The 142,967-nt window shown below is 40.2% G+C and overlaps 11 protein-coding genes across 15 annotated transcripts; 5 read left to right on the top strand and 6 right to left on the bottom strand.

Moving 5' to 3' along the window:
* Positions 1-4,062: 4,062 nt before the first annotated feature.
* tut4 (terminal uridylyl transferase 4) lies at positions 4,063-18,717 on the bottom strand. 4 transcript variants are annotated; one of them, XM_071904191.2, is made up of 30 exons: positions 18,609-18,717; positions 17,420-17,979; positions 17,111-17,262; positions 16,801-16,917; positions 16,494-16,671; positions 16,129-16,217; positions 15,537-15,588; positions 15,091-15,160; positions 14,356-14,482; positions 13,579-13,698; positions 12,191-12,385; positions 11,790-11,964; positions 11,138-11,694; positions 10,729-10,879; positions 10,116-10,202; positions 9,909-10,012; positions 9,742-9,799; positions 9,531-9,634; positions 9,318-9,407; positions 9,097-9,210; positions 8,890-8,967; positions 8,495-8,672; positions 8,326-8,373; positions 6,918-7,000; positions 6,667-6,782; positions 6,366-6,520; positions 5,984-6,081; positions 5,254-5,821; positions 4,714-4,908; positions 4,063-4,589 (listed from the first exon to the last, which is right to left on the bottom strand). In XM_071904191.2, the coding sequence occupies exons 2-30, from the start codon at positions 17,895-17,897 to the stop codon at positions 4,501-4,503; spliced, it is 4,626 nt and encodes a 1,541-aa protein (XP_071760292.2). In that variant the 5' UTR covers positions 17,898-17,979; positions 18,609-18,717; the 3' UTR covers positions 4,063-4,500. The 4 variants fall into 4 exon arrangements, with proteins under 4 accessions (XP_071760292.2, XP_071760293.2, XP_078141702.1 ...); XM_071904192.2 differs by having other exon boundaries at positions 4,738-4,908; XM_078285576.1 differs by having other exon boundaries at positions 5,263-5,821.
* Positions 18,718-21,771: 3,054 nt separating this feature from the next.
* On the top strand, positions 21,772-25,850 carry gpx7 (glutathione peroxidase 7). The gene is made up of 3 exons (XM_071904193.2): positions 21,772-21,974; positions 24,687-24,948; positions 25,411-25,850. The coding sequence occupies exons 1-3, from the start codon at positions 21,843-21,845 to the stop codon at positions 25,572-25,574; spliced, it is 558 nt and encodes a 185-aa protein (XP_071760294.1). The 5' UTR covers positions 21,772-21,842; the 3' UTR covers positions 25,575-25,850.
* Positions 25,851-32,039: 6,189 nt separating this feature from the next.
* Positions 32,040-38,586, bottom strand: LOC139915552 (protein shisa-like-2A). Its single transcript, XM_071904209.1, has 3 exons — positions 38,405-38,586; positions 35,780-35,916; positions 32,040-32,224 (listed from the first exon to the last, which is right to left on the bottom strand). The coding sequence occupies exons 1-3, from the start codon at positions 38,584-38,586 to the stop codon at positions 32,040-32,042; spliced, it is 504 nt and encodes a 167-aa protein (XP_071760310.1).
* An 11,270-nt stretch (positions 38,587-49,856) lies between these two features.
* slc1a7b (solute carrier family 1 member 7b) lies at positions 49,857-86,900 on the top strand. 2 transcript variants are annotated; one of them, XM_071904206.2, is made up of 11 exons: positions 49,857-49,997; positions 66,882-66,961; positions 74,793-75,008; positions 80,967-81,009; positions 81,129-81,360; positions 81,510-81,609; positions 81,770-82,003; positions 83,018-83,212; positions 85,526-85,660; positions 85,898-85,997; positions 86,634-86,900. In XM_071904206.2, the coding sequence occupies exons 1-11, from the start codon at positions 49,857-49,859 to the stop codon at positions 86,898-86,900; spliced, it is 1,743 nt and encodes a 580-aa protein (XP_071760307.1). The 2 variants fall into 2 exon arrangements, with proteins under 2 accessions (XP_071760307.1, XP_071760306.1); XM_071904205.2 differs by having other exon boundaries at positions 85,898-86,012.
* Positions 86,901-89,008: 2,108 nt separating this feature from the next.
* On the bottom strand, positions 89,009-98,407 carry podn (podocan). Its single transcript, XM_071904203.2, has 12 exons — positions 98,386-98,407; positions 97,303-97,385; positions 96,142-96,438; positions 95,526-95,619; positions 95,118-95,182; positions 94,046-94,155; positions 93,763-93,919; positions 93,223-93,338; positions 92,741-92,954; positions 92,023-92,466; positions 91,764-91,912; positions 89,009-90,167 (listed from the first exon to the last, which is right to left on the bottom strand). Exons 3-12 carry the CDS (start codon positions 96,418-96,420, stop codon positions 90,035-90,037), a joined length of 1,761 nt encoding a protein of 586 aa, XP_071760304.2. The 5' UTR covers positions 96,421-96,438; positions 97,303-97,385; positions 98,386-98,407; the 3' UTR covers positions 89,009-90,034.
* A 4,502-nt stretch (positions 98,408-102,909) lies between these two features.
* Positions 102,910-111,313, bottom strand: scp2b (sterol carrier protein 2b). Its single transcript, XM_071904207.2, has 5 exons — positions 111,158-111,313; positions 109,870-109,966; positions 108,433-108,562; positions 107,916-107,995; positions 102,910-103,727 (listed from the first exon to the last, which is right to left on the bottom strand). The coding sequence occupies exons 1-5, from the start codon at positions 111,178-111,180 to the stop codon at positions 103,632-103,634; spliced, it is 426 nt and encodes a 141-aa protein (XP_071760308.1). The 5' UTR covers positions 111,181-111,313; the 3' UTR covers positions 102,910-103,631.
* A 5,911-nt stretch (positions 111,314-117,224) lies between these two features.
* Positions 117,225-122,356, top strand: LOC139915541 (carnitine O-palmitoyltransferase 2, mitochondrial-like). Its single transcript, XM_071904190.2, has 5 exons — positions 117,225-117,406; positions 119,746-119,826; positions 119,933-120,039; positions 120,137-121,441; positions 122,028-122,356. Exons 1-5 carry the CDS (start codon positions 117,225-117,227, stop codon positions 122,354-122,356), a joined length of 2,004 nt encoding a protein of 667 aa, XP_071760291.2.
* Positions 122,357-127,793: 5,437 nt separating this feature from the next.
* On the top strand, positions 127,794-131,770 carry cpt2 (carnitine palmitoyltransferase 2). The gene is made up of 5 exons (XM_071904188.2): positions 127,794-128,319; positions 128,618-128,698; positions 128,805-128,911; positions 129,001-130,305; positions 130,595-131,770. The coding sequence occupies exons 1-5, from the start codon at positions 128,150-128,152 to the stop codon at positions 130,921-130,923; spliced, it is 1,992 nt and encodes a 663-aa protein (XP_071760289.1). The 5' UTR covers positions 127,794-128,149; the 3' UTR covers positions 130,924-131,770.
* A 168-nt stretch (positions 131,771-131,938) lies between these two features.
* Positions 131,939-133,587, bottom strand: magoh (mago homolog, exon junction complex subunit). The gene is made up of 5 exons (XM_071904199.2): positions 133,399-133,587; positions 132,955-133,013; positions 132,605-132,715; positions 132,247-132,329; positions 131,939-132,160 (listed from the first exon to the last, which is right to left on the bottom strand). Exons 1-5 carry the CDS (start codon positions 133,487-133,489, stop codon positions 132,061-132,063), a joined length of 444 nt encoding a protein of 147 aa, XP_071760300.1. The 5' UTR covers positions 133,490-133,587; the 3' UTR covers positions 131,939-132,060.
* A 79-nt stretch (positions 133,588-133,666) lies between these two features.
* Positions 133,667-137,377, top strand: aatf (apoptosis antagonizing transcription factor). Its single transcript, XM_071904187.2, has one exon. The coding sequence runs from the start codon at positions 133,697-133,699 to the stop codon at positions 135,392-135,394; it is 1,698 nt and encodes a 565-aa protein (XP_071760288.2). The 5' UTR covers positions 133,667-133,696; the 3' UTR covers positions 135,395-137,377.
* Positions 137,378-137,388: 11 nt separating this feature from the next.
* uck2a (uridine-cytidine kinase 2a) lies at positions 137,389-141,806 on the bottom strand. The gene is made up of 7 exons (XM_071904185.2): positions 141,702-141,806; positions 139,070-139,229; positions 138,558-138,654; positions 138,256-138,398; positions 138,029-138,126; positions 137,881-137,929; positions 137,389-137,525 (listed from the first exon to the last, which is right to left on the bottom strand). The coding sequence occupies exons 1-7, from the start codon at positions 141,804-141,806 to the stop codon at positions 137,389-137,391; spliced, it is 789 nt and encodes a 262-aa protein (XP_071760286.1).
* Positions 141,807-142,967: the final 1,161 nt, after the last annotated feature.

Below are 142,967 nucleotides of genomic sequence, written 5' to 3'. Positions count from 1 at the left end.
CTTTCACCTTTCTGCAATTCCAGGATACATGGATAAGGACAAAGCCAAACGGCTGATTCAAAACTATAACCAGATCTTGGATCTCAATTTGAGCACACTGAAAATTGGCGAGGCAACACATGCAGCGAGAAACCAGAGCCAGATTCACCTGGCCACCGCTCTGCAACACCTCAAAGAACTATGAATTACTGTTAGTGTTGGAGTGACAGAAACTGTTGTGTATGCATGAGCGGATTTGAGTCTCTATATCATGAAGGTTTGTGAATATCAGAAAGGGAATGACAGGAACAGGTCTTGTCATCCATTATTATTTAGAGGTCAAAGTTGGCATACGGTATATGTGATTTATCAGACATTCATTGAACTATTAAATAAATCATCAACAATGTAAGAAGTCAATAAACCCTTTAATTCACATTGTTGCTTGGAGAGAGAGAGAGAGAGAGAGAGAGAGAGCGAGAGAGAGAGAGAGAGAGAGAGAAAGAACATTGCTATTGGCTGGTAAGTTTCAGATCCCAGATCCCATACAATGAATTGATATTTTCACTGACTTGACTCAAGAAAGATTATTCTTGACAGGTTGAGAAATTTTGTCAGCAATCCAGTTTACATCTCAGTGGGCAAACTAGATTTAAGGAGACAGCCTTTCAGAGTACAGAGCAGTATTTCTCCGCCCGTATTTCACCTCGGTTGATTTAATACTTCCTCACACCTCTTTCTGAACAATAAAATCTCCTATTATCTACTAGGAAATCGGCACCTACACTGGCATCTCCAGGCGGTCCACCTTGCATCTGCGCTATGAGACTCATCATGTTCATGGGTGTAGATAGTTCTACTCAACTATGGTCCTTATACAGTGAGTGTTTTATATTAGGGAACTTAATACTTTGACTTTTCCACATTTCAAAGCAATTACCCTGCTTTTTAATCTTTTTAACATCAGCAGTTCCTAGTTCCCTACTTAAGTAAAAAGTTTTGCATACAAAACATGTCATCAGTTCTTGGAAAAGATTTTTCTAGAGGGAGCAACCTGAGCAAGCGCACTGTAAATGGACCGCTGACAACTTTAATCCACAGAGGTAAAAGCATTGAAGAGGGAATTCTTCCTGGCAGTGAAATATGAGGACATTATATTGAATATGCTTCACCTTTGAAACTGACTTAATATCAAATTTTACTCAAGTAGAATTTGGAATTACCAGAGAACTATTCCATCATAATAGTATGCCCCAAACATCATGGTTAAGGGTTTAATTCCCCCAAAAAAGTATTCACTGTATATGTTCGTCCACCAGTACGTGTTCAAGACAACAATATGCACACAAGCTTTTGGGAAGTTAACTTGGTCTTGCTGTTGCAATACATGGTAACAGGCTTGCACTGCTCCTGCCCCAAAGCATCTTCACTCTCCCACAAGAATGAATAGAGCATCCATCTCAAAGACGCTCATCCTTTTCTGATGCAACAACCTGTATTTGGCCGTACCCAACTGTAACGAAAACATAGCCAGGAGGGTTTTTTACAAGCACAGTGGCTCTAATCTGGGAGGCGACCAAATACAGAACATCCTGCCATATACCTGCAGGTCTCACCTCTCCTGCCTCTTCCTGCATCAAGCCCCTGAAATGAAATAATTCTGCTCCAGCTACAGCTACTCTGCCCCCTGCTTGTCCATCATGAGGTCCCAGATGTTTTATCCCTCTGCTAGGTAGCTGCTCACCTCTCTCACTGATGTGTGACTCGACCAGCCCCTGGACATAATAAGCCTATAGGCTTACTAATGCAGTGGGTCGGAGAGGTTGCCAGTAGTGTTGCACAGCCATTTCCTTGCTACAATAACTCTGAAACAACCTCTGTGTTTTAAACTAAACATGGCCTTTAGATTATGGGATATGTAAACATCTGCCATCTTAAAATGTGGACTGTATTAAAGTTTGCAATGGCTGGAAGGATGACTGAATGATAAGAATTTTAGGTAAGTTCACACTTTTACAAAATGTGTATAAAGTAATCCCTGGAATAATCAATCTCTCCTAGGGAGTAGTTAGGCTACTGTTATCAAACATACTATAGCATAGGCTACATACATAGAAAGCACTGCTTGTACAACAATGTACTATATTATAAAGTGATGTCTTACAATTGTCTTACAAAGATTTTGCTATATATGACATAATCCAAATTAAATTGTTTTTTATGAGAAATATGGAGTTGTGTAAAAAATTGTAGCTACGGTCTGACAATTAGTTACATTTTCACATTAAAACAATTTCCTTTTATTATTATTATTGTCTGAGGGTTCATCGCCAGGAGAAGTAGAAGTGTGGTAAACAAGACGGAAGATGGAGAGAGGAGGAAGGATATTCAGGATTAACGCTCTGGGAAACCTCCATTTACTGCTTGTTAAGGTTCTTACGAAAACCATAATCATACCAGCTTCCTGAACCATCTGGATGTTGTAACTTCTTTTCCATTCTCAAGATGAAAAGGAATTCCAGGAGATCCAGATGGCTTTCAAGGTTATAAACATACAGCATATATCATAAAGTGCATTGTTAGGACTGAAGAGGGACCACCGACAGAGACAATAAGAAAGAACTCCAGGTGTTCGGATACTTACAACGGTCTTTATCATGGAGCACTGAGGCAAGGCTCACATAAACCTGCATTCCCTAGACTCTAGAGGATCTCAACTAAAAGTAATGCAATTTTTGTACAAGTGAAAAATAGTCCATAGCCTATCATTCAGCCAGGTATGGGCGTTTTTTTTTTGTCCCTCTCAAGTAAGTTTCAGTCCACACTAGTGCAAAGTGTTCTCAAGAACCTTTAGTTCCCAAAATACCTGAGGTAGGTGGAAGCCCATCAATTGTGTGGCATTATAGGTCACCCCCAGTAGAACAATATTCCCTCATCCCTGGATCTCATGGATGGTGGTATAGACACAAAAGTTCTGTCATCCACGGAGGGTGTGTGTTCAGCCGTATGCCTGTTGCTCTTTTCATCAGTGGTGTATAAGAATAAAGTGAAACATCCTACGACTAGGAAAATATGAGCAGGGCTGAGAATGGTCAAGAGTTATGGTAAATACTGCATTTAGACTGTTTCATATCCTAGTTTTAGTTTAAAGAAAGCACTATGCTGCTAATGAAACTGTTTCTCATAAAGATGCATATCCTGAGAACGTTTTAATCAAGTAAGATGACTCCAGGTTTGTGCCAGTGGTACATGGGTGCATTACTAACACAAAAAGGGTGTGGTGAGTTGAAGAGCAGTATGTAGGACAGTCTGCCTGAGCAAATTAAGAACACCTCACTCAGTTGACTGTAACATGGCGTTTTACATGTCAACACAGGTACGAAAACTGCCCCTTTCCAATTCTATGGAGTAGCTACTTTGATTTGACTTGACATGGGAGATTGTCTTGTAGTTGTAGCCTTTCATTGGATATGGAGAATTAAAACATCCATGGTCAGAACCAAGCTCATAGCCATGGCAGTCAAACAGTATTGCACAGACAAAACAAAAACATGGAAGGTGGGTTGTCTGTCAGTCACTTTAAAGAGAGAACACGGGGCATGAGAGGAGAGCCTCTTCAGGGCAAAGCCGAAAGCAATGTGGACATTCTTATAAAGCAGAGTATTAAAACTGTAATTGCGTATATATCAGCAGGTATAAACCGTTCTATACTTCAATGTGAAAGACCATAATCACCTCGTTAATAAACCTGAAGGTCTCCTTCAACATTTTATGAGCAGGTTTCCAACCCGAGGCAAAGGCTCGAGGTCTAAGGGGAAGTTTAGCTTATCGCATATGGAAAGGTAGCTGTAAATCTAATGGGCAACCAAGAAATGCAGATAGAACAGTTGGGAGCTGATGTTGATTTGAGTTCAACTGAGGCCAAGAATGCAGGCTGCCGCCACTACAGGCCATACTATACACATAACCATAAGGGATTATGTTGTGGGGTAATACCTGTTATATTTCAGGGTCATGCAGTGCTGCCCTTAAATGTACACAAGCTGTCAACCAAAACATAGACACACAACAAATTTGTTTGCTTTTTCTTTATTTTTTTTTTTAGGGTTTATGTTTTTTCCCTTTTTTTTTTTTTTTTTTCTTCTTGCTATCCCTGTTTTTGGCACTACATACTTAGGGGTGACATGTTAGGTTGTTTTTAAAACAAATGTCTATTCAAAGCCTTCGTCTTGTGGCAAGCAAAGTATGAATACAGCTAATAAAAATAAAGGTTTACATTTTTCCTCCTTACTTTACACATAAAATAAAAACACTTTTTGGACCCCCTCAAAAATGGGGGTATTAAAATATTTGACATTTGTATCACAAATCAATGTAATGAGACAAAAAAACATAAAAACTGTACAAAAATGATAAAATTCATTTTAAAAATCCTTGTGACCAAATGATGCAAAGTTAAGATTACATTATTTTGCTTTGTCATGGTACTGACCATAAGCCTAATCAAATGGAGATGCAAGTTCACTTCTTCTGCTGGATGAAATTCAGATTTACATGGTGCCGGACATGGGGTACCATTGGGAAATTCTGATTGGGGTGCACCACAGAACCTAATGGAAAAAAAACAAAGAAACAAAAACTCAAAGTCAATAGACATGCAGAGTTTGAGAGATTATTTGGCATCAGATTCAGTTAAAATTATTTAGCACTAGCAATAAGAAAACAAGAGCTTGCCTTGTCTGATCCTGTCTCTCTCACCTTGGGCCATGAAGGGCTTGCCGGGTGGGAAGCCTCCATTGCCCTGCTGGATGAAGTTCTGGGGCATGCGGTAGGGCCAGGATGGCGACAGAGTGTACTGGGGTGTGTTATTATGCTCCCAGGTCCGAGAGCCTTGGGTTACACCCCCAAACTGGGCCGGGTAGCCTGGCTCTGTAGAGACAAAATCAAGAAACATTCAATAACAATCAATCAATAACAATATCATCTAACAATAACACATTATATATGTATTATTCCTTTTTGTGTACACAAAACTAATGCATACCTTCACCAATGTTGTAATGAACCATTACCCATGTCCCAAGCAACTGGTGCATGTTAAATCATTCAACCATAAACTGAGAGACAATCTGCCTAGAATTATCAAGTTTGATCAATTTTGAGAACCAGCCTGCTGAACGTCAGGTGCAGGCTTAGAACAGAAAAGGAAAGACACAAAGTAATAGACAGAATCAAAGACAGAGACAGTGCCATCAAAGTTCACCCCGTGAGTACCTGACTTGCCTACAGTGCCATTGCCCACAAGTGACCCTGGTTGTGCCAGGTGGTTGTGCCAGTGCCCGTCCCGTCCCGGCCCACCCATGCCCATCTGCCTCCCCGCCGGCTGGGCAAAGATTATACTGGGGTCATTGAGATTCATGGGGCTGGGGTTGCCCCCCGAGCCTGCGGGATTCCCATTCCCAGAGGCCGGACGCAGGGGGAATTTTAGACCAGGCGGGGAGGGGGCAGTGGGTGAGGAAGTTGGGAGGACCGGTCCATGGATGGGCCAGGAGGTGGAAGGGAGATGGACTGCGTGATGAGGTTGCCCCTGGGACTGGTGTGACTGGTGCTGGTGGGAGGGAAGAAGCCCCAGTGCAGTGAGCGCCCCCGGGTGGAACTGGCCTGGGTGGGAGGTGGGGAAGCTAAAGAGAGACAAGGGGACCTGGGGATGAGCAGGCTGCTTAGGGGGACCAGCGGAGCTGGTCTTACTCTGGGAAGATTGGGGGGAGCTGGAGGACTGGGAGGAACTCTGAGAGAATGGGGTGGGCTGGGGAGAGTAGGGCGGAGTCTGGCGACTATCCGACTATGAACAGAGAGAGAAAAGAGACACAAATAAAGTATTAGAATCAATAATAGGACAAAGCCACATTTGGAGTAAACATTACTAAATTTTGATTTCAAAATTCTGTTTTGTATATATTTTTGCAGCATCAACAGAGGGTTGATGTCCAGCTGTTCTACTCACACATTCAGAAGGTTGTCTGGTCCTTCCAGGACGGTCTGGAGTTGCCTGGGGAATGGGGATGGACTGGGAGCTCACAATGGTTCGCACCATGTGGGGAGCTAGGGGAAAACAAGCAGCCGCATTCTGGTCAGAACATTAGTTGTGACCTACTTTGTAAGTGTAAAGTAGACCTTGATTTACAGAGCCCCTTTAAATGAATGTTTCTTAAGGTGAACAACAAGGGTTAGGAAGACAACAGAAATACTAGTGGTTTGGATATTTTACAATTAACATTTTGTCTGCTTGAATGCAAAGGCTTCACTCTAGAACTCTAGAAGTCAGTTTCTGTATAACTTAACCTGTGAGAGATGTGGCAGACTAACTGTTTTGTCTTTGAGTATACCTGGAACTCCAGTAGTCCTCTGTCTGAGATGGCGGTACTCGGGGCAGTCCCTCCGTACATGACCCATGTCACCACACTGGAAACAGCGCCTTTCTCTTGGCTCCCGCTCCTCCTCCTTAATGTCCTCCTCTTTGTCATTTTCCTTCTTCTTCATCCTAGCAGGCAAAAAGTACATGACACAAAAAGAAGGGCTAAATAAATCTGACACACGTAAATGTGCGCACACATACATACACATAAACATGAAGCAAATGTACACACTCTCCTAATAATCAAATAGATTCAAGTGTTGCCCATATACCTGCGTCTCTTGGGACAGTCCTTCATGTAATGTCCAATCTTGCCGCAGATCCTGCAGCACCTGTCGTTGGGCGCCAGCTCCCCATCTGTCAGCACCTTGGAGTCAAAAAAGTAATCCTGCCGTAGAAAACAATGAACACAAATTACATTTCAGAAGAAGATAGTTTCCTCAGAACAGAAAGCAGACACCTTTCAAATCTTAACTTTATTCCCATTTGTGTATGCACAGCAGTTAAGCCATGAGTGACGTACCACCTCCGTGCCAGGTTGGGGATAAAATGGAGTACCAAACAACTTTCTCCCGTTTATAAAGGCCTTCATGATGAAGTTTGTCACTAAGGGATGAAAAACAGAGGGTGAGAGAGTGAGGTGTTTTCAGGGATTCAACATTGAGATGGAGAACTTCCTCAAATCATAAAAAGGCTAGCATGAATTTTAAAGTCAGTCAAATAAGCCACAAATAACAGTCAAATAAGTTGGTCCTGGTGTGAATGGCCACGTACACATTTCAGCTTTTGGGTGCGACTACTATATTTAAGAATGAATTAATTCATGTGAATGCCATTGTATGGTACACATTAGAGCAGAGTGATTACTACTGCTGCCAGACCACATCACATTAAAACTTTTCTGTTTGCCAGGGCTTTTTAAAAAATTTAGGGCAATGCTTATCTGCACTGGAATATGTATTGTTTTGTCTTTTTTTTTAATCTTTTTAAATGTCTTTTTTCAACGTGACTTTAATGCACTTTCACTTTTTATATATTTTATTACCTATGTCTTTATTTTTCTCTTACTTATGTAAAGCACTTTGAATTGCCAATGTGTATGAAATGTGCTATATAAATAAACTTGCCTTGCCCTGTGTATATATGTGCAAAGGGAGTCAATCTACGATGGCTGTAAATAACATCTGTAACCATAGTAACGTTTATGGTTCGCACCAATATGGCTACTGCCACTGCCAGTTTAGACAGTACTTTCAATTCACTTGACAACACCGGTAACCCACCCAACACCAACTTGTCAAACAAGCCAAACCCCTTTGTGCGTGGAATGACGACACCTAAATCACAAGATCAACACCCATGCTGGCAAATTTTGATGGCATCACATGCATTTTGTATAATTTTATACCAGAAATCTCTAAATTACGCTCTTGGCGAGTTCAAAGAGCATATATCTGACTGTAATTGAGTACTTTGGTCTAAGGGGACGATCACACCGAGAAGCGTCGCTAGAAACGCGTCGCCACCAAAACCATTGTTTTCCTATGGTACGCTCTTCTCTTGCGACGCGTGTCGCGTTTTTCTGGCAGTTTTTAGGCGCGCATAAAAGTTAAAATATTCTCAACTTTTCAGAGCAAGGCGCGGAGTCACACCGCTCGTCAATGTCACATTTGGGCCAGGCAGCCAATCAAATCAAGCAGAAGGCAGGCTTTCCTTCCTGTTTTGATGCGGTTTGATGTGGTGGGAATGGTGGGACACTGGCAAACACAGATGAAAAGCTGATATTAGCAGTCTTTAACCCGGTCGCACACGCAGCCCTGCTCCACAGGCGCACCAAGCTGTTTTGCCCGACAGCGCTCTGCCTAGGCGTTTTTGACGCGGCTGCGCCTGTAGCGACGCTTCTCGGTGTGATCGCCCCCTAAAGCACTTACTTTTGCGAGAAACTCCAGCACCAAGATTGTGGTTCAAATCAAAGGGATCTGAGGAGGAGAACACAGTGAGTGAATAAGTGAGTGGGTGACAGGAATAGATGACATTGGCCATAACATAACAACAAGCAGTAGGTAAACAGAGAGGGGCCGAGCAATCTTGCATGCACACCTTCAATAGCGATGCATTTGCTGGTCCACTGTTTCTCAAAGGTGGTGAGGCGTTTCCTTTGGCGGATGCTAATGACGTGCTCTTTGAAGTCAAACTCTTCGGTGTAAAAGCGCAGCAGGCCCAGCCATAGCTCTCCTACTGACTCCTTGTTGTGCTGCAGCTCTGGGAGACGTCGACGCTGTGTAGACAGGAGAAACAGAATGAACAAGGGAGACGGTGATTTGGAGCGGAAACATTTGGACCAGATTTAGCCCAAATAATGCAATGCTGTCCCAAAACGGCATCCCAATAGTGAAAACTTGTCTAGCAAAGTAAGTTAGCATTTAAGAAATCTTGACAGCGTGTGTCCACCCATGCTGGATAAATCGTATGCAAAATAATTCCAATAAACTCACCAGGTCCTCAAGATCATCGAAAAAGAACGCATTCCAGCCATCCACCATCCGCTGTGGAACGTTCTTCCCATCAAAGATCTAAGAAGACATCACACAGAGCTGAGTGTTTTCCCTCAGAGAAAAATATCTATTTCTATTTTCATATTTTAGGTATGACGCATTTGTTCTCAGTGTTTAGGGGTACGGTCTTCAACCACTGATAGGTACCTCCTGGAGGACGGGGATGACCGGGGGCTGCCTCTGCTGCAGGAAGTAAAGCACCATCAGAATATAAGCATAGGATGAGAGGCTTCCTCTGGATGCGTCCCCAATGTCGCAGCGCTGTAGGCACATAAGGCAAATTAGTTACACAGCAAGCAGCAACACAGCAACGTGAAGAGAAAAAAGAAATCCATTAAAATTAACAACTGTTTGTAATATTTACACACCTTTGCAAAGACTTTCATCGTGTATCCCAGGTACTGCACACGCGGGTCTATAGCTGCATAAGTAGCCAGCATTCTGGTGTTATGTTGAGCCTACAGGGATGATCCATCAAGATTAATTACTTTTAACAAATTAGTGCACCACTAAGTTGTTTAAAGAGTAAACAAATAAATAAAGAAAATGAAGGCAGGTTCTGGTACAAAAGCCTCCCTCACCAGGGTGTTATAGAGGCTGATGTCTCCTTCCAAGCCACTCTGTCTGTGTTCAAACTTCACAATAGGCACTTTAGCTGTTGTGATAGGCAAGATGTTCTTCAAACCTGTGACAGGGGGAAAACGGGCAATCACAACCAGCCATGAATTCCATGCTTGATACATACAAATATTCTTGACTTATCACGAGATAACGAGTAAAACCTTGAATTACCTGTATGCTTCTTTAGCACTTTGGCAAGGCCTTCAATGATCTCTTTGCAGTTTAGCTTCTGTTTAGACAATTAGAAATGAGAAATTAAAATGAACACTGACAGATCTCTAATCCCACTGAGGAAGTGTCAAAATCACATCAAATGGCAGCGTGCTTAGTCCACCTACCTCTGCAGTCTCGTGACCCTCCAGAGTCATGCAGATGTCCAGGTCGCTGTCACGGAAACCAAAGCCGTTCTTCGAAGAGCCAAACAAGCACAGCTGAGCTTTGTCTGTGGGTCCAGACACACAAACAAGGCGTTACTTTTTATATTCTGTTTTCTATCCAAATGTGGATTGCATGTGCTATATCACTGGCTTAAGCTTCATACACACCATTGTACTCCTTTCGTATGAACCTCTCCAGGCTACCAAGGATCTGCTCTCTCTTCTGCTGCTCAAGCAGAGAAGGGGACAGTTCATCTACAAACACAACAGATATTAGGAACATCTCCAACAGGAATTGATCCGATATTTATCACTAAATTTGGGTGTTATCTTTATAATACTGATTTATTAATATGCAGCATGTTTCTGAGGTTGTTTTTTTTTTTGTCAAAATGCTTCCTTGGATAAACATGATCCTGCAATAATAATAATAAATTGTCATGGATTCAGATTACATGCAACACAAGACACTAATTGCTAGCCAACAGATTATGCCAACAGTTCATTGTTTCTGCTTCACAAAATCAGACTGGACCATTGCATTTGATAATGGCCAATCATCAATCTCGTATTGGTAGGGAATATTATCCAATGCCAATATGTAAGTATTCGATGTGAAGAACAGATATAAAACCATCTGTCCAATAAATTGTTTGAGTGTTTTACACTGAAGTCATAAAATCTCTTACCGAAGAATCTCAAACCAAAAATCTTTGTGCAATTAGCCCCTGGAAAAGACCACAATTAAATAAATATTTGAACTGCACCGATGAATACGTACGATAGCAGAGTCTGCAAAGCCCGTCGAGGATGTCCCGGAAGTGTTCAGTCATAGGGGGCAGAGGCTTGAGCTCTATCTTCTTGAAGTCTTCGGGACACTCATCCTTAAGGTGACCATCTCTTTTGCAGATGCTGCACACAACGGTTGGAGGCTGGAGAGAAGAAATTCAAAGACCAAAGAAATTCAAAGAAGCAATTGCACGATAATCATATAAATAAGAATTAAATATTGTTACAAAAAAAAAAAGAATCTAAAGTAATTTTACCATTGTCGGAGTAAAATCTTTAAGATTTATTTCAGGATTCAATTCAAAAATTGTGAAAATGTCCAGGCTGATATAATTCTTGATCCTATCATGTTATTGATTTTCTGAAATGACAAAAAGGTGAATGTTGTTTATTTGAATTACCTTGCCACCGGTGAAAATCATCCTATCAAATATATAGTGCAGATCCTCTGGTGTAACAAGCCCCTCCGTCTCTGAAACACTGTTTTCCTCTTCCTCCTCCTCCTCCCCCTCTTTGTCACTGTCCAGCAGGCCATTGGGGGAAAAGAGAGCGTTTGTGGGCCTTTCGGTGGGTCTGTTCCCCTCACTGAGAACCATGTCCATGAGGGTGGCATCCAATGTCTTCTCACCCTTCTTTCTGGACGGATCTGAAGTATCCTCTTCGTCACTCTCGTGCTCTTCATCCTCCTTCACCTCCTGGTGCCCTCTTCCAGCGCTCTGACTTTTTCCACCTTTCCCATCATCCTCTTCTGTGTTTACAAATACAGCCTCCTTCTTCTCTACTCCTTCCAACTTCATGTCTTGTTTGCCAGCCTTCTTGCCTCTCTGGCGCCCCCCGGTGCCCCTGCTCTGAGGGCAAGCAAAGTACTTGTATGCCGTACGGAAGCGCTCCTGGATGTACTCGAACACCATTTGGCTGTTCAAGCTTCGTGCAACATTCCTCTTCAGGGCAAAAGGATCTAAAAAAAAAAAAGGGAGAAAAAAACACCCACAGTGACTTTCTGGTATCTATTCAGACCTATAAGACCAGCCGGCTTGTAGAATGGTCTCTTACCCTCAATGGCAAGCCTGCGGCGAGGCCAGTTCTTCACTTCCCTAGAGAGGAGCTCCCTCAGGCGGATGCTGATGATGTATTCTTCCAGGGCAAACTCCAGTGTGTAAAAACGCAACAGCTCCAACCACAACTGGCCCAGGGACACACCTTTACCGAGGTCCAGGGTCAAGCGGGTCTTCAGGGAAAAGCAACAGGAGAATATTAGGTGATACAGGCCTAATTAATTTGTTTAATTGAAAGGCAGGAGACAAAACCAGGCCATCTGCAGTCATGTGATTTGATATAAACTGAAGACTCAAAGATATAACATGTCACATTAACATTTGTGTGAGTATAAATATTTTGTTCCAAGTTGGAGCACCTTAAGTTTCAAAACCTTAAGTTTCATCTGTACTACTCACCAAGCCCTCTCCATACTGACTGTCATCAGGTTTCTTCTGCTCTGGCTTGGGCTTGCCTTCTCCCCTGGCCTCGCCTCTGTTGTCCCCTCGTCCCTCTGTGGAGCTGGGAGGTCTGTGTTCCCATCTGACAAATATGTCCAACTTGATTCCAGTCAAATGATACTCATCCACATGTTTCACATCAAAGCCTTCAATCTGAAAGAAGCAAAAAAAGAAGTCAGATACAACAGAGAGGAAAACTGAGGCTAAGCAAACAAGCTACAATTAGAGTTGGGGATCAATAGATTGAGAACTGGTGCCAATTTCTGATTGGTCAGAACAGAAATGCAGATAAGCTTCTGGGCTGGCCATGCCAGTATCAATAGGTGGCTGTCTAATTTGTGCAAATATATTTGTTTTTTAAAGCCAATTACACTCTGCATCTCAGTCACGGCAGACAGGCTATAACCTGTAGTGTAGGTGCATAGCCATCTATGTACAATAGATGTGTGTAACCTAATGAAACACAACTATGACATAGAATTCATTTGAAACACTGCAGCATATTTGACAGTTTGAGCAGTGCTCTTCCTGCTCAGCAGCAACTGAATCCAATGAGATTCCCCAAAATAATTGTCCTTGTTCAACCAAGGTTACCTGCCGTATCAAAATAACCAAATCTCTTATTTGCTAACTTGTAGACATATTGAAAAGACCTTTTAAAAACATTGTTAAAGTAATTCAGATCTGGAAACTAGCTGAAGTCAGAATTTGGCTAGCATTAACTATAAACAATGTCAGAATAACGTTTAGCTAAGTTGAATACATGGCCAACACTATGACTATGGCAGTGGTAGTCATGAGTGCATGACTACCACGACTACTGGGTGCAGCCTATGTAATGATCAAGTAAACATAAATCTAAATATGTTGCTGTTATATGTGACTGGTTCCATGTTCATACTGGTAAGACCATTTTGAACAAGAGGAGCTGCCTAATGTCTCGCCATAATCACCATGATGCATGAAACAATTAAACATAGCCAGTTATGCTAATGACACCAATGCATTATAAACTATGACATTATATATATTTCTATGTCAACATACTTGTCTTTACATAATACATGGGTGGCATTAATAAGAACTCTTAAAGCATTATGGAGTAGTTTCAAGTTTTTCCTCATTAATATGCAAATGTATGCAGCGAGGTGCTCCAAAATGTAATCAAATCATCTGCTCTATAGGGGGAATCTGTGGTGTAAGTATGAAGTTTCTATCATGTATTGTTCTTGAGTGTTCACAAGAATGTGCCTACACACACAGAAAGACAGACACAGACGCCACCATGACAACACAATGTCCCACATACCACGTATCATGGTGGCGGGACATGAGAATTCACTTACCCAGCGGCCCAGGTAGACTGGGAGGATGGGCTCTTTCCTCTGCTGCAGGAAGAAGATGACCATGAGGGCGAAGGAGTAGGAGGGGATGCCACCCTCTGCCTGGCAGTCGATGTGGCACAACTACAGGGATAAACATGCAAGAAAACATTTGCTGTTTGTTAGTTTGCTTTTTAGTCTTAATCAAAATAAAATAGTATAACTCAAATTAATTAGTTAAATTACCAAATCCTCACACATTATAGTCTATTCATGAACTCTTTATTATGTGGAAATACACATTTATAGCATGATTTTTTTTTTCTATTTGCAGTGTTTTCAATACATATGTCTTTGAAGAAATGTAGATGCTTTATTAAAAAAAAAAAAAAAAGTTCAGGCAACTATTCAGGCAAAATTTTAAAAAGCTTTCATTTCATGGCTAGTTCAAAAGAACATATTAAAAACAACTCTAATGCATGTTGTTGTCCTACATTTGAAATGGACCTACCCGCATCCACCATCTTGTTCTTCATGCAGTGTGGTGTGCTACTCCCTGATGAAGGCCACAACACGGCCAAAACACCATTCGGAGGTGTTTCCAATATGTTCTTTTGAATTAGCCATGAAATTAAGGCTTTTAAAGTTTTTACCTGAAGAGTGCCTTGGAACTTTTTCAATAAGCAACAACCCCAAACCAAAGAGCACCTTCAGCACATTCCTTCACACACCAAACTCAATAGAAGCGCTCTCTATCCTCTCTTCTTTGAGCTAAGGTATCAGTTTCAGCAGCAGTCTTACCCTTGCCCAGTAGCGGAAGGCCAGGACCAGGGGAACCAATCTGGGCTCCAGTTTAGCCAGGGCAGCCAGGTGATTGGTGGTGAGACAGGCAACATCATTGCCTGCACTAACCTTGCACATCAGCCCACTGCACAGAAACAGAAGCGTTGGGCACATGAACACGACACTGAATCACTTGAAAAAAAAAAACGTAATCATGCTAGCTGCTGTCTTGCATTAATGCCACTGTGTAGGGCTGCATATAAACAGTTATCCCTATCTATTCCCAAGAAAATCACCATCATAGGCAAATTTATAATGTTCCACCTATATCTCTACTGTGTACTGTCTTTCTACTTCATTTGAGGCTATTTTGTTGGAGAACCAAAGTTGGTGCATGACTGCAAACTAGTACTGGAACCGATGGGATGAAAAATCAATTAACTAAGAGTTGATATGCACTATAAGAATGTTCAGTCCACATAAGCACACTGTAAAAGGAGATAATCTAACTCAGCTGACTCCATGTTGACTAGGATGGCACAATCCGTTGTAGGATAGCTCTACATCATAAGAATTCCCTCTTCTGATCGGTGATGTAGGCAGGAAAGCAATTATAAAAAAAATTTAAAAAACACACACACACAAAAACATACATTCTAGACATGTATGGCATATAAATGAAACAGCAATGACGATAGACTGTCATAATCATAAAAAAAAACATTGCATTGAGGTGTTCAGGCCGACACTAACCTGCTGATATCCCGACAGAACACAACAGGAACTTTGGCATGAAAGTCTGACTCAACCTCAGAAAATTCAGCTAGGGAAAAAGATTGAAGAATCCAGTAAATGACCTTAAATAAGTTGCACAAACAGAAATTAATTTAATAGGGCAGTTTCACTTAAATACTGGACCTACACAGGGTAACATGTATCCAAACCCCTTGGGTGTAATGTATTTTTGGATAAATGTAATATCTACTGAAATTCCATACCAAAGCATCTAACAAATATGACATTTCTAAGCATTCTGAAAATGTTCTGAAAAGTCTAATTTGCAAATGCTTTCAGACAAATGCATTAACAAGGCAAATACAACAATTACGGACAATCAAGACAAAGGGTTTATACAACTTAAGGCCACTTGAACGTGTCTCAACTCATGGAAAGTTTGAAATGTAATAGGCAAGACTTACGGCTGTTCTTTAGAATTTCCAGCACTTGAATCAACACGTCTGGTTGCGTCATCTGAACAGACAAAAGTAGCAAGAGAAAATGAGAACATCAACACCACCAAACATCACGGCTGATTCCGCCCTTTTCCCCAATGTCCTTTGCATAAAACTATGTTTAACATTTAACATAAATCATCAATCAATAAATAATTACAACATTCAATTTGAGACACTAGTATAATTGAGGAGATTGTTTTACAGCACAAAACAGGAAGAGGGATGCTGCTCTTCCAGTGCAAATGGAGCAAGTGAAAGAAAGCAACAGGGTTTATGGAAAATGTGGTCTTAATTTTGACAAATACTAGCACTAACAATATCACTGGCGTCATATAAAGGCTACCAATTGTCTTCACCATGGTTTATTTGTTCAAGGGAATTATACCAATGTATCACAGTTATTTTGACAATGATATATTGGTGTTTAAAAATGCTACACATAGCACCCTTAAATGATGTTCTGGATATTTACAGTTAGGATGGAGAAAACAATGAATATGAATGCATCAGTCCACATACACCACTATTTTGTGACTGTGTAAACAAGCAGACTTACTGAGGAAGGGTAGGTGACATCAATGTTGATATCACTTGTCTTGAAGGCAAATCGGGTAAGACATGATCCATAAAGACGGAGGGAACAAGCTGGAAAACCAAACAACTGTTATTGGACAAATATACACTATATCTTTCTGTAACTCCCAAAACTATCAGGATTATAGACTTGTGACTAGGTGTCCATTTTAGTTTGTAAAAACCGGTGAAAGCTAGACACTGCAGATCATCGAGGCCTGGGCCCACATAACAATCCAGACTTCCATAGGACTTGAAAAACAAACTGTTCTGAAAGCAACTCTCCTCTTCCACAGTATTTGTTGAATAAAACCATGGACCAGGGTGAGTGGCGTCATGGAGGACTACCTGAGAGGTGCTGCTGGATGGTCTGCTCCATCCTGGTGACCACTGCCTGCCGAACCTGGAAGTCCTCTTCTGAGATCCCTTGTTGCTTGGCTGTGTCCAGGACAGATGCGTCCACTGCCCTCAGCTGGGCAGGGGAGGGGGGCGGCAGGGCACGCAGCTCATTCTCCTCCTGTTTCTCCTGACATAGCAGAACCAGTGTAAAATGCTAAATTCAAAAGCCATTACTTTTGATCTTTCCCTTTTCCTAAAAAAGAAAAAAAGAAAACCACGAGCACAAGTCCTGGGATGAGTGAAAACACAAACTTACCATTATGTTCTTCTTGTGTCTCTTTTCCTTGATGTGTTTGTGTGCTCCCTGGATGTTCTCAATGTGCACGGAACAGAGCTTGCATAAGTACTGAAAGTTTGGGTACTCAGGGGACTGCTGTGAAAACAAAAGAGAGGCAAAAGCAATCAATTCAAATCCTGTACCACTGTCTAATCCTTCACGAGTGGCCACCCTTTACTAAATAGATATGCAAATGACAGTAACCTAAAGACATCAGAGAGAAACTCATTTGAAAAACACCAACTCCTCCCCTCCATTCATGTCTATTCTGAAGGGATTGTCTCCGTACTTTCACCAGTCGGTGGATGTAGTCTCTGTAGAGGCGCTCCTCTGCCTGCCGGAGGCCCAGTTGTTGCTCTGTCAACGTCCCTTCCTCCCGGACGGCCCCCACCTCTGCGCCCTCTTCAACAGACTGACTCATCAATGCCATAGCCTTCGCCCCTGCACACAACAAACCAGACAAATCAATGTTCCAGAGATGTGTTTGGTCATCTAAGGCAATATTTATACACAGACCTATTTGTCATGAAAAGATAAGATATTACAGGCTACAGCCCTAGCTATAGTTAATAAAAATAAATCTTGTAACTAAACCCACCGTGGGACTTGTCCTTCACTAGAGTGGCCTTGGTGGCCTTGGTCTGCTCTGTGCGGCCTTTCTCAGGTGTACTAGGCACTGCAGCAGAACTGGTCTCTCTGCTTCCTGAGGGGCTCCTGCCTGCAGATAGAGAAGCCCTGGAGTCAGGAGCCTGCGCTGCCAACTGCTGCTGTGGGCCTGCCACTTTTCCTTTGCCTCTCTCCCCAGAGCTGGTTCTCCCAGTCAGCCTGCGGGGCTTTCCTCTCCCCTTGTCCTGGGGGCTATCTGTGGAGGTCTTGCCTGGCCCACGACTTCCCTGGCTGCCTATATTATGGTCATCCTTTGTAGTAGTAAGGCTTTCCTTATTGCGGCCGGCAGACTTGATGCCCTCTCTCTGTGCTGGAGCCTCTTTATTTGGCTTGGTGGGCAAAGCTCTGGCTCCTCTTGCCTCGTTGCGAGATGGTTTGACTGTTTTTATTGGGCTTGTGGACTCATCCATGCCTCCCGTCCTCCTGCTCGTGTCCCTGGTGGAGTCAACAACACCACGTTGAGGATGACCAGGGAGACAAGAAAAATGAAATCTAGAAAGACAGACAGACATGTCATTTACATTAACTTAACTGGCCAGATTACAAAATGAAATATTGTGCTGGTCTTTTTCATCTTGTTTTTATCAAATAATGTCAAGCTGAATGACCAAATCCATGCATATGCTTATTGTATCCTGTACTGTAAGTCATTATAAATGTTAACGAGATAGTTAGAGTAACAGAGCCGTTAGCTGAACCCCCAAACTCACAAACACACCACATATAATCAGAGTCCAGCCAGACAGTGATGTACACTGTACAGTGATGCTGCTGGTAGCTAGCTTAACTTCCAAAACAGAAACGAAAAGAGGCGATTACGCACAGTGCCACTCGCAGATAAACATCAGATATTGTCGTCGGTTTATCGACAAAAATCAACAGTATAATGAAAATTAATTTCCTGCGTTCTAGCAAAGTTGCACATTTACTTCCTGGGGTCTGTTTGCTTAGCTTAGTTTGCTATTAGCTGTCTCCATTAGCTAGCTACTGTACCGAGTTATCTAGCTAGCTACCGTGAGATAAATAATACTGGCACAGTTACCACAAAACAGCAAGCTATTAAAGACAGCAAAAAAGCTGATTTCGACAATTACAACAAGGAGGAACACATATTAACTTACTTTTAAAATCAAAATTATATTTCAAATTATTGTTTCGCTATCTCCATATTCCTGTTAGGCATATTGTTTTTCAAATCCCACGGCCCTGGTCAAAACAGCTACCATTGACGCCATGTTAATACATTCCCCCACTGCATTGTGGGAGTGCCAGTGATGATGTAAAGGGGCGTGTCAAATGCTGCCTTCACGTGCTCCTCGTAAACTCCCTAATCAGGTATGTTGTCCTGAGCAGCTGCATCAGGGCTGGGACCATCTTGGAGGTCCATTGTACAATTAATGCATCCTGCTGCTGCTGGCCATTCGTCGATAACGCAATGAAGATACCTGAACCAACATTTTGGCTCAGGCTAGAGTATCTAGCTTTGTTTGTTAGTATTTGTTGGTATTTTGTTTGTGATAATGTAATATGTCCAAGAAATCTCTCTTTTCTGCATTTCTGATTCCATAATTAATGTTAATGATATTTACTATTTTCTGTTTCCATAATAACCATTTACTTTGGAGCAGAATTAGATTAGAATTTAGTCCAACTGGCCAATGAGCAATGAGCCTTTGTCATTACAGACAGAATAAGAATCAGATTTATTTTTGCCAGGTACATTTTCACATACTAGGAATTTCACTTGGTGAGGTTGGTGCAGTATTTTGCAAGAATTTAGACAGACAAACAAGCAGCAATAAAGCTTTACAAATTGAATTTAAATATCAAACGTCAGAGACAAAGTAGAAAGAAAGAAGAGATTCCTGAAAATATATACAGTACTATATACAATAAGTGTGGTGTCTAAGTGGGTTATCGAGGGGCTTTGTACAAGGGCTCAGTAGTAAGTTGCATTTAGTGTCTGACCAAAGTACCAAACATGAATAAATAGTGTCACTATACACAAATACGATAGATACGACTATGTATTTACATATATACAATTTGTATGGAATTGTGCTCAGAGATTCAGTCCAGAGTCAGTGAAAGACGGGGATTGTTTGTAAGCTCCACTGCCATGGGGAAGAAACTGTTGTGGTGTTGTGAGGTTCTGGTCTTGATAGACCGCAGTCTCTTGCCAGAGGGGAGTCTCTCAAAGAAGAGATGACTGGGTGAGAAGGGTGATGGGTTTCTGCTGTGTTGGGAAAGTAAGGTCTTCCTCATCCTTCTGTTCTTGTGCCCTGGACATATTTGAGGTAATGACCGAAGTACAAATAATGTGTCCAAGAACTGTCCAATACACTGGCAGAGGGTGTAGATGTCACCTGAAAGACCTCTATACAACTTCTAATGCCTTTAAGTGACTGTTCAGAAATAAGGAATAGATGCTGTAACAAAAGTAGATTATTGGTGGCATGTAATTGATGTTTTAATTAGGCTAGGTAATTATTTTTTGTTTTTAATAATTCATTTATTAATGTGTGAAAAGTCAAAGTCAAACGAGTGAAAACAAAAACATACAATAATACACATTATTTACATAGAATTAATAACAATAAAACAATGAATCAATACTGAATAATATTAAAATACATAACATTTACTAATAATTTTTGGCACGGCTTCCATCCATCATAGAAAATACCGACTTTCCTAGTTGTTTTTACCATTTTCTTGGGTTGCTCATGTGCTCTCAACTCATAATTTAGGTATTTCCGACAGCACTTGAAGATCTACCACTCAGGAAGAGCACTTTTATTTTTGCCCACTAGATGGTGCATTACATGCAGTGTGATGGTGCAGTACTGGGTTTAGAGGAATTTAGGGCCAAATAAAGTGTAGCAAATGGATTTTTGTTTGTTTGTTGTGTTTTTATGTCCATATGTGACTTTGGGGGCCAGCCGTAACCATAACGTCTTAGATCTATACTAAAAACTTGACTCATCATGTTCCTAAAGTCATAGTTTCACAGTAGGCTATGTATAGCCTAATGGGGTGGAAGCAGGATACTTAAAGAGGGACTTCGAGGCGCTCCAAGGATCAGGATCAGCCGGCCTCTTGCGGAGCTGGAAACGAGCGCAAAGCTCCAGTTCAGTGAGCAAGTTGGCATGGTTGGACTATCAAATGCAACCTAAAATACCACTTTTAATTGGGTGTTTTTGTTAAAGAAATTCGTCATCCGAAATGGGATTCCATCAAAATTGTGAACTCTTGCATGAGATTGATAATTTAAAATAAATTGATCTCGAGCCAAGTCTTTTTGCTCTGTCTCTAGGCTTCATGAAAGCCTTTTTTAAATCTTTTCATTTATCAGATCTGGATCCTTTGCACACATTTACAAACACATTTTCCATATGACCTGGGCTACTGACATTGTTCCTCACAACCTCCCCAGACAAAAGGGCACCTATAGGCTACATCACACTTGAACTAAGCCTTGCAACACTGAAATAATCAAATAGCCTGTGTCCCATCTCATCTGTGAAATTAGGCCTACTCTGTGAATACAATAAATGTGATACCTACACAAGTAAGACGTTTGTGAAAACTGCTCATGTACAAACAAGCCTAAGATAGAATTAAAAATAGCCTAGAAGTTCAGGTTTCATTCTGTATTTTTGGCATCTATTCATCTATTTTCCTCTAGAAAAGTAGGCCATGAATGCCTCAGAAGCCTAATGAGCTGAGTCGGGATGCGCTTGTTCTCCATCTGAAATCATTTTAGTAGGGCAAACAAACTCCACCCACCCAGCGCGCTACACATCAGCTGCGTCAAACCAGCCAGATATAGGCAGAGTAATACCGGGGTTTGGCGATTTTTGCCTTCAAAATAAAAGCGTAAATGTATGATTTTTGCAAATAAAATAAAATATATATAATTGTATTAGGGTGTGCAGAGCAACAAATAGGCTATTGTATGAAAAATACTGAGTGGAATCATTCTTAAATTAAATATGGAGCAAAACGTAGCTTTACTAGGCCTATCTTGCATAGCTGTGAATATATGCTGTGAAAAGGACTTTTTGGGGAAGAAACGATTATATTTTCATTTAAAACATATATATTAATCCTTCAACTTTTTCATTCATTCATCATTCTTCATTTTCATTTTGATACCAATTGCTCGCAAAACGTTGCAACGCCTTTGTTTTATTTCATTTTATTTTGAAAACTATGACCGTCCCGGAAGTCTTATTTTGTTATTCTCGCTAGCTTGACGCATCATACGCAGCCTAGTGACGGACAGCCGGGACGAGGAACCGCTGAAGTTGGAAGAAGTTTGCCCAAGTTGCGTTGGCTGTTTTACTTGAACAATGCTGCTCGGGGCGCTCGCGGTGTTTATCACTCTATTCAGTCTCATCGAGAGCAAACAGAAAGATTTCTATACTTTCAAAGTAGTTAACAGCAGAGGGAGATTAGTGTCCCTGGAGAAATACCGGGGCTCGGTAAGTCTGGAGCAGCCGGTTATAACATATTTACAGTTTACACCAGCGATGGACCGGAGTATTTGCATGCAGCCTCCCTTTGCATGTCAACCCGGTCCATGCATGTCTATTGGATGGGGATATTTGGTTTTTGTTTTTTTCTATGAAATAACACTTTGTTTGTAGAAGTTGATGATGTGGAGCAGTTTGACTGGAGCCTGCTCTAGCTGTCCATCATGTAGCCCATGCTAGCCTACGTGGCAAGAGGCCTATAGCCCCAGGAGCTTCCTAGATTTTCATTCAAACCAAGGTATGGTTTAGTGGACCATTATGTGGGATTTGGCATCATATTTAGTCTTGTTCTGGTAATAGACACATACATAACCTGGAACAGCCAGCCTTCTATCAGCATATCTGTTATTTGATTGGTTTGACCATAAATTATCTTTGTTTGCAGGTAAATTTCTACATAGGCTTGTCAGAGATTAATTTAGACTCACTTTTGTAGGCTTGTATTGTTAAGGCAAGTGTTGTTATGATTATTAGTATTAATACTATTATTGTGATTATTATTATTATCAATATAAGTTTTATTTTTATAAATATTCTTATTGTTGATGTTGTTGTCAATAATGTTAATAATAAGTATTCTAGGTATTTTGTTTCTGTTTGGTCTTTATAATCTATGTGACTTTTCTTTTCTGAGATGCACCACTTGTGATTACTTCATCATGACACTAGATGTCAACACTGGATAATGGGATCACCAAAAGTTTGATTGGGGGGGGGGGAATAAACTCAAACAATGCATGTACTTACTTTTGCAGCCACTCTTTCTTCCTTTGCACACGCATGACTGTTGCTCTCCCTCTTTGTCTGTGAGCTGTAGCAGAAAGCTGGATTAACAAATGTATTAACCCACTCTCCCATATTCAACTATTTCTTTGCCCTTTACCTGAACAGGTCCACCTTTGATCTCTCCACTAACACTTAAGATCAAAAGGTAAACAAAAAAACAAGGGATTGTTTAGATACATACATAATCTCTGTTTCAAAAGAAAGGTATGAGTCAGTATGTTTGAAGTCATTTTTAAAAATCCATTTGTTGTCTATATTTTCACATCAAACACATCTTATTGAATGCTTGTGAAACCAAGACTGTAGTTACTGTGATGTGTCACAGTAACTACAGTCTTGGCTTCACAAGTCTTTCAGTCAGTGTGTAATTAGTGGTTCTGTGAAAGCTCTGGACAGTTGAACTCTACCAGGAACCAACTGAATGCTGTTAATTCCTTGCAGAATTTGGAAGGTTGAAAAAGTTTGGGGTGTGTTTTGCTAGTATTGCATGTGTGCATGTATGGTGCTATTTGTACCTTCAAGATCCCTTTTAATGGCAAATTAATTAGGCCTACATGTTCATGGATGCTCATTAATAAATTAAGTCAAACAACAGTGTAACGGACAGATTGAACCACTTTGGGTTCATTCAGCAGTAGACTATCAGCAGTGTTTTTCAAATGATAACATACAGAATAGTAGAGTAGTGACTGTTGGAAAAGGAATTAACAAATGCCATTCTGTGATTTATATAATTTTTTTCTTTTATTTTTTTCATTTTATTAGCCTCGTCCTAGCATAACAGTTTGTGTTTATTAGGCAAATTGACAAAACAGACAAAACAACAGACACACAAAAGCACATTTAATTCAAAAAAAATGTATGCTCTACATTACAAAAATAGTCATAATACCTTTTAGTACAACCATTAAAACATTATTTTACAGAAAACATGACTGAAGGGGATCATGTACAATAGAAGGATTTTTAAACCTCAGCACATTATTTTTTGGATGGGGTGTGTATTACAAAAGCATTAATGAATTTGTTATGATTTAATGCTAGAATAAAAACAAAATATTTAAAATGCACACAGAATCATTATTACTGGGCTCTTTGGAGCTGCTACAAATACATTCTGTTTGATACACCTTATGATTGAGATTGATCTATTTCATATGAGAGAAAGCTTGAGCAGGTATAATTTGGTATTTTCTTTTCCAGATTTAATTGCTGTGATATTATAGTCAAATTTGCAATTTGACTTCAGCTGTAATTTCTAGCAGCATCAGTAAAAGGAAGAAAACAAACAGCTGCGGACCTTTGTGACCATCACTCCTTTTCATGCTTAAGACTATTAAACAGCACTTTGTAGGATTATTTTTCTGTTTACATTTAACATTTTAGCTACTTTTGCTACTTATAATAATAATTATTATTATTAAAGCATAATGTTTTGGCTTACTATTCAATCAAATCATCATCACAGTGTGGTTTCTTTTTGTCCTCCAGTGTATTGATTGCTTGGTTTGAAGGTTGAATGAATCCTTTGAGTCTAAACAAGGCGACAGATGATCAGTAAGGCACCAGCTCAAGATCCCCCCTACATTGTTCACTGGTTGAATGTTTCCATCAAACCATTCAGTCTTTCATTTCACACATGATCGTCCCTGAAATGCCTGCTACTCACCGCAAATATTATCTTTAACAAAACTAATGAATGGTGTGCACAGAGCATGCCCTCTTCTCTCAAACAGGCTATGTTGAATGTGATGAGCTGTTGCCGGTCTCAGAGTTACTTTTGATTGATTTGTAACAGTGTCAGGACTGCATCATAATTTATGCCCTTTATTTTAGGTTTGCTTTAGTGTTTACAGTGTGTTCCTGTGATTTCAGGTGTCCTTGGTGGTGAATGTGGCCAGTGAGTGTGGCTTCACTGAGGAACACTACACAGACCTGCAGCAGCTCCAGCGGGACTATGGGCCCTACCACTTTAACGTGCTGGCCTTCCCCTGCAACCAGTTCGGCCAGCAAGAGCCTGGCAGCGACAAAGAGATTGACAATTTTGTGCGCAGAGTCTATGGAGTCTCCTTCCCCCTGTTCAGTAAAATCGCCGTGGTCGGCACTGGAGCCAACAATGCCTACAAGTACCTCGCTGGTGAGTTGTGTTGCAGAGCTTTGACCTTTGTGGCCTCATAAATAAATGTATGCCTCCAACCATAAGTGCGTGTGTGTGTGTTTATGCATGCCGATGAGTGTTTCGTTTCTTTTGGGAATGACTTGCAAGGTTTCTCCTTAAGGAAAGAGCTTGACAGGCAACCGGTGAGGTTTCAAACCCTCAGTGGAGAAGACCTTGAGGATTGCATTATTATAAGCAAAATTGTATACGTAAGCTATTCAGGGAATATAGATTATGTGAATAAAATAAAAATGGTAATATTTAGAATGGATGATATATAGGTCACACTGAGTGCATATCTGACTTTGTTGAATGGCTGAAATCAGATTGAGTGATGGTAGTTGTTCGGAAGAATGTTTCAAAACTGCAAGGTTGTTAAGCGTACAGTATACCTCTAGGCATTTGTACTTCATAAGATGTCTTGTTTTTTATTCTTTACAGAGTCATCTGCAAAGGAGCCTGACTGGAATTTCTGGAAGTATCTTATTGATGTAAATGGAAAAGTAGTTGATGCATGGGGACCAAGTGTTTCTGTCAAAGAAATCAAACCCAAAGTAGCTGACATGGTACGGAAAATAATCTTAAAGAAGAAAGAGGAGCTTTAACCTGGACTTCAACATACTAGTACCTGCGCTACACAGTGCTCTATGTGATTGAAATTCATTACCATATGTACCCTATGGATAAATTAGGATTCAGTAACACAACAGATTATGTATTCTTTCTACAGTACAATCTGCTTGTGTAAGAAGAAAACATTAAACTTATGTAAGTCACATGATGAAAGCAAAATCGAACTGCCTTTTGAAAGCACTGATTTAAAAAATCACAAAGCAGAAAACACCACTATGTTGTTAGATGAGATGTCCAGTTTTATCACAGGCACTGTTGTTAGCCACAATGTAAGGTCAAAGGTCTCCTTTCTGCCTGTTTGTTAGTCATGTGGCTTATGTGTGTTTGTTTTTTATTCATTCAGTTTATTTTTGGAATAAACCATAACTGTGATGAGAATGCCTTGCTGTTGAGTTAACCCTTCTGTTATGTTGCAGGTCAAAATGACCCATTTGATATTAAATATATTTCTTTCAGAATGATAACTTTTCTGCTTGCCTCAATTAGTGTAATGAACATGTAAAAATGAAAAAAAAAAAATACGTATATTTGATCAGAGGCGAGTACCCACAGCATGCCTGGATAATGTTTGGGTCAGTATGACCTGGTTGTGGGAGTTAAGGTTAAATAGGTAGCCTGATATTCAGACTGAATGGCCATTTCATTACCAGTCCATCATTCATTATTATCCATTAGTCTCTGAATCGCTCGACAAAATCTGAAAAGTGGGCGGGACGCGCAGGATTAGGCTAAAACATGTTTGGTCTTTGCAAATGCAAGAGAAAAAGTTGATTGCCCTCTCCCTTAATCACACAAACACACACACACACACACACATACAGTTACTCTGGGAACATGGAATCCAAGAACCACCTGTCGGGAGAAGTTTTAGCAAGTGATTTTCCCCAAGTTAAACACTCCTCCAACTGCGTTCTGCTGTTGATTACAGCCAATCTGTATCAAATAGGCTTGTTTTCTTCTATTTCTTCTACGGGGTGAAGCAAACCTACATTATGTGATTGCTATCATCAATGCCAACACCTTTTTTTTTATCATCAGACATGCATTTCCATGACATCTACTCCCAACCAATCATACAATCAGAACAGCTCTTCCATAGGTATCCCGCTCGTTCCACTGTCACACTCTGTTTGACCCTAACGGTAGCAGCTGTGTTGTTGTCTACTCACATTATCAGGACATATTTACATCAGATGTAGCAGACACACACAGATATTTGTCCAGAAATATGTATTATTATTATTACGTACTATTTATTGAAAGTCCATGCTGATGTATAGATTAATCCAAGAACATAGGAGTGACAAAAAGCAGTGCAGTTTGCACAGACAGTGCAGTGCAGCTGCCCTGCTTCAGCACCCTCCTAGTTAGCTGAGGCTGGGGCAAGAAGAATTGTACGGTCTGATGGCTGCTGACACAAATGAGTGCCTAAAGGTTTCTGAGCTGCACCTTGGGGGGATGAGCAGAGGCTGAAGATGCTATCTACAATACCTTCAGAAAGTATTCAACCCCATTGACCTTTTCTGCATGTTTGCATTGATTAAATTAAGAATTTTTGTCACCTCTAATGTCAGAGTGGATTTTTTATTTACATTTTATAGGTGACATGTAAATTTACATGGCAGAGCAGAGACCATCAAGTCCAAGGAATTGTCCATAGAATTCAGAGACAGAATTGTGAGGAGGCGTAGATCTGGGCAAGGGTACAATTTCTGAAGTATTGGGAGTTCACAAGAGCACAGAAGGCTCCATCATTAGGAAAAGCATTTTAGCAACCGGGCAAGAAGGACCTTGGTCAAGGGGGTGAACCCAAGGAGCACTCTGACAGAACTACAGGTCCTTGGCTGCGATGGGAGATGTTGCCAAAAAGACAGTCAGTGCAGCACTTCACAAACTGGGAATGTATGGTAGAGTGGCCAGAAGGAAGCCACTCATGGAAATAGGAGAAAAACCCCAAATCCAGTCACTAACAAACTTCTACAAAATACTGCTTCTACAAAGTATTGACCAGGAGGGTTGGATACTTATTTAAATGATACATTTCTACATTTAATTTCCAATACATTTGCAAAAAAAACTCCTAAAAACATGTTTTCAATTTGTCACTATGATGTATTTTGTATAGATTGTTTTGTATAAATTGACCAAAAAAAAAAAAAACAGTTTAATCAATTTTGTATTCAACCTGCAACACTACAAAATCCAAGAAAAAGTCAAGGGGGTTGAAGAATTTCTGAAGGCATTGTAGCTCCATCAGTTCAACATAGTGGGGCGGGAGGTGTTGTTTAAGATGGGGTTCAGTTAGGTCACCCCACAATCTGCTACTGCCTGCATTTTGTCCAGGCTCAGCCCAAAGCCTGTTGAGCCTGTGATAGAGGCAGAATTCTAACTTTGTATAGTATCATTGTCTAACATAATATACATGTTCTAAATGTAGCACACCTACTGTGACATCACTTCATGGCTGCCAGCAGGTGTATTCAGATTGTGGCATGTTTAAGGAACTCAGTGTTTCACTGTCTTGCTTTGAATTTGCTTCTAGAAACAGGACCAAAATACAGGCTTGTCTGCAACTGCTAGGTCTTCATTATTGCAGTTGTAGATGATGTGTGAGTTGTTTGGTCTTATCTATTCTACAATCTATCTACAAACTATGAAGCGTCATGCATTATGATCACAAAATCGCCATACTAAGCTGATTTAAATAAAGGATTAAATCAAGAATGGTGAATTAATATGGTTAAAATATCCATCTTCTCTAAACAAAATAGCAAAATGTATGTACAATTTCATGATTCAAAATAGATGGTAATAATAATAATCACCTTCGTAACATCGTTACATAAAAGCACATCTGTAGAAATAGGTCTTAAGTGACTTAAAAGAAGACACAGCCCCCTTTAGTCTAAAGTCTAGATTTAGGAATAAGCGGACGGCCCCTGCTTGGGTATCTAAGGTTGTACTCAGGCTCATAAGGGGTTAAAAGAGAGTTGCAGTTGTCAAGAGAGTGAATCAAAGCATAAAAAACTTTCTCCAGATTGCTGAACAATAAAAACGTCTCTTAATTGAATGAAACTGCACAACTCTCTTCACCTGAACATCAAAGGTAAGGGTAGCATCAAAGATGACACAACACACAGGGTTATTAGTTCTAGCTTTCATAACCTAGGAAAATTTGCATTTATCAGATAAACAAGAGGCACTTTAGCTGCCTAATGTCCCGCCATAATTACCATGATATACTAAACATAGTTATGTTAATGAGGCCACTAATTAAGGTAATTAATGCATTCATTAGCAAATATTTCTATGTCAACATACTTGTCTTCGCATAACACATGAGTGGTATTAATATGAACTCTATCTTAAAGCACATCTTAAAGAGTTACAGTAGGTTCCTCAGACAGATAACAGATAGACAGACAGACAAGTCACTCAGTTCATCCTAGAGTTTTTTCTGTTTTTCTAAGTAATCAGTAGTTCCCAGTAATGGTGTAGCTGTTTACTTCTTTTCGAGCCATTTGTGACCCTGTAGAATGAAGCAAGAATTTTCTCTCCTAACTTCTCATTCTATTGTAACCCACTCTCTCTGTTGAAAGTCTCAATAAAGCAAGAACTTGAATCAATTGGCCACGGTCATGTACATTGTTGAGACTTTTGCTCAAAATCATATCCAATACAAATATTACAGTTCAACGATCCAACCCACCTCAACTCTGCTGGTTAATGCAGCATTTTTTCCCCCCGATTTATGTAAATTGGAAACTTATAATGAGATTATGGTAAAAGGTTTCTATCTACATCGCTCTAAGACAATGATAACTGAAAAAGTTCAAGGTGATGTTTTTAAATCTTAACACTGCCCTGTTACCTAAAAGCTGTAAAAAAAAATCTGACACTGAAAATGGATCACATCGACAATACAATCTGGCAAATTTACCTTTCTTTTCAGCTGTCAGAAAGGACAAGAATGGGCTGTCAACCAGTTGTTTCAGGGATACAGATTTTGTTGTGCATAATTAACAGAACCTCTTCAATTCCACCTAACATTTGGCAAAGAATAAGCTGCAACACCCACTGCAATAATAACAGCGAATAAATGCAGCACAGACACATGATGGAATAATTCCTGTCTCACCTTTCAAGTTAATAAGACATTATCACCATCATCATACATGTCATCACCATCTGTTACATCAGCACAAGTTTACAATATTTCTCTAAGATGTGGATGCATTTTTACACCCATGCCACCCTCAACCTATGTATAAAAGATGGAACGGAGAAAAAGAATGTCCTGAACGGCACTCTTTTAATCTGTGATGTCATCCAGAGACAGGTCTGGTTCTGTAGCTGCTCCATTAACAATAAGCTGACTGACGTTTTGGAGATATAAGGCTCTTTCACACAATCCACTCTCTGGATTGGCAGTGGTTTTACACTACCATTAGCCTCATGCATTCTATTAATGTGTAATCTGTGATGTGTTAAATTGAACTGAGAATGCATAGCACCAATATCAGCATTCACTGCTACCACAACAATATGCTAAGCAATTGTTTCTTCTTTATATTGTACTGTCATAGCAGCACACACAAATTGTCCCAAAGCATCAGCATTAGTTTGATAGCTAAGAGGTATGGAATGCATCCAGATTGTATCTCATCCACAACTCTCCACTGGCTTTCACACTTTAAAAAGTGGACAACAGTGAAGGCATGCATATGTGTTTCATCAATAAATTAGAATATAGAATGTTTGTTTGAGCTTTTATCTCTAATGAAGTTTATTTCATAAAAGTGCCAACAAGTTTGAACCAGAAATTCTGCACATAACCTTGGGAAATCTTCCAGGTTACATTCAGTGTCCACAAAGTCAGCTTCTCATTGATTCAAACACATTTAAGCTTTGTCTCTTGGTTAATGCAAAAATTAGAGTCTTGGATCTCTTGTTTTTAGCTTTGGGAAGGATTTATGTCATTGTTCATACTTAATGTGGATATATGAATTATGCTTCAAGAAAGATTAACCTTTTAAGAAATGTTCACACACAAACAGCTATTACTCAGCTCCTCTTGCCATTGTCTCGATCATCTCAACAGCACTGTGACAGCACAATCAATTTGGAAGCTGCGGGTTAAATGAGTACCAACCAGAACAAACACAGGTTGTAAAATCGAATTCTAGAAAGTTGAAAATACAGGTCTGTGTGTGAATAGGGTGAACTCACTGAGCCAAGAGTTTACAGTCTACAGTAGCCAGACAGTCCATTGTGAAATATGTCATTTGTCTGACTCACTCCGTCTCTTAGGTTTAATAATGGAACTTCTGAGTCTTTGCTGTCACCTAATTGGTTACATTCAGTAATAGAGAACATAACACGTTTGCTTCTCAGTGGATAAATTCTGAAAGCAAGGGATGAATTCTACATACTTTATTTGCAGTTTTAGAGCAATCTGTTATAAAAGCATGCATAATAGATGGTAACAACCTTTGGACTGTTTGTTTCTTTGGAAATAATCTGTAATACATTTATTACAACATTTTAGTTAAACCTCTATCTCAAGGCCAACATTCCTCAGAACATAAAAAACAGACATTTTAAATGATCTTGCAATTTTGCAATTATTGTGCTTTTTCGAATCAGTGTCAATTTCCAGAGAATTTCTTGAGTAGATTTACCATCATAAAAATATTTGGTATTCGACACAATCATGGCGTATTTGGTCATACTGTAGTTCAAGCCTTGTTACGTTTTGTTGCCTATTGTTGAAGAAGTTTTGTTCTGAAACAATGGCACTTGATGCGTTTTCTCATTTTGTGACAGACAACACAACAGACTTTATAGACTTTATAAACAGCATTTTCACTGACAAACACAATGTACAAATTGCAGTTAAAGCTGGTTATTTTTCTCATTGCAGTGTGTTGATGTACAGGAGCAAGAGAACTTACATGTTGCTTTGATACTTTGCAACACACACATCATGCAATCACATATTTATATTTATATATCCCCAAAGCCCAGTTGAAAATAAAAAAATTACAAATTTAAAACAACTGTATTGAGGTCACATTCTCCATCACTCATATTCGCCTGCTACAGTTTTTTGATTTTTTTTGATTATTTGGAGATCTTTATTTAACCCAACCTGTATGCTTCCAGTGAGGAATGTTAAAGTATAGTGGTAATAGGTTGGCAGCCACCATATGCCTCTTTGGTTTGTTAAGCAATCAACATGAAGTGGCAGGACAAAAAGGTTGTGTCACCACTTTAAAGTTTAAAGTTCAGATAGCTAGCTGGAGCATCATAATTAATTTCACTTACATAACAACTACATTTTACTTAAGCAATTCTTGGCTTTATGCATTGTATCACAACACAAAGCCCTACAAAGCCCCTGGTAGTCGTGGGGCTTCCAGTATCAGTCTGCCAGTCTATGCAGGGCCTTCTACATTGATGGTTGTGACAGTGGCCATGAAACAACGCTGGAAAAGGCGGTCAGGGTCTGGCGGCTGGTTGTCACAGTCCAGCTTCCCCCTCAAGAAGTGTTTCCTAAACCCTTGAGGACCAGCAGGGGCAGCGGGTTGGCTTGGCCCTTCTTGTGAACTGGATACAGTGCCTGGAATGCAGAAAAGGTGTTTTATATTATGGATATTATATTTGAAAAACAAGGCAGCAGTAAACATGTCAACCTCCACGAATGACGTAGTCCCCCTTTGGGCCAATCAGTGCAATTTAAAAAAAATACCAGAACGGAGTAATGAGACGCATCATTCCCTTCAGTTTCGTGAAAATCCGATCAGTGGCATCAGAGTTGTTGTGTATGACATACAGACAATTAAACAAACATTAAAGCACCCACCTAAGGCCAATCAGTGTAATTTTAAAAATGCCAGCACGGCGCAATGACATGCATCATTCCTCGAAGTTTCATCAAAATCCGATCAGCGGCATCCAAGATATTGTATGTGGCACACAGAAAGTTAAACAAACAACTACGCCACCTGATGGCAAGGTTGAGCACCAGCAGGACTCGGGTCCTGTCTAGACTCTAGAGCAAACATCTGTCAACCTCAGCGACCACTGACACAGAATCAGGGGTTTGTCAAAAACACAGGATTTTATTTATAATAGGGATTTGGGAAGGGGCTTCAAAAAGGATCCATAAAGCCACCTGTCACTAGTTGGGTTGGAGAACTTCCACCGCAAGGCGAGGAGCATCTCAGACAAAGGGTCAGGACACCCTCAATCCTCTGCCCAGGGTGCCAGCTGCTCTGTGTTGTGCTACGATAACAGAGTCTATGGTACACAGACAGCACTTTCAAAAGGATTTCTTAAGGATCAATACAGCTAGAGCAAGCACTAAAATACCTGATACCTGCTAAGTCGATCACGGTCCTGACAGTAGGTCAGCCTTGAAATTAAAGGTACTGGATTTCAGTGCCACAGTACAGTCTATATATAAGAAAAAAAACAAAAAAACGTACATACTCTGGACCCTCCAAATCGCGTGGTTACCAATCCCAGATTTAAAACTTACGGATCATTCATTCTGTTGATATCACAAACAAATTATAGCCACTGTGTTTGTGTGTATATATGTATATATTTATATACAGTACCTGTATATGAACGCCCTTCACATTTCAGCACTACATCGCTAAGACAACTGGGACTCCTAGCCATCCTCTTGCTTCTCTATCTTACTAATGGGTATCTCATATACCATATATGGCAACATTAAATTAAACTTGCCCGGAAACACTGTCTTATCTGTTAGAGCTTTGTTATACTGTCTTCCTAAACATTTGACAGGCTTCTTCACTTTAGTTGGAATTGCCTCTGTATCAATTTCCTCTTGACAATTAAATTCAGCTTATTATCTCTACTGCCACAGCGTATGCCAAAGGGGAGACTGTGCAGTCTGCCATGATATCAATTTCCAGGCACTCCTGGGTTAAATTTCAACATTATGAAGCATATTTGCATGACATGGAAATAGGAAAAAGGCTTTAACCAGTTTTGATGATATTTGATAGTCTAAAGAAATTGAATGCTGCACACCCCGAGAAGTCTGGTACCTCTGCATATTGCACTGATGTATCAAATAACTGGTTCCAGTAGTTTGTCAACCTCTGTACTATCTCACTAAATAAAATATTTGCTAAAAGACAATTCCTGGGGATTATTTGCTCCTGACATGCTCCTTTCATAAGCCTCCATAAAAGTGTGATATGGTGCATTTTTGTGTAACCATTAGGGGACATATGTGACCCAGGGGCTGAAAATGCTCTTGCACATCTTACTGCACTTTGCACCTCTTTCCATTTTGGTGGGCTAACATCCATATTGTGTCCTTTCTCTTTGATTCATTGGATATTTGAAGGAAGTCCCATCTCCCTATGCCATTCCATTGTGTGTGTCTTTCTAGGTGATTTTCTGCCTACTGCTTTGTTGCTTTCAGTTTACCACTCCTCTCGTTGATGGACAGAGACTTGACAAATTAAAAGAGATGCTTGTAAAATGATTTTCTAGCTTGTTTAACCTTTGTTTTACCTTTAATAAGGTTGTCTGCCCTGCTATCAAGCTCAGCAAACTAGCAATATTCTTCAAGTTTACTTGTAATGCATTAATAGCTTCTCATCTTTTGATGCCAAAACATCTAAACGTGTTTATCCCTTGATCCAGTTGGGCATAATTGTGTTGATGGCAAAAATCTGTTCATTGATCAAACATGTCATAATAACTTAACATCTTGAAAATATGTATTTATTTCAAGGACATCTTATATCAGGTCTTTTCAATACATCTAAATGGGATTTTAAGGCAAAGCATTGCATGTCCTCTGCTTCAGAATAGCAGTATACATCCTCTTGAAATAGTATGAATAGTATGAAATAACAGCATCATCTATGGATGGGATTTGATTCCAGTCCTTGTGGTTTCAAAGGAAAAATATATTATCATGTTCCCATTACGACACACAAGTGCACTTTGTCCTGTCCAATTCTACACTGAAGGTCAATGAAGAAACTGGATAGAAAAATAAATACTGAAATGTACATCTTCTGTATTTTTGCCAAGGTATATATTACTTTAAATTAAAGTGATTGTGTCTCTGGATTCATCTTAACAGAACTATCAAGTTACAGATAACACATGGGGATACTAAAAGAAGTTCCCTAAAGTTGGGGAAGTCATGTCAGTATGCCTTGCAGTTGCAAATTGATTTCTGTCAATATTATGCTCTTTTTGTTGTAAAAGGACCTCACAGTAAGGTCTAGCATCCTAAGCTAAGAAATCTCCACAGCCTTTCATCTCATTAACAAAGAGCTGTGGCTTTTATTTGTTGTCCTCATGAAAACAAATGAAGTAGCACCCTGAAAAGTTACTAATTAGTTCTCTTTATATTTCTCTTAGCGTCAGGGTGAAACAATATTGTTTCAGGGAGAAACAATATTTAAATTGCACCAGCAATTTAAAAGTTCTCTTTATATTGCTCTTAGCTTCAGGAAAAAACAATATTGGCAATATTTTTACTTTTTTACTCTCCGCTCTTGCAAACATATTAATTTCAAATCTGAAGTATAGCCTTGTATATGGAAAAAAAACAAGGTTAGCTGAGTGTCTTTCTCCAGTTGATTTTTTCTGATTGAAGTATAATTTTTAGAGAAGATACTCCGTTTTTCAGAAGGGGGAGTGGTGGTGACTGCAGGTCTAGAGGAGTCAATATCAGTGGTTGAAAGTTCATTAAGTCTGATAGAGGTGTGCAGGGTAAAGAGTGAAAAAGTCCTACCAAAACAAAATCTTTCAGTGTGTGAAATGTGCATTTGAGATGTGGTACTTTGAAAGCATTTAGCCTACACTGAATGTACAAAATATTAGGGACACATAGTCTTTTCATGAACTGATGAAGTGAATCCAGGTAAAAGCCATTATCCCTTATTGATTTCTCTTATTAAATCTATACCAATCACAAAGGAGGAGATGTAGATAAAGAGAGGCAGATGAGTTCCAGAAGGATTTTTAAGCTTTGAGACAATTGAGATGTGGATTGTTCAAAATGGGCTGCAACTCAAAATCAGCAAGATGTCCCTAATATTTTGTGTATCCAGTGTATTGTATAGATATGTTGGCAGTATTGTCCCACAACAAAGAGAACCGCTCTCAGTACCTGGTGCTCTAAGTGGCAGCCCGTTGTCCAAGCCTCTGGGTTTAGTGGCGATGAACAAATAGCATAGGACACACAGAGTGATGATGAATGCGAGGAGAACCACAGCTGCTATGGAGAGGCCCACAAGTGCTCCGACACTATAAGACAGAGGGCAGAGAAGAACAGAACAGTAGATGTACCACCTCCCCTATCTTCTCAATATACTGTACAAGGCATGGTGTAGACCGGGGGGTGGTATTCATATGAAGGTTTAAGAGGAAATAAGATTGTTAGAGTTTGCTAAAACTAAAACAGGGAAGAAAAAGTTCTTTCTGCACCTATTGGTTAGAGTGGTGTTAAATAAGCAGCATACTAAAATAAACATCGTTCTGCAACCTTGTCTTACCAAGTAACTACAGAACATCTTGAGATCCCCAGTAAAAGCACTAGTGTGTTTCAGTGGAAGTCTTATGACACATGCAGTAATGACACATAATGATACATAATGATACATAATGGCCAGATGTATAATGCCCAGAGAAGGCTAATTTCATTGGCCTAAAAATCCTACTGAGATGATTCGGTAACAGGTTACTTGAATTGCACTGTGATGCATTATAACAGATTATCAGCTCATTTGAAGCATTGATACATTTTTCTTAGAAAACATCATCAAGGAAGCATCAGAAAATTACATTCAATGTATTATATATCATTAACTATACAGTAGAGTGTTCAGCTCCCTAAATTCTTATCTTGTGCTCAATGTGTGCTCATAATGCACTTACGATGCCTTATAATCAAGGAAACTTGACCTTTGGCTGAAATACATATAAATGCTTGTGTTTTTTGTCCAGCCTTGTGAAGTGATATAAAGTACACCATTTTAGGAAATGCCACACTGGGGTTCAGTAGGATTATATACAAGTGTAAACATTGATTGGTTCCATTGATGATGAAAAACACTTACAGAAAGGTCTGGTTTTATGCTACACAGGTCAGAGCTACACAGGTTTGGAGTAATCCAATAACAGATGTTGTGACATCAAATTTCCCTGCTGATATTAATTGATTAAAATGTTTGAAAGGCTACTTTAAATTGAGTAGTGAACACCAAAGCTGTCCAATTGAAGAGTGCTGCTACTTAAAACAGGCTTTATGATGAGCCATGCTGCACTGTCAACACTCTCCAACTGCTCTGTTTTTCTTTCTCTCTCTCCATACAGTATTGGCTTTACACTGTTACTTTATCAACACCTCAATATTACATACAACGTCTAGTCTTACCAGATATCCTTTGTGCTATATATTTTTTTAATCATTTATAGCATCACACCTACCATATTCTGATGGTCAAGTCAATGACACTGCACAATGGGTCTGCAAATTGGAAGTAAGGGCGAGAAAGGGGCTAGCAAGGGTTGTTTCATTTCCAATTTCATCTTCAATGAAGATCGCATTCTCACATTTCACTCTACAAATCCTCCCTGGAAAGTAGCTAAGCCATAATCTATCTCTCAGTGGCACATCACAAAAATTGCCCTCCCTCCATTACAGCTAAAGACAGAAAACAAACAAAATCTCACTCAAATCGAAAGAATTAAAACACAGGGTGCCTAACTTTTAGGCCAGATTCTGTCTGCTTTTAACACTGCAAATTAATGTGTAGTTGGGTATGGCTGGCTGCTGGGCGCTCTCTGAAGGAAGATAGGAGAAATGCTCTGTAACTACAATGTAAGAGAGAGAAAAGACACTGCTGAGCAGAGAAATAAGTTGCTGAACAAGTTGGCCTGGCAGTAACCTAATGTTTAGAGTAGTGAGATTGTGTCTGGGGGGTTGCTGGTTTGAATCCAGGCTCGGACATCTGAGTCGGGTGACTGAGGGACATCTACCACTGAGGTGCCCCTGAGCAAGGCACTTAACCCACTTTATAGTGTGTCTGTGGTACTCAATGGTGAGTTTATGGTGCCCTTATTGTGCTTTATTATTTAGTTTGATCTCCTATGGTATTACTCTAGAATTTTCTGTGGTATATTTTTAACCTGCCTGCATGCTTTTTTTTTTAATGTGTAAATACATGGTAAATAAAAGTCATTACTATTCTGATCAGAACTACCCACACTAAATTAAAACTAAAAGACATGTCCTTAAATGTTTTTGTAGTCTATTTACTAAGGTTTATATATATATATACATCAAAGGATTCTTTCTTCCAAACCCCTTGAGATCTCACTTCATAAAGTGTGGATCTCATCAGCATTCATGCCATCAACAACCAAAGCAGTGAATCAACAGGTTGGCTACTGCTGGCATCAGTGATAAAAGGATGGATAAACTATGACATTCAAGATAAATATCAATCAATATAAACAAAGTAAATTATATTTTCAGAAAACCGATCATTCTTGCTTTTTCCGTTAAAACACCATATGCCCATATAACTACTATTATACTACTCATTATGAGGCATACGATAAATTTACATCATAAAGATTTACATCAGCCTAAAAGGGTAAACTACTCGGCAAGTAAAAACGCGGGTCCATTAGTTTAGGTGAGTTTACCCTCCACTAGCATCTCTATAATTTAACATATAGCCTGCCCGTGTTGAAAATTATAAGCAACAGTTTGGTTTCTTCTTCTTACCTCAACCACCACATGTATCCATATTCGTAGGGGAAAAAGCTGTTGGGGTCATCACAACAATACTTGATGTCGTTGAAGCCGCAGCAGAAAAGTGCCGTGGAGTCACTGTCCGGTTTCGGACACGTGAAGCCCTCCACAAACACTTTTTCTGCGCTGTAATAACTCTTGCAGTCCGAGCTCATACTGGGAAATGGATTCCACAGTCAGATAAGAGGTGCAGAATTGCTCATTTAAAGTGAAATCCCACCCCAATCCATTTCGCGCCACGAAGGTCAAATCGCCCGTGAAACTGTCTTTTCCAAGATCTGCAGGACACTGACTTGATTCGTCTAATTTTACAGCCCACCTCTCTCTCTCTCTCTCTCTCTCTCTCTCTCTCTCTGCCCCCTACCTCTGTAAAAGATAGGAGCTGTCCAATGTCCTGAAGAAGTACCATCTATTGTTATTACCCTAACAAAAACTGACTAAAATATTCCTATAATACACCCATTTCTTGTGTCTTTGTATAGTATCCTTAACAAATTATAGGATCAATATAGCTTTTGTGCCTCTCTCCACCCTAACTATATATCTCATGAAAAGAACCCACCAGTAATACTCTTAAAAGTAACTGGCAATGTTGGTCTCACATGTTTCATGGCATTGGTATTTAGGCATTGCTCCTCAACACTTTTCACAAATATCTTGCCTATATGGTAATCTAATCATAGTATATTCAAATAAAGGGTTAGGGTTAGCAGGAAGCAAGCAGGAAAACTATCCACTGGACAAATCTAGATAAAGACCAAAACTGATTATTTAGCCAGTAACCAACTAATTAGGATAGGCACATGCACACTAATTAATTGGCCAGTAGCCTATGATATCTGTGCTCAGAAGCAGAAGGTCCACACAGACACACATGCCTATAGAATAGTTAAAGTTAGTTAGTTAGTTAGTTAGTCGTTAAAGTTTTGAAATGAGACCTTTAGTAGCTCAAGAAATGTGTACATGTAGAGTATGTGAGTATGTCTATTCACTAAAATCTATAGGCTACATTGTGGTGAGTTATGCTACTTATGTTGTCAATAGTCTTCATAAACTCTCTCTCTCTCTCTCTCTCTCTCTCTATCTCTCTCCAATAATAAGACGTTAACAGCCATCTAATTCAAGACACAAAGGGGCTTCTCACAAACAAACAAACTTTATTTGTATAGCACTTTTCAAAACAAATGTTACAAAGTGCTTTAGAGCATAAGGATGAGGGAAGAGTCATCAAGTGCAAAATACAAGTGAATGTAAATGAAATAAATATCAAGGTAAATACAAGATTAAATTATAAAATTTTCAGTTAGAAAAGGCTTGTACATGAGTGCTAGAAAGTAAACAGAACACGAGAGAAATCAATAAAATGGAAGAAAAAAATTTCAATTATAAAAAGGCTTGTTCATAAAAATGCTTTTTAATGTGGTATTTAAAAGATAAAACTGGACTAGCCTGGACTTTTAAACGACCAGGAGCGATCTCCCCCTGAGGGTCTGAGGCTGTGCACTGGCTCATAATATGTATCTGCATATGTAGCTGAACTGGCAACCAGTCTAGGAAGGCTAGTATGGGCGTAATATCTTGTCGACTCTTAGATTTGGTTAAAAGTCTAGCAGCTATTCAGCTCTGGGCTGATTCTGTATTGGCAGGACATTTTGTACTTGTGAATGAATGGAAAAAAGTACATTTGTCAAAACAATGGATATCTTCTTCCAAAAACTTCCTAAAATGTAATATATTTACTACTTGCCAAGACCATTACTTATTGAGAGGAGGTGTTTGACTGGGCAACAATGATTTCTCTGACATACATAAAATGTTTTATTTCACACTTAATGTTGGGTGTATTGGCAATAAATGCCTGTCTGTCAAGATTATCTCCTGTTCATTCTTATGCATGCATGCAGCACCTTTAGCCTCCACTCATCCCCCCACGGAACAACATGGAGAGTCTAAGGTGCTGTTTTGTGTTGACAGCCATCAGACTGTACAATGCTTCCTGCAGTGATAGTCAGCTCAAGGCTATCCCAAAATGTCAACCAAATAAACAATTCAGGAAGTTCTGAAGAAGACAGGAAATTTTCTCTCCTCTGATACGAGTAAACGAGGCCCTCCGAGAGTTTATAGATAATCTGGAGAATGGTAGAAAAACACAAGATAGTATTGAACAATGGTATGGGACACTCTGTATAAAGAAAAAGTATGGAACAGTGAAAAGTTACACAGTGGGTTATGCTCCAAAGAAGCCTTATAGACAAAATAAATCATATTTGAATTCAGAGTAAACTAAGCAAACTCTGATGTTACGCCCGGCCTAGGGGAAAACCGAGCATAGCACAAAAGTGACTCCCCTCTTTCCCCACTCCCAAAGATGACCAGTGCCACAGCAGGTGCAGTCCAAACAGAATTGATTTATTAAACACCTCTTCAATAAGGTAGCAAAAGCGTCGGGGGGAGCACAGCCAAAATAACAAACAGAACGATCTCTAATAAAAAAATAACTAATTTACCTAACTTAAGTAAGCGAAAACAAAAATGCAAACAGCTTACCTGCCTCCCTAACATAAACAAGAGAAAAGAAAACAAAGAAAAAAGGCTTCTCACCCCTACGGCTATCGGGACTGCTCTTTCAGAAGGTATATACAGAATGAACAACAAGGACAGTCTACAACACTAGGTCAAGACAACATTCATGTGGCAGAACACAGCACGGTCTGGTTGGGAGCCAGGAAGGAGAAGGAGTGAGCCGGCATCGGACAGACGCCCTTTTTGAAGTAGGCGCCATCAGCCTCCCGTCCAATCACCAGCCGCCACCTGCAACTTGACACTCTGGGGAGAACACACAAACGGGGTGAACACCGCCACCCTCAGGCAGGGAGGGAGAAACAACACAAATACACACCCAAACACAAACTATGACCCAGGGTCATAACACTGATCTCACATGCATTTGGCTGAGAAAAGATTCCTAAGGTGTAAGAACCCAAAGGAGAAAGCGGATCTTAGAAATTAATTTAAACAGTGGCAGCTTAGTTTTGCAAAAGGGAAACAATTTTTTAAAAGACATTTCAGGAGAGGACAGGCACTCCATATTAAGCAATTGCAAACTAATAATCCACAGCAATTATGGAAAGAGGTAAACAAGCTAGGCCCTAAGAGAAGTAAGAGCATTCCTAGGGAAATTATTATGGAGAATGGTAAACCTACATTAAAGAAGTGGGAGGTAGATTTTAGTAATCTGTATACATGCAATAACTCTGAATAATACAACCTACTGAATACAACCTACTGAATAATACAACCTACCTCACAAACCATGTTCTGAATGCTCAAAATAGAAGAACTGCAGCTGGTCACTAAAAGAGCTAAATTAAATAAGGCAATGGTATATGTATATATGGTATTCCAAATGAAGTTAAAGAAAATTAAGAAAATTAAGCTCCCTGAACTGTTGAATATCCTGTTGTGCGTCTTTCAACAATGTTTCTAGAATGGCATTATTCCTTCTATATAAATCTATTCTTAAACCCATCCCAAAATCTGTGAAGGCTGATCCAAAGGTACCAATACATTACAGACATATTAGCCTTTTCAGCGCGGTCTATAAATTATATTCAGGAATTCTTAATAATAGACTTAGCTGCTATCTGGAAACATTTGGTGTACTGGTTGATGAGTGGTTTTTAGGAGAAAACAACTGATGTTGAGAATTAATTTCATTTTGTTTTTCATTGTACCAGGTACATTGACCTGAGAAAATGTTTCTTTGATAGAGTGCAAGCAAAAAAAATCCTGATTTATTTTGGACCAGTGATGAAGCACTGTTGAAATGGCTCTTCAGTGAAGAAGTTTTGGTTTTGGACAAATTTATATCTTAGGCCTGCAAGACAAAATGCATTGTAAGCATAATATGCCAATTTAGTTCTGTGTATTCTCTGCATGACAGTGAGCACATGATGCATTTTCTGTATGTTACCTCCTTCCATAGAAATGTTCTAGTGATGTTGAAAACAGATGCTTTGCATATGGTTTTCTTTAGCTATGGTACCTCTATCTGGAGTCTTCATCTGTAAAGTGATTTTGACATGGGGTATCATTTTTTGCAATGAACGTAAACTATGACTCAGGCTGTGTCCATCCATGTGTCCTTCAGTCCATCAAACCTGATCTCTCAGGTGATAACTCAAATACCACTGGTCTGATTTTGACTGAACCTTTGTTGTGTTCTGTTGTTTTAGCATAGCATCATCCTCAACATTATCTCTGCCCCCAGAACAATTTACCAGCAGGCTTGCTCTGACAGAAGTCACAGAACTCAAACAAACACGGAGGGAAGCTTGGTAATCACCGTGTTGATTTTACAAAGTTTGGCTTACATGTAACATGTTGAATGCATGAACTGAAGCTTCTCAGTCCTGGGAAGTTGATTATTTATGTCAGAATTAGTGGGAAAACACTGAAAGAGCTCAAATCAGCATTGCAGTTGGGCGCTTCTCAGAGATGTTGCATTGTAGCACTGTCTGCACTGTTTACTGGCATTTGAAAAATTACACTAATTGGCCTGATGGGGGCACTATAATTATCTCAGACACCACTGGTCTGATTTTGATGAAACTTGGAAGGATGATGCATCTCGTTACTGATGCCCTGAATGCTGAGTCCCTGCATCATCCCAAGACATATTCCATTTGTTTATATTTTTCTTTGCAGCATCTTATTATTATTTGCCACAGCAATGACCCACTTTCCCCGCAGGGATCGTTAAAGTAAAGCTTATCTTAAAAACATTCTATACATTATCCAAACTTATGCTATTGCAAAAAAATATGTAGCAATAAGGGTCAACAGAGCACACTGCACATGTATTGGTGTGATTGTTCTTTGGGAAAAAATACCTGTGAACAGCTTGGCCTGCAACAAAGGAGAAAGGATGGAATTGAATTTCCACTGTGAATACAAAGACCAGGCAACTAGGCTACATAACAAGCTTCTACGTTTCAAATGAGTCAAGTTTCTGATGTTATTTTAATCTATTTTATGCTGAAATAATTTTTTTTTCAAAGTCTCATAATCAAAATTTGAGTGGGTGAGCATGGTTCCAAGGGTAACTGCCCGGAAAGGCTGAAATCATCACACACTGAATTGTGTCAGAACACTGAATCAGAGCCTTATCACACCATTATAGTTATTTCTGAATCTTTTGTGTAGTTACAGTGTGTGTGTGTGTGTGTTTGTGTGTGTGTGCCTTGTGAGTTTTACAAAGCATACCATGGATCATCCTTTAAAGTTTGGGCTCCATATGATGCAGTTGTGTATATTTACGGGTGCCATACTGTAATTAACCATTAGTATTTGAAAACAAATCATTTTTATCTGCTGTACACATTCATGTGAAGCCCTTGTACCTGTTTGCTATTTCTGTAAATATAACATCATATCATGTTGTAACAGTTATCCTGATATCGTTCTACACACTTTTTGTCATCACTTTATTCCTTCATGAGCAGTTGAATAGCATTTAAAATGTTGACGTCTAGTTGTTTAGCCTAATCCAGTGGTTCTCAAACTCCAATGGTTCTCAAACCACTGTATCAGTGCAGATATGAAGATGGCAGAATATCTACAATTGTTAACCTGTATTTCCCCTTCGCCTCCCTTTCCTTTTCAACTGGAACACAATGGGATTGAGTCATGTTTTTCACTTTCACAGTTCCCTTCATGAAGTAAATTACACAGCAGTAACGCTGACAAGGACAGTCTCAACTACCACTACTAGATGAAAAAGTGATTTAAATTATATTTGATCTCAACCTTGAGTTGTGTATGTGAGGCATTCTAAACACTGATTATGCAGATTTTTTTTTTTTGTTATCTGGTATCCTCTTTCAAATGACAACGCCTACAAAAAGTTTATATGAATTGTTTTAATTCATGTACATTCATTCCAAATATTTTAAACATAACTTTATAAGACTGCAGTTTCTGTTGTTAAAGTGAAATTAAATGCTTTGCTGCTGTAATCTTTCTGAAAATACTTGCATGATAGACTCAACACCTTTCAATTGCACAAAGATGTAGACAGCCGAGGGATCACGCACTATAGACTGATTGCCTGCTGCTCAAAGGTAAAGGGCAGGGTAAGGTCGCTAAACTACAACCACCAAACCATTCCCATCCTGATGACATCAAGGCTCCATTCTGTCACCGCACCATATTACATAATCACACCACACACAAGACAACAGTCTTGGCAAACAGCTATCCTTCATTATAATGAATTTAAGAGGAAGCTTACGAAAGCTATTGTAACATAAGATGGTGTATATTCTTGGTTTAGGCCTAATTGATACATTTTGAGTGGCTGAATGGGAGGTGTGTGAGCCACTGCATTTAGATTTTTAATGAATGAATGCATGTCAGCTTCTGGGAGGTTGTCTAATCCAGTGTAATCCCTGCCTGATGAAACCAGATAGAGTGGAAATATTGGCAAAAGAGAGGGATTAGCGACCATGGAGTCTGGCGAAACATGTGATCTCAGCACGAGCACATACACACTTACTCACACATATGCAGCTCTCCCCCGGCACACGCAGAGAACACGCCAGAGCACTTGAGTTCATTCATGATTTTTCCGTTTGGAATACAAAAGATCAGGAAGGGGATGTATTTGTTGTCGAGGGTTGTGAGTGGTCGGACATTAGATCGGTGCAGTAAAGCCACTTTCTATATTATAGTTGCATGCTAGGATTATTCTCCCTACACTGTGGTACATGAGTCATGAGGTATATAAAATATTGCTCTTTCTTTACCTCAGGTGAATAAGAATAATAGATAGATAGATAGATAGATAGATAGATAGATAGATAGATAGATAGATAGATAGATAGATAGATAGATAGACAGACACTCAAAACACATCTGAGGCTACATCAGTCATTGGTTCTGTCATGCTGCTCTTAATCTTTCAGTTACTGGATGACATTTCATCATTTCCTCAATAACTGTGACATCTTTTCCCTCAGAATCTTTTCTATCCAAGTCCACCCCAAGCTCAGAGGGAGAAATGCACTGTGAAAGACAGGAATGAAACTGTATACAATGGGAATCTGTGCGACCTGACTGTCACACACACACACACAGTCTCATCATGAGGACAGACTGTGAAGGACAAAGCGACCTGAATCACTCAAGCTTTGGGTAAACGAAAGATTAAAACTCCTCTCCGGATAGAAAAAAAAAAAAATCTGTGCAGCAGACACAACAGTTCAGAGCTTGACTTGTCCAAATACACAGCGTGTTGTGTATCTTTGAACTATTTGCACTGGCAGACAGCAACGTAGACGGCTAGCTGATAGACTTAGCTGTAAGCTCTCTGTCAGACAGTCAGGCATATGTATCAACCCAGAAACTAGGCTGTATATAGAGTCCAGCCTGAAGTGCTTCTTTAGCACTTATTCCATAAGGAAATCATCCTGTCCATAAATATTACATGATTATGTAAAACCAAGGACACTGTATCCTGCCGCAGACCAACACCCAAAAGCAGAAGACAGCTACATCGATGTGTGAGAGAAATTTTGCAAATCTCATGTGACAACCTATGACTCCAGTATACTGACAACTATCTCTGAGTCCAGTCAAATGCACTTCTGCTAATCCCCGGCCTATTCTCATAGGTTTTCAAAGGCATTTAAGCATACATTACCGAATGGAATGGTTATGAACTGTAAAGCCCTGATGCACGCCACTTCGTCATCACAGCAGGGGAACGTGACCTTTTAAATATGGATCTTCAATGGACGCATTCAGTCATTCTCATGTTTTCCGGATATTTCCCTCTATACTCTGCTATACAGATACACCATCTGGTAAAATTGCTATACACAGGGCATCAGAATTCAAGGAACTGTACAGATTGTATTTTCACATGAATTGATTTTTACTCCTGGGGCTCTGGATTTTTGCAGTTGTTCTGCAAATTAATTTAGATATAATTAATATTAATTCATATACTCCTCGTCTTGTCTATAATCATTTTATAAACATTTATAGATTAAAGCGAGAGTTGGGCTCATGTTGTAGCCCTGCTTCACTCCACCACACTGTGTGAATTGTCAGTTCTTTGTCAGATTGAATATAGGTGTTATCGGTCCATATTATTCCATCTCTCTGGAAAATATCCAATGCTCAGGATTACATTGAATAATTTGACAATAGCCAATGGGAATTTGTACCTCCTGTATTTAAACATTTCTTTCAGGATGCATTCAGGGGTACATGCCTTTCTGGTTTGGAAGGACAGCATTTTTGTCTTTAATTCAAGCATAGCCATCTGGAGATCTAGAGGGTTTTGGTTGTGTTTGATCATCAGTTCCATTTGTTTGTATTTGCTAGATGTCAGTATCTAGTGTTGTTCTTGATAGGGTCTGAAAATGTTTGCTCCATGTTTTGCCATCCCAGACTATCACGCTCTTGACCCTCTGACTCACAGAGAGAGTTCCAGTGATCCCACAATTAATTAGCTCTCTCTTTTCAATTTGGTTCAAGTAGTTTCTGTGTGTGCTGTATATTTTTGGTTCATAATCCATTTTGATATTTATTTAGTGTCTCACAGTGTTGAGGCTGTATCTGCTCATTTCTTGGATCTCTGTGTCTCTGTGCATATTGGATAGTTTTCTTAAATTATTATTTATTTTTGTTGATCCACTGGTCCTTTTCTATTATTTTTGTATTGTGGCATAATTTTAAATTTTCAATTTAAAAATGTAACATCGTATACTGTGGAGAGCCTGATGTACTGTGCACCCCCCCTCTCTCTGTGGCTCTCCAGGAGGGCTGTTGATCTTGGCTTTAGTGAGCCGACAGCGATATTATTCTACAGATTATATATGGTAAATGGACTGCATTTATATAGTGCTTTTCTAGTCTACCAACCACTCAAAGCGCTTCACAGCAATGCCTACATTCACCCATTCACACACACATTCATACACCGATGGCGGCAAGCTACCACGCAGGGTGCTGGCGCAACCATCGGGAGCAATTTGGGGTTCAGTATCTTGCCCAAGGACACTTCGACATGCGGACTGGAGGAGCCAGGGATCGAACCACCGACCTTCTGATTAGTGGACGACCCGCTCTACCTCCTGAGCCGCCCCAGTATAGTATATGCATAAGATGTTTTCAAACAGTGGGGTGGAGACGTCCAAGAACAGAGAGGGAAGAGAGCAGCTTCATCTTTAAGAGGCACAGATGTTGGGAGGACATCAATAACACTGAGAGAGATGTAAAGGTGCATTACACCCTGGCTAGGCCTCCCTGACAGATATCCTCACTAGTTTCATATCCATTGTCTTCGTTGGCTTTGACAATGTGTTTTACTGTGGAAGTTAAATCATGAGGAATGCAGCGCAGCGGGAGAGCTGAGGACAAACACATGGCTGTCTGAGTTTCCATCCACTCTGAACTTGTTTTCAGTGAAAGCAAAAAAGGCTAATGTCAATGCATATACTGTACTGTCATAGCTAGAATAAAAGTGATCATCATCACTTTTGTACCATTTGCTTTATATATTTTTAATATTTTATTCTCTTTATCCCTTCGCTGTAAAGTGTCTTTGAGTACCATGTAAAGCGCTCTAGAAATAAAATGTATTATTATATTATTATTATTATTATTATTTAGAATCTGACTAACTCAAAATGGTCTTCATGGGTCTAACTGCTATTCCAGTATTTGCTTACAGAGTTCAGAGAAATTAAATGATTCAGTGATGAGCAGTGTTGGGGAAGTTATTCCAAAAAGCAAATTAAATAATATGTATTACATATAACATATTACCTTTCAAATAATGGAAAATATTGCATTACGCAATAGATAGAGTAATACATTGTTAGTAGTTAGTCTCTCACTCTTGAGTTTGAGCTATATCCACAAAACACTCAAAAGTGGTACAAACAACATATTGCAAATCAATTTAGCAACTTAGGGGACACATTTTAGTTTAAATGTTTTTCTCATTGCCAATCAACTCAAAGTAATTTTCATTAGGAAAAGATTAAGCAGAGTGAAATCACAGCTGCCATCTTTCTGCAACCATGTGGCATGGAGGGCCGAGAGTCTGCAGGCTTTCATTTCAGCCAGAGACTACATCAGGTTTCACTGATTAGCACAACTTCAGCCAGAGGGGAGGAACTAATCAGTGAAATCACCTGCTGTAGTCTTTGGTTGGAATTAAAAACTTGCAGACGGCCCTCCATGGCACTCGGTTGCCTATCCGTGAGTTAGAGCCTATGCTGAGTTAACACAGCGGTTGTTAATGCTGGTCCTCAGGAGCCAGAGTAGCTACTGCTGGTCTTCTATTCTATCAGGCAATTAATTACATTCACCTGGCATCAGATGTAAATCAGTCCCTGATCATTTTTATTTTTTATTTAACCAGGCAGATCAATTCATAGAAATTGGCAACAAATTGGCCTGGCAAGAGGACAAAAGGACCTCTCAAAGGGGAAAGGGATAGAGAGGGGGGGGGAGTAGCAAAGCAAACAAAAGAGCAAGAAGCAAGACAAACAAAAACAATCCAGATATCTGCCAAAGATGTTAAAAAACATGATATGGAATGCACACATTGCAGAGGAAGAGAAAAATCAACACAGTATGGGAACTGGGAAATAATTAAACCATTATTTAATTAGACAAAACAAACAACCAAATAAAATGACAAGTCATGGAAGCAGAACAGACATATTTGATTGGGCAGTTAAAGTGCTGGGATGCAGTTGCAGGTATGTGTGAAAATCTCTGCGATAGAGTCCTTAAAAGCAGCGAGGGAGATAAAATTGTCGAGGTTCAAAGTCATCAGCTTTCAAAAAAGTGTATAGGCCACTCCAACAACACAGGTGCTTCTGTTTTCTATCAGTTTGCCAGGGTCACAGGAGGCCCGCAAGGTTACTCCCCTCTCTTCTGAATTAGTGGCTAACCTTTGTCGAATTGTTCATGGATCTTTAATCCAGCCTCAGACCTCTTTAATACAGTAGCACTCTAACAGGATTGGTGATGTTAACCCCCGGGACGTAGCTGCCAGCTGTTATATCCCCCTGGCGGCGGGTCAGCGAACGCAGGGCCGGTTTGGCCCTGATGGGCGGAGCAGGGTGGGAGGGGATGCCTGGAAAGTATGACGATCTTCTTAGCTCGGTGCAGATTGCCGCGGTGAGAGGACAAGAGGGATGCTCGGTCCAAAAGTGCTTTAAACGTGGAGGACAAAGGGATATTTCACATAGTCCCATCCATTCCTGGTGTTTTTTTTTTCATTTACCGTTTTGCTTTCTTCTTGCCTCTCTTCTCATCCTCCACCTGGATTTTCCATTTTTTTGGGATTGTGTATATACTGTATATGGGTTGCTGGTAGGGCGCAGACAGGTGACTCACAATGGCCGTGGCTTTGGAGGCGGTGTGGCTGAGGGTGAAGAACGTGTGTAAACAGAACGGACTCCTCATCTTGTCGGTGCTGGCTGTGGTCATAGGGTGTCTTTTGGGATTCTTCCTAAGGACGCGGCGCCTCACGGAGCAGGTGAGTCTCTCTCCTCCCCTTAGCCGCTCTGAAGCACAGTGACGTCGTCCATGCAGGAGATGCTGTTTGGGAGAGGTTGAAGTTAGGAAAGGGGATAGGGGAGCTTATCCCAGCGATAGAGGGCAACTTCGCTCGAGAATCATTTCCCCATCCCTAACAGCTGTGGAGCGCAGGACCTGGCAGCAGCTGTTGCAGTCCCTCCCCACGCTCCTCCTCATCCCATCCCCTGCTTTCACTCTGACCCACTGAGGTCACAAGGGCGATCTAGGACTGCTGTTGAGCAGTAAGCTGTTACTGTAACTACTAAATATACTATTATTAGTCACATTGATTTTATGTTGTGGAAATCGCCATATATAGATATCACAATTTTGAAAGAGCAGAACAATGGAAGGCCTTTCCTACCTGTATTTTATCAGGATTTAACATCGAGAGTAGGCCTCATATCACCGATGAGTTATGTGCAAGAGACATATCAACCAAGTGTTGATATATCAACACTTGGTTGATATATCAACACTTGGTTGATATATCAACCAAGTGTATCAAGTGGAAAAAACATTGTCAAACAGAAATTTCAAACAGTATAGATAGATTTTATTCAATAGGCAACCAAGAATAATCTGAAAAGTAATCAGTAAATGTTCAGACTATAATCAACAATGCCTCTGACCTAAATAAACACTACACATTGCATTTCTCACTTCCATTGAGTAGCTAGTGCTGGCTCCCACTGCCAATAGGACTTCAGCTTTAATTGGTGCGAGGTCATTTCTTATCAACCAATCCCACACTTGAATGTCACGACATGTTTTCAAGGCACCTTGTCATCCTAAGAAGTGACTCATTCACTAAGACAATCTAGCCATTCTTTGCTAACGTGGTCTGACCTTTCAAAACTGACTCCTTTTAGCTGCAGTCATGAAAATGCTTTGTTATTTTCTTCATGCAGCTGAAGGTTTATGGATATAGGTCCTGATTATGGTAACAACATATTGTACATATGAACAGCCAGGCTTGATAATGCATGTATTTCTAGAAGAAGAATTTAACCTTTTGCCCATGTTCAGAAGTTATTTCCTTTTTCCATTTTCCATTTTCAAGTCAAGGTTTCATAAATTTTGCAATTTAGAGATTTGATTTGTAGAGGTTAGAGATTTTCTTTCCCACAAACACTGAAACATAAAACTGATTGGATCTCTCAAAGTGTCCATTCCTCCACTTAAGATCGTAAAAATGTGCCCTGCAGCTGGTTTGTTATTTGCTTTGGCGTTTTTGGGAGGTTCACCAGTTTCAAATGAAAAAGTTCCAAAAGACAGAGAATGATTTCAATTGTTCACTTAGTGGCTACATAGGCACAGCAATGCTGGCAGAGTGTTGAGGTGGCCACAGTAGATCGAGCAAGACCTCTCAAGCTGCTGCGTTTGGCTAGCATTGTCGCAATTAAATATGCCCTCCTACCTTTCAACTCCCATGACTCCCGCCCATGTTTCTGTTTTATTAGAGCTACACATAACGAACTTGGCTCTGATTTCTGTTTTATGGGGCGAGGATTCTGCTTTTTGTGTCATGGCTGGTTTTATGGTTGGGAAGATGGTGGTGGATGCACGAAAAGACATAAATGCACAAATACACACTAAAACGCTGACTCAAAACCTGTAATACACTGAAGTCAATGCAGATCGCAGCTTTGGCACAATGCTCCAGATCCAGTACTGAGCAGCTTTATGGAGGGGCACAATAAACAAAATGCAGCCTTTTCTTTCACATCACTCCTCTTTGACTAAAGCTCTGTCATATTCTCAGATAGGCCTAAAAATAACCAGTGGCCCTTTACTCTCACAATAGAGGATTACAATCCAATCAAACAAATGCTTTCTCTAATTGTACGTCAATGGGACTGAAGAGCTTGTACAGTTGATGGCCAACAAGGGAAGTACAGGCAGTCTGTTTGTTTGTGTGTGTGTGTGTGTGTGTGTGTGTGTGTGTGTGTGTGTGTGTGTGTGTGCGTGTGTGTGTGTGTGTGTGTGTGTGTAAATTTGCATGCATTACCTCTCACGGGCACTATTAGTAATTTTGCAGACATTGACCTTTGACGGACAAACAGCAGGCAAAGTATGTAATACTGATGAGTGACTGTGCACTGATAGTAAAAGTGCTTGAATTTGTAACATGTAAAAAATCACATTATTACTATCTATCATTATTACGATGAGATAAAACTTTAACTATGCCTGTGGGGAAATTGAGCCGTTGCAGCAGTAAAAATTAAAGGGATACACGTTCGAAAAATAGAATATTAACACAAACAAAGCAAATGAGAGTTATGTAAACATGCTCAACAGACAGTTTCAACACGAGAACACATAAAGTAGAAATGTAGGGATGAAAGTATGACAAGTATGACTTACAGCATTAAGAAGGTCTGCAAAATTGCAGCAGTAATAGCAGTAGAAGTTACTGAGACAAAAAATTTGAAATATGCGCAGTATGAAATAAGCGAAAAATTACAAAAATGTCAGTATAGATGCAATATTTAACAAATGAGAGGAGTATAATAATATGAAGAAAAACAATATATGAAAATGACAGCACATATACATAATGTACAAAAATGAGCTGATATTCACATTAATGTGTCTACAGAGCACCATACATATGTGTCTAGGCATGTAGACATACATTGCTAATATAATACTGTGCACCTTCCAAAAATATTCACTTTACAGATGTAGATAACATGTGCCGAACGTGCAGATTTGGATATGTGCATTACTAGCTGTCCACCTTCTCACAAAAACTCCAGATGCAGGTGCCATATGTAAAAAGAGACAATGTGTGCATTGATGTCTGTTTTCATTATCAGTCTCCTGAGCATATTTGTGGCTGGAGGTATCTTACATACATTTTGTACAGTGTAGCACATATTCTGTTATTGTCCATCCATCCACTGTTATAAGTCTATCTTGGTAATTTTCCTCTAATTTCCTTTTTCCCCTAGTTCCATTTTTGGCTTGAATATACAGTGTGTTTCTCTATTAGATGATGCTGAACATGCTTGTTGATAGAATGATCCAGCCATTCAGTCCACCTCACAGAGAAATTACAGCAGACTCACTATCCTATCAGAGTGGAGAGAACCTTGATTATGAGACTGAATTGCATGGGACTGCTGCATGTCTAGTGTTGGGGAAGCTCCTCTGAAGCCGTAAATGACCAAACTACTGACTACTACTTGATGAAAGAAGTTAAATTACATTTTAAAACCCCTAAATAATAATGTAGTCTGTCAACTTAACACTAGTTAAACCAGAATACCTTGTGGAAAAACTGAGTGTGGAATTTCATATACAAAGATCGTATACAAGGAATTGTGACTTTAAGCACAGTACACTCTGTCAAATATCAATGTACACTGTGGATGGGTTGACCAAAGATTTCAGCACATACGGCCACATGCATAATATCTAAATCACACCTTCTAAACATAAACATAGTTATTTGTATAGTTGTTTCTGTAACAAATGGAAGTGTGACTGTACTTTGCTTCATTGTGTTTGTGTTGTACGAGTGATGTCCAGTGAGCTTGTTGTACAGCTCAGTTGCAATAAGCCTAGACCTACAGCAAACCTCTTAGCCTGGGCTATTAAGCACTCAGGAGGCCCCGACTTCATTTGAGAGTGATTCATACTGGCTGAAAACAAACAGCTCAAATTAATTGTCTCTATTTAAAAAGTACTGCCTCCATAAAAGAAAGAGTGACTTCCGCATATTGGATAGTAGTGGATAAAATGAGGCAAGGCTAGAGATGGAAGAAAGAAATATGACATTAAAGCTGTAGAATATCAATTAATTGATGCATAGATTTAATGCCAGTGTTTCTAAGTGATATACACGTAAATTACAACTTCAACTAGTAATATTTGATTTTTGCATGTGCTTAAGTGGAAATGTACTTTTTAATTTAAAGTACCACCTAACTACTGCAAAATGTATTTGCAGCAGCTAGTAACTGAAAACTAAATGTACATAGTAAACCATTCCCTAACACTGTGCATGACATTCAGGAAAGGGAGTGTAGAACAGATAAGTAGAGGTAAAACTTGTGGAAGGTCATGCAGACCTTGCATGATGTTGCCTGTTCAAAGCAGCAACATCATTTTGTTGATGTTTATGTCCTTGAGCAACCAGGATGGATCTATATTTGTGCTGTTTGTGTTTTTTGTCTCCAGAGTGGATGTGAATTCCCCCAGAAACCAGTGGCTTGAACATACATGAGAGAGGCAGGCATTAGCAAACCCATACTAATATCCACTAGGCTGTAAGCACTGATGGGTTTGGAGATTCTACTCAACAGAGTAGTAAATAAAATACCAAAAATATTTTTTGGAGTTTACAATATGAATCCGTTTTTTTGTGAAATTCCAGCAAGATATTCACTGATATTTTTTTTTGCTTTGCTCATGCTTTTGAATTAGCCCCAACCCCAGGAAGTTGAAAAAGTTTCTTAACCCCTTGAACTCTGATTTTGCCTTGCTTAAATTTCCCCTTAAACGCACAGTATGTAATTTCTGCCGCTAGGGGTCTCTCAATCAAAACAATAACAAAAGACGTAGATTGATGACGTTGTGAAGTAGCGTGGGATCATGGGAGTTTTTTTACGGGGACAGCTTCGGCGACAGAACGCGCAGCAAACGGGAATGAATAATCGTGATCCATCACGAGTGAGCAATAAAAACAATAGAATGAAAAAAACAACAGAGATTGATAGATAGATGCTAGAGTGGCTAGCTAGCTAGTTCGCCGACTTCCTTCCTCACTCGCTAACGTATCATCTGGTGTTTCCCGTGTTTCCCCAGACGTTAGGGGGTAAAGGGGATATGACGCCATTAACAGGTGACCAAATGAAACGCACCGTTACCTTGAATAAAATTACGGATTTCTCTGGGTTTGAACATTGTTGGAAACATTTGGGATAATGTAAGTACACAAGTCAACAAAATATATAACATAGGTCTAGTCGTTTTTAGATATTTGAATGCGGAAATGTTACATATTAAACCGTTAAGTAGCTTCAAAGTTTAGAAAAAAAAATTTGTTTTTCAATGTCACACACATATTCTGTATCTGTTCGTTCCAATGCTTCGTTGAAGCTATAGCACACTTATATTGAATGAAATATTCAAACCCAAGATGCCATTTTTTATGGTTGCACCATTATATCAAATGGAAAAACTCTAGGTGCACCACTGCACATTTCCATGTGATTCAGCATGTAGGAAGATCACCGCACACTTGACTAGTGTCTTTTTTTAAGGTGCTAGAGGTCAAAAAACTTTTCTTCAGGTATACCCTGAAGAAGGTCTACTTGACCGAAAGCTTGGTTTAATAAAGAAACTCGCATGGACCTAAGTGTGCAGAAGTTTTGCTCTTCCACTTTCATGTAATTCAGCATAACATATTTAGTATTTTTGAATAACTTGCTATCTTGACTAGAATTTTAAAGAAATTTCTGTGGGTTTGAACAAAGCTTGGCCGTGCAACATGTGCTTTTAATGAAAGACCCACTGGAGGTTAAACCTTGTTTTCTTCTAAAATACCACTTTTTGTCCGGTTAAAGGCTATTTTTTTTAATTAGCTAAATCTGTCCTTCTGCCCTTCTGCAGGCAAGGCATGCATGGGTTTTAAACATACCATGATCGAAAGCAATAGTCCTTGCTAGCATGAATCACACCTGTTGCAATTGTACCTGTTGACCTGAAATACAAATTTACTGAAACCCTGAAGGAGAAATTCTTTTATGCTTGCTTCCCCTCCACGGAGGTCAGAGCACAGGCTCAGCTGCAGAACAGTGCCTGTGCAGCTGCAGGGACTCAGTGTCTTGCTCAAGGACACCAGCCAGGCATGTGCTTTGCTGTCATGGGGGCTTGAAACTTCACGGTCTTTCGGGTGAAAGAGTGCCCACCTGTTGAGTCCAATTCCTCAGTGAGGGGGCCTGCTGTGACCAATAGAGTAAGTTTAAGGGGTGAGTGTAGGGACTTGAAGATGCCAATTACTGTAAACTCTGATGCTAGAGTCGTAGGTGTGAGACAGGGGAGAGACTCACTCAGGGAGGGAGCTGTAGAGACCTGCAACACTAACAGAGATAGGTCAGTGATCAACCTAGTCCATATCAGGTAATTCACCACTTGCAAACATGGGTGTTTGGCTGGTGCTTTACAAATGAATGTGGATAAAGATGGCCACCAGCTACCACCTGCAAGCCGCCTATATGCTTGCACTGGAATTTTGCTGTTTAAGTGGCGGCCATCTTCCACTTGCTCATAAAGTTGGCACTGGGGCTTTATTTCACTGTGTCAGCAGCAATCCACCTTCCTTCCACTACTTTGTCAAATATACACTCACCGGCCACTTCATTAGGTACATCTGTTCAACTGCTTGTTAACACAAATATCTAATCAGCCAATCACGTGGCAGCAACTCAATGCATTTAGGCATGTAGACATGGTCAAGACGATCTGCTGAAGTTCAAACCAAGCATCAGAATGGGGAAGAAAGGTGATTTAAGGGACTTTGAACATGGCATGGTTGTTGGTGCCAGACGGGCTGGTTTGAGTAATTCAGAAACTGCAGATCCACTGGGATTTTCATGCACAACCATCTCTAGGGTTTACAGAGAATGGTCCGAAAAAGAGAAAATATCCAGTGAGCGGCAGTTCTCTGGGCGAAAATGCCTTGTTGATGGCAGAGGTCAGAGGAGAACAGCCAGACTGGTTCGAGCTGATAGAAAGGTAACAGTAACTCAGATAACCTCTTTACAACTGTGGTGAGCAGAAAAGCATCTCAGAATGCAACACGTCCAACCTTGAGGCAGATGTCACTTTGGTAGCCGGTTGACACTGAGCTGAAAGCTGATACCTACCCAGTATTAGTAAGGTGTACCTAATGAAGTGGCCGGTGAGTGTATTTTTTCTAGTCAAATATGCCTAAATTATCATGTTGTCAATAACACTGTAAGTTATTGGCAGCATGATAACATAAGGTTAATAGAATTATATTAGAAAAGTATCATATTTTAGTAAAATTGTAAGGTGCAGGATCACAACATCATTGTTCAAAGGTTTAGCTGCTACAAATGTTTCCTTGCTGACAAATGAGGAAGTAATTGAGGCTAAACTTTCTTTGTTCGTTTTCAGGCTTCCAGCAACTTGTTGTTTGAGTTGCTTGTGGTGTGGATAGAGCATAACCTCCATACAATGGTAACACAAAGGTAATTGTCATTGAAAGTTGTTTTGAAGAACACCTCAAAAGAAAGACTACCGAAACAGTTACTGACTGTGGGCTGCTTGATAAGCGTCAAGGAGCCGGTTAGAGATTTATAGTGCAGATTACATAACCTGCAGCATCACAAAGGTTTGACTTAAGCCAACTTGCCATTGTCTTGCCAATGAAAACAACAAAACAGGGGTTTTGTCTACAGGCGTCAGATTTAGTTAATATGATAAAAAAAAAAAAAAGATTGTTTTTCTTTCTTAAAGGCAAAATCTGAGAGCATACATGCAAATAATCAAAATAAACAATATTGTACCTTCAACAATAATGTTAATATCACTAAAGGCCCTGACACACCAAACCGACGGTCGGCTGTCGGCCAATGTCGGGCCGTCGGTAAGCGTCGGTGTCCCTAGTTTTTGCGGTGTGTCCCGCACCGTCGGCACTAGTCGGACCCTGTCGGCGGCTTTTCGGCCGATTGAGCATGTTGAATCGGCGGCGGAGCACGTCGGTGAGAGATCACTCTGATTGATAGTTCGTTGTTTTGCCTCTGGATGATTGGACAGAGGATGTGGAACAGAACAGGAAAGAGCCGAGCGAAATTTTTAAAATCGGAGGTTTCATTTATCTCCAGCTCTCGACACAGGTTCGGGAAAGCCCCTTGAGCCTGTCGCTGGAGTAACGTTATTCATGATTTCACCCATTTAGTGCGGTATTATTTATTTTTCGCCTCCGCCTCTTCCTTTCTTCTTCCACAACCAAAAGACCAAGGGCTGACAACGCCAGTGCCATTTGCAACTTCTTATCAGACATATGGTTATTTCCCCTCACGCATGCGCAGAACGTACGTGCTAGTTGGCCGTCGGCTGTAGTCTTTGCGGTGTGTTCAAGTGCAACTTTTTGGACCAGACGCAGGCGACGTGAGGCGACGCAACAGTCGGCCTTCGTCGCCGCTGGTTCTTTGACGTCGGTTAGGTGTGTCAGGGCCTTAACATGTTTCAGTGAAAATCTGAAAATCTGTTTACCTCTTTCAGATTTATTTGTAGGGGCAATTTGAATCTGAGGACCTCATGATGTTGTTTTCTCTGGTTCTGGCGCTCCATGTCGTGTCACACTTGGCTGATAAAAACTATCAAACTCTGGCTGCCCTGCTGACTGGTTCTTTGGAAACAGCTGCATTTGCCCCTCGTACCACAAACTCACACACACACACACACACACACACATACAGACACATCAGTGCAAGATGAGCACACCACGCACAAACATTCTCTGCTGGCCGTATGCAAGTGCTGATCCTGCTCTTATACAGCAAACTAAGCTCTCTCTGCTTAATGCCGTACAGAAAAGCTCTTTAGCTGTCATTATGCACCAGCCTCGCTCTGTCCCTCAATCCACCGTTCTCTTCCATCTCCCCTGATATTCCTAACCTTACATTCACTTCCATCATCAATATGCACCTTTTACATTTTTTTAATCTTCATTTCTTTGCTCTTCTCTGTCTCATATATACATAGATAGATAGATAGATAGATAGATAGATAGATAGATAGATAGATAGATAGATAAGACATTTTAAGTGCTGCTTTTGATCCTCAATCATCTACTTGACTTTAAATTTTGTAATCTTTCTCTGTCACGGTTCAGTCGCACTTATCAACAAAGAAATTTGACACCAACTGCAACTGACTTTCTTATGCTTTATGCATATAAAACAGTAATGTTTGTTCAAGGTTCAAAAGCAATTTAGATTTTACTCTTACTCTGACCCTGAAAATTGATGAATGATGAGTCACAACTCAAGTTTAGTTAAAAACATGGGAGTAACTGTTAACTCAGATCTCTCCCTGGACACACACACACACACACACACACACACAGGGCTGATTCAGACCTTGACTTAAGCTCTGGCCCTGAAGTTCAGTCAAGGGCTATGGACTATTCAGACTCTAACTTCAGTCCATTTGTACGCTCCGTTCTTTACACACCTGACACCATCCAATATGTCTAGCACTCCCATCAGGTTCATGATGTAAAACTAAATTCAGACTAGTAATGAATGCCAAAGTCATCAAATAAGATATGTATTGCTAAGTCACAATAACTTGAAGGAAATTAATCTGTGTAACACTTTTGATTGGTCTGAATGTTATTTAAAGCAATTTGACGACTCTCCTCAGCTAAGCCATCGAGATGTGTCCTGCCATTTATGTGCTTCAGCTTTTAGGGGATTATCAAAGGAGATGGCACTTCCGGGACACACAGAGAATGCCAAGATATCATTTAAATGCTTAAGTGCTGAGTAACTGCTGAGGTTAACGAATCCAGTGTTGCCACATGGATAGGGCCTAGAATATTCATCTTATTCACACGGCGGCCATATTTGATTTACATCATACTCAGGGTGGGAAACCCTACCAGGAAGACTGTAAAGCAGTGGCAGACTCAACTGATCTTTGGGGGAAAGAAATCACTGAAATTATCCTTCAAAATCATTGAGAGACGAGCAGAGCTGGAAGCAAAAGCCCAAATGAAAGGCTACAGAAACTGGATTGAAGTGAACATGATACTGAAGCTAAGACCTGCTCACATCATTTCTTCAACTATTGATAATGTTAGCTAATGTTAGCAATCAGCTACTTCATGTTGTTAATGTTATATTTATCTCCAAACTAACTAAGTCTAATTATGTAAGTTGTAGCCTAACCCTATCAGTTTTAACTAGCTAAAGCATAAGCATAATTACTGATACTAAAGATTAAGACTGCAAATGCTGCCAGTTAATAAGAGTTACAGCTGGTTATGGTCTGAAGATAAATAATGTCAATACATGAAGTAGCTGACTGCTAACAGTAGCTAATGCAATGGGTAGGTCAAGCACTGATCTGCTGCAGGTCTTCAACATCATGAATGTACGCTTCAATCCAGGTTCTGTAGGCTTTGATTCGGACGTTTTTGAGTAATTTGGCTTCCAGCTCTGCTCATCAGCCTTCAGAAACTGTTCAACCCTCTTATTTGTGGTGTTGCAGGCTGAATTTCAAATGGATTAAACTGAGATTCTTTTGTTCAACAGAGGAGCGCAAGGAGGTGATCAACCTCCTGCTTTGCTCACGTCATTCCACAGATTTTCAATGGGATTCAAGTTTGGGCTTTGTCTGGGCCACTCGGGCTTTCACACTGTTGAAGCCATTCCAGCTATAGCCATTTAGCTATACTTGAGTCATTGTCCTGTTGGAACATAAATGCCCCATAATTACCCCCAATCTAAGTTCTGTTGGCCAGGTTTGATTCCCAACTCATACAAAAAAAATTCTACTGTGAGTGAAGTTTTGAGTTTTAGCTTAAGTTTGCCTTATTTAACCATGACCAAAGCCTTTCCCTATAGCCTTGTCCAAAGTTGTTTACTTGCCTAACCTTAACTTAGTTAGCTAACTTTTCATGTGGCGAACAGATTAAAATGACGTGCTATTATCACATAATCCAATTCATGGTATTGTCACATAATCCAGGTTGTGATGAAGTAATGTAATTTCCACACACAATTCATGTCCACAACACGCTATCTGCGTTTCAGAGTTTGTGCTCATTTGATGAGATTTTATGAGACTGTGCTGTGAAGTATCCTTTTTCTCAGGAGTGGCTTCCTGCCACTCTGCCATACGTTGTCCTTCCAGCCAAGGAGCTGTAGTTCTGTGGTCCTTGGGTCCTTGGGTCCTTGGGTTCTTGGTCACAGCCATGATGGACGTCCTTCTTGCCCCGTTGCTCTGTTTGGTCGGATGACCAGCTCTAGGAAGAGTCTGGCTAGTTACATATTTTGGATAGTTTTTTGTTTTTTTTTCCATTTGTTAATGATGAAGCCTACTGTGCTTTTGTGAAATCCCAAGTTTTATATCCTTCCCCAGATCTATGCCCCCTCACAATTCTGTCTCTATTAAAGTCCCTTGGACCTCATGCTTTCTGCTCTGCCATGCACTGCCATCTGTAGATGTGTTTTGTTCTGAATCATGTCCAGTCGATTGAATTGGCAACAGGTGGACTCAAAAAAGTCATAGAGATATCTCAAGGACATTCAAAAAAATTTGGATATAACTAGTGTCACTGCAAAAGGGTTGAACACTTATTGACTCAAAATATTTCAGCTTTTGATTTTTAGTGAATTTGTACAAAATTGCTAATAAAAAATACACTTAAACATTATGGGTTATGGTGTGTTGATCAATGACAAAAAAAAAAATAAAAAAACATTTTGAATTCAGGCTGTAACAGTCAAAAAAAAACTGAATTGAAAAAGTCAAGGGGGTTGAATATTTTCTGAAGGAACTTGTTAATATAAATTGGTCAATGTATTTGTCACAAGAACAAATTTATAGGTCTAGGAAAAGACAGCATGCCATGAATATGCAATTTGCATGTCATGCATGGCCATAACAAGTGTTTGTGCAAAGTTTAAATGCAATGAGCAATGCAGTTGTGGCTTGTCGGTGAGTTGAGTAAAAAGCAGTCATTAAGAAACTCATCTTTCGATAGAAGATATGAAGAATTTCTTGAAGCAAATAAAACTAGAAATAACCGCCTCGCGGTTGTATGCCTCCGCCAATAAACTTTGTTTTATCATTGCAAGGATAGTCTTTATTTATTGAACATATATAATTAATGTGATTATTAGGTCAACTTAAAGGATTTTGGTGTCTGCAAAAGTAAGTGACAGCACTTCCACTGTTTTTGCAGAATGACCCAAGATCGTTTTCTCAGCTACAGTGGTAAGCAAAACATTATGATGTCACAGTGAAGTTGACCTTTGAACTTTTGGATATAAAATGTCATCACTTCATCATTTTATCCTATTAGACATTTGTGTGAAATTTTGTCATAATTAGCATATGAATTCTTGAGTTATGGCCAAAAACGTCTTTTGTGAGGTCACAGTGACCTTGATCTTTTACTTTTGACCGCCAAATTCTAATCAGTTCACCCTTGAGTCCAAGTGGATGTTTGTGCCAAATTTCAAGAAATTGTTGCTGAATCTGTCTTCATTTTAGATCGACAACGGTTAGTTTAAAAGTTTGTACACGAGTTTCGGGGGTTTCCAGAGGCAGCGAGTCGCGCTGGACGCCCCTGATTTACATAAAGTAGCCTACACCTCAACTTTATGCAAATATGGAGCGGCCAACGTGACGCCCCGTCTCTCGAAATGCACCGCGGCGCTACCAGAATGCATTGCACGGCTGCTTACATAGAAAATGAATGGGAAGCGTGGAAATGACGGATCCTGTGGAAACGTACCATGACGCTTGGTTCAGACAGGACGCGTAGTGGCCAATTACCGCGAATTTGCGGCGCGCGCGAGTCGCAGTTGGCCCGTTCACACCAGAATCTTATTTCTCCACGCCGGCCAGCAGCTCTCCTGCTCTACAGGAGGAGAAAACCCCGTGGAAACAGGCTGTAGGCTACTTACATTGTGCTCCAACAGCCACTAAAGCTTCATCTGTTCACTGCTGTCCTTGTAGAAACAATGCTGACAGCTCACTGTACTTTTCCACATCTGGGATGAACTTTATATCTTCCATCTTCTTAATTTCTCCCTTTCTTCACAAACTCCCTCATATCAAAGCAGTCACGTTTATTTGTTTGTTATCTCAGCCAGAGTCGTGACTTGTGATCAAGCAATAATTAGGAAAGCCTAATCTATCTCTCTCTCTCTCTCTCTCTCTCTCTCTCTCTCTCTCTCTCTCTCTCTCTCTCTCTCTCTCTCTCTCTCGCTGTTTAAATGACATAGGCCTAAGTAAATTAAATAGCCTATTAACAAACCTAAACATGTATCCTTGTTTACTTTTGTGGCAATTCAATAACAGACACAATTTTCAAAAGGCAAGTAATAATTCAAAACCAGATAGATCATCATCCTACAATGTGTTGCATTTAAAACTTGCATCAGTGCAGATGGATTAATCAACAACAGTGAAGACCCTGGTAAGTTGATCATTTAATATATTTGTGCTTCTGTGGTGATATAATGTAGATATGACCATCTATAGTGTATTTCTATGGTGTTTTCCTGTGAAATATGCGCCGCAGCACGCGGAGAAAATAGACCAGACGCCGAAACTGGCGCTACAGATTGCAAGTCCATTATGATTGGACTGTTATGCCACTATATCACATCTTTGTTTTGTGTAATGGAAACGTTCTCTGTTTAAATCCCAAATCAAAAACATCTCAAAAAATCAAGTCCCAAATTCACATCTAATCAAGTCATGAGTAGAAAGCAAATCAGGTCAAATCAAACCTGATTGTAAAATTGGGTGAATTAAAATAATCTTTTAATCTTTTATCTAAAATCCAAAAACCACATGGACAGGGAAACCTGAAAAATGTCTATTTCAGAATGTTTTTAATGGTATGTTTATTAATTTTATATTTTAATGCTTTTTTATATTTTAATAACTTCATCGTATCACAAGTCAGAGAAGCTTTGACTCTTAATACAAGTTCAAGTAATTTTCCTTTAGTTATTAAGTCATTAAATGTGTCTCTTGAATCGGTTGCTAGCACACAGCATTCAGTAGTTAATGGAAGTAGTTATTAAAGTCATTACAGATGATTAAACAGAAAGCCCTCCTGTTCTCAAGTTCAAGTTCATTTCTTTATACAGCCCTTCATCACAAGCTTGTCTCAAACATGTCCACCTGGCCTGCTCACATGTGTCTTGAACCAGGACGGTACACTGAAAAGCTTTGCTTTTTGGAATGAATTATACTTTCAAGATAAACAGAGATTTAAACCTTTTATAACTAAATTGCATAATCTCTACTCTTCAGTCATGTTGATTAAAAATACCATGTTGGGGATAACAAAAAAACACCCACGTCCCAATCATCAGCAACAGGTGCCACACAGAGGCCAAAATATTAAGGGTAAAAAATAATAGCCCACACACTGCATTATACTCCCGAGGTGTATAAATCTATTCACACTTTGGGAATACAATACAGTGTGTACAAACTATTATGTGCCACCTACAGTAGCCCTTCCCTGCCCCCTCATACTCAGGACAGTTACAGTTGTGATCTCTACGATGGATTATCAAACATCGACTCCTGTAGCACATTCCCTCAACCGCACCGCCACCAAAGTGACGACTTAGGAGGAAAGGAGCTTTTTCAGACTGTTGATACACTGCCAAGTTCACGTTGACTGGGTGGGGATATGACGCGTGGTTGGAAGGGGTGGGACAGCACAGTTGATAGAAAACAGCTGTCCATTGGTGCTCTGGATAGAGGCCAGTGTTAAGCCCAGTGGACACAGAGATGAATGCAAAAAAACCTTCTGACTCATGCCAAACTGTCACCCAAAACTCTTCGCCTTGGAAACAGATCAGTGTTGAGTTTTTTTTTGTCTGCAACATTTTGTGACTGCTCTCCCATTGAGTTCTGTCCAATTTGATTTACTCCTCTGTATTTTCGCATTGAGTATGATGCTTGATATATTCCTTTGTTACATTAGAAACAACAAAGGAATGTTTCACTATCAAAACTGTCTTGGAAAGAAGAAGCAGAGACAATCCTCACGTTTGCAACAACTGCATGCATGCACGCACACACACACACACACGCACACACACACAGTCTATATTCAAATAGTTCTTCAATGTAGATGAAAATGAGATGCATGGTGTGGGTTTCAAGTAATCACCATACAATTGCCTTGTTTTGGCAGATTATTGCCCTAACTTTTTGTGTGTACAATTTCATAATTTGTGTGGACAAATTAACTAACACAGCATCAGTTTAATAAAATGTGTGTATGTTGTTTAAATGGGCATTAAGTAATCTATGTTTTCTATCCACCTCTATTGGCGACCCATATGGATTGCAGCAATATCGCTAGAACTTGTCTCCTCCTACACACTCCTGTGCCCTCTGGCACAGCTGCAACCCCTTGAGGAACGGTGGCCCGTATTTGAAACAAACACTTAAGTCATGTTTTCACAATAGAGATCAGTAAGCTAGCTAATCAGAGCAGAGATCCAACAGAAAGGTCTACTGAAGAGAACACATCACAATCGAAGATACTGTAATAATAATACTGCTTTGTCATTTACGTTTTTGGCTTGAGAATGAGACTGTTGAGCACTCCCGTTGCCCATCGGTGAGCAGTCACAAATGCATGGGGGGAGGCTGGAGGGGGGGAGGTCTTGAAATTGGGTGGGGCTTTTTTGTTCTAAAACAGAGTATGGGCTGGAAAGTGAGTTTTGAAACCCAGAAATCTCAGCACTTTTAGTGAGTCATTGGTATTGATCCACCTACCTATCAACCCCCCGACAGATATATTATGGTCATTTTCTGAAATGTATTGCCCTTTTAAACTATGTGCTCAATGCTGCTTATTCAGCAAATTTCAATGTTTTCACCCACTTTGCATGATTTGTTGAATTCACTTGATTGCATTGATTTATGTAGTTTAATTAGCCTGATATTTTGTTGAATAGTTGAATCTTGGTATAATGGATTTGTCAATCAAGTTTTACTTGAACTGTAATGCTATTTGTGCCAAATGTGACTCTATAGTGGCAACGCTTGCAATGCAAGGTGTTATTGTTTGGGATAATGAGAGTAAATGGGTCATACTTCCATTAATATGCTGACTTGAGGGAAGTTATAGGCATGATAGTTGATCAGTTGCAAGGATTTATATTGGGCAAAACAGAGAAGAACTTGGTGCAGCTGCACTGGAGCAGAATATTAACTTATCACATGCACATTTTATATCTATTTGGAAACTTTTTATGCAACTTGACCACACATTTTCTATATATTGTGAGCACACAGTTAATACAATGCGTTCCAGTTTCAACATAAACCTCTCTCAGCCCACCCTCACATGAAAAACAAGGCCAGTGGCACATTTGTGGAATGAGGTTTTCACCTAATTAATTAGCAGTTTAATTGAATGTGATCTCAGTTTTCTGGCTCCCTAGTTGATGTGTCCTGTAGAGAATACAGTAATGTTGGTTGTTTGGCCTGCTACTTAATAGCTAGCAACTGAACTGTTAGCAAACAGATTATAGCATATTACATACATAGAAGCACTGCTCATACAACAATGTGTGCTTTATAATAAAATGCCAGAGTGTGTTATCTTATGATCACAAAAAGACGTAGCTATATACTGTATACCTCTATACATCACTGTAACACAACAATCCATGCAAACTAAATGGATGAAGAAAGTATGTTCTCCTGTCTTGATGTGATGTGAATTTCAAAGAGGATTATGCAATTTTGTGAAAAATTGCAGCTATAGTTAGATACTGCTAGATAATGATAAAAACCTGATTTGTAAAAAACATATTTCCTGAAGTGCTGTACACCATGGTGAACTTTAATAGCACACTGAATTTGTCTTTTGATGCCCCCAGGGCCACAATGTAATACCATGATAAGAATAATAGAATTACTCTCTGAGCAGCTAATGTAACATCATATCCTTTTCATGTATTTTTTGGGAATATGCGGAGTTGATGATAACTCATTACAGCTTCCGCTCCTCCAACTCTCCCCTTCATTTTACCTGTGATCATCAGTTAGTCATTTCTTTTCCTCCCTATTACAGGAAGTGAAGTATTTCCAGTTCCCCGGAGAGCTGCTGATGAGGATGTTGAAGATGCTGATTCTGCCCCTCGTTGTGTCCAGGTACTGTCACCGGTCTCCCCCACTATGAACAGCTTGTGCCCTTTCACCTGTTGGCTAACCAAATTAAATAGTGTTTCTTATATCTTAAGTTTTTTTTTTCTTATCATCCACTTTTTTTTTTTTTTGTGACCAATTTTTTTTTATTTTTTTTATTTTATTTTCCACAAGGTTTGCAGGTGTACATCAACAAGTAACCTCTGTCAATAACATAACATATAGGTATACCAGGGCGTTGATAGACAGGTAAATAAATAAAACAGGAAATAAAAAAGCAAACAAAATATATACTTTTTTTTTTTTTCCCGTAATAAATTCATAACTTAACGTTTTAGTCGCAATAAAACCATGCCATTATAACTAAGACAGTACAAGATACAGAAAAGTAACAGAAAGCATACACCTGCACCTTTGATCGCTCCTTAACCTTGACCTACCCATCCCCATGGGTCTTTCTCTAAATTCCACTATATATGCAGGATATTTCCTAACAGTACGTTGCAAAATAAATAAGGAAACAAAATAAAAATAAAAATTTATATCATGGTTCTAGCTGCGTTGAGTATAACCTGGGCTGCCCCATTCATCCTATAGCAACAGAGAGCTCCATAGATAAAATCTCTATTAAAGAGTGATTCCACTGATGAATAGAAAGAGTGTGCGGTGGTTGCCACCTAACTACCAACATCTTTTTATCAACAGTGCGTGCTGATAGCCACAGCTGTCTTTGAGTGAAAATCTGGTTAAATTTCTGCCCGGAATCATCATTCAAGGTCGTACATTCTGAGGAGCAGTCGATCTCTAAACCAAGTGTTTCAGAGAGACGTTTTGTTATTTGTTCCCAAAAACTTCTAACTGATGGACACTCCCACATGATATGTAAAAATGTCCCCATTTGATTCAAATCACATAGGGTGCAGTTTGGAGAAGTAGTTATATTCATCCTAAAACGCCGCTTTTGGTGTCAAATAAGTTTGATATATGAAGTTCAGGTTTGTTAGTTTATGATTTGGATTTTGTGAAGAACGCGAGGCATAGTTATTATTATTATTATTATTGCTAATGGGGTCTGTGTATGTTCTAACAATGTGTTATAAATTAAAGAGACATGTCCTTTAATTAATCCTGATAGTTTCTTAATTAAATCCATAATTGGATAAGTAATAGGTTGCCTGTCACTCAAAATACTTGCAGCCCGTATAGCAGAACGTAATTGTAAATATAGAAAAAAAGAGTTGGATGACAATTTGTATGTTTCTCTCAAATCCTGAAAGCTTCTTAAACCAGTATCATTCATAATGTCTCCTAAGCTATGTGTACCTGAATTATACCATTGAGGTGAGATAAAATATTGTCCTCCAGACTTTAATAAGCTATTATAAAATATTGGTGTGTTAGCATGCCATTTAGATTTCCAATTATATATCTTTTCTATTTTCCGCAAATTTTGAATTGCATAAGCTATCATTAGAGTGTACTTCAGTCTACATTTTCTAACAGAAAGACCTGTAAACAAAATGTCCTTCAATGGAACTGCGGCCACCAAATTCCTCTCGATATTAAGCCTTGGAGTTGCCATTAAACCAATTTATTAAGGGACGAAAGGTAAGAGCCTGGAAATATAATTTCAAATTGGGTACTGATAGACCCCCTAACTCCTTCTTTCTTTGTAAGTTGGCCAGTTTTATTTTTGAGCGTCTGCCCCTCCATAAAAACCTAGTAATAATACTATGTATTTTGTCCCAATGTCTCGGAGGGGGTGCTAGAGGTAACATATAACTACAGAAATGTATTCTAGGAAGCATGTTCATTTTGATTATTGAGATTCTGCCTGATAGGAAAATGGGTAAATTATGCCATCTTTCCAAATCAAGTTTGATCATGTTAAGAGTGCTACTATAGGTCTTAGATATTGTTTTTTCTAAAGATGCAAATACATTTATTCCTAAGTATTTAAAGTGAGATATACCGGGATATTAAAATTTGCACATTCATCTTTACTTATAGGGTTCAAAGGTAATAGAGAGGGCTTAGTCCAGTTTATTTTGTAACTGGAGACAAAGCTGAACTGTTCGAAGATATTGAGGATGTATGGAAGAGAGTGCTTTATATCAGAAAAAAACAGAAGGACGTCAACAGCAAATAAGGATATGTGGTGCTGGGTAGATTTTATTTTTATTGGTGTAATACTTGGAGATAACCTAATGGACTGTGCCAATGGCTCCAGTGATAAAATAAATAACATTGATGAGATTGGATCTCCTTGACGACTGCTTCTGCTTATTTTGAAAGGAGGAGAGCGTATGTTACCTGTGACTACACTGGCTGAAGGGTTCGCATAAATGGTTTTTACCATGTTAATAAAATTTGACCCCAAGCCCATATGATTCAATACAGACCATAAAAAAGGCCACTCAAGTCGGTCGAAGGCCTTTTCTGCATCAACTGATAATATAGCTGATGATGCCAGATTGTCAGAAGCATCCAGAATATGTAATAAACGACGTAAATTGTCAGCTGATAAGCGCTTTTTGACAAATCCACTTTGGTCTGGATGAATCAATTTAGGCAAGTAGTTCTCCAGAAGGCTTGAAAGTGTCTTTGAAAATAGTTTAATATCCGCATTTAATAAAGACAGGGGGCGGTAGTTCGCACAATTGGTTGGATCCTTGTCCTTTTTTAAAAGAAGTGTTATTAGTGCTGTATTTGCATCTCTTCCAAAAGATCCTTTCTGAATAGCTGTATTGAACATCTCCAACAGTGGTGGTCCTAAAAGGGTCCAAAATTTTAAATAGACCTCCGGATGAATGCCATCATTTCCAGGTGACTTACCCTTATTCATTTTTGCTAAAGATTGTTTAAGTTCATCAAGAGATAAAGGGGCCCCTAATATAGAAGCTTCCTCTGTTGATAGTGAAGTCAGATTCAGCTTCTCAATATAATTGTCCCTATCTGATGCTGAGGAATTGTTATCTGAAGTGTACAGCTGTCTATAGAAGTTACAAAATCTTTGATTAATCAACTTAGGGTCGGTTAATGTGGTCCTAGTTTCTGATGTAATAGTTGCTATATTTATAAATTGGTCATTCGTTTTTAATTTATTAGCCAAAAGATGACTAGGGCGATTGCCATAACAGTAATGATTAAGTCTAGTTTTATGTATGACAAATTCGGCTCTCTGTGTTAGTAATAAATTAAGCTCTATTTTTATTTTAGTTAAAGACTTTGCTATTCGTTTAGAGTAATTTATTTGCTGAGATCGTTCTAGGTCAGATATTGAAGTTTCTAATTCATGTATTCTTCAGAGTTGCTCTTTATTCAATCTAGAGCAGTATGAAATTGCATTATTTCTTATAAAGCCTTTTATTGAGTCCCAGAGATACCTAGCATCATCCACTGACTGTCTATTAATCTTTAAAAATTCTGCTAGTTCCCGTTCAAATTGTTCACAGAAATCTTGATTTTGTAACAAGGTTAAATTATACCGCCACCTAGTGGCTCTTTTAGGTAAATTAGTAATCAAAAGTTGACATTTATATGCATGATGGTCTGTTAGGCTCATGTGCTTTATTTCTATATTTTGAACCAAAGACATAAGGGATGCAGACATTAATATGAAATCTATCCTTGAAAAAGATTTATGCCTATTTGAATAAAAAGTATACTCCTTAGATGTGGGATTGTGTGCCCGCCAAACATCCCTAAGATTAAAATCAGAAAGTAAATGCTTTAATGCTTTAGTTGTTTGTAGGTTAGAGTGAGATTTGCTTGATTTGTTTGCTTTGATCTAGTATGGCATTCATATCAGAACCAATTATTAATTCAAAATCAGAGAGTTCGGCCAATACCTTATTCAGCCGAGTAAAAAAAAGATCTTCATATGTGTTTGGTGCATATATGTTGACGAATGCCACTTTCCTTCCATTATATATACACTTAATAAACACGACTCTACCATCTTCATCACCCCCTTCACCAATGATGGTTGTTTGAAGTGTTTTACGTGTTAGTATTATCACCCCTTTTGTTTTATTTAAAGTAGAAGAGGAAGCACACACTTTATAGAGGTGGTTTTCCAATCTACTAACATCCTTTCTAAGCAGATGTGTCTCCTGGAGCATAGCTAAATCAATCTTATTTCTTGCTAGTAAGTCTAAGCAGGCTGCTCTTTTATTAGGACAGTTAAGACCCTTCAAGTTACAACAAAAAATATTCAAACTAGCCATAGGGTTTTAGGCCCATAGTGTTAACAAGAAGGGAATCTATTTTTACCAAGGGTTGCAAACAGTAAAAGTACCGGTTGAAGACACTCACAACTTGAAAGTGAGTCCTGACTTTATATTTGCACACAAAGAAAGAAAAGACAGAGAAGACCCTATGCCGATATCGATCCAAAGAATTGCCATTAATAAACATTTAAGGAGCTATTAGTCCGTTCTCAGGTTCTTATATTTTTTTTATTATATATTTTTTCTTATCATCCACTTTCATATCATTTGCAGCAGCTTGAATGCAAAATTCTCCCATGTTTATGGCTTTTGTAATGTTATATAAACAAGTGGAAATAGTATGTGTAGGGATATTGAGAACTCAAGGTCATTTCAGCACAACAAGCAACAAGATGTGAAGTGCATTGAAAGAGCCCCATTGAAGCCTTTGGGGTTTCTGTGTTATAAATAAGGTCAGCCAACAGTTTAAAGGAGACACTAGATGTGGAATACAAGGTTGTGATGACACACTTATTGCTATTTTCTTGGTTGACTATGAGAGAACACTGTGCAGTACGAGGCCTAGAGAGTTTCTTTTCATTCAGTTTATTTCATCACACCATGGTCTCTCAGTCTCAAGCTAGAATGCTGCAGGTCAAGTAAACCTCAGGCTAACAGCCTTCAGAGTTGGACCAATTATTTCACGTCCACGTTTCTACCCACTAAGTCCTGAAATCTTTACAGTGTACCCCAGCTTGGCTTAAGGAGATAATTTATTGTATCCGAAAGTGTGTACATTATGGATTTGTGCTGTTGGGCGGGTGTCTCAGGGCTTTGTTTTAGTGTTGTCTCTTTCATCGTGAGGTCAGTCCTGCAATTAGTGATGGGGATTTTGAAGATAACGTGCAACGACTTACAAGATGTCATTTTATTGACACAGCTAAGCCTGCATCAGAAGGTTATTGGTTATTTAGAGATACTACTTTTATTTCTTTTTTAAGTTTCTGTGAAATGAAAAGTGAATTAGTGTAGGGTAAATAGATGCAATGCATTATTGATGAGGGCCAAATCTAATGAAAAAGAGCAAAAGCTTTTTGCCTCCAGAAACCTTCCTCACAATAAGAGCAGAAATAGGATAAAACTATGAAGCTGGTCTTACTGATCCCTGTCACACTGGGATATTATGAGCCTGTGAAATGCATCGCCACTGAGAAGATTCCCTGTATGAATTTCAAAGAAGAATAAATGCTTTTCACTGTTTACAAAGTTGAAAAAGTAAGGAAAGTTTTCCTTGATATGCAAGGAACATTAAACTAGAAAATGCATTTCATTTTCACAATATATACATACTTGAGAGCACCCTTAATATGTTGCAATATTACTGTAATTAAAATACACTGTACAACATAATTAATAATTTAAGAAGATAAGTAATCCAGCTACTACAAGTAGTTGATAGATTTAGTGAAAATTTGTTTCATTAAAATTGTCATTTGACATCACTCATGTCAAATACAATACAATACAGCTGCATTACTTACCATTTAAAGTGATATTTCACTTTGATAGAACATCTGCATTTTATTACCTCTATTGGAGTTCATGAATAGTCAACTCCTGGATCGTGTGTGTGTGTGTGTGTGTCTGTGTGTGTGTGTGAGAGTATAATTGGTGTGGTGTGCTAGCGAAATGTCTCACATAATACAGGTCTACAAGAGGTAAAGAAAGAGCAGCAAGCCCACTTACTAAAGTGAATGGCAGTGATAAAAAAAAAAAGAAATACAAACAAAAACACAGAGTTATAAAGGCAGTAGTTTGAGATAGTTGCAATGAATGCAATACATTGGCACGCCTCTATATCCATATTTGTGACTGATACTCCATGTAACACAAGTATGTTAATAGCAATTATTAAATAGGTTTAGGCTAGAGTCCAGCAACCTACAGTATAAGTGCTTTCAATAAAGCAATTTCAAACTCGTCTCAGATGGAAGACAAATTTGTCTCATTCGGCCATTCATTCACAGCGTGTCTTTGTCTCCATTCTGAAGTAGCACTTGCTCTCAGAATGGAATTGACTGCACACACACAAGATCATTCATACAAGCCAGTACCCAGTCAGGCCCATCAGACTACAGTAAGCTTTTGAATTAAGAGAGCATCTGCTTTCAGTATCTGTTCATCCTCTCTCTCTCTCTATCTCTCTCTCTCCCTCTCTCTCTCTCTCTCTCTCTCTCTCTCTCTCTCTCTCTCTCAACCCCACCTATTCTGTTCCTGTTTCATTTGTTTGTGTGTGTGTGTGTGTGTGTGTGTGTGTGTGTGTGTGTGCGTGCGTGTGTGTGTGTGTGTGCCATTCTGTCCCTGAATGAGAGCAGTGGGGGATTAAAGAGTGGCCATTAACATTCACAATAGGAAACACAAAACATAACTAGAATATAAAAACAAATACAGATCCTAACAGACCCACGGCGTGTGTTCAATTCTATGCACTGAAGCACTGCGACACGGTTTAATTACCTAATTCCACTAACATTACTTAAATACCACAAGGTAAAGTTAAAGGCACCTACTGTAGGGCAGCGAAGACGAGTTACTGTCTGCAAATCCCCGTTACTGACTGTGGAATGTTAAGTTTCACTTTTGTTTTCACACCGGGAGACTCTGCTGGTCTGCTGTCTGTACATCTCCAAATTACAGACATGAGGTGATGTGCACATCAGGCGCATTAGAGATCGATTTAGATCCATTTCTATACACTAACCAACTTTTGATTTTGTGCCTCTGTATGGGAAACACTGCATCTCACAGTTAACAACGCCCTCTAGAGGCCATCTGACGAAGTGCATCACCTCACTAAGCGTTACCTGACTGACTGACCTGAATTTGTCTTGTGATGCCCTTGGCTGCGCCGTGGGAATAAGCAACTTGCTGTAATAAATAAATAAAAAAATGAAACAAAATTGTAACCTAATACAGCAGCATATAAACAATTATGGGATCATGTGAACATATGCTACCAACATTTTCAAGTAGACTGTAAAAGTGGGAAACATGGGAAAGGAATGTATTATGCTTTATTATTTATATATGTACGTATATATATATATATATAAAAAATATATATAAGTATGTGTAAACACATTTGCTGTAAAAATCTTAGAAAATACACTACCAGTCAAAAGTTTGGACACACACATTTTTCTTTATTTTTTACTATTTTTCACATTTTAAATAATAAAGACAACAAAACTATGAAATAACACAAATGGAATTATGCAGTGACCAAAAAAGTGTTAAACAAATCAAAACTATCTTATATTTTAGATTAGTAAGTAGCCGCCCTTTGCCTTGATGGAAAGACAAAGGCTTTGGAAAGAAATTCACACATAGGCATCAACTTCACTATTTATATTTGTCTAAGAAACAAATTTCAAGCATTTAAGCATAAGCCTTTAGATCAAAATGGCTTTAAGATAATGAAAAACATAGTACATTCAATCAGGTGTGTCCACACTTTTGACTGGTAGTGTATAAAAAAAACAACATGTACACAGTATAAAATAATGGAACTGTCCTTAAATTGTCAAAGCACCTTTTTATCAGTCTAACATCGTTCCCTCCTCCAGTTTGATGTCAGGACTGGCTGCCCTAGACGCCAAGTGCTCCAGCCGGCTGGGTCTGATCACAGTGTCGTATTACCTGTGGACCACCTTCGTGGCTGTGGTAGTGGGTATCATCATGGTCTCCATCATCCACCCGGGCGGAGCAGCCCAGAAGGAAGACTCTGAGGACAGCGGCAAGCCCATCATGAGCTCTGCGGATGCTTTGCTAGACCTCATCCGGTAAGACCATCTATCTATCTATCTATCTATCTATCTATCTATCTATCTATCTGATAAATAATTCTAATATTTGTGAACATTACTCCTTTGGTAGCAATTGTTATGCCAGCCTGTTATGTCAGCCAGTGTTTCTGGGCCGTATGTCGTCCAAAGTCAACTCTTGAATAGTATTCACAGCCACATACAGCATCAGAAGATGCTGTGTCAAGTGTTTTTATTATATCAGTCCATGACTTCAAGAAAAGTGCTGTTATCCTTTCTCACATCAGGGAGTAAATAATTAGCAGAGAACAAATTAGACTTGAGAGGGCGCCCTTAGAAAAACTGCACCCTTCAAGCTTCACATATCTGGAGCAGGTTGTGCTTGTAGAGGAATCGTAGTTTCAGGGTTTAAAGGTTTAAAGGTGATGTATGGGAACTGAATACTGAAGAGAACGATGGACAAGAGGAGATGGAGAGAGGATGAGCTGTGAGGAGAGGGATTCTCCAGAGTCCATCGGTAGATCCTGTCTTCCACATGCGTATCCAACATGTTAAGGCTTGTTAGAAGATATACATACATACTGTATAGACATATAGTCATACATACAGTATACTACATGTTCATGCACAGAAACCATGAAAACTTGTAAGACGTTAGCCACCTGAGAGACCGCTGGAGAGCACAGAATATTCCTGCGGCAAACTGCTGCCTTCGCGCTCACAGTTTTTGAACACAACCAATGGAAGGACAGACATGAAAACACAACAGCTCTTCCTGCTTGTGAGTGAAGACAAACCTAACATGCTCAGGTTCAATTCAATTCAATTCAAACTTTATTTCGGACTCACAAAGGGTCCATAGCATATAAAAAGAAAGAAAATAAGACATACAAAATAAAACCACAACAATTCATCATTCAATTTAAAGAACAGTTCATATGTAGGCTATCTCGCCAGTGTTTTCTGAGCCTGGATGTGTACCGAGAGCAGCTCTTCCTAGGGCTGGTTAAAGCCTCTATGATGCTGTTCTCTGACTCATCCAAGTGACACATAAAATTGTACATCAGATGTCTTAAAAGTGCCTCACATGTAGGGACACCAGAGAACACAAACAGTTGACTGGCACTATGCCATCTGGGAACCTGAAGCAGCAACCTCATAGCATCATTGTAAGCCACTATGAGCCTCCGTATACTACTTTTCCTGTAGCAGCACCAAAGATGAGCTGTATACAGAGGTGTGCAGAAAGCTCTGAATAATGAGCATTTTACATTGACAGAACACATACTAAACTTGCGAAGCAACATATTGGCCTGAGCATATATTTTACAGCACTGTCGGTAAATATCTCTGTCATCATTCAAATCATCAGTGAGAAAATGGCCAAGGTATTTTATTTCCCTGCATATCACGAGAGGAACATCGCACAAGTGAAACACAGGAAAAACTAATTTCCTATCCTCTCTACTTCTGACTATCATGATATTACTCTTTTTGGCATTATATTTAATGTCATAATCTTTGCCGTACTGTGAGCACACCTTCAGTAATTGCTGCAGCCCAGCACTATATGGACTAAATATTACCAGGTCATCAGCATACATAAGATGATTGATAACAGAGTTTCCAACAAGACAGCCTGTGTTACACCCATTCAAATGTTTCGATAGGTCATCCATATACACATTGAACAAAATAGGAGACAAAATTCCACCTTGGCGAACACCGTTATTTACATGAAACGGGGCAGATACGGCATTGCCCCATTTAACGCGCATTGTCTGATGGGCATACCAGAAGACTAGTATTCTAAGTATATACTTTGGAACACCTCTAGCAAGCAATTTCAGAAATAATTTTTCATGATTAATTCTGTCAAAGGCCTTGGATGCATCAATAAAACACATGAATACAGTGGAATTTTGACTACCATATTTAGCAACTATTTCCTTTAAAGCATAAATACACATATCGGTGCCATGTTTTCTTTTAAAGCCAAACTGATTATCAGTGGTGAGAACAAACATTTCCAACCTTGTTAGCAGGATTCTTTCCAGCACTTTAGAGAGAATACTGGCAAGGGCAATAGGTCTATAATTATCCATGCTATTTAATTTGCCAGCCTTGTCCTTAATGACAGGCACTAACAATACAGAGGTGGTAGAATCTGGAAGGACACCATGAACTATGAGACCAGTAAAACACATGGCAAGCAGAGGACAGAGCCTATAACTGGCATTCTTTAGGTGTTCTGCAGTAATATGATCCATACCACAAGCCTTGTTATCATCTAGCATCATAATGGCATCATAAACATCATCTGACCTGACTACCATGTTTTCAGAAAGATCAACATTTTCAACTACAACTACATTACTTTTAACACAGTTGAATAAATTACAATAATGCTCACGCCACCCCTCAGCTATTTTGTCTGGGCCACATGCACAGAGCATATTTAAATCTTGCACTGGTAAGTTTTTTATGTTCAAGCAATGACCCCTGTCTAGGCCTTCCTGAGTCTGACCAGAGTTTAAAAGCTTCTCTAGCTGCAGCATGTTGCTCAGCCACAAAATCATTCCATCCAGGTTTAATGTTATGCACCTTGTTCTTATGTTTACAAAAGGGCTTACCAGAGGCATTAAGAGCTGTCACAATATTGTCGTACATGGCACATAGTTCAATACCATGATGTGGGTTTTTACAGTTCATATTACATCACATCAGAGCATCCCTAGGCAGTTCAATATTATTTAACAAGTTGTCAGTTACAGTGGAATATCTGTTAATATCCTCCTTAGTTAGGTTTGTCCAGTCCAGCTTCCCTGTATTAGCATCATTACCAGTAAAGGCCAGCACAGGTATATTCTCAACATTTAAAAAAATAACAATTTGTATATGATCAGAGGTGGCCATCCCATAGTTTATCTCTATATTATCCAGAGAGGCGTGAGCATCTACTGTACATATACAGTGATCAAGCCAAGAGGTTGTGTGCCACACTTCACTAATATAAGTAAAACTCTTATCAGGTAAGAACATTTTACTGGATAAAATAAGATTGCTGTCATTACATCATTAAGTGTTTTGCAAATATAGAATTGCTATCTGACAAGTCAGCATTAAAATCCCCAATGACAAAAACACAAGTTGAACCATTGTCCTCAATGAAAGAATGAGCAATGGTTGCTGCTTCTCCAATTGTTTTTTTTCTTTCTATGAAATAAAGAGAATAGGTGTGTTCAAATCAAAAACATAAACTATAGAAAAATGTCTGCACTCACGTAGTATGTATTTATGACAGTCTTTAATTTGCACAGCAGCAACAGCAACGTACGCGTTTCAGCCCTTGGCTGAATATACACCTTTTTTTTTTATCTTTAAGGCTAAAGTAAAGGTAGAAAATAATAATAATACAATTCCATGACCCTCAAATGTAAAGCTGCAGTGATCATTCAATGTCTGCCTTCTGTGCTCATCACAACATGCCATCCTGTCTGCCTTATAAGCCTTAAAGAGGAATACAAGCTTTGAAACAATTCCCCTCCTATGACCCAGGACAGTTAAATAAAGTTTTATTGGACATCTGTTTCTATGAGAGGGCGGAATCTGATCTGTACTTCAGTAAAGAAATAGTTAGAAAAGATGGAAATTAACTTTCTGGATATACAGATTCATTTTCTGGTTTGTATGTGATGGCACAAGCATAATTTCACGCATATTTGGATGTAAAAGTTCGAAGAAACATTGGATGAGGCGAAGTTAACGTCTAATTCATTGTCAGTGGAGTAGCTCCAGGCTTTACATTGGCAAGACATCACAGCTTAGTCTCGGTTGTCTGGTTTCTAGGTTTAGAGGAGAACAATTTGAGACCACAAATATTTATTGAACATATTGAACTGTCCTAGGACACAAATACTTATTGGACTGCCCTAGGATAGACCCCGTTTCTGTAATAACTATATGGCATGAGGAAAATCCCCTTCGGTTGATTGGACTGGGGTTTTAGAAATATGGAAAACTTATAAAGAAAAACAAAAACAAACCATTTAGGGCAAATTAAGAGGTGTGCAGCAGATTAGCCTGGATAAGACCATATCTAGGCTAATATCTTCTTTGGCCGGGTAGCATGTGAACTAGGACATCCCACCAAACCTGGACAGTCAGTAGTGTTATATTAAGCACTTCACACCCCATTCCCACACTTCATCACATCAGTTCTTAGCATCTTAATAGCACTGTAGTTTTTCAGATTCTTTAGATTTAAGGCAGCGCTGCCAGAGCTGATAAAACAGGAAGGAACCATTGCTTGTTTTGAAGCTATTAAACATCGAATTCTAGTATTCTGGGATGATTTCATTGTTGACTGAAAGATGCTTGCTCTTCGTTAATAAGGGAAATTACTTGATTTTGCATAACTAGTAGCACAAAGTGGACTTGAGGGTCATGCTCATAGTCAACAAAACATTGTAGTGTCACCTGGTATACTTTGACTGTATTCATAATATATTGGTACTGCTTTGAGGCTCACAGGTTTAGTGTTATTGTACTGTGCACTTCCATCTAAGCCCAAGAAGAGAATTTATTTCACGTTATAGGAGAAACAGCAGGGAGTGTGGTCAACCCCATGCCAATTATCACATGGCATAAAGGTGTTAAGGTATCTAGAGGGGAATAACAGGTGACCATGAGAAGGCAGTCGGTGTTAAGTCAGTGGGACGTGATCACAAATGTTTCTAATAATTGCCTGTGATTAGGCAACTAAAAGGATCTGGTTAAGGTTAAAATAAGATTTTGGTCATGGTTAAATAAAAATAACTTTTACTGAAAATGAAAATGTCACTCACAGCAGAAAACTTCCATGCATGTCAAACTACTGCCTGTTTCAGTCGCGTGAGCCCCAACTCCTGTTTTACTTGATTTGTACAATATCATACAAAATTAGGGTGCATTGTTTTGTAGTAACCATAACTATGAATTTGATATGAGATCAGGCTGCCTGACCTGGTGCTTTCTGTTGACATTGCACAACTCCAGCAACTGCAGTTAACCAGGCCAAGCAAGCTTGTGGTTTATTTCAGCATGATTTGGTTTGTGTAGACAGTGGGAAAATGTCACTGGATCATATCAAATCATAGAAGAGAGTTTTAACCCTGGACCCACCATTAAACCTCTGTTGTTATTGCCATTGTTTTCTCATTAAGTTTTCTATATAAATATGAATTAGCATGTCCACCACAAGTACTGCTGAAAAGAGGTTACAGAGTGAGAGTCTGACTGGGTGGTTTTTGGTCTTGGGAAGAGCTCCAGGACCGCGGTCTGTGTTCGCCCATCCAAAGCCACTTGGATGTTATCCTTGGAGCCTGCTGACTATGACTCACAGCCATTTCATTTACAAGCAAGCAGGGCCTTGACCACTTCTGAGTTCCAGGATCTTAGGAGAAGTAGGATCTTATCATATTGAATGCAAAATCATATTGATTGAATATGTATGGCAGTATTTATGGAAGACAACAAACCTTCTTACAAGCCAGTATCCCAATGGATGGGAAAGGTTTTGCAAAATGTTTGCCAATTTGACATGAAAGTAAAATGTTATTATAGTCATCATTACATCTACCAACAAAATGGAAATATTTTTCTGAATGGAATTACCATCTGATTTTTTTTTTTTACATTGATAGGTGAATTGCTGTACAGCATTTTGGGATTAAACCTAAATCCTATTTTTTCCGATACAGATCTCATGTAAAATGCTTTATATGGGATTACAATGATGTTGTTCTATGAAAACCTTCATCTTTAAAGTGGTAATCCTCGAGATCCTTGTTTTCTGATTTTGGCGACATCTTTGGTGATAAGTGGTCATTGCTTTGGTGTTTTTGCACTGCACTTCCTAGAGATCACTTGAAATGACATGAAATTGAAATGAAAGTCATAAGTATAAATTTATGAGTATTTTCCTCTTCCTTACAGCAACATGTTTCCATCTAATCTGGTTCAGGCCACATTTCAACAGGTGAGGCCTTTCACATTACATCCCAATGCTTTTACATTATTTATCTGGCATAACACTTATGATGTATGATAATTTTAAAACTCAGTGCAAGTGTTCGCTGTTCTATTCCCTGGCAACAGTATCGAACAAGTAGTGAGTGCATTGTGAAGCCCAAGCCTACTGTGGGTCAGAGCCAATCAGAGTCCACCACGCGGCGAGCGCTCATCTACGGTATCCAGGACGATAACGGAACAGACATCCAGAACTTTGCCCTCGACCTGACGCCGCCCCCAGATGTGCTCATACGCACGCGGCCGGGAACAAGCGATGGGATGAACGTCCTTGGAATTGTCATCTTTTCAGCCACCATGGGTAAAGCAAAAACCCTCCCACTCTCTGTTCTTCTTCTCTTGTTCGTCACCAGAGCATTACCCTCTCTGACTTCTGTTGTTAGTTTTAGAACGTGGCATGGCAAATTAAACCTCTGTCATTCATTACAGACGTGCTTTGTATTTTCGCAGGCATTATGCTGGGAAGGATGGGGCCGAATGGCAGCGCCTTGGTGAATTTCTGCCAGAGCTTGAACGAGGCTGTCCTTAAAATTGTTGCCATTGTTATCTGGTAAAGATTTATTTTACACATCCTATACTGCTTTAATTTGGATGTTTGCATTTGTTGACCTATAGCTGAGACCTAATACACTTGAAGAACAGAAAACGTTCATAAAACTTCACACCCACCTTTGCTAACGTTGACCTTTGACCTGTGCTTGTCCTGCTAGGTACTTCCCGTTTGGCATCGTGTTCCTGGTGGCTGGTAAGATCCTGGAGATGAGCGATCCGTCAGCCATGGGGAAGAAGCTAGGCTTCTATGCTGTCACTGTGGTGTTTGGTCTGGTGCTGCACGGCCTCTTCATCCTCCCAGCCATGTACTTCTTCATTACCAAGAAGAGCCCCATCGTTTACATACGGGGAATCCTGCAAGCCCTGCTCATCGCCCTGGCAACCTCCTCCAGGTAAATGAAAATGACAAACAAACCCATTTAATTGATACACTCGATTAGCTTTCATTTACATTTACATATTTCCTTAAAGCAAATGGCAGTAACAAAATCAGCATGAGGCAAGAGGAGAAAGAGGGAAATATTCTTTGAGTTTTTGAAAATGGGCAGCATCCTTTATTGGATTATGTAATGACAAGTGCTCCTTTTAATCTAAAACATGGATTTTTATTTCCTCATGTATAACAATTTGAGATTATTCTGGTTTGAAAATAATACATCCCAGAGTTATAATGCCACATACCTTCTTCCCCTTGCACTGGAACATTGCTGTAGTAAGACTCAAAGGGAGGTGAGGAGACCAGAAAACATCTGGTGTGTGTGGGAAGAGATGGGAACATAGAGGAAAATACCACGCATTTGAGCTGGCCCCTATCCATGTGTGTGTCTGTGTGTATGTGTGTGTGTGTGTGTGTGTGTGTTCGCATGATCATGCATGTGTGGATTGGTTGATTCTGTGTGATATGGCCCCTTAATGTAAACTGACTCATGAGTTTAAATACCCTAATTTTTCCATTTGTATTGGATCATTTGTCATGTGGCAGATTGAATAAGCGCTGCCTTATTCTACTTGCGGTAACATGGTTTTGGTGAGCGGAGAGTTTGCAGTTTGAGCCAAGGCCAGACTCTGAATGCCTGCCCAGTGACCATGTGATCATCATACATGCATGTGTGTATGGGTGTGTATGTTGGCATTCAATCCTGCTTTCAGTACAATGAGAATGCCTGCATCCTCTCTTTGTCCCTCTGTACAATGAAAGGTCCATTTAGACGGCAGCTACTGTATGCTGAATGTGAGGCATTACTGCATAATTGCCCTCGCGCATAACTCTACCGCTGCTGTGAATTTTTCAGTCGTTTTTTCACACAGTTGATTTCTCACATGCCCAGTGAAAAATTAAGAGTTGTTTCTTTGTCTGACCTTTGAATGTTTGAAGTTCTTTGTGTTGTTCTCTGTGTCTTCCCCAGCTCTGCCACACTGCCTATCACCTTCAAGTGCCTTCTAGAGAACAACCACATTGACCGCCGCATCATCCGTTTCGTGCTCCCCGTGGGCGCCACCATCAATATGGACGGCACCGCTCTCTATGAGGCTGTGGCAGCCATATTCATCGCCCAGGTTAATAATTATGAACTGGACTTTGGCCAGATCATCACCATCAGGTTAGTAGTAAGCAGATAACTGGGCAGTGCAACTGCACCACGCCATCTGTGCTTCTAAGCTTATTAACATGGCAAAGATATGATGAAGCTTTATGATTTTCACTTCCAAATGGTGCAGTCAAACCTCACTACATACTGATGACCAGTGATTCAGATGCTTGGATGAACAAAATACCTTGGCATTCTGGCTTTTTTGTGTTTTCTCCACTGAAAGTATTTTATTTTATTTTTTAAAATGTTGATTGTTTTTTCACTGGGATATTATGGCAGTGATGTCAACTACAATAAATCCTTTACACTGAATAGAAAGACAGAGCTATAATTTTGATATATGTATCTCACTGGGTTCTGTACTCTGATGTGGGGTTAGTTGTCACAAAAATATTGGAGGTAGCTTGTCACATATCTGGTGTCTCCAGTCTCAAAATGCTACAGACGGCTCAGGTGTTTGGAGTGTTTCGTCCAACGGTTGTCAAGCTCCCCTATACTTGCTGCTGTATGTTTTCTATATAATTCCATAATAAAGCAACTGTAGATTGAAACTGTCCGCTAATCTCTCTCTTAAAAGAGCCATGTGACCTCGATAAACCACCATCTCCCAGTCACGCCACTGCTGGGCTTCTGACCCCAACCCCCCACACTCTCTCACCATCATGATGTGGTGAATCGCATGATCCAGCTGTGTGGTTTCACCCCCCTTTCAACCTCTGGATCTCCATCTCCACCAGATATACACCGCATGGCGCACAAGATCACTCTCCGCACAATCCTAATGGTTATGCCCTCAGGCCAGATGGATTTAACATGAGAAAAGATACTATTGATTTGTCAGTTGATATGGAGAGATATATAAAGAGTTTCATTCGAAAAAGTAAATATATCCACCATTTGAAAACATACCTACTCCAACAAAATGATGGCTGGTAGTTAAGTCCATTATGGGCAACTACAGTATTAAAGTCAAGAGTCCTCTTAGGACCTTTACTTACGAAACAGTTATGTTTTTGAGGATAGAATCATCTGTTATTTTTGAAATATTGAACTAGTGTTTTTTCCAAAAGGGTTAGGGTTAGGGTTAGGAGATACAATATTGCATTTTAGAATAAAATCCTTCATACTGTATATACCTATAATTCTTGACCAATTAACATTCATCACAATAGTATGTTATTGCTCTGGGACAAACTTTATCCTTAGATAGGTTGTGTCTATTTTAACTATACTGTAAACTTAACTTTGTCACTGACATCAAGTGGCTGCAAATTGGTTGATTACAAAAAATGGAGGTTGGTGCTCATCGACTTCTCAAGAGTCGCAAGAAGACATCAGAGACAGTCTTATGAAATGATTGATGATTCTGACAGCAGTTTCCTTTGCTCCTCCAATCATTAAGGTCATGGCTGACCTTAATTGATAACAGTTTTTTTTCCACATCTGTGAAACACCAGTAAATTCCTACCAGCCTTTGGTGGTTGTAGATTTTCATGTTACATTGCAAAAATGATTCTGCACAGAATGATACTGCAAACTATGTGAAAGGTCTGCAAGCAGAGAGAGGGATACGGAGAATGCATTTTATGGTTTTCCTTTCATTCTTGGAAAATATTTACATTTCACAATCAGAAACTCACTACCTTCATTCAAAAATAAACTCAAAACCCACCTCTTCAAACCGTTATTTATTTTTATTATGGTCATTTATTTATTATCATGACTTTGGCCATTTGCTTTATATATTTTAATATTTTATTCTCTTTATCCCTTTGCTGTAAAGTGTCTTTGTGTACCATGTAAAGCGCTCTAGAAATAAAATCTAGTATTATTATTATCATTATTTGTATCAGACAAATTTATGGTTAAAACACAAATATATCTGCATCTTTGGACAAATAAGGGAGCAGTAAATCTCTGGCAAAGAAATGAGAGAGAGAGAGAGAGAGAGAGAGAGAGAGAGAGAGAGAGAGAGAGAGAGAGAGAGAGAGAGAGAGAGAGAGAGAGTACAGCATGTTTTCCAAATAATATGGCCTAATGGAGTTAAAATAAGAAAGTCTCTCTTTTCAAGGTGTATGTTTTTGACAGAGCTACAAGATGAGCAACACAGATTTTATTATGAAGATATCCTTTTATGGTCATTATGTCACAGGTTTTGTTGTTGTCATTGTTGTTTCTTTTTCATGTCACTGAGGCAAGTTTGATCTGTGGCAACACAACACTAACTCAACACTATGCATTTTGAAAATCGTTACATTTATTACTGTAAATGACAACAAAATTCCTCTTGGTAATAATGCTGACCTCCCAAATCTCCTCCAGCATCACAGCCACTGCAGCCAGTATTGGTGCAGCAGGGATTCCACAAGCCGGACTGGTCACCATGGTGATAGTGCTAACATCAGTCGGGTTGCCAACCGATGACATCACACTCATCATTGCAGTCGATTGGGCATTGTAAGTACTGTGTGGGTTCACTTCCATCAATCTTTGTGTAACAGTTGGACTTCCATGACATATTTCTCTGAACAAAATCAACCCAGAGCAAAAACATCTGAGGCTGTGGTCTCATCGGTCCTGGCCAGAAGGTCCACAATGTTCTAAAGATTTTCTTTTCAGGAAATCCTTCAGATTTAAATTCGGCTCATACGAATTCCCCTTTACAGCCATCTCAAATATGTTCTTCCTCCGCAGAGACAGATTCCGTACCATGGTGAATGTAATGGGGGACGCCTTGGCCACAGGCATCATGGCGCACATCTGCAGGAAAGACTTCATGAAAGAGGGAGATGGGGTGAGTTTTCTCACTGTGGCATAAGCAGTTCAAGTCTGTTCAAACTATTAAAATCCACCTTTTCTGTGCTATAACAGCATCGGCAGCATAGCAAAACTAACTTTGAGACTCGCAAATTATGACAGAATTATACACAAATCATTTTTCATCGTAGTTTTATTACTTTTTTTTAAAACTTAGCAAGGACTGGTTCTGTATGATTGAACTGGTATAATGAAGGTTGGTCCCCCGGTGTGCTAAATTGCTGTCAATACTGCTTCCTTTCAGAAAGAGTCAAGAGAAAACCACATGGCTTCATGTCACTTCCCCCATTCTTCAAATGTCAAAGCTATTGCTCAGCACTTAGAAATGGCAGCCTGTCACGGAGGAAGTGTTTGTCTTTTTATTTAGTTACAATTATATAAAATCAATACAATTGTACATAAACACTTACCCTTAATTGTGGGAGAGGGGATAGTGTTATCAACTTCTGGGTGTTTCTCAAAATCTCTGTCCATCTCTCTTCAACCTTTATTGCATCCCTTTAAATTTCATGTTATGCCTCTCTGTGTTTTCCTTTTCTTCCTCTCCATTTTAACTCTCATCGTCCCGTTACACCTGCCTGCTTCCCCTTCCCGTGGCCCTGCTGGTCCCCAGGTGCCTTTGATCTGCGAGACCAAACCTATAATGAACACCCCGCCGCTGATGAACTGTCGGAACAACAACGGCAACTACCAGCCCCCTTCCTTGGGGGTCAAACCTGAGCTCATCCCTCCTGATGTGGCCCGGCTCATGCAGCTGGAGGAGGGCGTCCGGCCGCCGCCGCCACCCGAGAGAAAAAAGCCTCCGATCCCCCCGAGGCACCTGAAGAAGGACAAAGAACACTTTACCATTGACATGAATGGCCTTGAGACCAATGTGTAGCCTCCTCCTCAATTCTAACATCAGGGTCGTCTGCATAGTCGCATTGATGAGAGCCTCAGAGCAAAGGACGCCATTAGAGACAAAAGGACAACGTACCAAGCTCACCTGTATCTATCAGCTTATTTGGGGGAAAAATATAAAGTCAGTGACAAGATTTCCTCCTATGTGAGCGTAAATAATGAACTAAGAAGAAAGCATTTCAGTGGGAAGCTCTAGGTTTATCTTCATCATAGCTGTGATTTGGTCAGTGATAGGATTCTTGATGGCAACACGTTGTGAGACGGGACAAAAAATGCGATGACAATGGATTTTCTGAGACGAAAAAGGATTTATATCAGTGTGTTTGGTCTGCAAAAACACATTGGGTCTGGACCTATGGGTGAGCTTGCACTGAGAGGCGGCCATCCTTCTGTTATGGGTGTGAGGGAAAGTACGAAAATAGTCAAATTATGTAAATAGGTGTGAATATTTGCATTGCATTTGATTTCTATTTGATACCTACCTTTTATATGATTTCTTAATTGCATCTTTTATTTGTCTCAGCGTGCAACACTTGTTAATAAGGCAAGTGTTTATTTTTTTTACTATAGTGCAAGCAGCCACTTGTCTGTGTCATGAAATAGAGAAGATAGAATAGCAAGTGTCTGATTTGAGCCTAATCTCAAGTGATCTGGAGGCAAAGTGACATGCCCTAATTGTTTAATTTTGCCTTAAAAAATGCTGGTGGTGCTAGGCAGATGACAATGACAGGGAGGGGGTGGGGGACTGAAAAAGATTGGTCAGAAACATCACCTTCCCTCATGGCCATTTTACACCATTCATACCTGGGCTAAAATATATTTAAATGGCTTCAAATATTTGAACAACCTCAGGAGCACTTGCTTTAATTCAGCTTTCCTGGCACTTGAACAGCCTGAAAAGTGCAAACACCACTTGTAATTTCACATGAACCAAGTGGTCCTTGTTTTATGATTGTTTGTTTGGTGGGTGTGTTTGTTTTTCTCAACTATTTGGAAGATATTCAACAACAATTTTTCCAGATCTGACAATGTCTATATCTACATAAACTTATTTTGAAGCGTGTGAATTGCTATCAGTTGATATGCATATATAATATTCATGCAAGGTTTGCATCGAGAACATTCTGTTAAAGTGGAATGTTCAAAGATGTGCAGATAATGTCTGTCAGTACAATATGTCACATTGTACATTTCAGTGTAAGTGAGTCCAATTTGCTCTGTCAGATACTATATTTTTCATGTAGCTGGTCACTCATTTTTGTCAGCTGTGCGCACATCTACTGCCAGAGATTCCTGAGTGCTTTGACTTGAGCAGCAGTTTGTATTCTAATGTGCATCATGCATCAGGCTGCCAACATCTTCCTCATGGCAAGACAATAGCAGGTCGTCTGAGTTGTGTTGGTCTTTCTGAGATAACTCGTCCTTGTTTTTGATATGAGACAGAATATCTGTACAAACTGCATATATCTTTATATGGGAGATACATAACCTCTCTTGAGCAATGATGTTGCCCCATGTGAAGGAACCTACTGACATACTGAGGTATGAAACAATGTCTGACTTGATGAGTGGCATCATCACTGAGTCTATCAAGTACAGAATGAAATGCAGCACATTTAATTATCTCTGTCATGCCTATTCTCTTTGGGATTAATGTTAATATATATTCAGGGAAAAACATAATGGAACTATATTGCCCATAGATTTCCCCGCGGGGGTAAAAAAAAAAATTTAAAAAAAGAGACTTGAGTTCTGTCCACAACAGTTTTCATGTAAAATATGAAGGAGAATAGCAGTATATTTATGGCATAGATGTGACACTTTTGAACCAATAACTGGATTCAATGAAAAAAAAATGACATATCCGGTGGAAGTTGTTGTGAATTGATTGTTCATGGCCTGACAGATTTTCATTGATTTTCCTCAGCATGCTCAAAACTGAAGTGTTCCACGAGTAAAAAGATTTCAAAGGAGTTTTCTGGTGAATGTTGTGGTTGCTCAGTGAGACTTGCTTCCATTGTCTGCGGTGTTAAACATTGGATGTTCCGGTGAATGTCAGGAAACACACAATCTTCTTTAACCTTTTCAAATAATTTATTGCTGTGCTTGATGACTGTAAATGTGACATTACAATAATGCTGTATGTGAAAGTAACACCGCATTCATAGCAATATAGTGAGTGTAATAGCATGAGTATTTTAGATGTCATACAAAAATAGTTGATATCTTTATTTTATAAAGGGAGGCAGTAGCAGCATGGATCAGAGCTCCAGATAGGTTGAACTTGCTTTTCTGCTTGGAATATTTCATTCACAAGCACATGATATAGGATTAGCATAACAACAATGATATCCACAATCCTCCACATTGTAGACAAATCACTGCTAGTCCAAGATTAATGCCACCCACTGGGACACCTCATTCATATTCGCTGTCACATTTGCAACCATTTGTAAATGACTTTAGATTTAGGATAGTATTTCTTACACTGAAGTTACATTCAACAGTTTGAGAGTACTGTGCCTTTGTTGATGAGAGTCAGGTAGTTCGCTTTGCTACCTTAGGTGTTAAAATAGGTTAAAAACAATTTTTTTCACAGTATTTCCCGTAAAAATCTATTTTTAAGCCGGGGTGACAAGGCATTAACAAGGTGACACAGAGCAAAGCACAGAAAGACACACACACAGTGTGATCAACATAAGTCTTTCCTATTTTCACTCTTCATTTTGGGTCTTGATTCTGAAACATTTAGACATTTCACATTGATTTTGTTAACGTATTTTATAGAGAAAAGCACAAAAATACTTCTTAGATGATGAGATGTTACATAACAACTGTCAAGAACAAAAGCTCAGATATAAAGATATGCGGAGGCAATTCTAACCAGCCCAAAAAAAACATAAAAGATGGAAACAAAAGAAACTTCATCCGGTATCCTGCACCAGAAATACGTGAATCTGCCATTCAATACAATAATGCACCTGGGAAATGACTGCCACAGCCATTCACAGGTTCATTTCCATTTAAAAGCCCTTTCTGTCCTTGCAACAATGCAGTCCCATGACAATTACGATGAGCATATTTTATTTATGTCTCCTGCTCCTCCTGCTTCATCTAGTCGTCTTCCACCGTCTCGTCTCTTTTAAAGGGGAGGTCGGCGCTGCCTGAGCCGATATCCAGAACTTGCAAGTTGGTCAGATGGGCGAACGAGCTCTCATCCACCGAGTCCACAGACAGGCGGTTAGACCTGGAGGGGAAAACAGATGCATTCATCAAAATAGTGTGTGTTTTGATGATTGAGGTTTCACAGGCTGAATCCAAAAATCCTAACTTGCAGAGAAGAGGATCCATAGACAACAGGTGGCATTTACAAATCACATCTGTCAGTGGGAGCATTTGATAGCCAGGGATCAGTACAGTAGGACCCATCTGTTGAGCATCACTTCTGTGTCACACTGAGCTGCACCCACTCCAGTGTTATTATCAGAGAGACAGTCATTCACTTAACATCAAAGCCCGTCTTCAATTTTTCCAAAACGCCTGGCGTAAACTGCATCTACTCTATTTTTCATTAATCAGTGAAAATGCTTGCATATGCTGCCCATGAACTTGAACAACTAACCGACATATAATACACATGAACACTAACGCAATTAGCAACAAACACGCGCGCGCGCGCACACACACACACACACACACACAAATCCCCCTTCCCCTACCCCCACTGATGCAAGCATTCCAGAAGCTCTAAATTGGCTCAGGCCAAAGGCTCCCAGCTGTGGGGGGATTTGGTGGAAAAACATTTTCAAACTCATGTGGCAGCAGCTGCTATGAGCAGCATGAAGAGCACAACAGCCTGGATGGGGTCAGGGCCCATAAACACAACCCATAAAGCAGCTAAGTTGGGGTTAGACTGACAACCAAACAGACACAACCCTGAAAGCACTTGTCCGAAAATGCTCTGCTGTCCACCCACTGAGTAAAACTGCAATATTTGCGGGTTAGAGCACTATGCAGAAAAGACCGATGTGGAATATTTGCTGCGAGCACATGGGATGAAGGAGGTGGTGAGATTAGATACCACATTACTCTGCAAAATGAAGCTACACTGCAATGCTCAATAAAATTTGGATGGATTCGTAACAGACCAGGAAACCATAGGAGGTATTTGTAAAACTTTACCACAAGGGGTTCTTCTCCAGGTAGACTTTCACAAGAAGAAAATAAATCCGTTTCACTGTCCCTAAACTCACTCTGAGACGATTCTAAAATATCATTGAAAAGGGAGAGAACGCTGGTGTACGACGACCCAACTGCAGCTGTCTCTTGCAGACTTGCAGAGCAGTCTAAACAAAACCACTAATTTCCTCACAGTCATTCCTCTGTGGCACTTGTATAATCATCTCCTCGGCCGAGATCAATCCAAATGGAAAGGAAATTTATTATGTAAGGGACAACCCATCAAATTTCCATGAAAGCCCCAAGGACGGGCAACACTCAGTGTCAGGCGAAGACATATCCCCTATTGTGCATGTCATGTGGCTACCGTGAAATAGAAAAACCCATTAACTTTACATTCAGAATCAATCTTACAGAGCCAACAATAATTATCAGTAGTGTGTGTGTGTGTGTATAGTATGAAAGTGCGTCAGAATTGCTATTGAGCTAAAATTGCTCCTTTAATTCAAGTGGGCTTTTGTGCTGGTTGTGAAAATGATCTTTGGCTTTATAAGAACTGGTGTGTGTGTGTGTGTGTGTGTGTGTGTGTGTGTGTGTGTGTGTGTGCGTGTGTGCGTGTGTAACTGTGTTTGTATTGCAAGCACAGAGTGTTCGCGACTCTTACCGGAGGAAGATGCCTTTGATGTTTGGTGTGCCTTCAAATGCCGAAGCGGGGACACTGGTGATGCGGTTACTTTGCAGGTAAAGGTACTCCAGAGACTCAGGCAGGTCAGACGGTATGTGTGACAGCTGGTTGCCAGACAGGTCTAGTGTCTAAAAGAAACAAGATACTTACTGAAACAGGCGTCTCTTTCCCGCCGTTTTACCTGGTTATGATTATGTGATATCTGGCAGAAAAGTGGGAATCTGTTTCAGCCACTCACTGTTAGCGCACTGAGCTCCAGCCAGGCTCCCTGGTAGATGGAGTTCAGCTTCAGCTGGTTGTTGCTCAAGTAGATCTCTCGCAGCTTCAGCATGCCCGTCAGCGAGCCGTCCGGTATGGAGCTCAGCTGGTTGTCCTTGATTTTGAGCACCTGCAGGCTGCGGGGCAGGCCCTGGGGCAGCGAATGAAGAGCGTTCCCCGACAGGTCCAGGGTTTCCAGCAGGCGCAGCTTCCTGAAGGCCTCGCGGTGCATCTTCGGGCTGGTCAGGCGGTTGTAGCTGAGGTTGAGCTCCGTCAGGGTGTACAGCATGACCAGGTCGTTGCGGCCAATTTCGGAGATGGTGTTGTGGAGCAGCATGAGGGTCTTGGCGCGGCGAGGCAGGCCCCTGGGAACACGCTCCAGCAGGTTGTTGTACATGTGGAGCGTGTGCAGCTTCTTCAAGCCCTAGTGAAATTAGAAATACCGATTTATGAGTGCCAAAGACTGTTTTTACTGTGCACAATAGATCTCAAAAACTTCAAAATGCATCAGATGCAGGCAAAGAAGTACTTGAATACATGCCCTCTCTTACAATCAGTGCTTTCAATTTGAGTGCAATGCTGTAGTGCTGCAAAACAACCTGAAGACAATTTGTTTTGCCTTTTTTAGTCCCATTGAAATTCAAAATCTCTTTTCCAAGGGAGACCTGGGATGATGTGAAACAGCTGAAGGAGCGTACCTGGAAGGCGGTGAGGTGGATGGAACGTGAGCGGAGCTTGTTGTTGTGGAGGAGCAGGTACTCGAGGTTTCGGACGGAAGTAAGAGCGTCTCCGGGGATGCTGCGGATGGAGTTCTTCTCCAGGTGCAGGAGCACTAGACTGCGAGGCAGACCCTTGGGGACGACACTCAGGTTGTTGTTTGACAAGTCCAGACACTCCAGACTGCTCAGATGGCTGCCAGGAGAAAGCGGAAGTCATTAAATCAGCTGTCTGTCCTTTTACTGCGTGTGCGCTGTGTGCTCTCTCTACTGCCTCAAAATGAATCATCTAGCCTTGTCAAACAGTCTTTGATGAGTGGATGTTCTTGTCTGGTGTGCACTTAAAAACACATCCTTAAGTAATGATAAGCGTTTCTTGTTTTACATCCCACATTGCCATAGAGATACAGTGACAATATGTGTCCCTCAGCTGAGTGTTTTTGTGTGTGAAGGTTTCTGTCCACCTGAAGGTCTCGTTGTCCATGCCCTCGTTGCTGAGAAGGTTGTTCTGTAGGTACAGCTCTCTGAGGTTTGACAAATTGTCAAAGGCCCCTGCTGGGATTTTCTCCAGTTTGTTACTCTGTAAACCAAGCAACAAGAACAATTATAGGGGTTTCATTCCAAAATGATAAACAGCATATCCATTTTGGAAAAATGTTGCTGTCTGAAATTCAGGCAATATTTGAAAAACCTAAATGATTCTGTCCTCAAAAAATGAATTATTTTATAGGAAAATGTCTTAAAATGACTTCCAATTTCAGTGCTAACCCATAATGTAGTTTTCATGCCAGCAGTCAATATGGGACACTCTCCCATATTGGTTTCATTTTTGTGGAGGATATCTCATTTTGGAACGAAACTCTTTATCATTACATGATGTAATCATCATCACCATATTCCAAGTAGGAACTGTGCTCATTATCAATGATAATTTGTTTTGATCTGCATGGTTGAAGAAAAGAAAAGAAAGAAAAGAAAAGACGCTTGTTGATGTAGTGTTGGACCTTCAGATGGAGCCGGTGAAGGGTGGCGGGCAGGTTCCTGGGCACGAGGCGCAGGAAGTTGCTGGACATGATGAGGATCTCCAAGCGGTCAGAACCGTTGAACATCTGGTCTGGAAGCCCTGCATCGGTCAGCTTGTTGTTATGGAGGTACACAGACCTGGGAGAAGGAGGGATAGGAAGCCATGAGCGAGGGGAAACAGCAGTGTGCAAATGGATGTGCTTCCAGGAACAGGAGGTAAATTCACACACACACACACACACACACGCACACACACATTCTTACTTCAGATGTGGTTTCTGGCCAAATGTATACGGATAGATCCTTGTAAGCTGATTAGCAGCAAAATCAGCGCTGACCAAAGAGGGTGGTAAGTGTTTGGGTGCTGAAGTGAGCTGCAAGGACAAGGAAAGTTGGCATGAATCACAAATTATCACAACGTTTTCATTCTTCGACGATGTCAGGAGGTGATTTTTCTTGTATTTCACTGGCTGTAATGGACAATTTTACTCTGACACAGCCAGCCATTCTTCTCCATGGAAGTGGAATAATTGAAATGGCACCAATACAAATGAACACTTTCACTACTTTTTGCCAAATGGGTGTTACGCAGCAGACATACTGTATGGCAGGCTGTGTTCACCCCTTCATCTAAAGGCATGGTTTTCCTCATTTTAGTCACTCTTCCCAGAATGAACGTATATTGTACAAAATGGCAGAGAATATAGAAAACCGAGAAGCGCTAGTGAGATTAGATTTTAATGTTCATATGGGTTTAGAGCTCTCTCCTTTATAACATGGTTTATGGATTAAAGCAACATGGGTGTCTTTGAGGCTTAGCGAGCACTTAAAAATCCTCTATTCTTCCTGCATCCCCTTTGCCTATTCATCCCTTTTAAGTCACAAACAAATCTGTCCATCATTTTTCTTTTCTCTCTCTCTCTCTCTCTCTCTCTGTCTCTCTCTCTCTCTCTCTCTCTCTCTCTCTCTGTGTGTGTGTCTCTCTGTATCTCTCTGTCCAAAAAGGTCTGGATGCCAGTAACATTTCAGCTCTGACCAGCTGGCACAAACACACTGTAAGTGATTACAAGCATAAGCTCACACAAAGTGTGTGAGAGGGGGGTGAATATCAGGGCGTTGACTGCCACCTCTCTCCCTGGCAACAAACAGGCAGCTGGCACAATGTCACTGGCACAACAGAGTAGAATAGAATAGAATAGAATAGAATAGAATATGCATGTCTTGAGAGATGCAGCTGTACCAGATAGACCTGCAGTTCCTCACATCATGTTAGCAGAGCTGAAGGGAGCAGTGAAAAGAAACATTTTGATACATGGAAGTTTTGTGTATGACTCACCTTATTATTTGCCAAGTATAAATAAGCCAGCTGTTCCAGCACTTCAAACCCTTCATCTTCCAGGCCTGTAAAGAGGCAAACACACCTTTCAAAAAGTATTCAATTAAACAAAATGAATAAACTTATAATCACAAGCCAAAAACAGGACTATTTAGTTGTAATCAAGCAAGCGGCACACATGAAAGGAATCTTTAAATCATAAGTGGGTGGTTAAAAAACAGTCCAGCTGCAGAATTGTTTAACTGTTTGACAGAACAAAATTGTTGCAAATTGACTGGACATTCAGAGGCTCCGAGACAAACAGGAATTCAACAGCAGGAACAAGCTTGCAGACGGCGTGTCCGCAATTTGCACCCGTGCCGTACGCCAGGTTCTCGCTAGGTGTTTATATTGTGTTTGTGGCTTTACCGTGTGTGGTGAGCCAGTTGTTCTGAAGGTTGAGAGTCTCAAGCTGATACAGATGAGAAAGTTGTTCCACAGTTACCTCCTCAATTTGGTTGTTCTGGCATCAGGAGACAAAAAACACAGATGATGATATAATGGCAGAAAATGTAGCAGACACTGGTCATCTGAGAAACCAGGTATAACTGTGTGTCACCAATATGGGCTTGGACAGATAGAAAAAGATCTTTTAAGCTTGAATATTTGTCACTATTTCAATGAGTTTTGATACTGCTGAGGGATTTAATTCACCTCAACATAATATAATTATAATTTCTTCTCCACTGCTAATTATCTATGCAAAATTATAACGTGGCTGTGTATTCAGTTGTGCATGTGCAATCATGCAAGAGTGAGTGAGAAAGAGAGAGAGAGAGAGAGAGAGAGAGAGAGAGACTTTGACTTTCGACATTCTTTAATGAAACATCTTGCCTAAGAGATTCCAGGAAGGGGCCACAGTGTGCTCAATATAAAAAAAATACTACCCATAAACACTCACTCACACACACACCCACCCACACACACACACACGCTTGCTCACAACACAAGAGACAGACAGAGAGAGAGAGAGAGAGAGAGAGACCTGCAGAGAGAGCTGGCGGGTGTTCTCAGAAAGTTCGCTGGGGAACTCGGTGAGGTCGACCCCGGCGCAGTCCACTGCCCCCTCTGTCGTACAGCTGCACTGTGGCGGACAAACAGTCCGCTTGGCTTTGGTCACCGCCGTTGAGATGTCTGTCTCCTCTATCGGCTCTTCCTCCTCCTCCTCTTCCTCTGGTTCTAGAGGGGCCTGGCAACGGACCAACGCCCAGGCCAAGAGCAGCACGCTCAGGGCCTGCAACACGGAATGCTTGGGAAAGGTCATGTCCACTATTCAGCTCTCCTGTTGCATAAGCACAGAGACAGGAAAGTGCAGTTGAAAACATCAGTTCATGGAGGATTTTGTTATTGGCAACAAAATCTTGTTAAAGCTACAATATGCAACTTTTTAACATTAACATTAACATAACAATAAATAAATATATTATCAGTCTGTGTCTGTGACCCTGTATGTGCATGTCTAAATCCCCCCTATTTGCCTGGTAATTGGCTTTTCATTGATGTTTGGGATGTATAGCGTTTGTTGTGGGCGTGGCCAGCAGTGGGCTGGATTGTGGCTATCAATCGCAGGGACGTCATAGCAACAACAACAATGCCGGAAAACAGAAATGAAAGAACGGCAAATCTAAACATGCGGCAGACACAGCCTGTTCAAAAACACAGGAGAACATCTGCATCGCTTTTTCTTTTTTTGCAGATTGGCTGCTTCTGCGACGCCTGTGGCGGCCTTACGGACGCTGACTACCTCAGCCTCAGGCTAGATGGTCTCAAGGTGGGCAGTTTATCAAGATGAGTGACAAGTGTTGAGGCAGGAACTTGACCAACTGAGGGGGAGCAGAGTTGGATGAACAATACAATCTCTGCCTCAAGGCGAAAAGTTGCATATGGTAGCTTTAAACTAAATAAAAAGGAGTTACAATGTGTATTTGCTTACCGCAATCTCATGCTGCAGAATAATACAATTGGCTATATTTTTCTGCTCTGCTTTATAATTCATTCAGTTTATTTCAATTCCCTTCAGTTCAGTAAACTTGATCACTCCCTGTGAGGCAATTTCTAAACACTCTAGAAAACAACTGATGAGTTTTGAACATGATTGGGCCTATGAAGGTATCGTATTGATGGAGAGTTGCCATTGTTTACACACCAGGCCAAGAAAGAAGACAGCCGGCTTTCTGCCTCCTCTCTCTCTGCTGCGTCTGAAGCTTCAGTCCTCACCAACTGCAAGGGCTGATTTGGAGAAAGAAGATAGGCATCATGACAGCTGACTCGCTTACTGCTTTCCAATCACCTCATAAGCATTATCACACACGCACACACACACACACGCACACGCATACACACACACACAAACTAAAATCCCTTTATGTAATACTTCCAAAACATTCCAAACCCGTTTATACAAGTGAATACAAATCTTTCTAATTAAAAAAATATCTAGAAATGAAATGAAATTGCCTTTTACAACTGGCTGACTGGGTCAGGGACAACAGTGTTTTGGTAGAGCCAGGAAAAAGCTCTCTAATCATCTCCGCCAGTGTTGATGGAAATATTCCAGACAGGCACTCAGCTCTCAAGGCAAACCTCTAAAAGCCATCCATCTATCAGAACTGCCTTCCCTGCCTCTCTCACCACAACAACTATACCAGAGGTCTGTGGCGAACCTACGAGAAAAACCCACACACACACACACACAGACAGCCCCACAGAATCCATACACAAGCATGCACGCACCCACAGCAAATGAAAAACAAATAAGAGCCTGTGCACTTGCCCATAAACACTGTGCGATGTCACCCCTGCCTACAATAAATACATCACACCATGGAGAGTCAGGGAATAGCTCCAAAAGCCTTTCACTAAGTCAACAACACTCAAGTTAATTCATACCCCTAAAGTAAGAATACTGTTCATTTCCAGAGGCGCTGGCAAGAGCATTTTTAAAAAAAGTCATCATCTTCTTTTCATGGTGTTCAGCTCGTCCCCAGCAGAGCAGACGTCTGCTTGCCCAGTTTATAGCTATACAACCACAATAAGTGGCTTCACTGTATCCTACAAAAGTTTGGAGCATTTGAAATACTGTCCACATGCCAAAAATGTCACGCAAGGGTGAATGCAATTGACACTGACATTGAAAGCTCATTCCAGCTCAATCTAACATCATGCACCATCCGTAAAACATGCACACTGTCAGTAAATCCTGTATTAACGCTGTGCTGGGCTACTTTACCCCTTCCAAGCAACGTTTGCTGAAATCCAGTGAAGTCTGACGTCCAGTCCAAACACAGACTGTCCCATAGCAAGCGAGGAGTCACAGCCACACCAGATACCCTCCAGATGTGAGAGAGAGTGGGAGTGGGAGAGGGAAAGTGAGGAAAAAGAAAGGAAGGGGGATAGGGGGAGAGGGAAGGAAGGGAGTGAGTAAGAGAGACAGCTCTGACCTGAATGGGAGCCAAAAGCACAAATTCTTTGCTTTTTCCTCATATTTTTTTCCTAGTATTGCCTTTTTTTCCACAATGTGGCAGGTCTTTCCAGTTTCAGTGTAGAGATGCAATCATTTCGTGTTGTGATTACTTTGTTTGGTAGATTTTGTGGTAAATTTTCCTTTCAACAAAACCTTTCCAATCCCACATGATTCAATTGAGATTATATTCATTTAGATGGGATGAGAAATACTTGGATGCAGTCAAAAGCCAGATCACTTCAAACAGATATGCTGGATCATGCATCTTGGATTTTCTTTGAACGCTGTGTGAAGAAAAAGTCATGATTAAGCCAGGGGTAGAGATGAAATTCCTAAGCAGCAAAAGATCAAAACATAGTCTTGTTCTCCAAACTGAATCTTAGACCATTGCAGCAGAGGAGATTAACGATTGATAAAAGATGTTATTTAAAAAAAATTTTTTTTAAAAGCCCCTTGCTTTCTACCTGAAAAAACAATAAAATTATGGCTGTTATATGATCTGAGATAACTTTCATTTGGTGAAAAGACCAGATGAGTTTTCATAAATATTTCAACAATAAAGGAAGATGTGGAAGTGGATGAAGTGTCTGCCAAAAAGGGGCGACAGGATGTGATCTAATGTCCCACGTGTTTCTGGATTAAGTCTCTTTTTCAACAGGCCTACCTCCCATCAGGCTCAATGTCTGAACATCTGCTATCATTAAAATGTGTTGCATTGAAAGCACAAGTCACTGTTACTTAAAATATACATTTGCAGGAGTTTGGGGTTATTTCATAGTCAACAAAAACATTAAGTTATATTCTTGCTTGTTTTCATGACCTCATTCTCACCCGCTGCTTCTGGATACTAATAATTTTAACAATCTGTGTCTGAGTATGTAGGCTTGTGTTTCTCATTTGCACTACCACTGTTAATTGTTTCTGGATGGAAGGCATATGAATAAAGCAGCTGAAAAATAGAGGACATGCACAGGTCTTAGGTGTCAAATAGGTATCTATCTATATAGCTATTTGATACCTTACCAGTCTATTATTGTTTCGAACAATCTTGATTTACACCCATGAAATTACTATTTTCCATCACATTTACCAGACATTTTTTGAATGTCAAAACTGTCAAACTAATACACTCACAAGTGATATAATTGGAAATCTCTGAATGCCCTCCACTAGACACAGTAGGAATTGATGCACACAGCAGGACATATAGCATCAGGGAGAGAAATCAGAATCGAACGTCTTGAGGAGAGAATAAAAATGCATTGCTGCTTGCACTCAGGGATAAATTACACTGCCAACAGTAGCAGCAGAAGTTACCATCATAAGCTTTTGAAACTGAACAGTGGCAGCAATCACCTCTTTCAAGGTGCCATCACCCTGAGTTTTCCTTTCATCTCACACAGTGTTAAGGAGTACAAAGTGAGAGATTAACTTCAACCACTTCAATGGCCTCTATACAATATACTCTGTCAATAGCACTCCATACATGTATTCAAGCAGTTGCAATGACTTTTTCTATAGTATAGTATATTTTTCTGTGGAGTGGAAAGTGAAAAAAACAAACTGAAAAAAAAAAAATGGTTTTAAAGTGGAACAAAAAAAGTGATGTTTCTGGAAGTGTATTTTCCTAGAATCCCTCTCTCTCAAAAGGATCTTCAGCCACTGAGCGGAGGGAAGAATGAAGACGGCGATGAATGCTTGAACAGGGGGAAGATACTGAGTCCCTTGTGGCTCGTGAGTCTGAAGGTGTTCTGGGAATCTCACTTACGGATCACGTGCTGCAGACCTCAGTTTGTAGCCTCTAATACCTTCCCAAATGTGGACAGGAGGGACAGGAGAAAACATGTTCCGCTCCATACTCTCTTCATTACTCATCACGTTGTGCCAGGCCAGCTCTCCTTTCTTCCCCGGTTCTGGTCACCGATGAGTGTTTCTAATAACCGTTTCTGCTGTTTCAGTGGAACATATTCCAACAACTTATTCAAAGCATCATCCACTCCAGCAGATTTATCTTACACAGCTTCTTGCACTGTTTTGAACTCGGTGACAGGTTGCAGTTGCTTAAGTTTCAAGTCGTTCTGCAGCACTGGAACAGAGGGGGCAGCGATCACAAACACTTTCTTGACCAGTAGGGAATCTTGGGACCGTAGACTACACTGATCTCTACATTTTTGTATGAAAAAATGCATACTCTCCAAAAATGAAATTATACTAGTGACTGTGTCGAAACATGGACAGAGGTGGTCAAGCAGCCCTAGAGAACAAGGTACCATGATAATATATCTTTAATAGAGAACATAATTCTACTTAGTATATAGTTTCTATCAGTTAAAGCTGTGATTCTGCCTATTGTTTGCACACAGCAGAAGCCCGGTCAGCATTTTATAATCGATTAATGTTTTTAATCCTTTATTTGAACACCATAGCCTCCAGTGAGCACCACTCTTTGATGGGCAGCTCTCTTGTCTCATTTACAACCACACAAGAGCTGACCAAGAGAAAGGCTTCAAATCCCACCCCAGTGTGTGTGTGTGTGTGTGTGTGTGTATGAACAGTGCCCAAAGAAGCTTCTCAGCTGTTGCTCTCCAGTCTTAGTCATCACTGTTTATCTAACCAGCTCTGCTAATTCACTAATCGAATAAACCCTTAAAGTGGTAATCCGCAAGATCCTTGTTTTTGTTTTTTTGTTTTTTAATTTTGACGACATCATTGCAGGGTCACAGTGGCAACAGGGCAAGCTGAGGAGCCCAGATGTCCCACAAGACAATTTAAGGGTGAACAAGAAACAGTAAACATGTTGTCCCCAACGAATGATGCACAGTTGTAGTGGGGCAACAAGTAGAAAATATGTTACTTCATGTTTCTTGATAGTATGTTGCAGGGAGAGGGGAAGAGGAGGTGCCATTCATTGGAGTCCAACATATTGTGCATGACATACAATTAAACTCTGTGGCGCTCCCCTTAGACCAATCAGTGCAATTTTAAAAATGACAAAATGGAGCAATGAGACGCATCATTCCCTGATGTTTTGTGAAAATCCAATCAGCAGCGTCCGAGAAATTGTGCGTGACGTACAGACAAGTAAACAAACGTTGTATCCATAGTCCCGCCCCCCGTTTTCATTGTGGTGGACAATGATGACTGATTTAATTACTGTGATTTCATTATTTCTTTCAGCATCTTGTCTTTCTTTTACCCTCACATTTCATTTTTTTTTTTTTTTTTTTTTAAAGGTAATTGAGATAACAACATTCTTGCTGAAATGATTTTTAACATTTGCAAATAAACTCAGTTTGTATGTGATAAGTCACGCAGATTATTCTAGTTGTAACATTTTAGTTATAATATTTTGAATAAAAGAACAATTTATGCAAATACCCTATATGGAAGTTGATGATAGCTAAAAAATTGTTTAAAAAAAAAAAAAATTCAAGTACAGTAAAGAACTTTCGACTTTGAATGTTCCATTACAGAATACAGAGAAAAAAAAGATTAAACTAATGAAATCTCATGTCCTAAAAGCAGTCACAAGTGACCAATGAAAAAACTCCATTCTGACTGCAGAGTAGGATCCAGAGGAGAACTGAAAGAGCCAAGCCAGTACTGCAATGGAATTTGGGTCAAAGCTAGTTAACAGATTTGTGTTTTAGCCACACTCTTTACAAAGGAAAAACTACAGCGTGGCAGTCTGGAACCAGGTCACTGCAGTGTTGGAAAGTGGAAGGTCCTCCAAACCGGGAACATACACACAGGCTCAGCCAATTTGACAGTGACATCAAAGCACTATTAAGTCTGAACAGTGGGACATTATTATGGAAGGTCAAAGTTACACAACTGACACAATCCTTTCAAACCAGGGCCAAAGATCTGTCAGGAAGCACTTACATACCCTGAATTAAACTTCTATTCCCTGAACATGGCACCGTTCGCACTGAAAAAACACTGAAGGTCATGTTAGGACATCTGGCCAATATTTCCATTTCCTCAACATCATTCATAAATTCATCATAAACATTTGATCATAAAAGTCAAGAAGCCTTTTCCATCAAGAATAGGGCCAGCAAGTTGTAGGTAGTTTTATGTGCCATTTAATAGATAACCTGTGCTCAAGCATGAATGAGGCCACTTTTGGGAGTCTGTGGCAACTTACGTTGAACTGAGCTTTTTATTTATGTCTGGAAAAAATATTAGAAATACAGTCCTACAAAGTTCCTAAGTGATCAAGGGTGTGTGCTAAATACAATTACTGCTGCAGAAAAACAGATCCAAATCAATTCCACCAAAAGTATGTTACAGCAAAAACAAATTTATTTAGTAGAAATCTTTTTAGACTCATACAATAATGATAGCACAGGAGAAAATTATGTTGTTCCAAACCCATCCGTTAATAAAGAGCTACAGTGAAAACATATCTGCACTGTTGCGGTACCTTGGCTAAAAACCTTAGAGCCAAAGTGCAAATCTGAGACAAGGCACTTGACTGTTGTGTTTCATTGTCTCCAGGATTACGGAAAATGACTCAGCAAGAATTTGCACTCTCTGCTCCTAAAACATTACGAGGCATGATTCACTTGAAGAAAAATTTCATTAGCAACCAAGGAAAATTATTGAGAAAAGCAAAACAAACCAGTGGACATAATCAATACGGATGTTTCAAAGATTTCATTACAGACAAAACAAATCACTTAATTAGTATCACAAAGTAGGGAGCGCCTCTCTCTACTCTAGTGTGCCTATTATCATGAGAGGGGCTGGGAGACAAGGACTTTAGTAGAGAATTAATTATCTGTCCATCTATCCTCTTCTCCACAGTCATATTGGCGGGGTTGACTGATCCCCAGGATGGTGAGGCCATCTTTCACTCCACTGGAAGGAGAGGGATTCAGTCCAGTGATGAGAGAGGTTGTTGTGGAGCAGACCCTAAATGCTTAGCTGAAACCAGTCTCGTAGTTAAATTCTTAGTGGTTAAGTCTGCCGTATAGAAACATTACCCCTATTCAGTGCACTGAGGTCTACAGCTTGGCTTTGCCCGGCTGCAGCTGCAGGTTCTGCAGCTTCATGGCCAGTCCCATGTTCCCTGTGATCTTCAGCTTGCCCTGGAAAAATGCCTGGGAATCAGAATGAGAGAGAATGTCACACCAACAATCTTGAATAGATATGATATTTTTGTTGTAGTTGGGCTCCTCTACATTCTGGGGTAAAAACAAATACCCATTGTATGCTAGAATATTAAGAGGAATATGTGTGGTTAAGTCTGTGCTGGAGGGAACTACATGAGGCTCGTTTAAAGGGTTAAAGTGAGAGATTAACTCAACCCAGGGAAAGTGGGGCAACAGCAACAACGGCTTATGAAAGGGTAGGAAACTGTGCATGGCACACAGGCACAGCGAGGGTAGTGTTAGAGCGATGAATGTGTGTGGAAAAAAAAACAGCTTAAAAAGAGAAATCAGATCAGCAGGTAATAATTTGACCAATCTGAGGGAGCAAAAATTCTCAGAATAAGAAATATAAACACTGTCCTCAGAAGAAAATGGAAGGCCTTCTCCCCCCTTGACATGTGACTAATAACACTGAGATGGAAGAATTGAAAACATAAATCTTGCCTTTGTATCAAAAACATCACGCAAAGAGAAACAACCTTTCCAAATTTCTAAATAATGATGGCTAAAGCATTGGAAAAATTCTTGACTGTGTTATTGGAGAGCTCCTACGGCTATCCTTTATAACAAAAAACAGTGCAGTGACTAGTTTTCTGGGCAGTGCATGTAAAAGGAGCTTTCTCAAAGAGTTTTATTTGGTCACAGTAGTGAGGTGTGCCACAGCATCATTCATCCAATACAACCAACCTGGGGCTCATTTCTTATTGCTTTACTGCAATAGTGTTACAAAGAGTTCCCACACACAGCATTAAAAAAAAAAGAGAGGGGAGCTGAGATTTAAAGCTGCATCCACTAAGATTGGAATGCGGACCATGTAGAATCAACCACAATAGATATTACGGCGATTATGGACGGAATTTGCCGGTCCGGCAGACCCGTGAAATGAGAACCATGCAGACTCGCCACTAAATTACGTCCATATTTGACGTAATTGTGTGGGTGATTCTACATGGTGCGCATTCCACTCTTAGTGAATGTAGCTTTAAATGATGATGATGATTTATTTCATGCCTGACTGAGAGATACAAAAAGAAGTGAGCTGTGTGCAAAAAGTGCTCAAAAAACAAATAAAGACAGACATTTCAGTTTATGCCATCATCAGCGTCAAAACAAAATACAAGCCAGAAAACGTACTGTATACTGAGGGTTGGACATACACAGCTGTGATAATTGACATAGAAATACAATGGCCAGAATGGACAAGTGTATATTAACACATAGATGTATAGCACCCAGAATGTTCTTGAATATGTCAATAGAACATGGCATTCAAAATTCCCAAATTTACATGCCAAGGGTCATAATATTGATTTTGATAGAGAGGATACAGACTGCAGATGATAGGTTTATGATCAAATTGTTTAGCTGCAGCCAATTTGAAAGTCCTGGATGTCAGACCTTCCCACCGGCAGATAAACGCAGTGTAATAGTTATAGCTAACTGGGGAGAACTATTCCTTTAAAGTGACTTGCTACAGGACGTTTTATATCCTCCCTCTTAAAGGTCCCATATTCTATACTTCCCAGTGTTTTAATTTATGTCTTGAGGTCCATTAAAAGCTGTTTGTGTGGTGTCATGTACCAAAAACGCTCAATCCATTTTTCCATGTTCATTTTCCAGCATCTCTCTGAGCCTTGCCAAGAACAGGCTGTTTCTGTTGCTGTGTCTTTAAGGCTTATTAATATTAATGACCCCTCTGTTCTGACTGGCTAACTGTTTCAAGAGTGAAACGTGAGACACCGCAGACACGGCAGAACAGGCAGCATCAGGTAGAGAAAACTCTCCGGTAATAAACAATGACAACCGCTCAACTGATTTGAAAAAAACACTTGTTAGCCTATTATTTCTTACAAAAATGATAATGAGCGAACCTTTGTGATGCCACAAAGTTACGGAAGTCCAAACGGCTCGTTTAGAGGCTCGGCTTTCTAATATGGATTGTGTGGATTTAGTTGGCTACCGTGCGTTTTGATACTTTCACAACGTTTAGATAGCACATCCAACTCCTTTATAATCACAGAGGCAAGGGAAAATCCTGTTTTACATGATATGGGACCTTTAATAGAACTTCTATGTTCAGTTATTCATTGTTTCACAGAATGGGATCCAAAAGTCCAATATTTACCTCATTATCTCAGTCACAACAGCAGCAAGCAGATGGTGCCTTCAAATGCTCTCGGACGAGTAGAGCGTGCTTGAACAACTAAATAGAGTGATAAATACAAATCGGAATGTCAAGTTTTACATGATACCCGAGATGCCAAAATTACATTCTCAGTCTTTTGTTTAACTTTTTGATATACATGCAGATTTTGCATATACAGCAACTTATTGTATTAACTATTAACAAAAGTGACGCAAATATTCTCTTCATTCTTCTGTTGCAGCACAAAGTAGCTCTGTACCACTTTGTTTCTAAAATAGCCATCATCTACTTTTATTTCAGGGTAAATTTTTTGTTATTTCTGACTAAAAACTACTTGAATATGCAACAAGTTGTGTTTACGACTTTCAAACTCAGAAGTAGGAGCTTACGAGGAGCACTTGAAGGCAGCAAGATTCTTCCACCAGAGTGCTGCAGGGGAGTGGGGAAAATCTAGGAGATAATGAGGTAAATATTGGACTTTTGGACCCAAAGTGCAATGGTTTGGCTTAGAAACACTTGGATTATACTGCATGGAGTAATTTTATGGTAATTTTTTGCCCTTTTTTGAACACTGAATAATTTCAGTTTCAACACACATTTTTTTTTCTTTCCGTTTCCACTGACATGCGGGTGAGTAGAAAATGACAAAATTTTCACTTTTGGATCAACTATTCCTTTGATATTAAGATTCTTGCATTTCTCAGAAATTTCCACAAAGTTGAATCGTGACACAGCCTCAGAAAGAATGTACATTGTGAGCTTCACAACCCCGGTGTTTATGCTATAGCTGCCATCGGAAACTGCTTGCATCCAAGTCTAATGCACAAAAATGCATAACCTGGTGTAAGGAGCACAAAACCCTCACCCCTGATCAAAGTAATATGGTCTAATGAGTCATCTTTATCTGTTTTTCCTCCATCCAGATGAAAGCCAAAGGTTGCCTTCAAAACACAATGTCTGTTGCCACATGGTGGTGGACCTGTGATGGTGTGTGACAGTTCAGGACTTGTATGACAGCATTACAAGGAGGATTGAAGCTTTTCTGAGAGCAAAGGGTGGACTTTCTCCTTATTACGTACTTGATATTCATATATAATATACAGTATGAATATTTCTGTTATTGTGTCTAACCCCTACGTATGCATATAGCTTCAGTCCTAAATAAAAGTAGTACTCTGCCCTCGATTTTGTTAAAGGGCCGCTGTATCAAACTGCGGACATTGAATCTTCAATCTCAATATTATTTCACGTGATATTGTATTCAATATAGGCATCCTTGGCAACCTCAAGCCATTTACAAATTATAGCACTTGCTACTGTAATCAAATTAAATAAAAACATAGATTAGGCTATAATAGGCCTAATGAACAAACAATGCAATGATGCAAGTCCATATAATATGCTAATTTATGAAATCATATCATATAATTGGAAATATGGCACAACTTTTAGGCCTATTTGGTCTACATTGTTTCTTTTTAGGCCGATAGAATTTTTAATTTATCAAAATTACAGGCAAGTGCTTCTCTTACAGAGAATGTGACTGGCCCACTGAAGAGCATCAATCCACTTGCTTATGTCAGAAACCTGGCAGCCCAGTGGGCAGGCGTGAGAGAGGGATAATTTAAATATTCTCTGCTGCACCACCCCAAATCAAAGCTACAATATCTGGTCTCACTTAGTTTTTGTCTTGGCAGGACGTAGGTGCACGACTCGTGTGTGCCAACTCTGACTTAGAGCCTTAGTCTAGAATTATGCGTGACGGCAATGAGGAAATCAATGACTTATTAAAACGTAAACCGCTAAACATCTCAAATACAGACATGCAATTAAATGTCAGGAAACAGTGAGCAAACAGTTGAAGCAGACAAGGTTAATAAGCAAAGAATGGCATTTAATGAAAGCAGTTAATCAACAGAGAAAAACTACCAAAAATGCATGCAAATGAGTCTAATCCAAGAGCTCATGACACACCGAGGCTGAATACTCACAGTCTGTGGGTTCATCTTGCCTGTCATCAAGGCCAACAAATCTGCATCCGACATACAGATGGTGCAATCTGCTTTCTTATCTGAGAGGGAGAGATGGAGGAGAAGCCATAAATGTTATTACCACAATGCTTAATTCAAAAATAATTTCAATAATAAAATCTATCTTGGTGGGGCTTTTTTTTTTATCTTATAGACCAACACGTCTTTTGTCCCATTCTCATATTGTATAGTGATAATTGTTCAATGGCTTGCAGACATTTGGTGATATTAAGGCAATGTCAAGAGTTAGAAATTCATTTCATAAATATGAAAAATCTAATCAAATCACACTAACAAAGATTAACCTGAGCACCCAAGGCAAACGAAAACAGTTCAGATGGAAAACTGCTCAGAATCTGCAGATAGCCCTTTAACTTGAAATTGCATTTCCACACAGTTGCATATTAATACATTATAATTTCATCTGGAGATAACAGGAAGGTCCGATATTGTTTTCCAGCCCCATGTGTTTTCTCACCTGAGTCATTGTGAACACAACCCTTGCCGTTCTTTACATCCACAAACCAAGTTCCCTCCTGTCCATTTGGTCCTTCCTTCACTTTAAAGGCAAAAACTCCCCCAATCTTTTTCACAAACTGCTCCCCATCCTGTTCAAAGTACACAAAAATGTTAAATACAACAAACCCTTGTTTATCCAAATCTATGACTTCTGAACTACCAAATGTACATAAAGAGCAGAAAATGTGAAATGGGACTGTTTCATTCATTTTGTGCAGCAACTGGAATTTCGCTACCAATACATGCAATATCAAGCATTTCACTTCAGAGTGTTCTGAAGTGTGTTTCATATACATTTCATGTTTCATTTTTATCATTAGAAGCTCTTCAATGTATTTCAGAATTCTTAACATTTAATTTTCACAACCATACCTCTATTCTCACAAGGTTTTACTGTAATGTTCTCTTGGTTGAAGTTGTGGAATGAAAATTGAATATTTTCACTCCTTAACACATTAAGGTTGTAGTCGTCCTTTGAAATATGTAAAATAAAGCACTGAAAATCCATTGCAAGGGATAAATGGTCTGTTCAGGCTAAGTGAGCATTAATGGAGTTACTCTGTAGAATTAAGATAATGTTATATGTACAGCATGGGGAATATTTCTATATTATAGAACTACAGGAGACCATGAAGAGGACTCGATAGTCCAAACATATCATAAACTGACAGTCTAAACCTACATAGCGCAGGATAAACAAGGTAAGGAATTCATTGGTTTGGAATAGCACACTAAATCTGCCTAAAAATGTTGGGATCCTAATAGGAAACAGACAATCCCCCTTCAGTGTCAACTTTTAACAAATATGTAAAGTCAAAAGTAGGACAAGCTGGATAAGCTTTAAATCTTTGTGTCTGATCATTGGCCTACTTTGACTGAGATCTTCCACTAAACCATCTCTATAAGCATCCAGACCGGTCCACTGTTGCCATTTTCTCACTGATGACAAAGCGGATTCATTCCTCAGACAACACTGTCTTCCAGCTTGTGATCTGGTACGATTGAGGTCAGAAAAGGCAACTGCTGATAAACAAAGTTTTTGAGTGAACCATTTGTCTGATTGAATCAAACAAAATAAGATAAACTTATTTTGTGATATGAAATAACTCCAGTTTGGGAATTGATCCAAATGTGCCATCACTAAGCTTTAAGCCAATGCTTTAGTATGACATAGCCCTAGGTTTCCTATTTAGAAATAGATGACTGGATGGAGAAAACAGTTGCTTAATAATTAAACTTATATCAAGCTGTAGGCCACTTCTGAAATAATTCCAAAATAGTTGGCATGTCAAAGAAAATAAAACTTTACCGGACATTTGTCTGAGAGCAAATAATTACCAAAAACACCAAGGTCTGTGGCTGTAATATTTTATTCTATTGAAAAGCATGCAATCACCTCCTGAAGCTTCTTGTTAATTTCCTGGAACACAGCATGTGCCTTGAACCCCTCCAATCCATCACTAGCACTGGTGTCAATTGCTCGAATCCTCTGCCTGTTTAGGACAAAAGCAAAGTGTGAGAGAGAAATGAGGTCCACACTCCTCATAAAGGGATAGACAGAGATACAGAGACAAAAGCGCAAAACAAACAAACTTTCATGGTCATCCAAAAAAAACAAATATAGTATAATAACCTAGCAAACACTGAAGTTGATTCTTATTATATTGACTTAACGCACTGTGTAACATGGCGTGTGTGTACCCTTTTCAATTTCATAATATACAGCATGTGTACACTTTGTTTTTTTCATGTAGGCCTAAATGCCAAACACTTACTTGATCAGTAAGTGCACCCACCAGTCACCTGTCCAATACTGAGGTGACACAGGACACAAAATCCTCTCGATTATCACTCCCACTAATGGATCAGGTGCATCAAGATTGTGGCCTCCAGATCTGACATCACTACCTGGTTTACAGTTGGTGTGTCTAAACGTCAACCTTGCCTTTTTCCGGCTACACAATGCTGGGTGCACATTGCACAGCGGGATGCGCCTGGAATGGCCTAAAGCCAACATGCCAACATCTTTATGCACATTTTCCAGACAGTTGAGAAGAGGTTGGCACTGTACAACAACCCCTTTTCCACTAGGGGACTTAGCTAAGCCCCAGGAACCTAGGCCCTAGAATTTAAGCCCTGTGTCTGTTTTATTTCAACTGTACATTTTAGGTTTCCCAATTCTTGGGTCTAAGTTCTTAGCCAAGTTTCCTGGTGGAAAAGGGGTTTTAATTGGGACAACAAATGGCACAGCCATCTAGCGTCCCTTTAGGGCTAACAGTGGTGGTTGCAGAATTACCCAGCTTGAATTTAGCAAAGTAGCACCTGTTCAAGACCCTGGTTTGACCTTTCTAAAACGAATAACAAAATATCATGGCACTAGTTGGTAAATAACTGTTGGTTGTAGATGAATGCACCATTGATTTTAAGCTTCCAAACAGACCTAAGCTCTAACCAACGGTCGGTTAGAAAACTAATGTTAGCCACAGGCTCGAATGAATGTACAAATGAGCGTTACACAAATTAAACTAGTGGTTTATTTGCCTCAGCATAGCTTGGCAGGTTAGGTTAGCCTGCCTTCACCACAGCCAGGACAGAGAGGGTGACCTCGATTAATTATTCAATAACAAGTAACGTTAGCCATCCAAAATGTCAAAATTAGACTACATAACGTTAAGTAATCTCACCTCGCCGTCTGTAATTCAGGCATTTTGATTGTAACGTTAGGTAAATTGACAAACACTGCCTCAAAAGACCGGCGATGTGGTCGCGGCTGCTTGCTGTTCGCTAACGACACTTCCTTGTTTCTTTCCTCTCCTCCTGATCCTCAGACTCGACGTGTCGATGACAGATACATTGATTGTGTTTTCTGCAAACGAGTATCGACCACAAATTTCCCTGAAATTAACCAAAGTAAATTTAAAAAGGTCCAGATACTTTATTATATGTTCACTATACGGTCTATGTCAATGCTATTTCAATCAGAAAGTAAGCTCCCTACATTTAAAGGGGTAGTTCACAAACATGTTTAAAAGAGGCCTAAGAACGGCTTGTTCCATAGTCAAGTAGGGTTAAATAAGGTTAGTGTGAGAGAATTTGAGGTTAAGAAACAGTGAAGCACAAAATACTTGCCTATTGTATTTCAGGGTTTGGTTTTGTGAAAGATTTTGTCATATCCCAATGCTAAAAATGTTGGGAGTTTGTTGTTTGTTTGTCTTTAACTGCCTTTGAGACGTGATGCAAATACTTCTCACTGAGGTCAGGCTATCCTTGCTTCCTAGGTTTCCATTCTTTTCCCATCGCTTGAAAAGTTTGCGAAGACATCCACATCCTGAAAATCCCCATCCAAGATTGCCACGTTCCAAAAACCCTTCCTTGGCCCCGGTTGTGGGCAGAGGGTTGATGGTTGTGCAGCAGGATTTCTTTTTATCTGTTTCTCCAAAATCCTCTTCTGGGGAAAAAAAAATAAAAAAAGACACCAATTATTAGCAAAGTTCAAGCTTCTTGCCTCATTCTTGGCTACTAGGTATAACTGATTATCTCATCTGGATTCATGTGATTAGGTATGGAGCAATATGATTATGTAATAGAAACAACAGATACAAAAACACATCATGATTTCACCCATTGACTCAACTGCCGAGCCACACAATTTTCATTACCCACACAACATATTTTATACAAGAGCTGGAGGTTAATAGTGTTTTGATGGGTGCACTGATGGCCAGGTGTTGGACATCATATAATCAGACAGCCAGATAAGAGAGAATAAATGTGTAGAATAGTGTGCAAAGAGGGCAGGTTGACTAATGACACTGCATTTAATGTACACAGCAGTCTTACGAGTAGAGGCGAGCGTCAGAAAATCTCATCAGTCTAATGGAGGCAGTGAACTGTCACCCTCTTAACTCCCAGCTTGTGTTGCATTTGTAGAGCAGGGAGGCTGGGGGGGGGGCGGGGGGTCTGCTGTGGCTGGTGGCAGAGGTTAGTGGGTGGGGGAGGGTTTAAGGCCAAGCGTCAAACTCAAGCTGGCTTGATTACTCTCTCACCCAACAGAAATGATAGGCTGAATGCTTGCCAAGCCACAGGAAGCCAGCCAATGTTGTGCTGCTATGAGAGTCTGTCTGTTTTCCTGTAGTAGAGGTGTGGGGTTAGCAGAGACCACACAGCTTGAACCAGGGGCCACAACATCCACCGATCAGGAACATACTGCTCTCTGCTGGCCAGAAGGCCTGCTGTAACAACACATTGGAAAAGGAAAGTCTGCTATGCCCAGGAGGACCCTGTCAAGTGGACCACAGCCAAATAGAGAATACCTGAAAAAGGACAAATGCCTGCCTTTTTCTACATAATGCACAAATATGTTGGTAATTGTTATGGTTTGAGGTTTAAACCTTTAAATTAGCTTTTAAATGTTATAGGTTTGATAGGTCATATGTTATAGGTCATATGTTAATATTGGATGGGCTATGGAATATTTCTTAAATGGGGCATAGCAAATGTGAAAAAAAAAGTGATTGGTAGATAACGAATAATCAGAAGTCATTGTCTTGATGACCCTTTAAAACTTGAAACTGACTGCAGCCTAAATTTCTAGGTCAGGGGTTTAGGTCAGCAATTGTGCTCATTGTAAAGAAGACAATGGATGAAATAATTTGCACTACTTGAATTTTGAGTTTCATCTCAATCATCTCTCACCATATAATTTTATATATATATTTTATAAGTTAGAAAATTCAAATAAATGAAAATTAGGATGCAAACTAGGTAAGTGCACCCCTTGAGCTACATTGCGTCACTGACAAATATTTGATCAACATATGATATATATAACATATCAGATGTCATATTCAGGCTGTAGCTCTAGGTTCTGAACATTATTTGCCATTCAAATTTTTTTAGCAAACAAAAGTTGATAACAGGTCTCAATGGAATCGGATTTCAGGGTGTGGGATGGATTCAAACTCAGAAAACATGAGTATAGTGTGGAATGTGACCTACAGATCCAACCTGAATATGATATCTGCCACTGCCCAGCTCAGTGGACTTCATCTCAGCAACCCGGATCCTGGGAGCAAAGAGGAGGGAGGACGACAGAAGACAGAAATTGGAGGAGGCAAAGTTGGATACCGTGTGTGATGTGACAACTCATGGCAAAGGCCCACGGGACAGAGCATCTGCGAGCACATTATCTACGCCTTTAATGTGGCGGATGTCCAACTGGTAAGGTTGCAAAAATAAAGCCCACCTCATTAACCATTGGTTGGGATTTTGTAACGACCATAAGAACATGAGGGGGTTATGGTTAGTGTAGACCACCAAGGAAGCCACACCAGACCCGATGTACACGTTGAAATGTTGGAGACCCCAAATAAGTGTAAGAGCTTCTTTTTCGATGATGGAATAATTCAATTGATAGCAGTTCAACTCTTTGGAAAAATAACCAATTGGCTGATCAACCCCCGTCATCTGTCATCTCCGAATTAGGTACCTGTGTGGTGACCACTGATTTATCATAGACAATAGACGGAATCCAATACAAACCATACCTTTCAATCATATCTAGTGTTTTACCTATACGATCACGATAAGAATGAATATACTAATTATTATGAAACCAATGTATTAGATAATCTATCTCAATCATAGGATTTGACCAAACGTGTTTTAACATGAACCTGTGAATTTACATCTGAGCAACACCTGGCTATCTTGTTTACTCTGTACCTTGGTTTAAAGAGACACCTAACCTATAGCTGACCTGTTTATTCAGACGCTTAGGCGCCTCACATATCTCAATTGTGTCAAAGCCAACGACCTTGGCCAATGTCAAAATACGACCACAGACATGTACTCCCTATTCCTCACAGTCTGTCTCTAACTTTCCCAAGTTAGTTAGAAAATTACCACTTAGGTCGAGTGAGCTCAGATGTCAGGCGATGTTTTTGTTTGTTACACTGTATTTTGGCTGCTCCACCTCAGAAGAGCAGACTTTGTTAGACCCTCTTGCTCTGTACACTGTTCCATGCATGCATGTGCAATAAATAGACCATACTTTGGACACTCTTAAACCGAGTCTGAGTCGTGCTGACTTTCCTCGACAATCTACACAGTCTTCCATTCGAGGAAGAGGAAAGGAGTCTGGCTTAGTTATATTGTTAACCTTGCGAAAATCCGTGCAAGGTCTAAACGTCAAGTCCGTTTTCTTAACCAAAACGCACGGCAAGGCCCAGCTGGAATTGGAAGGTTCAGCGATATTATTCTCTAAAATATATTTCACTTCTGACTCCAGATGCTCACGTTCCTCAGGACTGACACAATAGAAGCATTGGCTTCTTCATTGACTTCACTGAACCCCAACAGCCACATCACGTTGTTACTTCAGGATCCTCTATACTGAAGAAGCATAGTAAGGTTTCAGAAGATTAATGTGGCACAGCCTTGGACTTCCTCCGATTTGGCGTCTCTATCAAATGGTTTTGTTCGGAGATTTGCCGTATTACATCAAAAGGACCAGTATATTTCGCCTGGAACCCTGGTGACCCAACAATAGACAACAGAGCAAAAACTTGGTCTCCTGGACTGAATTGCCTAAGTTCTACACGCCAATCATAAAGCCGCATCATTCTTTCTTGTGCAGCCTCCAATTTTGCCAGTTCCAGTGCTGCATAAAGCCTATGTCTAAACCCATTGACATAGCTTAATACGTTTTGTGGGGGTTGTGTTGATTTCCAACCATCAGACAGTACAGCTAACGGACCATGCACCATATGCCCAAAGACCAAGTCATTTGGGCTAAAGCCCGTACTCTCCTGTACCACCTCCCTAGCAGACAACAGTAACCATGGCAACCCTTCTTCCCAGTCGCCACCCAAATCTGTACAATATGCGTGTGTGACATGGTGGTAAGGAAAGGGGAAGCAAACAACGCCACCTTGGGAATTTCACCCAAGGAAATATCACAATAAGTACTAGACTAAATACCCAAGGTAGTAACGCATAGGTTCATCCACTAAAGGAAGACAGAGACGTGTTTCCAAATGAAAAAAATGTTATTTATTAAAATTTGAAAAGGAGACTGGAAGGAGCTGGGGAAGAAGGGGGTTAGGAAACACTGAAATAAGACTGCCATAAACTATTATGCCAGCAGTAGAAAAATAGTTTATTCAAGTACACAAAATACAATATCTTCTTTTAATTAAAACTACTTCCAGTCTCTGTATAAAACTAGGATAGACTAAAAGCAGGATAGTAAAACACTAGAGTGGGTGAGGGCCACTGAAGGGGGGTTTGAGACTATGAGGGCGGATGCCCAGGGGGTGCAATACTCACTCGTACAACCACAGCAAAACCAATTTGAACCACAGCAAAACCAAGCTTACAAGGTGCCCAGTGCTCGTACTCAGCATGCAGTGAAGGGACCGGACTAACCCCCACCAGGGCGGCACTCAGCTCCACTGTAGAATCCTACTAAAGTTCCAAAACACATGCCCCAGGGGGAAATTCACAGACACCGTTACAATTCGTACAGCGGCAAGCAGCACTGTGAACACACTCTAAAACTAAAAACAATTCAACTCAGGCAAAACAGCAGCGGTGGCAGAGACCAAGTCTGACTTTCACGGGCCGATTACAACCAGAATCGTACCTCAGCTGAATGACCGTCTGCTACTACCCAAAGCAGACATGGGGAATGGCCACCATCAGGAAAGCTAACAGTCTCAAGGTGAGAAATTAAACAGAAAGACCACAGCAGGGGGAAACATTGGCTCAGCAGACAGAGAAGGAGTGCACGCAGCTACCAAACTAGTTCCTATTTATACTACCTGCACTGATTGAAATGTTGCTAGTGGGAGGAGTTGTCACTACCATATATGGGATCCTACTACTATATGGATCCTACTAGGGATGCAGTGGAATCCAGTCAGGAACAGTGTTCCCTGCTACAAGCGCAACTAAGACTTCAAAGTCTGAAACTGCTCAAGCACACCCTGGCTTTGCGCATGATACACCGACGCCTGGTTGTGCTTGATGTGAAGTTGTTTAAGAACGATAGTTACACATTGTAACTCTATATGATCACAGGTGGAGCCCTAACAGGGCTTTATTGGCTTAACCACTCATCTAGTCGCCTCAGCGCACTGAAATTTGCATGCACGTGCTCAGCCAACCAGGATGTCACAGCCCAGGCTCAATGGACTTGACAAAAAGGAAGACCAAAGTATTACAACAAATGATTTATGGTAAACTAAATAACTAAATTATCCTAAGGAAAAAAGAAGTGTGTAAGTCTGTAAAGTCAGTAATGTATGTATTGCAGCGATGAGTGTAAAGCATGGTGTGAGGGTGTTGTATGGTGGGAGAAAAGAACAAAAAGGGGAGCATACTGTAAGCTCAAACCATCCAGAAGGGTGGAGAGGAGAGAGAGAAAGAGGGAGAGAGAAGCCATCTTAAATAACTTGGGATTCACCCATCCCAGGGGCCCTACATCAGCACCGATGACACTCCCAACTCTGCCTGTCAGTCACCTGTAATGGAAGCACAAACAGCAGGAAGAAAGCAATAGAGTGGGAGGGCTGTTACACATCTGAACAGCATAAGATATGAAATGTTGATCAAATATTTGTCAGTGACACAATTCAGCTCAAGGGGTGCACTTACCTTTGCACACACAATTTTTCATTTATTTACGTGCTTGTTCCATTATAGCATTCCATAAACTCACATCAGGTAGTCAGATTGCTTGTTAATATAATGGCAAATCTGCTTTCAATGCAATGCAGTGCCTCTCTAAGGAAATTTGGGAGTCTAAAATATTTAAGGACTGCTGCATTGGTCATCGATAAGCGAAACTACAGCAGCAAAAATGGGTCTTCAGCAGAGTACCTGCACCAAAGTGTTGTGCCATCAATGCATTATCAGAAGAGTTTGCCCAGGTAAGGAGCTGAATGCAAATTTTGTCAAGTTCAACGTTATTACATTACAGTACATGTTTATCAAATTCGGAGTAACATTAGTGTCAATTAACCACAAAAAAATATGTTTTAAGTGAAGAGTTAGCATTTGTCAGAAACCTCAAAAGAAATTAAATTGGTCATCACCAATGCTAACTTCAGCCTGCTCTCCATCAAGGGAGAGGGGGTTGTAGCCAGTGTTGTAGTGGTATAAAAAAAAAGGTTATATATCAAGTTCCAATTCACTGTATTACAATAGAGGCTACACATTGGCTACAAGCTACTACAAATATTATGTTGCTGTCTTTTACATAAAAAAATACTTATATGGACAATTTGCATCAATATACAGCCTAGTAAAACTGTTGTATGAGCCAAACCTATATTGGAGAATTTTTCCTTTTATGCTTTCTTATCTCTACTGTAAACATAGTCTTCATATCTTTGTTTAGTGTAGTATAGCCTAGTTCCTTGTATTGAAACATAATTAAAAAATAAAATAATTGAATCACCATTTATTGTTTATGTAGGTAATATAGTAGCGTACTGTCTCTTTAAGAAACTCTCTGGTCAGTGTTCTGTTCCTCCTGGATGTACTTTTAGACTATAATGGTAATTTTGTGTTTTAACGTTATTTTTTGCTTTAGTTATTACATTTTTACTCCTGCATAAGTACTGCCTTGTGGATTCGCCTATGGTATGGTATTGTGAATAAATCGTTTTGTACTTTATATTTTTACATGGGAGTGTCCGTGGATGAATGTAACTGTGTGTAGGCTATCCACACTGTAACATAACATTAACTAGTGAGTAAGTAAGCTGTTCCGGCTGGCATAACCAAGATTTTACCCACAACTGTCTAATTAACGAGGTATCACATCGTTAATTAGAAAGCATTACGTGACAACTTAAAAAAAAAATCTCTCTGCCAGGTTTCTAAAAACTGCCAAACTGGGTCTGGGTCCTCAGGCTTGTAGCCTTAACAAGGCTCCAAGCTAGGGGCTCAGCAGAGGTCCGTGTTGTTTGATAAACATCAGAGCAGATACAATTAATATTTTCTGTAGGAGTTTACCTTATTTGAATTCCTTGCATAACCATGTAAACCTAAAATGATAGCATCATAGCAAGTCTTATGACTAAGTACACTTAAAATACATTTTATTTCATCCAACCTTACCTTACTTACTACTTATATTTAATGGATTTAGGGGAATTTACCACATGATTATTTAATTACAATTATTTCTGTTTTTTTACCCAGTGTTTTCTTTTTGATGGTAGTAAATTATTAGGATATGTTGTCCCCCTTATTCATTTCAGAATTTCTTGATCCATTTTAGGTAATTAAACTGTATTAAGCCTCATTAAGCTCAATCATTTCCATTCACTTTCAATTGGGTTTCTTGTTAGTTTTTTTTTTTCCTTTTTTTTTTTTTTGACCATGTTACTGATTTACTTTTAACTTGAAATTTACAACCACAGCATCTCCCCCCAATGCCTGAATTAAAGATTTTTGTAGACATTCTTTTGTAGACATTTTTTTTGGGCTCTAGTCAAGTGGAATGGTTTTTCATTTCAATATTAGCTCATTAAGGCATGTTAAGCCTTTTTTGGGGGGCATTTTTTTTCACTATTTCTTTTTTCACAACAACTTCTATCTCACCTTCCAAAAACAGATCTTACCGATAATTTTATACAGAAAGATAGTCGATGTTATTATGACAACCCTGACAACAAATCTATTGAATATATTGTAAACTTTCGTATTCAACATGCAAAATATTTTATCCACAAGCAGAAAGTCTTCACCTAATTTACTTCCCTTCCTAATTGAACTAAGAGTCTCTGAGCTTATTGAAGGATTGGAAGAGCTTGAATTTACTAACTCATTATGAAGCTTTTTTCAACAAAAATACTTGTTATATTTCTGTACTGAGTTTTGCTTTGCTTTTTAATGTCTCTCATTTATTCATAATGTTAATGCTGTCAGTCTTGTACATTATGATTGAAATAAAAAAAGCTTTTAAAAAAAACAAAAAAACAAACTTACTTCCAGTGTAAACAAGGCCAATGTTTCCCTTTCATTCTCGATTTCTTTAATTTCTGTGTGTACTTTGGAACAACCACACATTCAAAATCATATTCAACTGGTTTCTCAATGAATATTCTAGGATTGTAAACAGACGTCGGGTTCAAGTTCTTACCAGACACCCTGCAGCAAGCAGTAGGTTACAAGTAGTTTTTCACATCCAGGTTTTAGGACTCAAATCTGGATTGCTCTATTGATTTGCTATTCCATTAATCCTACATTAATTCTTTAGGCTACCCATACCGAAACTGGAAGATAGTATCAGGAGGTATTTAGCTGCTCAGAGGCCACTTCTGGATGATGACCAGTTCAGGTGAGCGCAAGGAAATCAACATTTTCATTTGATTACTAGATTCAGATGCCGTGCTCAAACCTAACTCTTCAAATCTGTGCTGCAACAACCTTTTATGTGCCCTCAGAACAACAGAGAAGCTTGCTGAGGATTTCCAGAGTGGTGTGGGGAAACAGCTGCATGAAGAACTTGTCGCTCAGGACAAGAACAATAAGCACACCAGCTACATTTCAGGTGAATGTGTGAAGTAGCTGAATATCAGCATGAAACGGGGTGTTTGTAATGCATATGAGCAGAAATTAATTTGGTCTACTCACATCTTATCTTTCAGGACCATGGTTTGACATGTACCTGTCTGCACGTGACTCTGTTGTGCTGAACTTCAATCCCTTCATGTCCTTCAATCCTGACCCGAAGACGGAGTACAACGACCAGCTTGTGCGGGGGACCAATATGGTTTGTTCTGCAGTCCGCTTCATGAAGACACTGCGAGCTGGATTGTTGGAGCCAGAGGTTTTCCACCTCAACCCAGCTAAGAGTGACACAGACGGCTTCAAGAAGCTCATCCGTTGGGTCCCCTCTTCGCTGTCTTGGTATGGAGCCTACATGGTGAATGCTTACCCCCTGGACATGTCGCAGTACTTTCGCCTCTTCAACTCCACTCGCATCCCCAAGCACGGGCGAGATGAGCTCTTCACCGATGAGAAAGGACGGCATCTCCTAGTGATGAGGCAAGGCAACATGTATGCATTTGACGTAGTAGACCGGGACGGGAATTTGGTGAATCCTGCAGAGATCCAGTCACACTTGAAGTACATCTTGTCTGACTCGACGCCAGCACCTGCCTTTCCTCTTGGGGTCCTGACCAGTGAGAACAGGGATGTGTGGGCCGGGTTGAGGGACAAGCTGTTGGCTGCTGGAAATGGAGAGGCTCTGCAGATTGTTGATAGCGCCCTCTTCTGTCTCTGCCTCGACGATGAGAGCATGCGGGACCACAGTCACATTGCACACAACATGCTGCATGGTGATGGATGCAACCGTTGGTACGACAAGTCCTTCAGCATCATTCTGACCAAAGATGGACAGGCATCCATCAATTTTGAGCACTCTTGGGGCAATGGTGTAACTGTGCTCCGCTTCCAGAATGAGATCTTCAAAGACACCACAGAGAAGCCGCTGGTAAACCCTGGCTCTGCTGCTGCTGCTGTGGATTCAGCCTCTGCTGTGCGCAGACTCCAGTTCAACCTGGACAGTGAGCTGGAGAATGGCATTTTGAAAGCCAAGGAGAACTTTCATGCAGCTGTGTCAAAACTCACCATTGATGCCATGGAGTTTAAGAAGGGTGGGAAGGAACAGTTGAAGAAGAGCAAGTTAAGTCCAGATGCTATAGCCCAGCTGGCTTTTCAAATGGGCTTCCTGAGGCAATACGGAAAGACAGTGACAACATATGAGTCCTGCAGCACTGCAGCATTCAGGCACGGCCGCACAGAGACCATCCGGCCAGCCACCATTCACACAAAACGCTGTGCACATGCTTTTGTTTGCCAGCCAGGGCAACACAGTGTGGAGCAGCTGCTGGCCATGCTCAGTGAATGCTCCAAATATCATGGGCAACTCATCAAGGAAGCAGCTATGGGTGTGTATATAACATTTCTACATGCAGATTACAAGTTATCACACCCTGAAATATTCAGTAGGTTGTCCCACTGATATACATAAGAAATAAATGCAGCCTCTGTTGTTAATTAAATATGAAAGCATATCCTTGAAGCAATTTTCATTTCAGTTCTTGCATTTTTTGTGTGAGTCAAGAGCCTGCAGTCAACTTTGCTAATCAAACGTGTATTAACAGCAGAGAAAATTCTGGCTAAGGTAACTAGGCCCACTGTTGTGCCGTGCCAGCAAAAACTAGGGAATTATGGTGTACTTGATTTCATGATTTTGAACAATGAAATTATTTGAGACATAAAACCCCTAACAGTATCAAATCTTGATATTATATCCACATTTTTTAACCTACAACCGAGGTGATTAATTCACTTATTGGCACATTTAATGGTATTAGTGCACTGAACGTGGCCACTACTGCAACAAGTGTTAGACCAATATATCAGTTTTTGGCACAACATATCGAACATCAACATCATATGAGCTATACTATAATGTTGTACAACTCATGAAATAAATGATAGTTCAATGCCTTTTTTAATTTCTCTCACCAGGCCAAGGTTTTGACCGGCATCTGTTTTCCCTGCAATACCTGGCCAACTCAAAGGGCCAGGCTCTACATAGCTGGTACAACGACCCGGCTTACGTTACTATCAACCACAACATCCTCTTTACTAGCACCCTCACAAGTCCAGCTATCAACCTTGGTGGCTTTGCCCCGGTGGTGCCTGATGGGTTCGGTGTGGGCTACAGCGTTCATGACAACTGGATCATGTGCACCGTGTCTAGCTACCCGGCTCGCAACGTCCATGAGTTCCTGCAGTGTGTCCACAAGTCCTTAGAGGACATCTTCACTGTCCTGGAAGGAAAGCCTATCAGCTAAGGAAGAAATGTGTTTCTCATCCCCAAGGAGAAAAAAAGCAGTTTTACTATACAGTGAATGTGAGGGCAGTCATCCTCCACCTCAGGTTTGTTGACCAACATTTCTGGGCAAAGATAAAGTTAGCGTTTTAGCGTTTTAGTGTTTTGGAAATAAGCCAACAGCAGTCTTCAGAAAAAAAGATTGAGAAATATAGCACCTGGTAGGGATGTAAACGAATACGAATACATTATTTGGAATGCACGAATAATGCGTCTTAATCAGATACGAATGTCATCCAAATGGGAGGCACAATATACGTTTTTTTCTCACGGCACAGCCGAGGGCATCAAGAGACATATTCAGGTCAGGCAGGCAGACAGTCAACGCTTCGTCAGGCCTCTAGAGGGCGTCTTTGGCTAAGAGATGCAGTGTTTCCCACAATGGCCCGGTGAAAACAAAAGTGAAACTTAAAATTCCACAATTTGCTCAAAACTTGTTTTCTGCTGCCCTACAGACTTTAATGTTTGCATTGAATTGAACTGAATTCAACACACGCCGTGGGCCTGGACAGGATCTGTGCTTGTTCTGTACAAGAACAATGTCACAGGAGCGTCTCATCTCATCTCTCTAAAATTGGACTAACATTATAGTTAACATTACTCCAAGATCATCAAGAATTTCGCCAAAGAGTCCACTGGTGGTGAGTCAATGTTAGCCTAACTTTACTTGGTTGATTCAGCAGGCTAACATGATGTTGGTAGCCTCGTTTTGGCTTTGAGAAAACATTGATTGGTGGACAGCAGTTTCATAATTTGATGTTGGTGATGTTGTGATGTTGACATTGTACATGAAATAGTAGATAAAACAGTTTTGATTTGGGTTTTTGGCTTTGGGAACTAGCTGCCCTAATCACTGTCCTGCTCAACCAAGCATAGCAGATTCATCTCCAAAATCATACAAACTGGACCGAAATTCACTAAGTCTGCCTGCAAAGGAATGTTACACATTGCATAAAACAAGGAAAAAACAGTCTCATGCATGTTTTCTGCCTTATCCCGTTTGGCCAAATTAACAACATTATGTCAACTTTATAAGTAGCCTACTTCACTTACAATAGTATACCTGCGACACGCCCACTTCCGGTTTAAATCCGAATACAGATACGAATACAGATACAAATAGTGGCACTAAACAGATACAGATGGCATTAGCGTTACACCCCTAGCACCTGGGTTGAAATGCTTTTTCTGAAATGGTAACATTGTATGTACATTGTATGTATGTAAAGGTTGGAATTTGAAGGGATTTGCGTATTACTGTAGGTATGATGTGACATAAAATTATCATTCTGTTAATTAAACCACAAATGGAAAACATCCAACTTTCCTCATCTTAGGCCTTGACTGTGGACAAAAGTTGTAGTAGGCCTATTAATGTGTAATGACAAACTGCATCAAACATCTGTGAAATAATGGAAAAATTGTTGTATTCAAACTGATGTCATATACCAACCTTCCACTAGGCTACATTAATTATCACTGAAGCTTACACCTTCATTTTACAGCTTTGTCCATTCTGGCGTAGTACTGCACTATACTCACTGTGGTGATGTGTTGGCTGTGGGTTAGTGTGATTAAGGATTAAACAAGTAATATGGCCAATATTCAGAAAACTCCTAACATACTTTATGCATCTACAGCCTTTTCACACAGACCTTCAACTATTCTCTGCAATGAAAATATATTTCCGAAGCAGTACCTTAGAAACTATGCCATTACAGATCGGGGACAGATTCTGTGCCTTAGCAGAGGGAATTGAATTTCTGGAGAGACATGAGGTTGATCTCCAGTCCTGTCATTATGGGCGTTTGGCCCTGGTGGACTATTTCTCTAAATTTGTTAGTGCCTACTGGAATCAATGGAGGTGATAGTTGGCATAAGAAATCCCCAAAAAGTTGCCAGAGCTTGAAATAAACAATCACGCCAACATAATTTATGTAGAAAATTGACACAGGATGTTTTGACTCATTGTCTGAACCCCTATTCTGTTGTTAGGTTATTCCACTTGAAATATTTAGTTCAAATAGTTGAAACTTGAAAATATACTGTATGTATTTTTGTATATTTGAGACTGTTCAGAAGGTGTTCTTGGTGTACCTTGGTGGTTGGTGCTCAAACAGAGTCCTGTCACTCAAAAACACGCTCTCAACATCATAGGAGAGATTATGGTTGATTTATTACCTTCTAGTTGCAAACACCATACAACAGCTGAAGCTTGAAACACATACTTTTGGTTTGTCTTGTGTTTATTTATTATTATTTTCAATTTATGAAGTTTGTAAACATGTTAGGTTTAATCCTTTTAGGAGAGTTCACTGGTATAAAAGTAGGGTAAACTGGGAAAGGTTTGATCTATCAGTAACATAACATTAAACTATAGGAACCTTTTATGGTCTATGTATACTGAAAGAGTGGCCATAATTGTTTAAACAATATACCTTCCAGTGTGAAGAATTGTTTTGAACAATGCAGAAACAGCAATACACAACAGAATTTACATAAATGTCAAAACAGGCCTGTAAAATACTCTAGGTTTACGAGTAAAGTTAATATGGCCCAATGTAATGCGACCCAGTCGGAAACGGGAAACGGGTGTTTATTACATTTCTCTTAAAATGCTGTTGTTTTTATTCATTCAACTTAAAATTATTTGTTATTGATTAAAATACCTATGTAAGTTTGCTTGCACAACATAAAATGTTTTGGTAACTGTTTACAATACACATCTTGAGTTTTCTCAAATTCAAAATGTGAATAACTTGGATACAGAACTTTAAGTGGGCTCAATTATGCAATGACCCATCCAACTTTCTTTGACAAACTTGCCATATGGAGTTCGTATAACTGCTTAGGTTTTGTTGCATCAACTTCCTTCATGTGAAATGAACAGTAAATGATTAGTTCTCCTGACTTAAATGTATTTGTTAAGCCAACATTACAGCTTGTTCTGCAAACTTTCAATCTGTAGTTATGAGATCTTTTTCCAAGAAGTTGAGCAAACTCAAGACAGTTACTGTACCAAAGGATTTTAAACTGGGACAGGCTTTTTATTTTTTTTAATTTTTTTTTTACAGTTATAGTGTTTTGCCTGTGTCTACTGACAATGTCACATATGGATCATGCCTCTGGTTAGTCATGCTCAATAAGATCATAAATGAGTTCCTCTGGGTGTTTCCACAGTGTTTTAATGTCGATAATGTCCATAGAGTGACATTGTCTATTGACAATATGATAAAATGTAATTAGCATTTGTGACATTTGGTTCAGCACACTGAAAGATCTGAATTTAACATATTTAAATAAAAATGTTTCAAGTAGCCAAAATCTAATAGCATACAATCTGAATACAGATTGAAGAAACAATTTCCCATGACAACCTGTTTAATTCCAAACACGTTAGTGCATTTAGCTTATGCATGAAGTTTGGTAGACAGAGTGTACTAACTGGACTTATTGTTAGCCAGACATTCTAACCAACAGATAACCAGATAACCAACAGACACAGGATAAAAAAGAAATTATTTTATGACAGTGTGACCGCTGGTGTGGTAATTCTGGCCTTTGAAAGAAATGTGATGTAAATCGTTTGTAAATTATTCACAATGGCTGAACTTTCTATTGGAAAATATGACAATGACTATAATTGTTCTTGGCAGTTCATGACTTCAAAAAGGATAGGCTTGGATTTGAACCCACAATCTTCAGCTCGAGCGGCAGTGCTTTACCTATGGAGCCTAACACCTCTGATAGTTTATTTGAGGAGAAAAGAACTAAAGGTAACTTAAGTATTTTGATACTGCCTATGGTTGTTTTAGAACTCTAATACGGTAGTTAATTAATCAGTCATTATCAATCAATGAATTTCATCATGGCTCTACAAACATCATCTTGAGAGTATTGACAGTAATGTTCATTAGTTTATGAATCTACGTTGAACATTTGACAGGGTCAAGTCATCAGTCCAATTGCAGTTGTACATTTTTATCTACTTTACATTCAGTTTTTGAGATATTAAAACGTTTGACATCTTAACTAATGAAGGTATGAAGATTTCAGACATCAAATCATTGTTTTTTTTCCAGCAACTTACGCCCGTGGAGGACAGTGCTATCAGATAAAGTATAATTCATCAACCTCAAAATGGTTTCACTAACGTATAGCCTACATCATCCTGATAGCATTGACAGGTTTTTGTTGGCTATTCATGACTTGGTGATGGTAGATCTGGGATGTGAAATGCAAACCTTGTGCTTTGAAGACCTGCCCTTCAAAGCACCATCCACCAACCAAGAAGACACTGCTCTCTGCTGGCCAGAAGGCCTGCTGTAACAACACGTTGGAAATGGAAAGTCTGTTATGCCCAGAACCCTGACAAGTGGACCATCAGTTGAAGAATACTGGAAAGCAGGGACGTGCAGAGAGTTCTTCAGAGGCAGGTGCTCAAATGAGAAAAGGGGCATCCACAGTGTCAAACAGTCTGTGGAATAATCTCTGTGTTTTAGGAGTGCAGCAATGTGGTGTTGTTATATCCCTTTATTTTACTCATCTGTTAAATTTGCTTCCATCTCTTATCTTCCTCAAACTATTTTTTTCCTTGCATGATGAATATGAAGGTAAGTTAGCCCTGCCACCGTCTGACTCCCCAGTCTGCCTCTCACCTGTTGTCTTGAGTCCCTCTAGCTGCCTCCTGCTTTGCTTCCTCTTTTACTTTCGCCCTTCTTGCTTTCAAGGGCGTCTTGCAGCCACTCACTATATAATATGTAAAATGAAAAAATGTAAGCAAACGAGAATCTGGGCTACTGGGCTAAGAAAGTCACTATTAGCAGCAGCATCAAGCTAGCTAGCTAGGGGGCATTTTGTTCAATTAAGGGAAAAGGGACAGGTGCCCAAGCACCCAGAGCCTCCCCCCCTCTGCACGTGCCTGCTGGAAAGGGACAAATGCCTGTCTTTCTCTACATAATACACAAATATGTTGGACATTTGACTGGAAATTGTTTGAGGTTTGAATTTAGAAATTAGCTTTTCAGTGATACAGGTTTGAGCTTTTAAATGCAATATGTTAATATTGAATGGCCTATGTTTTATTTATTTATTTGAAGAACAACAGAGCTTGCAGAGAACTCACCCACTGCAAATGCTGCATGAATGGGGAATTGGGGAAACTGCAACTTGTTTCAAACTTTGGCTAAAATCATCCTCATGAGAGGGTGAAAGATAAAGAAGACTAAGAAGGTAGTCATTGCAGGATCCTCGGTTATAGACAGAGAATTTCAATGTTTTCATGGACGATGGGGGGCAGCAGTATGCTTTTCAGTGTCTAGTCTGCCGGAAATTGTATGAGAAGAAGAAGAAGAAGAAGCAGAAGAAGAAGAAGCAAAAGAATTTGTCACGTGACTTTCCTTGTCAGTTGAACTTCCTGTTGTGGCATTCGTTCTAAATAATATATTTTGGTCTCTGATATTCATCTGTGTTTGCAGCCAGTCAGAGGTGTAGGTTTATAAGACGCAGTTGTAACGTTGGCTAAAGGCATACTAAGACTTGGCAGACTGGTTTGGGATCAAATAGGTTAGTTAGTTAAGTAGTTAATGCCAGTTGGCGCTAACTTAGAGTGACAGCAAGTGACGCGGATGCCTTTTTAATTCTTGCTTTTTTCCATTACGGCTTTCCAGTGTGTTGAACTTCGATTAAATCTCATCAGGTAGTCAGGTCGCTAGCTAGATACGAAGAAGAAGAGAAGAGGTTGCTCGCTAGTAGAATGGCAAATCTGCTTTCAATGCAATGCAGTGCCTCTCTAAGGAAATCTGGGAGTCTAAAACATTTAAGGACTGCTGCATTGGTCATCGATAAGCGAAACTACAGCAGCAAAAATGAGTACCTGCACCAAAGTGTTGTGCCATCGATGCATTATCAGAAGAGTTTGCCCAGGTAAGGAGCTGAATGTGAATTTTGTCGTGTTCAACGTTATTACATTACAGTACATGTTTATCAAATTCGGCTATTAGTATCAATGAACACACATTACCTTGGAAATGTCAGATGCATATAGGTGGTCTAATGTAAAGAAGGTGACCCATTAAGCTGTAAGAGGAATGTAGGTGAAAGTGCACAATTGATTTGAGCTCGAGCACAGGAAGGCCACGAGGGGGCGGTGATACACAGACTGAAAATAAGAGTTGTAAGGCTGTTGATTTTCTATTGCATTAATCCTGTATCAACTGTTTAGGCTACCCGTACCGAAACTGGAAGATAGTATCAGGAGGTATTTAGCTGCTCAGAGGCCACTTCTGGATGATGACCAGTTCAGGTGAGCGCAAGGAAATCAACATTTTCATTTGATTACTAGATTCAGATGCCGTGCTCAAACCTAACTCTTCAAATCTGTGCTGCAACAACCTTTTATGTGCCCTCAGAACAACAGAGAAGCTTGCTGAGGATTTCCAGAGTGGTGTGGGGAAACAGCTGCATGAAGAACTTGTCGCTCAGGACAAGAACAATAAGCACACCAGCTACATTTCAGGTGAATGTGTGAAGTAGCTGAATATCAGCAGGTGTTTGTAATGCATATGAGCAGAAATTAATTTGGTCTACTCACATCTTATCTTTCAGGACCATGGTTTGACATGTACCTGTCTGCACGTGACTCTGTTGTGCTTAACTTCAATCCCTTCATGTCCTTCAATCCTGACCCGAAGACGGAGTACAACGACCAGCTTGTGCGGGGGACCAATATGGTTTGTTCTGCAGTCCGCTTCATGAAGACACTGCGAGCTGGATTGTTGGAGCCAGAGGTTTTCCACCTCAACCCAGCTAAGAGTGACACAGACGGCTTCAAGAAGCTCATCCGTTGGGTCCCCTCTTCGCTGTCTTGGTATGGAGCCTACATGGTGAATGCTTACCCCCTGGACATGTCGCAGTACTTTCGCCTCTTCAACTCCACTCGCATCCCCAAGCACGGGCGAGATGAGCTCTTCACCGATGAGAAAGCACAGCATCTCCTAGTGATGAGGCAAGGCAACATGTATGCATTTGACGTAGTAGACAGGGACGGGAATTTGGTGAATCCTGCAGAGATCCAGTCACACTTGCAGTACATCTTGTCCGACCCGACGCCAGCACCTGCCTTTCCTCTTGGGGTCCTGACCAGTGAGAACAGGGATGTGTGGGCCGGGTTGAGGGACAAGCTGTTGGCTGCTGGAAATGGAGAGGCTCTGCAGATTGTCGATAGCGCCCTCTTCTGTCTCTGCCTCGACGATGAGAGCATGCGGGACCATATTCACATCTCACACAACATGCTGCATGGTGATGGATGCAACCGTTGGTACGACAAGTCCTTCAGCATCATTCTGGCCAAAGATGGACAGGCAGCCATCAATTTTGAGCACTCTTGGGGTGATGGTGTAGCCGTGCTCCGCTTCCAGAATGAGATCTTCAAAGACACCACAGAGAAGCCGCTGGTAAACCCTGGCTCTGCTGCTGCTGCTGTGGATTCAGCCTCTGCTGTGCGCAGACTCCAGTTCAACCTGGACAGTGAGCTGGAGAATGGCATTTTGAAAGCCAAGGAGAACTTTCATGCAGCTGTGTCAAAACTCACCATTGATGCCATGGAGTTTAAGAAGGGTGGGAAGGAACAGTTGAAGAAGAGCAAGTTAAGTCCAGATGCTATAGCCCAGCTGGCTTTTCAAATGGGCTTCCTGAGGCAATACGGAAAGACAGTAGCCACATATGAGTCCTGCAGCACTGCAGCATTCAGGCACGGCCGCACAGAGACCATCCGGCCAGCCACCATTCACACAAAACGCTGTGCACATGCTTTTGTTTGCCAGCCAGGGCAACACAGTGTGGAGCAGCTGCTGGCCATGCTCAGTGAATGCTCCAAATATCATGGGCAACTCACAAAGGAAGCAGCCATGGGTGTGTATATAACATTTCTACATGTATTTTTTTATTTCAAATAACCCTAACTCACTGACATACATAAGAGATAAATGCAGGCTGTTTTTTTGCAAGCACATCCTGAAACCAATTTCCATCACTAGTTCTGCGTTCTTGCAGTCATTACACTGTAGGCTCTTCCTACCTCATCGGTAGCATTTTTTAAAGTGCTAGTCAAGATCCAGTAGTCAGCTTCACCAGTCAGAAGTATTAACAGGAGAGACAATCCCAGCTGATAGTTTAATGCCTTTTGTATTTCTCTCACCAGGCCAAGGTTTTGACCGGCATCTGTTTTCCATGCGATACTTGGCCAACTCAAAGGGCCAGGCTCTACACAGCTTGTACGACGACCCGGCTTACGCTGCTATCAACCACAACATCCTCTCTACTAGCACCCTCACAAGTCCAGCTGTCAGCCTTGGTGGCTTTGCCCCGGTGGTGCCTGATGGGTTCGGTGTGGGCTACGGCGTTCATGACGACTGGATCGGCTGCAACGTGTCGAGCTACCCGGCTCGCAACGTCCATGAGTTCCTGCAGTGTGTCCACAAGTCCTTAGAGGACATCTTCACTGTCCTGGAAGGAAAGCCTATCAGCTAAGGAAGAAATGTGTTTCTCATCCCCAAAGAGGAAAAAAGCAGTTTTACTATACAGTGAATGTGAGGGCAGTCATCCTCCACCTCAGGTTTGTTGACCAACATTTCTGGGCATTGAGACATAAAGTTAGCAGACAGAGTAATGTAGTTTTGAAAACAGCAGTCTTCATAATTTTTTTTTTTTTTTTTGAGAAATATAGCACTGGGGTTTAAATCTTCTGAAATGGTAACACTGTATGTACATGTTAAGGTTGGGATTTGGTAATTAATTACTGTAGGTATGATGTGAAATAAAATTGCAATTCTGTTATTTAAGCCACAAACGGAAAACATCCAACTTTTTTCATTCTAGCCTGTGACAGTGGACAAAGACACAGTAATTGTTTAATGACAAACTGCATCAAACATCTGTGAAGTAATGGGGAAATTGTTAGGTTTGTACTCAAACTGATGTCATACACAGACTTTCATACATCAATACCCACTAAAGCTTACACTCTCTTAGAGTTTTGTCCATCCTGACACTGTACTAGACTCATTGTGATGGTGTGTTGGCTGTGTTTTAGTATGATTTAGGATTAAACAAGTAATGTAGTGATAGCCAATTTCACATATTTTATGCAGCTAGAGCATACACCTTTAATGTTCTCTGCAGTGAAAATATATTCACAAAACAATACTTTAAAAGTTATACCATTACAGATCGGGGAGATTCTGTGCCTTAGCAAAAAGAAATGAATTTCAAACAAGCAGCATTTATGAATTGTCAGTGCAATACCTTATATTTAAATTGTCAATAGAACGTTATGTCATTGACAGCCTTATTGGTTGTGGTTGAATATATTTTGAAATAAAACTTGATTTTAATCATGTTTGGTTTATTTTTGATATAAATGTTTATGTAGCATCTTGCCAATTATGATTTCCATACAACAGAGCAAATGGTTTTTCCTGAGCATTACAGTTAACAGCAAAGGACAGTTGCAAGCAAGTTATTGTAGGTTAAAAATTAGACATAATGAAGTTTTTCCAACCCTTTATTTAAAATAAAAAACAGTTCCATCAAAAGCAAATGTACAAATGCTGTAGTACAACAGGATAAACATTAACCAAAGCAATTCAGACGAGTAAAATCCACATTTTAGATAGGCTTGATCTTGAAGTGTAGGCCAATGAGACTGAAGACAAGACATTTCAGATCTTGAACCAGGTAGTAGAACACGCGAAGACCTTCAGGGTCCCTAAAAAACAATAACAGTTTCAATATAGTTGAGCCCTTTGCCTGTGCCAAATGGTTATCCCAACACCTATTGGATAAAGTACTTACTTTGACTGGTTGACGTCAATCAATGAGCCAATTTTGGATGTTGTGAATGAAATGTGCTCGTCTCCTATGACAATCTCCAGCTCCTGTGAGAGTAAAGGGGAATAAAAACAGACAAGTGTTTCCTAAGAAATCAAGAACACAACCAGTAGGACAACTTGATCTGCCAAAGCTAACTTAATCAGTGCAGAGCCCATTTACTGTGCCCTCAATTGTAAACAGCTTCGACAGAAGGACCTGAACAATCTACTGTGTCAGAGAGAACCAAAAAGATCGATCAGATGTAGAAAAAAAATTGGCAAACAAGCAGGCAAAAAAAAAAAAACTTGTGAGTGATCCAGAACAGAGGTGGTGAACAAACCTGTCTGCCAACTCTGTCAGGGGGCGGCCACAGTGCATCATCTTCCTTGGTGATTTCACTGTCATCAATGATCCTCTTCAGCTCCTCCATCACACTCTTGTGTACATAGGCCTGGGTTGGTGAAAATGGACACAAGACACACTGAATGAACTGAAGATGTAATCAGTGCAACATCAGAGACATGACCTGGGATAAACTGTGTAGACTTCAAGGCCCTGCATTATGTTTACAGACCGTGGTCTTATATGACTAAAGTTACAACCAAGATGGCGAAGAATTCCACACGTTTAGTAGATACTAACAATGCTACTACTGTTCACGAATAATCGAAAATGTAAATGCAGTTATACCTCTTTTCTGATCATGACGTCATTCTTGTAGTTGCTGTTGTTTGCGTACCTCAGTTTACCTGCAAGAAAATATTCAGTTTTAAGCCAAGTTTGCGATAAAAAAAAATTAAAAAACAGTATACAATCCCCTCAACCAAAACACACGTACTCGCATCGACTAAGTTAGCGGTAGTTACCAACTGTGCAGTCCACATGGCGCCATCAAATCCTCATTGATTTGTACTTAAATATTACCACGTTGTTAATGCTTTACATGTTCAATTCAACATAATTGTAAAGTGTATTTTTCATACAGTGAAACAATAAAACGATCAAATTGGGCGCTAGCATCTCAAACGATTCCAATGCGGCCTAATGAGAAACAGCAAGCCACTCTCGTTAGCTAGTGGTGTTAGCTTGCAAGCAGGAAGGCTAAAAGTGCGACATTGCCGCCTAATTACTCACCGTCCGGTCTGAATTCAAATTCCAGGAACTCATGTCCAAACTTTCCCTTGTGCCCAACATAATATCGCAAATAGAAGTCACTTGTTGACATTTTCACTCTTCAGAAAGCAACAGTCTGTGTGAGGTCCGAGGGAACAAAACTAACGTTGGCTAACAAGAGTAGTCCGGAACGGGACTATACCTCGCTTCCCTTGTACGCATGCGCAAGGTGTCGCGAGTTGTTAAAGCCGTCGCACTGTAATGATGTCATCATCTTCCGCACAGAAAAGCGGAGCACATGTGTGGTCGGTGTTGAACGATGGCAGGGTCAGTTTCACAAGAGCTCGAGGATTTATTGAATCCCTTGCCTAAATTCACGGATCCGGAGGACGACCAAGATGAAGCGACAAAAGCCAAGGTCATAGAAAAGTTTAATGACGACGACGATGAAGATGGATTTGCCGTCAGTGTTCTGCGAAAGGACAACACAACCCTGCTCTCAGAGACAGACGGTCGGTACTTGGGAAAGGCAGTCTCCCGTAAACAATTGCTGATGGATATTGATGGATCTGGAGAAGATGATGACGATGAGGAGGAGGAGGAGGAAAATACAGGAGAGCAGGAAGAAGAAGATGATGATGATGATGATGAAGTTTCCCTAGGGGACGATAATGAGGGTGATGATGATGAAGACGCTGTAGATGAAAATGAGGAAGAAGATGATGAAGAGTTGGATGTAGAAGACATAAAGACATTGTTGTCTAAGATGAGGAGCACTGACATCAAGTTTCCCCAGGAGGTGGACCTCCACAAGCTGACAGAGGGCATGGACGACCTGGGAGAGAGTGAAGAGGACGAGAGCAGCGAGGAGAGTGAAGGGAGTGACGGAGACGACGGCTCGGAGGACGATGAGATGGAAGACGATGGTGAAGATGAGGGAGCAGTGAGGACGTTTTCTCAAGATAAAGTGGACGAGGCAGTGGAGAAAGGGAAAGCGGTAAAGAACCAACTTGCACTATGGGACCAGCTGCTCGAGGGGCGAATTAAAATCCAGAAAGCTCTTGTGACTGCCAACCAGCTCCCACAGCCGCAGACTTTCCCAGAGTTCAAGAAGAGGGGTGGGGCTGAGCTTGCGGGAGCGTTGAAGAACAGCCACAAAGCATTAAAAGCCCTTCAGAGGTCTCTGTTGGAGCTGCAGGATCAGCTGCTGTACCAGAACCCAGACACAAGGCCCGTCTCGCTGGGGAAGACCTGGGGAGCGGCAGACCAAAATGAGGATGAGGAGATAGGCAGTGATGAGAACGAGGAGATGCAGGACGCGGGGGGGTCCGCAGGCGAGGTCGGCCCCCCTAAACGTAAACTGGAGATGGCAGAGTACCCGGACTTCATGGCCAAGCGCTTTGCTGCGTTCCAGCCGTACCGCAACGCCACTCTGCAGAAGTGGCATGACAAAACCAGACTGACCATGGGCAAGAGCGGCAAGGGTTTTGGGGCGTTTGACCGGAACGTACTGACCCAGGTGGAGCAGGTGCTGATGGACAATGAGAGACTGGTGCGGCGCACCCAGACCCGACGATCAGAGTACAGAGTCCTGGGGAGCAAAGAGGCCTCTGCTCCCACGCCAGAGACCATCTCCACAGAGGGTGAGGAGGCAGAGCACCAGCTGAAGGCAAACACACACCTCAAAGACCTGGACGAGGACATATTCGATGACGACGATTTCTATCACCAGCTACTGAGGGAGCTTATCGAACGCAAGACGAGTGCAGCGGACCCCAATGACCAGGTGGCTATGGGCAGGCAGTGGCTGGCCATCCAGAAATTACGCAGTAAGATCAAGAAGAAGGTAGACACCAAGGCCAGCAAGGGCCGCAAAGTCCGGTTCCACATCCACAGCAAGCTGGTGAATTTTATGGCTCCTATTGATCACAGTTCAATGAATGACGAGGCACGGACTGAGCTCTATCGTTGCCTATTTGGTAACAACTCATCGGTTAGGGAGGCAGCCGAGGTTTGACATACTCGCTTGGATGCAGACGGACAGGACGAGAAAGCCAAGGCTAAAAACAACACAGTGCCTTTTCCACATATCCAGAAATGAAGTTGAACAGCAGGCTGGATCAGGACAGAGAGATGCAAATGCCTCCTGTTGTCTCAGTGGCTTGTTCATGATGCTTGTCGAGACCAGCTGGACTGCATTCTTCCATGTTTTTGGGGTTCTGGTCTCAAGGTCACTTATATGGACTCATATAGAAGGCGCATAGTTCATTAATAAACACACCTTGTGCAGAATGACTTTTTAATTTCATTGCAGTGTTTGGCCCAATGAGCAATTTGTGCTAAAATATCTTATAGCTGGGGTAACCTGAGTCTTAGCAACTTACTGTGGTACAGTATTTCAGACAACAATATGCATACTTTGCTCAGTGGACTAACAAAAAAATGTATTGTACATTTAATGTTGCATCTTGTTTCTTCTGTCACCAAGTCTCTTAATTGATTGAAGTAAATTGTTTACTTTAAATTGTATTACTTTGTTTTACTATTAGTAAACTGTTTCAACACATGGATTTATGACAAATTCATATTACATGCATTGCCACAACATTACTAAGTTGAATTTATGTGCAGTTGTTCTATGTTCATTGACACATACTTTTGACCCAAATATTTGTAAGTTACTAGCAAGTAGAATATTTCACATTTTCTGGGTAACCAGGATAGGGCACTAAGCATATGTTGCTTTTCTGTCAATGTTTAGACATAAGAGATAGAATAAAACAGAAAACTGACCATAAAGACAGATGAGACCTTACCTAAGGCAGTGCAACATAAGGTTACTAGTATAAGGATATATTTTTTAAATCAGAAATAAAACAATTGTGAAAAGTGATGTCAATTCAAAGGAACAAAACTAGACTACCTGAGAACTTGATCACAGGAAGCAAACAGCATTAAACAGAACATATTTACATGATAATGATGTACAAGACACTTTACAGTTGGGTGCATTTAGTAACAACATGATAGTCAGTGTACTTCATTTAAATTAAACCCGCTAATGTTCTCAAACTGACTGAGGAATCTTCCTGATGCAAGCTTAAAGGACTCAAAGAGAAATGATACTTGGTGGTAATTCGATAACAGCATAACCAATTTTTATAGGATGGATTCTCATTAAATGAGTTACAGTACAGGAATGTCATGGTACAGCTAAAGCATTAAAATAAAAAAAAAGTATTACACAGTTTGGCACAAGCACAGTAAAGAAAACTTTATTTCTTTGGTGGTGTTGTCATACATGAAATGACTTGAGGTGAAAATTGGTTGTTTGACTGGACTCTGTAATATTTCTAATTCAAATGTCAGATTTACACACGACAAAGCAAATATTGCTCGGGGCAATCTCATACTGTACAACACAAGCAACCTCAAACCCATAATTACATTATTTCAAAATCTATTTGTGTAAGCCAAAATATGCTTTTTATAGAGCTTGAAAAAGTTGCATTGATAAAGGGAATGGGGTCAGGCAGTGAACCTTAAGGGGAGTGTACAGAAACAAGGTAAGGCTCTGCTATTAAACAGCATGTTGCTACACTGCATTTGTTGCACTATTAAAGGCTAAGGCCAAGTGATGGGAAATCTTGCAGGACACCAAAACTGTATCTTTAGTTTCTCCATTTCAGTGCTGTAGTAATGCAAGCAGCAGTTAGAAATTAAATCACAAGTGAGCCTAATCAAGGACTCAAGCTGAACCTCTCTGTGTCTCTCCCCCTTCAGTCACAGTAAATAAGCTTAAAAAAAATGAAAAAAACCTGAATACAACTGCTTCAAACCAGCGCCAAAAAGGAATTGTTTCCCTTTTCCTGATATATCTCCTGACTCAGTCCAAACAGAATCATGTCAAAGGAGGGCCTTTCATTTCTTCTGCCTTGTTAGCCACGATGTGGCCCCCACACGGTGCCTACAGATGAATTTTCCCTTCCTCTCCTGAGGGGAGCGCTGTGCTCAGTGAGGCCGACTGCTGGACTCCATGTTTTGCTGCTTCTGGGGTGTTCCATAGCCACTAAGGCAGCCGTTCAGCCGTTTGGTCAAACCACCAGTAAGAATATCCTGGATGTGTTGAACTATAAGGTTTATGGCAACTGTATTGAGAGAGATGGAGATATGGAGTCAAAGCAGGCATCCTGAACAACATATTTAGAGTATTTGTGGTTTTGATTCACAGTTCACTTGAGAAATGAACTTCTGACCTTCCAATTATCAAACAGACCAAATATTTAGTCCTCAGAATAGTAGGCTTTCACTTCCTTAGTCTCGACAGTACAATTCCCAGGCATAAACACAGCTGTGTCCTTCATGATAACTGTTGAGGCTAGCGTCTCAAAACATCCTGATGAATACTGCTTTAATACGGTCTCTATGAAGGTAGTTTGCTCTAAGAATCAACCATGTGGGTGATTCTTCAAACTCTCAGTGTACGAATGCACAAATACTCACCAAGGTTATCAGCTCCTCTGGGTATGATCACATCAGCATACTTCTTTGTCTAAATAGCATCAATAAAGACAAAACAAGTTTGACAAAAAAATCCATATCCAGGGACACAAGTAGTAGGAGTAGTACTGCATGTAGGATAGGCACTCACTGGCAGACAGAACTCCTCAAAGGCGGGCTTGACAAAAGTAATGTACTGCGCTAGAACACTTTCCAAGTCCCGTCCCCGTTCACTTATGTCGCGCAGCACTGCGTAAAATAAGACACGGGTACAGTCATCATTAATTTAGCATCAACAACTGTTACACTTTGCCTCTTGTCTTTTAAAATTGCATTTGCCTTTTCTATTTGGTTTCCCATCATGCTTGCGTGTCTCACCTCTGCGTGAGAGCCGCGTGTCTGCATCCGTGTCCACAAACAGCTTCATTTGGAAGAGGTCCCGGATCTCCTGAGCATAGAACATCAGGATGCCCTCAAACAGCACCACATCAGCAGGGTACACTGTCACCGTCTCTTCTTTTCTGCCATACGCAAGATGAAAAAAATGTTTTAAATATAGATCTGTGTTACCCGCTTCATTGTTCTCATACTCCTCCAGTATGAGGCAAACAAATGCAATACAATGAATAAGATAAACGCAAAAAAATGTTGTCTCCGTGTGGACTTGCAGACTGACTCACCTGGAATGGCTGACAAAGTCATAAACGGGGATCTGCACCGTTTTGCCCTCCATGATGTCCCACAGAGTTGCAACTATGAGATCATTATCAAACGCATCTGTGGTATACAGAAGGAAAGAGAGTACAAAACAGTCGAAAAGAATTTCTCTATGGTAGCCTGTGTTGGTGCCGGGCTTTAGGAGCTCATAGGATCCAGATCTATTCCCAGCAGGTGAGCAGATGATAAGAGCACCAGACAGTGGCCATCCAAACCTCACACCAAATGCCAGAATTACAGATTACAGACAGATTACAGCCTGCTCAGACTGCTGCAAGATATAACCACCACTCTGAATAGACTGCCCCGAATTGTCCTGATGGGAGACACACAGCTATAACAGATAAGCAGACTCTCAACACAGCTCTGTCCTTGATTACCTTGTCACTGGATCATACATGAATGGAACGAGGCCTGCTGGTGACACGGTAAATGACAAAAAACATGAATAAATCCTGAGTACATCCTGACATACCTGGGTGGTCAAAGTTGAACTGTCCCTTGAGTGCCTTGGCCTTCTGCTCCGGGGTGAGGACCTTGTAGAAGCTGTCCTGGCTGAGGATGGCCACTTGCCGCTGGTGGTGGTCGATCTTGTTCTGCCCCAGCAGCTCCATGATCTTACTGCACACCGACGACTGGCCAAGAAGAACAGAACAAGAAGAAATACGTTGAAACACTGTCTCCATTATCTGAAGCAAGTTAGCACGCTATAGATTTACAGCATCTTTCTGTTATTTGGGACACTTATGTACCTTTTGACAGCTGAGGATGTCAATTTTGATGTGAACAATGCTGGAGTTATTTGATGACTCAACACACATCATCATTCTTTCAGTACTTGAAGTTTGCAGGTTTAAGAGGCTGACCAAAAACTGCGCAATTACCTGTCTGACCCCCCCAGCTGACAGCCAGGTGTATCCCAGCTCTAACCTGGACCCAGGTTTTCAAAGCTTTTCTGGTAGGATTTCAGCAATCAGATTGGGTTAAATAAGAACACTGTGTTTTTCAAAACTGACAAACAAGATTTTGATCATTCAGATTGGGAATTGGATTGGGTCGTCCAACCTTATCAGTCTTAAATGTTGTTTCTGTGTTCCTCAAAACTCATAGGCAGAGACTAGGTAAGTTTTGATGCTGAAAATCAGGATCATTTGGAGACACAAAGGACAATATATATAACCAGGAAATTGTGATGCACCTGGTGAGAATTTTAAAAGGGTTCTTGAGTTAATGACTGAAAACAGTTTGCAGAGAAATGGGATGGCATTATATAGGCTGACTCAAAATCAGCAAGATCAGTCAGTGGATTAAATTCAACCTTCATGAAGAGAGTTCTTTTCTGAATAAAGTGCTTTTTAAATTTACCAACTAATTGAAACATTTGAATTATGTCTGGACCTGACAGACAGAGATATACTCTGACAGACAGACAGACAGACAGACAGACAGACACACACACACACACACACACACACACACACACACACACACACACACACACACACACACACACAAACAAAACAAAGTGTGCATTCAAATGGAGTGGAAGAACAGGTGGCTCTATGAACAGTTACTCCTGAAGGGGAAAGGGGCATGATACCAGGAAGTCTAACCCACAAACAACTGTCTGCTGGGCCAAAACTCATGCTTTCTTGAAGCAATCACTTGGTAGTCTGCCTACTGTACCGTCACTTATCAAGCCATAGGCTCCTCAAATAATTGACACTAGGTCTGTATGCTGAATTTCTATGTCATCATCAAAACCAGTGAAAGTAACCATGAGCCATTTCCACACTGTTGCAGTGAACTACTCCATGACACATCATCACACACGGCAGCCTAGAGACAGGAACAGATATTCACTTCTCTACCTGCCTGACTACAAACACATCCCAATAGCTACATTTGACACAAATTCTGAAGAATCCACCTTAAATTATTCCAGTCATCCAGTATCTATAAATACTTGTGCAAAAAAAAAGAAAACCAATGCTTCCATTTGTGATCTTCAAAAGAGAGATAGAGCGTGACACACTTCTTGACAATCCTTGAAATATCTCTTCTTTGAAATACATAATGTTGATTGTTAAAGGAGCAACAATACAGAATGAAGAATAACATTGCAGATACCTAATCTGCTCTTATATGATTTTTATTCTTATATAGTGGATGGCAATATAGGAGCCCTGTCATGCCAATAAGCCAATTAAATCGAATGAACTAGAGAGAGACAGAGACAGAGAGAGAGAGAGAGAGAGAGAGAGAGAGAGAGAGAGAGAGAGAGAGAGAGCAGACAGTAAGTAGAGAGAGAGAGAGATGGCTCAGTATCACAAAGGAATAAAATTTGCTCCTCTCATGGTGAGATCAGCAGGTCCACAATAATGATGATCACAATAATAAAATCACCCACAGCTGCCATAGCCTATAAGCTATTTGATCTAATCTATTCCTAAAGCTGTTAGGCATACAGACAGTAGTGTCACATATCTTGACAGTGTAAAAAAAAAAAGTTGATATAATCATGTGCTATTCTGCTTGGTTATGCAAAATCTGTGGATTTATTGCTGAGTTTACACGCTTTCAAATAGCCGAGTCTCCATCAATGTATACATTTTAGTTGGTCTGGTAATAATTTGGTCTAATATTTCCTAGAATTTCCTAGATCTTAGTGACACTGCGCAGCTGATAGTTATTCTCTTGATTGGGTAGCAAATGGAATCTCAAATTATCTTGTAACTCGGACCCTTGCCACCCTTTAATTTGGAATTAAATTGCGAGTCCTGAGTCCGGATTCTACCAACACACAATCTAAACAAAAGACATATGCTTAGGCTATGCACAATACAATTTGTAATCCTGGTTTGATATGCCATAGGCCTATACCACATTCATTAGTGATCCGGCTACTCCAGACAGATTAACTCTAACTGATACAATGGAAACATGATGGAAATGATTATTTGCCAGAGGGCGGATGAGCTAAATCAAAATGTTGCGCGTCATTCCTAAATGTCCTAAAATATAACATCCTAATCCCACTGTGTCAGGCAGTTAATAGCCTACAAAAAGAGAAAAAAAAAATCCTTTAAAATGATGTAAATGCCAACCTTGCCGCTGGCAGTTCCTCCGGCAACACCAATGAGAAAAGGCTGCCGATTATTATTCTCATTTTCGGCTTGGTCATCTAGCTTTGTTTCGCTGTCGCCTGCCATGCTTCATCTGCAGCGCTATGCGGTCCGCCGACACTTGGGGGTGCCGGTGCTCTCGTTGCGCTCCGCCCATTCGATGATGATGACGATGAAGGTGGTGATGATGATGAAGAAGATGGTGATGATGATGAAAATGGTGATGATGATGACGATGAAGGTGGTGATGATGATGAAGAAGATGGTGATGATGATGAAAATGGTGATAATGATGACGATGGTGATGATGTTGGTGGTGGCAGTAAGATGATGGTGCTGATGATTGTGATAAAGATAAAGATGGTGTTGATGCTGATGGTGATGACTGTGGTCATGATGGTGATGATGATAGTCATAATGACGATGATGATGATGGTGGTGGTGATGATAATAGTGATGATGATGCTGGTGGTGATAATGATACTGATACTGATGCTGATGCTGATGATGGTGGTGTCAGGTTTGGGTAGGTTACTTTAAAGATGTATTCCTTTACAGCTAGTTACCTCATTGGTAACGTAATCCAAAGATTTACCCCAACTCAGTAGGCTAATGTAGGCCTATTCTGATCACTTTCAGTGGCTTTCAGATTATATTTGAGGTAGCCTATAAAGGGACAGATAACGTTACAAAGTTCATTTTTGCATTTATTTCAGGTTTATTTCTGTGCCATATTTTATAAGGACAGATAACATCCGTTTCTTGCTTTCACTTTTAAAGTTTTCCCAGAAGTAATCCTCAAATTTTTTCAGAAGTATGACTATGTGTAATCTGTACACATATCCTACATAAAAGTATTCCATTACTACCCATGATGATGATGATGATGATGTGATGCTGATACGTGTGTTTGGAGTATTGGACTAGATGACTATAAAATTGGACTAGATAGCCTACAATTTTCATTTTATTTTTTTTACAAGTTTAGTTTTTATTTAATTTCATTTCACTAACATGTCTCTCCCATGCCTAGATTTAGTCTAGTTGTATAATACAATAATTGTGTGTGTGTGTGTGTGTGTGTGTGTGTGTGTGTGTGTGTGTGTGTGTGTGTGTGTGTGTGTGTGTGTGACTTTCAGATTAAGTCAGTATTTAACTGCAGAACTCAAAATGCAGGGACTGACAGGATAATACGCAATTTAAAATTTCGCAACAGTTTGTCATTGAAGCGGGTGACCCGGAAATACT

Source organism: Centroberyx gerrardi, chromosome 9 (genome assembly GCF_048128805.1).
Source record: "Centroberyx gerrardi isolate f3 chromosome 9, fCenGer3.hap1.cur.20231027, whole genome shotgun sequence".
NCBI classification, from domain to species: Eukaryota; Metazoa; Chordata; class Actinopteri; order Beryciformes; family Berycidae; genus Centroberyx; species Centroberyx gerrardi.
This window is presented reverse-complemented; position numbering and strand designations above follow the sequence as displayed.

Bases quoted from the DNA above. Each gene is read 5' to 3' on its own strand.
- tut4 (XM_071904191.2), bottom strand. From the start codon at position 17,897: ATGGATGAGTCCACAAGCCCAATAAAAACAGTCAAACCATCTCGCAAC. The intron at 15,161-15,536 runs GTAAGTCTTGCC...CTTTTTCCCTAG, and splicing joins GGAAATTCTAAAGAACAGCC to CTGAATTTTCTGAGGTTGAG. The intron at 4,909-5,253 runs GTACTCACGGGG...TTGTCTCTACAG, and splicing joins TGGCACTGTAGGCAAGTCAG to AGCCAGGCTACCCGGCCCAG.
- gpx7 (XM_071904193.2), top strand. From the start codon at position 21,843: ATGCTGCTCGGGGCGCTCGCGGTGTTTATCACTCTATTCAGTCTCATC. The intron at 21,975-24,686 runs GTAAGTCTGGAG...CTGTGATTTCAG, and splicing joins TGGAGAAATACCGGGGCTCG to GTGTCCTTGGTGGTGAATGT. The intron at 24,949-25,410 runs GTGAGTTGTGTT...TATTCTTTACAG, and splicing joins TGCCTACAAGTACCTCGCTG to AGTCATCTGCAAAGGAGCCT.
- LOC139915552 (XM_071904209.1), bottom strand. From the start codon at position 38,586: ATGAGCTCGGACTGCAAGAGTTATTACAGCGCAGAAAAAGTGTTTGTG. The intron at 35,917-38,404 runs GTAAGAAGAAGA...TCTGTCTTATAG, and splicing joins GGATACATGTGGTGGTTGAG to TGTCGGAGCACTTGTGGGCC. The intron at 32,225-35,779 runs GTACTGAGAGCG...TCTGCATTCCAG, and splicing joins GCTGCCACTTAGAGCACCAG to GCACTGTATCCAGTTCACAA.
- slc1a7b (XM_071904205.2), top strand. From the start codon at position 49,857: ATGGCCGTGGCTTTGGAGGCGGTGTGGCTGAGGGTGAAGAACGTGTGT. The intron at 81,361-81,509 runs GTAAAGCAAAAA...GTATTTTCGCAG, and splicing joins CATCTTTTCAGCCACCATGG to GCATTATGCTGGGAAGGATG. The intron at 85,661-85,897 runs GTAAGTACTGTG...CTTCCTCCGCAG, and splicing joins ATTGCAGTCGATTGGGCATT to AGACAGATTCCGTACCATGG.
- podn (XM_071904203.2), bottom strand. From the start codon at position 96,420: ATGACCTTTCCCAAGCATTCCGTGTTGCAGGCCCTGAGCGTGCTGCTC. The intron at 95,620-96,141 runs GTCTCTCTCTCT...TCCTGATGCCAG, and splicing joins CCCGCCAGCTCTCTCTGCAG to AACAACCAAATTGAGGAGGT. The intron at 92,955-93,222 runs GTGGACAGAAAC...TTCTCCTGGCAG, and splicing joins ATGGACAACGAGACCTTCAG to CCATCTGAGCAGTCTGGAGT.
- scp2b (XM_071904207.2), bottom strand. From the start codon at position 111,180: ATGCCTGAATTACAGACGGCGAG. The intron at 109,967-111,157 runs GTGAGATTACTT...TGTCCTAAACAG, and splicing joins CCTGAATTACAGACGGCGAG to GCAGAGGATTCGAGCAATTG. The intron at 103,728-107,915 runs GTGAGTATTCAG...TCTGATTCCCAG, and splicing joins GCAAGATGAACCCACAGACT to GCATTTTTCCAGGGCAAGCT.
- LOC139915541 (XM_071904190.2), top strand. From the start codon at position 117,225: ATGGCAAATCTGCTTTCAATGCAATGCAGTGCCTCTCTAAGGAAATTT. The intron at 119,827-119,932 runs GTGAGCGCAAGG...ATGTGCCCTCAG, and splicing joins CTGGATGATGACCAGTTCAG to AACAACAGAGAAGCTTGCTG. The intron at 120,040-120,136 runs GTGAATGTGTGA...CTTATCTTTCAG, and splicing joins GCACACCAGCTACATTTCAG to GACCATGGTTTGACATGTAC.
- cpt2 (XM_071904188.2), top strand. From the start codon at position 128,150: ATGGCAAATCTGCTTTCAATGCAATGCAGTGCCTCTCTAAGGAAATCT. The intron at 128,320-128,617 runs GTAAGGAGCTGA...TCAACTGTTTAG, and splicing joins TATCAGAAGAGTTTGCCCAG to GCTACCCGTACCGAAACTGG. The intron at 128,912-129,000 runs GTGAATGTGTGA...CTTATCTTTCAG, and splicing joins GCACACCAGCTACATTTCAG to GACCATGGTTTGACATGTAC.
- magoh (XM_071904199.2), bottom strand. From the start codon at position 133,489: ATGTCAACAAGTGACTTCTATTTGCGATATTATGTTGGGCACAAGGGA. The intron at 132,716-132,954 runs GTATAACTGCAT...TCACCAACCCAG, and splicing joins ACGTCATGATCAGAAAAGAG to GCCTATGTACACAAGAGTGT. The intron at 132,330-132,604 runs GTTTGTTCACCA...TTACTCTCACAG, and splicing joins CTGACAGAGTTGGCAGACAG to GAGCTGGAGATTGTCATAGG.
- aatf (XM_071904187.2), top strand. From the start codon at position 133,697: ATGGCAGGGTCAGTTTCACAAGAGCTCGAGGATTTATTGAATCCCTTG.
- uck2a (XM_071904185.2), bottom strand. From the start codon at position 141,806: ATGGCAGGCGACAGCGAAACAAAGCTAGATGACCAAGCCGAAAATGAG. The intron at 138,399-138,557 runs GTGAGTCAGTCT...TGCGTATGGCAG, and splicing joins GACTTTGTCAGCCATTCCAG to AAAAGAAGAGACGGTGACAG. The intron at 137,526-137,880 runs GTGAGTATTTGT...CTCTCAATACAG, and splicing joins CAGAGGAGCTGATAACCTTG to TTGCCATAAACCTTATAGTT.